This window comes from Cibotium barometz, chromosome 43 (genome assembly GCF_041138505.1).
Source record: "Cibotium barometz isolate CiBa-2024 chromosome 43, ASM4113850v1, whole genome shotgun sequence".
Lineage (NCBI taxonomy): Eukaryota > Viridiplantae > Streptophyta > Polypodiopsida > Cyatheales > Cibotiaceae > Cibotium > Cibotium barometz.
Window position 1 is genome coordinate 28,040,336 of NC_141088.1, and position 144,179 is coordinate 28,184,514.

Genomic DNA, 144,179 nt, shown 5'->3' on the forward strand with positions numbered 1-144,179 from the left:
GGGTGGGGTGCCGGGCCGGGGTGGGGTGGGGAGGAGAGGATGGGGAGGGAGGAGGAAAGAACCAAGAGGAAAATTATGGAAGTATGGGTATAAATAGAGACTGGTTTGTGAAGAAAAGCTTGCTCCAAGCTTGCTCAAAAGAGATCGGTCCAATCTCACACTCAAAGTAGCATTAGCTTTTACTTCATGTCAAATAGAGATCTCAAAAGAGATCGCTCCAATCTCACACTCAAAGTAGCATTAGCTTTTACTTCATGTCAAATAGAGAAAGGCTAAGGACTTAATGTACATACTTGCTTCAAAACAGTAATAGAGGCTTGACCATTTTTATGTTTAGTTAGCCTAATGTGAAAACTAGTCACCTGTACATAGTTGCTTAAGAACATTGATAGAGGCTTGACCGTTTTTATGTTTGGCTAGCATAATGTGACAACTAATCACTTGTGCATAAGTCAATTTTCTATAATAAGAAATACACAATTATTCCTTTGCGATACACAAGCACACCCACATCAAGAAGTCACAATTATGGCCCTAAGGAGGCAAGGACACATGCTTTGGCCAGGCTATGGTAAGCTCTTGACTTCTGAAAATATTTGGTGATGTCGCCCCGTCGATGGGACTAGCCTAGGACTTAGCTACATTCATCCATCCATTCTAAGCTATTGGGACCACCCAATATTGCCTAGTGGTGGTGATTAGGAGGTCACACTCCAAAAGACATACAATATTGGGACCACCCAAAATTGCTTAGTGGTGGTGATTAGGAGGTCACACTCCAAAAGACATACAATTTTGGCATCTTGGATGTGTTTTTTGCTTTTGATTTTGATTTGAAGTTTATTTGCATTATGGCATTCTATTTTCATATCTCGGAAGGGAATAACCTTGGTTTCTTGGTGATTTGCATGATTTTGACGCCCATGAGGCTTTGATCTTGTTGCGTTGATCCAAGGAATAACATAGTGATTGTGATTAGGAGTGGAATCCACTACAAATACATGAGCATCAAGCTCCATTAGGTTTGGATTAGAGTGGGATAGTTAATTGTGTTTATGCATTTCATGATTCTTTCATGCATTGTTTGAGTTGGTAGCTTAGAAGTATGCAAATCCAATAAAAGACACTTAATTCCTTGTATAACTACCATTAGCTATAGGATCACAAGTCTCCAGACCAAGACAAGGGCAATTGCAAGAAACATCCAAGCCACAATGTGTTGTCTTGGGAGATGTGGACCTCAATAGGCCACCCACCCCTTGCACCATCCAGGGCTTGCCACGATGTGTTGTCTTGGGAGACGTGAACCTCAATAGGCCACCCACCCCTCGCACCATCCGTAGTATAACCATTACCACAATAAATAATTCCCAATCCATGACCATTGGTTATTTTGAAGATGAATTTTATATCAGAACTAAGCCTAGGTTCCTTGGAAACACCACATATCCACTCCATTGGAACCCCATCCGGTATGTCGTGCCCTCCAAAAAGCTCTAGTCAACTCTATCATAAGCTTTCTCAAAGTCTAGGAGGAGCACAATGAGGTCCTGTGTCCCAGAAAGTGAAGATGTTGTCCAGAATGCTCCGACCCTGAACAAAACCTGTCTGAGTGTCATGGATTAAGTTAGAGAGGAAAGGCTGAAGTCTGATGGCCTTGGCCAAAATATTGTAGGCGATCCCAAGGAGGGTGATAGGTCTCCATTGTCGGATCTCCAATCTGTCACCACCCTCCTTAGGAATCAAGTGAAACAAACCCTTTGAAAGCCTCTCTAGCATGGCACCTTCTGTAGCCTCTTCTTCGATCCCACCACCCATTGATCCACACTACCTCTATCTCCAATGCTTGATAATGCCAAATCCCTCGAGCCACAAAGACAATGTGCACACAGCTGCATTGCAACTATGGGCAAAGTCCACTACCATGTCTCAAAGAGAGTCGAAGAAAGAAATGAGTTGGAGGAACCTTCAAATTGGAGGAGTACACACATAGGGAAACACCTTCTGCCTATTACCCATGCACGCCACTTGCACATTTTACCACGGACATCACATTTTTTTCGCATCTCGCATCGCATGACACACGTACACATGCATCTGTAACTAACCTCGTCAACACTAACCCTTCAGGTACACCTTTGGATGGGGGACAATGGTGGGCATGTAAGCCTAATGATATGACCATCGCCTGGAGAACCCTCGATCTTGCAAGTCTCTCTAAAGAGCTTTAATGCATGCAACGTCTACTTCGATTCCAATTCAGCATCAACACAATCTCGCCTTGGCCGACATATTCACCATGAAGAAGACTAATTTCTAAGCATCACGTTATGAGATTGAGGCATACTATCGTGTCGTGCCTAGAAGATTTGGACCGCCATCTATCCAATCATTCCATACTGATCCTGGCGTTCATTTACAGAGTACGGCTAGCTTCTATCAACTACCTAGTTTATAAGAGTCCCAACCATTTCCACAATAGAATAATGCCTCACATGAAGAACGTCTACATCGTCTATACCTTTTATACCACCTGTACAAGGCGCCTACTACCGCTAGGGCTACCCAAAGCTGCATCAAACTGTGGATCCATCCCGTACCATACCAATTTCCCTCGCACGGCCAACTTCATGCTATATCATGAACCATCCACACCTTTCCACCTTGGCAAGAACTTCACCACTGATTGGATTACATCCACTTGGGTGGCACGAGAACGCGGTCAGCATTAGGAAGGGGGGTATGTTGACCACTCCGTAGATCACTCGCCCGACCTAACATAAATCTTACCTGTCGAATGGCACTTATCTTTTGTAAGATGGTGCTGGAACATATAAAATGACCTTACCTGGTGCTTACCAAGGACTTCGTGTACATACTTGTTTAAGACTAGTAATAGAGGCCGAACCATTTTTAAGTTTGGGCGACCAAGTATGACTTGTGTACAAGTCACTTTTTACAAGAAGTAATAAACGATCGTTCCTTTGCAATAGAATACTTGTGAGCTCCCTTTCTTCTCTACTCTTGCTTGCTTGTGCTCTCTATTGAATCTTATATGCTTGATAAATGCTTGCTAGATAGGGTTGTTTATAGGTTTTCTATTTGCATTAGCTTCATCTTCCTCTCCCACATTTTGTGAGAGAACCATCGTGAAGGACCATCTCTACTTGTCTCCATCTAGGCGACCGGAGTTCTCCCTTCACCCTATCAACAAGGAGCATTCCGATGTGACAGTGGAGTGAGAATGTGACGAACGAGCTAGTGAAACCACATCGGGAAATTGTAATTATGGCTCTAAGGTAAGACCCAATGATACACGATTCAGTAAGACTAAGGTAAGCTCTTGACTTGAACAACCATCCGCTTCAACAATACTAATGTCACCACGGACCTACTAAATCTGCATAATGATCACACTAAGGACCATGGGGATCTTCGGGCATGAGAGGTATGAGCTCAGAATGTTGAATCTGGACCATATGATACAAAATGGGACCATCATCATTATACAACCTATGGAGCAAACCCCCTAGTAGGGCCATCAAGCATTATCAAGCATGGGGGTAGCCTATAAAAGGCTATGCAGATCCACTGGGCATGGGAAGGTGGCTCCGTGCCTCTCCAAGATCTCCTCAAGCTGGGCTGATATCTATGTTGCTCACGAGGTCTAGGGAGTCTGGGATGTCGAGTTCGCTATAGTGTTGTGGCCTGTTCGAGAGTCACACCAGAGTGGGGTCTCATGGGTAGTCAAGCACTCGAGAATGTGCAGCTTGATGAGACTCTAGGCGTGTCATCCATGGTTGGTGTTGCCCCTCATGGTCAGAAGAACTGAGTGATGGTCGCCTAGGGCCGGGCTGGGAGTCTCCCACGATGTCTCGACTCTCTAACCACTAAGTCTCTGTGGCGAGGAAGCTCTAGTGGGAAGAGCCCTAGGCACCCCTGATCTGGATAATCCACGCTCGTAGATGAGGGTCCAAACCCCTCTTTGAAGAGACAATGGACCCTCAGATCTCATAAAATATACGGTGCACTTGCATAGGAAGTGCTCCTCTCACTCAACCTCCCTCTGGCATATAGTGTCATACTGGAGAGGTGGTAGGCATCCTGAGCCCCTGCCTCGTGAACCAACTGCATACTCCGCTATACCATGACTCGTGCCCATCTGTTGCTAGGTGCAGGGAGGATTGTAGGGTGAGACTCGGGAGTCTCTAGGGGGCAGAAGTAGAGAAAGGCATTGCATGCATGGCAATGTAGAGAGGTCATCGATAGATGACACATACAGAAGTAGAGAAAGATATTGCATGCATAGCGAGAAAAACACAACATTGGAAAAAGATGGAAAAACCTCAATAGGCAGCAAGGGTTGATGTGGTCAGACAGGCACACGTGGTTAAAAACGCAAGAGATGTTTCTTTTCATATGTATAGATGACATCATGCAAGTCCTTTGACACGTTGTGTAGATGCTTTAGTCCTTCTCTGTAGATAGATATTACATTGCTGGTGGGCTCTTTGCCAAAGTGATTAACTTGTGACCCACCCTACACGGGTTCAATTTTTGGATTGTCAAAAATTGCAAGGTTTTGGATCATGCATTGACTCAAGTATCTATGCAATAATTATATTCATAAGCAATTTATAGGATATACTAGAAATCAATCTACACAGATGTGATCTGCATACTTTTGACATTCTACATATGATCATTACAATGAGGTATCTATTATGAAGATCATCACGTGTGAGTATATCCAATGGCAAATTTGTTAACATGTGGACGTGTAATATGGTAAGCCCATCTCTTCTAAAGGTATTCCATACTGAACCAACTTGGTTTTGAAAGCATTTGACAAATCTTTGTATGCCTGCAGAAAATTTCTTAAAGTCTCAGCTCCTTTCAGAAACACGATAGAAAACATGCCTAGCTTTCTTAAAATTTCTGCAGCTTGTTGAAAAGAGTATCATTTTGTCAAAATCAATTAGAAGAACAAACATGCCTTGCTTATCTTTCCAAGCTCATAGCGAAGCTGCTTGACTTCCTTGTTTTTGGAGTCTATGGTATAGTTAACATTGTCTTTAGCATGTTGAATCACATTTGGATCTCGATTGGCCATCACCGTTATCTCTCCAAGTTGAGCATCCTTGAAAGTATTGAAAGTACCATGACACTGTTAAAATCATTTCAAAAAGTTAAGGGTTGAACTGTTTTGTTTTTGGAGATTTACCTTCTTTTCCAGATTTTCTTCCAGTACTTGAACCTTTCTCTGAATGAGGAGATTTTTGAGGTTGCTTTTCTGTTGAATCTCAAACACTCCATTCTCAAACCGTTTATAAAGCTCATCTCTTTCACTTTTAACCTGTGTAAAACATACATGATTTTAGAAGCAGGCTTTATAAGATGTCAGTAATCAAAGACTACTCTAATTACACCATTTGAGGCTTTCTTTGGCACCTTCAGTAAGTCATCTCTTTGGCAATAATGTTGTTAATGTCCTCTAATTTGTCATTAGCTCTACAAGGACGGAATGCCTACTACGATATTTATGACGGCATGGTCCGAAAACAAGTCCCAATACTAAAACAGGAGGCTTTCTTTTCACTTAGAAGTTATGGGAATTTCCAAAAAGCTGCACTAAATCTCATCCCCGTGTGCGCTTAATTACCCCCAGGTTTATTCTACTCTTAAACAACCACAGTCAGCAATCTTCCACTGGTAAGATTTAAAAGACAAGCACAGAAAGGAACTCCAGAGATTTTGCAAACTCTAGTTTATATGGCCTCTTACTTGGAGGTTGCTCTAACTATCTCCACCGCCCTAGGTAGAGGCTGCAGCTTTAGGAGAGGGTTTCCTATCAAACTACACTTGGGACATGTCAATTCTCTTAGTTTTGGTTGGCTTTCCGATATTAATCATTTCGATTTAGGTTTTTGGAACATGGAGCCCATCACTTTTTATGGGAGATGCCTCCTACAGCTTGGCTCACACCGCAGCCTTAGCCTTTCTGTCTATAATGGGATGGCACGGTGGCCTGCATCAGCAGTTGATTATCTTATGGGATCGCCAAAAGAACTAGCCTCGCTCATATCTGACTTTACCATCCCACCATGCCCACTACCTCGCCTTCACCCTCGTCTGCACACCACCTACCCCACAACAGGCACTGCCCATCTCACACTACACCCAGATCCATTTCACCCATGATTGTGATCTTATCTATGCAGATCCCATCTGCACCCCTCACCACCCTCACCTCACAGCTCATGACAATCATCCACACACCCGCCGGTCCACTGCCAAAGCCCGCACATGTACCATGCCTCAGAATTGTTGGTATGATCATGAATGCCATATCACACATGCAAAGTCTTTTGCGTGAGTTAGCTACCGGCCAAATCCAGAAACATGAAGCTGAATGGAATAACGGGTACCTTACTACAAGAAACGAGCACATTGTCATAAACAGCACGAGGACTTGTACCAACTCTTCTTGAGCGGGAATTCTGACGAGGCTTGGCGTAGGATCTGGGAATGCCACTTAACCACTCCCATCACAGACCCACACATCTGGCACTCATATGCACAAGCATTATATCACATACCCCAACATCCCACATTCACCTCACGCAAATCCCACCACATCCACCTTCTTCATAGGAGACATGGCAGTTAAGGCTATACACAGGCTTCAGAACCATCATATCGGCCATATGTTGGCAAAGGATCACGAGGGGCTTATAGCTGAGCATCTCCCTTATGCACACGACACCTTGGCACCCCTCCTAGCCCATATGTTTAATGGGGCCCTCTCAAAGGGCTTTCCCCCCACTGGTCATCACACATTATTGTACCTATCCACAAGGCGGGAGACCCCATGGATCCTAATAATTACAGAACCATCATATCGGCCATATGTTGACAAAGCTCTATGGATCTATACTTGAGTCTGAGCTCAACACACTAGAAGAGAGAGGGATACCGGGCACCAGTTCAGGAGGACCTTCTCCACGCTGGATCACATGTTCACGCGTTGGGCTATCATCCAGCAAGCCAAGGCAGATGGCCGCTGACTATACTGCTGCTTTGTGGGCCCGTCTCCTAAAGTGCTTACAACATCTCGGGGTCCCGTCTGACAAGATCTGGGCTATTATTGCCTTATATGAGTCAATTATTGGCAGGGAGAGATGCCTGGGAGGACTATCTCAGGTCTCTAGCACCATCGGAGTGAAAAAAGGATGCTCACTATCTCTGACCCTCATTGGACATTACATAGATGAGATCTCAAACTTCATTGACACAACTGGAAGTGGAGGAGCTTTTCTAGGAGGTATTCTTGTTTCCATCCTTTTATATGTTGATGATATTGTGCTCATTGTAGATTTTGAGGGGCTACAAAAGCACATGGATACTTTACAGGATTTTTGCACACATAGGGGGCTCTCAATCAACCTTGCGAAAACCAAGGTTATGGTATTCCACACCTCCTACCTAGTTGCAAGTCATACAAAGATCCCTTACATGGGCAGCAGGGTTGAGGCGGTGCGCTCATGTCTTATCTCAAAGCTACCTTCAGACAGGCAACAAAGGATAGACTCACTAGAGGATACGCAACTCTAGCCTTATTCGAGAGGCAGTGTTCCAAGCGCATTTTCAGGAGCCGAGGATGAAGGGTTGGCTTTTTGACACCCTAGTCAACCCAGCACTTACGTATGCAGCTCCCTTCTAGGCACTAGATTTATCCCCGACAGATTGGTAGTGCATAGAGTGTCCTGAAATCATGATGCTATCACTGATGATATGCCACAAGCCATCTGTTCCCCACCAGATCATCCAAGTGGAGTTTGTTGCGGCTCCTATGTTGATGGAGGCTCTGTTCCATACAATCACTTATATACAGAGGGTGAGGGAGATGGATCGACTTCAACTCCCCTGACTTGCACTACAATCATCACAGTAGAGGAAAGCATTCATCTTGGTATGGCACAATACTCACCCGGTTTTAGGTACATGGATTACAGATGGACTGGCTCCCTCCATTTTAGTATGATCTAGATTCACCATACATTAGGCTTACACACGAGGACAGGAACCAGGTGATCCGATACGACCTACTCGGGCTCTGTGTGTTGATGGAGGCTCTGTTCCAGACAGTCACTTATATACAAAGGGCGAGGGAGATGGATTGACTTTGACTCCCCCAACTTGCACTACAGTCATCACAGTAGAGGAAAGCATTCATCTTGGTATGGCACAATACTCACCCAGTTTCAGGCACATGGATTACAGATGGACTGGCTCCCTCCATTTCAGTATGATCCACATTCACCATATATTAGGCTTACACACGAGGACAGGAACCAGGTGATCCGATACGATCTACTCAGGCTCTCTGTGTTGGCTAAGCTTCAGTAGGAAGAGTCCAAGGCACCTCTCATTTGGGTACTCCATGATCCAGGATAAGGGTCCAAAGCCCTATCTGAATAGACAGTGAAATCTCCCTCTGATCTCATAGTAGACTGGGCACTGGCAAACATCACTCCTTCGACTCAACCCCCGTCTGACAGAGTCTACATGTCCTGTCCTCTCTGGGTATCCACTTAGCTCCTGCCACTCTCTATCCTCAGTCTATGGGATGATACCCTAAGCTGGCCAATGGTTATCCTCATAGCATGGGACATGAATGCATCAAGATAACTTGGTCTCTCTGTGAAACCATCTGCTGTGAGTCTTAGGAAATGATCTTTGTAGTAGTGCATCTTGGTAGGCAATGGGCCTACCGGTGTGATCACCCCAACAGCCCTCCTCTATGAAACCATTTGCTATGAGTCTTAGGAAATGATCTCTGTAGTAGTGCATCTTGGTAGGCAATGGGCCTACCTGTGTGATCGCCACAACAAGCCTCCTCTCAACTTACCATCACCAGTTTTTTCTACCCCTGAGGGGTGGATAGGGAGGCACTAAAGACCACCACAGTGGATATGGGAGCCTATACCACCGTGCCCCCTCACCGCAGGCCCATGGGAGTCACATTAGATCGGGCACACACAGTCCATAGAGCTAGACGCCCTCGCCCGGTGGGCCGTCGGACCCCAACCACCCCTAGCTCATCAACCCCAGATTTAGGAGATCCTTGCCCGCCATCGAGTAACCTCATCCTCACATCAGACTATGGACATCTCTAGCCGTCTTGTATCATCCATGATGGACATTGTGGTGGGCCCTTGCCTGACATACACAGGGTTGATTGACTGTTTTTATTCAGCTCTCCCATATCCCATCACTCATTGAACCCTATACCTGGCATAGTTGGATCTAGATTTTTCATCTTGTATAATCTCAGAGTCTCAGATCTTAGCTTTCAGTTTGCAGTTTTAGTTTACTGTTTCTCTATCTTATTTCATCCATGACAAGATTTCATGGACACAATGTACACATCATTTTGGTCTCCTAGACCCTTTGGGTTATTTGCAGACCTTAATATAACTCTCTCTCCAAAGAGCCATGAAATGACCCTTTTAGTTTATTGTTTCTCTATCTTATTTCATCCATGACAAGATTTCATGCACACAATGTACACATCATTTTGGTCTCCTAGACCCTTTGGGTTATTTGCAGACCTTAATATAACTCTCTCTCCAAAGAGCCATGAAATGACCCTTTGGACTCATACCATAGGGAGAGGTGGGCAACAGCTCCAGCTCACTGATTTCTTCCAGAGATCTATCCCAGTGCCTATTCTGACACAAGAGGGGGTTACACTTCAGCGCGCTGCGGACCTCCGAGTCAGACGGAGACCGAGAGCACCAGGCTACCAGACTCCTAGACTACATCAGAGGGAGATCACAGAGATACGGGCTCAACATCAGCACCATATCCAGGAGCGGCTAGCTCACTTACACTCACACCCGGAGATCATGCTCCGAGGTATTTTTGCCTCGCCATTGCCTATGTATCACATATTACACCCCCATTATGGTACTGGTTGGAGCTAGACAGATCTACATTGCATTCTTGTATACCCTGCGCATATAGGTTGCATACTGAGCCTCTAGCAGTAGTGCTCCATCCATCACACCCCCCCGAGACAGAGGATCATTACATATGCCGATGCCCTATATACTATGAGATTCGGGGGAGGTTCCATTGCCTCTTTCGAGCTGGGTTCGGACCACTTTCTAGGATCATGGACTTCCCGGATCAGAGATGCCTGGGACTTTTTCTTCTAGAGCTCCATAGACACAAGAAGTCCTTAGTGAGATCCAGATCAGTTCTACTTGCTCGAGGACGAGCACAAAGAGCTCTCACGGACTTCTTCCATACCAACACTCCGAGGGCCGATCCACCCATCATACCCAGACCACAGGCTAGTGCAGGAGCTCGGTCGAGAGGTGTGACACTCGACAAAGCCACTGAGTTATGCAGAGCTCGACACCCCAGACTCCATGGCCCTCACCCACGGCCATGCCACCACAGGAGGATCCGAGCCATCATCTCCCATCATCGTAGGACCTTCTCGCGCCAGCTCAGTTTTACCACCTTGAGCACCATGTCACAACGGCCATGAGGGATGTATTAGGGTGATATGAGAGCTCTCTGCTCATGTACTTAGATCACATTTTATAGTTCTAGATTTATGTTATCTTTCTTTTTTCCTATTTTGTATCCAGGATGATGTACCTCATGGATATGATGTAACCTTTTGGTTTCATAGGTCATTTTGGCCTTTTGAAGACGTTAATACAACTTTCTTTTCTTTCTCTTAGGTCATGATGCTCTCCCGTATGATATGTAGCAAAACATCAGTCCCACATGATATTATCCTGGCAAAATTTGCTGCAGCACCCAAGGTAGTAGAGGCACTCTTCCAGATAGTCACATTCATAGGCTCAGTGCCATGCCCCCCTGGAGTCTCTTGAGGCTCGTCCTACAGTCCTCCCAGCACTGGCAGCAGATGGGCACGAGTCATGGTATAACCGAGTATGCAACTGGTTCATGAGGCAAGGACTCAGGATGGATCGCCTCCCCCAACTCCAATATGACCCGGATTTCCCATTCATCAGGCTCTCTCAGGATGACAGGAATAAGGTGTTCAAATATGATTTTTGGGACTATAGATACATGATACCTGGATCACAACACATGAGCCCATAGTCACAAGGGACGGGGGACGGTAACGGGGGACGGGATGGGGGATGGCCATAAGTAGGGAATGGGGACGGGGAAGGGAACAACACTCAAAAAATACTTTTTAAGAAAAAGTTTTTCTAGTCTACACTTATTCTACTTTGGAAGTACATCAAAATGAGCACAAATTTACACTAAAATGGTAAGCTTTTGAGTCGTATTAACAAAATACGCCGATCAAAGAGTGAAGGCATTGACGGTTGATTGTATTAATAATTAAGTAGATACAAAATGAGTCAGGACTAAGCCTTAAGGAGGCACAATACATGGAAGGACTCAGTGAGTCAATGACAAAAGTGCTAAAGCCTAGAGGCTAGAGCTAAGTAGTAAGGCCCATGAATCATGATCCATGAATGATCATCCACATGAAATGCTCGCCTCATGGTCATGGGTAGCTTGTGCCAAAGGAGCATCAAGCTCATCCTCACTGGCATGCTGCTGCTACATCTCATCCTCTTGTTGCTCTTCTTGTTGACTCATCTCCCACTCGGTGAAGGAATCTGCCTTCTTGGTCATGCTCTTGCAAAGCATTCGAAAGTTCGTGCTCACGAAGACAAGGTCATTGGCACGCTCTACCCCGAGTCGGTTCCTCTTCCTAGAGGCAATGTGGCTGTAGGTGCTCCAAAGTTGCTCCAAGCAAGAGGAGCTGATGGCCTGGCTAAGTATGCGGATGGCCAGCTGCTATAGCTCCGGTCTATCCGAACCAAAGTCCTCCCACCATAGAGTAGCACCAACTTTGGAGCGGTCGATCTATGCATCATGACAACCATAAGAGCCATGAAATGACCTGTACATGGAAAGTTGGTCCCTAATCTTGCGCCTAACCGATGCATCAAGCACGAAGATGGTCCAAGATGATCCTCCATCTAGCGCTCACCTCCCGGTCGCTCTCTTGCTTGTTGCCTTGGAATTCTGGGTCCACCACATAAGCTGCTGCATGAAATGGAGAGTAGTAGGAATTCCACCTTCCTAGACATAAGGCATGGATCTCCTCGTATTTGTCTTTGTCAGGCACGAAGTCTTTCAACTTCTCTACCATGCAATCCATGGCCTCATAGACCTTGCCTATGCATGGTTGCATAGCGTCTACAATCCTCAATAGGTGGACTATGGGCCTCACCATAGCATCCATGGTCTTCACACTCTCCCACCAAGAGGCGTCATCTGCCCGTAACCTGCACTCTTGGCCAGTGTTTGTACGGGATTCTTGCACGTCGACAAACTCGTCACTAAGAAAAAGTCCCCTCAAAGCACTGCTACAATCCTTCAACAGGCCCAACATGAGGAAGTTGTAGGCAAACTAGGTGTCAGAATATTTGAGGAGAGAGAGAGAGAGAGAGGACCTCTTGTTGAACTCATGCCGAAGTCTTTGGTGGTTGAGGACAAAGGAGACCATGGTATTGGCCTCCTCAATGAGCGGGATGATCCATGGCAATGCCTCTATGTCCTTGAGGAGGTTGTTTAGGCAATGAGCCACAAAGCCCACAACATGCTCGGGACCAATGATCTCCATCGTGGTAGCCCACTCCGCCGCAAGCACATCTGCGCTCTTCCTGGTACCGGATGCATCATGAGATGAGATGAAGTACATCTCTCCGTGGGAATATGCAACCACGCCATGAATACTCCTCTTGCGGATGTCGCTCCATCCATCCACAATGAGGGAGACTCTGTTCCTCTCAGGTTGAGCCATACTTCCCAATCTTCTTAACCATGACCTTGAAGTATTCCGACTTATTCAAGAAAGAAATTTACTAATGAGAAGGAGACTAGGATGATGAAAACATGAATGATAAATTGGCAATGATCGATTGCACTTACCTAGCCGCTTGAAAGGCAATGTGATCGTGGAAGAAGAAGCGGGCCACCGCCATATTCACCTCCTCCTTCAACTTGGAGTTCCAGTTCTCCCCAAGTGTAGATTGTCGCCGTGGGCCACACAAGGGTTGAGAGGCCGTGGAGATGGAGGGTGCCGGCATCATGGATGTGTAGGCCACTCTATGGGCTATCCATAGGTGTCACTCATTCCTTGGTATGTGCCTTGTAGGCCTAGATATTATCAGTTAGAACCTATGGTACAGTTAGTACTAGTTCCGATTGGGACACCTAGTACATGTATGACACCCAGTTAGGGGTTCATCATATTAGGTGTATCTTTTGTACTCTTTATCACTTGAGTAATACATCTACATCAGCTCTTGCTCCTGCCTCCATTGCTTCCGTTGTCCACTCCACCCAACAGTGGTATCAGAGCCAGCCTTACACTTGTGTTCTAGCTCTCCTTAGCCTCCCCCGAGTCCTCCATTGCTCATTGGGAGTCTGCTGCCCTGCTGGTCGTCACATTTTCAGCCTGTTCGAGGCTCTTCAGCTGCTGTCCAAGGCTTCCAGAGCCTTTTTGTCGCCATAACTTGCCTTATTGCTGCCTCCAGCGTTGAGGCGACTGCTTCTAGGCCTTGCTACAGCATTTTCGAGGTCTTCTACAGCACCCGTGGCTATCTGTACTGCAGATCCAGGCGTCCAGCTCCTACGACCTCAACCAGACACAGATCTAGGCGCCCAGCTCCCGTGACCTCTCTAGAGTCATCTGCAGGAGGCGTCCTGCTGTCGCGACCTGTCCAGAGACCTCCACAGGAAACACTTGCAGCCACACACTCATTTCGAGGTGCGTGGGGCTGTTCCAGCCGCCTTTTGCACTTCAACCTGATGCAGCAGCTCCATGGTCTGTCATATTCTACCTACAGAGGTCTTTTGGGTCTCAGCCTTAAGTTCAGGGGACCAAAAGCTGATATCCATCGACTCTTGAATCTTGTGCTTTCACCAACAGGGATTTGTCTTTTCATGTACATTCAAATACTGCTGGCAGATTTCAGTTGGTAATACAGTTGGTTTATGCCTGGAAAGCCTTGAGGCTTGCGGAGTCAGTAATTGGTATTTGCAGTTGAGAGCTTGAGGCTCCTAATCTTGCCTTTGTCACATTTGGATTTGTGCATTTGTCTGCATAATGGCCAGTGGCAAGGATGATCTTTTTGGGGCTTTTGGTGCTGAAGACAAGCTTGATGGGGTGAATTATCCTATGTGGTCATTTATGATGAAGCATGTCTTGGTAGCCAAGAATATGTGGAATATTGTGAATGGCAATGAGCCTAGGCCTGTCAGGCAAGCTACATCTTCCACTAGTGATGTCACATCCAGTGGTTCTTCCCGTGCTGCCTTTGTACCTCCTACTCAGGAGATGATTCAGTGGGATGGCCGTGATGCTAAGGCACAGGCATTGATTGCTCTTTCTGTTAAGAAGAGTATTGTACCTCATATCAGATCATGCGTTACTGCTAGGGAGTCTTGGGATAAGCTTGCCTCTTTGTATCAGGTACGCAACGAGGACCGTGTTGCCTATCTCCACAAGCAGTTAAAGGATCAACATATGAATGAGGGTGATAGCATGGATGCCTATTTGACAGCTATCAAAGATTTGAAAGAGCAATTGGCCAACATTGATGAGGATATTCCTGATTCTCAGCTTGTATCTGGCACATTGGATGGATTGCGTGACTCTTACCAAGGTTTTGCTACTACCTTGAGGTTGGTTGCCATGGGCAATGCCAACTACTATTCCTTTGATCAGTTGGTTGCACTTTTATTGCAGGAGGAGCAGAGTCGCTCTAACAGACATGCCAGTATGCGTTCTGATCAAGCATTTGCAGCCAATGATAGGAATAAGCAAAAATTTCAGAAATCTGCCCCTAAAAATACAGCAAATCAATCTTCTTCTTCATCATCCCAGGGTGATCAAAAGAAGAAGAAGAGGTGTAATTACTGCAGGGTTGCAGGCCATGATATAGCTGAATGCAGGAAAAGGATTGCTTCTAAGAAGAAGAAGAAAGAAAAGGGACTTGCGGTCTCCATTGCCTCTGGCAATGATGCCACTCCTAATGAGCATGCTCATTTTGCCACGGAACAGTCTTGGAGTTTCATAGTCCAATGCCATTATGATCCTTCTGTACATGATGCAGGTGATGCTTGCATGTCAGTTTCGGCTTCCACGTGGTTCTTTGATAGTGGTGCTTCTAAGCACATCACTTCCTGCAGGACATTGTTCACTTCCCTTGCTAATGCCCCAAAGGGGGGTTCTATGACGTGTGCCAACAATGCATCCTATATGGTTAAGGGTGTTGGGCAGGTTGCAGTCACTTCTGCAGGCAATGTTGTCACTCTAGAGAATGTTTTGTATGTGCCAGGCATACGCAAAAATCTTATTTCCATTTCAGCTTTTGCTACTTTTTTTTTCCCCGAGAAAAGATCCTTTCATTAGTTAAAAAAAACCGCCCACTGGGCTACAAAAAACCCTCTCTTGCTCATAAGAAGGCAGAGCAAAGATCCAATCAAGGCAGCTAGGGAGACTCTCCCTAGGTGCAAAAAGGGTACAAAGATCAGTACAAAAAACTGAGAGCTATATCATACAATAGGAGGGGGGAAAAGCCAGACAGGTGGCCTGTAATGCCAGCGGGGGACTCCCGCGTGTAGCGTATAGAAGGGGCCACTGCGCCAAGTGGTGTGGAAGGCCTGGCGCCACAAGATCGCCGCATCCGAGTCGCCCCGGATGCGGTCATACTGTCCGCGCAGGGTGTGGATCAGCTCCTGCCAAATCCCCTGAACAGTCTCTACTGGTGGCTCCAGTCTCCCCTCAAAGGCCCTGAAACACCGGGCTCTCCAGGTGAACCAGATGGTGAGGCTGCTGAGGAGCTCCCATCGTAGATTCCTCTCCTGTGTCCAAACGGCGGACGAGAAGTCCGGTGAAGGAACAAGGCGAGGCTGGCCCCTAATGAATCTGATAGCCTGGCTGTCCTGCTCCGTCTCGTATCCCAGAGCAGGCCCTGACGATGTCGACCAAGCAACGGCACCCCACGTATACAAGCCCTTTGGAGAGAGGGGGACCAGAATGCGCAGCATCCTCAGCCAAATCTGCTGCGCCTGTGGACAGTCCCATAGGCAGTGTCTCTGTGTCTCCAAAGGGTGGCCGCATCGGACACAGGCCGCCGGAAGACCACTGTAGACAAGCCAGGTGCAAACTGCAGAGCCCCTGTGGGTAACCAGCCACTGAAAAGTAGAGATCCTGCGTGCCTGTCGACTAGCCCAGAGCCTGGTCCAAAAATCCTCCACGAACTCCTATGAGAGTCCCTGCAGTCGCCAATGCTCCGCTGCGGCTGGAGAGACCATCCTCCTCGCAGTCAGGATATGCCTCCCCAACCGAACAGTGTACTAGAAAAAGGTAATCTCTGTGGCCCCGGGGGACGCATATGGATCATGCCGCTCGTACTCGCCAAGGTCCCACTGGAGCCGGGTCAAAGGGCACGCAGCATATGCCCAAATGCGCCAATCAGAGTCCACATCTGCAGGGTCTGAATCAATATGCCACTTCCGGGAAGCGGTGGCCACTACTCGTATCCTCTAAAAGATGCACTCTGCAACCAAAGGCGACTCCGCCTCCACTCTCTGAAGTCTACCCTCATCCTGGATCTCATAGTAGAGGCATCTACCATCCTCAGTGCAAGCTCTGACAGCAATCAGGATCTGCAACTGTGTAAAGGCTCCGGGCCGCTGGCTCGAAAGGCGTGAACCACTCCTCAGTGAGTGCCTCCTTAATGTCATCCCGCATAATCCGCCCCCCTCTGAAGTGACTCAGCATCTCCACCTGGACCTCCTCTGGGAGACTGCAAAAGGCCTGCCAGTCTCCAAAACTGCGTGCTGGGCCTGCCGCCAATGGTCCCCAGGCTAGACGAGGCCGAGAGCCCAGCATATGACCCTGCTCAATGCGTACCGCGGGGCTCCATATGAGCGGCTGTCTGGCCCGCTCCTCATCACAAGTAGGAGGTCTCTGAGAAAGCCCCAGTCTCAGCAGCTCCCAAGCTCGTAGGATGCTCAAGGCAAATCTATCCTCCCAGCCTCTACTGAGGCCTGTCCTCCTCATCTCTATGAAGATCCATCGTATCTCTGGTGCCCAAGTGCCCCCTGCTGGAGGAGCCCTAGCCTACAGTCGCTGAAAAAGCAGCTCCTTCCAAGGCTCAGCGCGTGGAAGCAGCCCCCGAACAATAAGCTTCCCCAATAAGGCTCTACTCTGATCAACTGGATCTATAATGCCCAAGCCTCCCTGGGCCAGTGGAAGAGTAATAACTGCCCAAGCAACCTTAGCCCGGGCTGGCTGACCGTCCCGCCCAGACCAAAGAAAGTTCCTGATCAGCCTCTGTACCTAGCTGATGCAAGAGCTCGAGAAGATCTAGCAAGACGTGATGTACCACATGGTTGCTAGAAGCACCTGATTTGTCACCACCACCCTCCCAGCCAAGGATAGCCGAGCTGTACTCCAATACAAAAGCTTCTTCCGAATACTTAGAAGAAGCGGAGCGATCTGCTGCTCAGGTGACAAATCAAGTCCAATCTGGCATCCCAAATACCGCATTGCTGTGCCAGGCGGAATCCATCTAAAACTCGGGTCTGGGCTCCATGCCAGAGTGGGAGCGCTACTAATCCAAAAGGCCAGTCTTGCGCCAATTGATCAATGCTCCCGAAGCTGTCCCAAAAACCTGTAGCGACTGCTCTGTCCTTTGAAGATTGGCCTCCTGGCCATGCAAAAATAACCCCGTGTCATCAGCAAACTCAAAATCAAGCAGGTCCTCTCCCCGGACTGGGAGCTGGAGTCCTCTCAAACCAACCTCCTCTGCTGTCCAGATACATACTCATGGCCTCAGCAAAGAAGAGAAAAAGAAATGGGGCGAGAGGGCATCCCTGACGGACTGATCTGGTCAACTCAAAACTCGGGCCCCGTCCTCCTGCCATCAGCACCTGGCTACGGACTGTGGAATATAGAGCCGCCACCCCTCGAATCTAGACTGGCTCAAAACCCAGGCGAAGCATAGTGCCCTCTAGGAAACCCCAATCGACTCTATCGTATGCCTTCTCAAAGTCGAGAAGCATAACGACCAGGTCCTCGCCGAGAAATCTAGCTCGGGTCGTCGCCTCCCAGAAGGTGAAAATGTTGTCAAGGATACTGCGCTCCTTGACGAATCCTGTCTGGGTAGCATGAATCAACTCCCCAAGAAAGGGCTGGATCCTCAAACTCAAGGCCTTGGCCAGGACCTTGTAGACAGTATTGAGGATCGTAATAGGTCTCCACTGCCGAATATCATCAGACACTCCCTCTCCCTTGGGGATAAGAAAGATCAAGCCCTCTGAAAAGCTCTGTGGCATCACCCCAGTGTCCAAAACATACTGAAAGCCCCTGCGGAGGCCTGGCCCCAAAATGTCCCAATAACGCATAAAAAAGGCTGGCGTCAAACCATCCTCCCCAGGGCAACTATGGCACGGAAGGACCCTCAAAGCCTCAACCACCTCATCCTCTGAAAGAGGCTCACCCAGAACTGTGCGCATACGATCTGTGACCCTCCTCTGTACATGGACCCACACACTCTGTCTGCAAGCATCACGTGCCTCCGTGGCTGGCTCCGCTGAGAGCAGGTCTCTATAGAACTCAGGGCAATGGCTCTAATCTCCCCGGGCTCAGTGGCTAACGAGCCGTCCTGTCTCCTGAGCTGGCGTACACCTGCTCGAGCATGGCGGGGTCCGGTAATCTCAAAGAACTCCCCAGTCACTCTATCACCAAGCTGCGTCCACTGTGAAGCCTGGCGATGATAGTAGAGCTCATGTCTCTGCTCCTCTGCCTCTCTAACCTCCTGGCGTGCCTCGCTCAGCTGGGACGCCACCCACTCACATGTAGGCTGCTGCTCGTGAAGGCGCTGGAGCAAAGCAAGGCTACGCCTCAAGCGACGCTCCCGCTCTCGTGTCTCCCCAGCCGTGTCAAGGCTACAGCGTGCAAAAAAGAGCTGAGCTCAATGAGTCCCTGGGCACACTGGCCTGCTGCATCCAGGTCAGATCGCTGGCTACCATGCCATATCCTCTCAGTGTCCTCAGAAAGACTGGAATTTGTGAGTATCCTCTCTGGGATCCTCAACTGCAAGTTGGTCTCCCTAGTCCCCTCCTCAAGTGTCAAAATAACTGGCGCATGGTCGGAAAAAGAAGTGCCAGCAAGAATGCCAACGGAGCCCCCACGCTCCACGAACCTGTCGCCCACATAGAAGCGATCAATCCGTGATAGATTAGTCCCTCCCTGCCGGTGATCCAACCTAGAAAAACTAAGACTGTCCTGAGAGCGAGAGAAAGCCTCATGCTGCCATGCATCAGTAATCCGCAGTGTCATGCAAAATCGCTCCCAAGCTGCAAGCTCCATGCCGTGCACGGTAACATGACTGCCTCCCACCCTATCTGCCGGGTCCTCAAGCATGTTGAAGTCTCCTCCGACACACCAATGTGCGGCCTCGGGCAATGCATCTGTAACAAGGGTCCAGAACTCTGCTCTGGCACTAGCATGGTTAGGCGCATAGACATTGAGCACGCCAAAGAACCCAATGATGCTAAGACTGTGACTGTTGCTGCATCGGCCTCTGGGCCTGCTGCTGTGGCTGTCTCCCTCTACGGCGCCCCCGTTCAAGCTGCCAATCTGAGGTCTCCGTGGGCTGAGCACGTGGCCCGGAGGCTGCCTGCCGAGCCGCATCTGTGGTGTGGGCGGGCCATCGCGGGCCTGCTGCTGTGGTGAAGGTCGGGGTCTCATGCAAGGGCAGGCCTTGGCCAGGTGACCGACTTGCCTGCATATAAAGCACTGGTTCGGGAGCCCCGAGAACTCCACTCTCTGATCAATCCATCCCCCCCCCTATCCTAGGTAGCTGAACGACCTTCGGAAGGGAGGAGATGTCAGGAACCAAAACCCTGACTGAAGGCAGGCCAATTGCTCTAGCCACCACTGAAGCTGCTGTGGGGCTAGTCTCAAGCACCGAGCCCACCAATGCCCCTATCCTAGAAAGGAGCGGAAGGTACTCGCGGCGGAGTCCAGGGAAGCAAACTCTGACATGAAAAAGGCGCTCTCCCTGCTCGGCCGCCGATGCTGGGTCGAAGCCATGCTGCCAAGGTCTGAAGAAGGCTCGAGCGCCCCTGATGTCCAAGGGACTCATGGCTAGGACCTGGGCCGCGCTCTGGGCTCTCTCGAACTCGATCTGGTAGTGTCCGCGGCCCATGTCTCGAACTCGATCTGGTAGTGTCCGCGGCCCAGGAGCTGAACGTCCAGGATCTTGCCCACATCTGCGAGAAGGTGGGCCTGGAGAAGATCCCGGATCTCCCCTCTGGTGGGGGCGAGTGCCGACTATACGGCAGATGGTGGAATGTGCCTAGAGGCGTTCCACCTCTGTGGCAAGGCTCGCTTCCTCTTCCGGCGAAAGAGAAAGCCTGATGGGGGTATCCTCAAGGGCGGGCGAGGGGGCTGCGGAAGAGTCCCTCTGAGGTGGAGCGGGAGGAGCCTCCATCAGTGTCTGAAGCTTTGTCGAAGGCGAAGCGTAAACGGAAAACCTTGCAAGAACCGAGCTGCACAAACGGCGGAGCGAGGAGCGACGGAGGAGGGGGAGAACAAAGGGGGGCAGAAAGAAAAAGAGGAAAGGGGATTACAAATACAGGCGGCAAGGGCAGGGGGGGGGGGGGGGGGGGGGGGGGGCGGAAGATAGACGGAGCAAAAAGGGGGGGGGGCTGGCGCGAATAAAGAGAGCAGTGGAGGGGGGGGCTGGCGCGAACGAGCAGACGCGGGGGGCGCGCGGGGGGGGGGGGGGGGGGGGGGGGGGGGCGCAATAGAGCAGAGGCGGGGGTGGGGGGGGCTGGCGCGAGTGAGCACAGGCGAGGGGGGGGGGGCGCGAAAGAACACAGGCGGGGGGGGGGGGGGGGGGTGCGCTGGCGCGAATGAGTACTGGCGGGGGGGGGCACAGGCGGCAGAGAGCAGATGCAGGGGGGCGCTAAAGAGCAGAGGCGGGGGAGAGGCGAGGGCAGATAGGAGGTGGGGAAGGGGTGAGCGTACAGGCTACAACGCGAGCAGGGGGGGAGGAGCGGAAGCTTCAGCGAGCGAATTAAAAGCTTCAAATGTTGCCCAAGCTACCGAGTTGGATACCCTCCGAGCATCTCTCCGTCTTCTCCAGTTCCTTCTCACTGGTCTTCCCACTTCTTCCTCGGCTGGTGCTAGCACTTCTTCTTTCAGCTTTTGCTACTTGTGGACATAAGATTGTTTTTGATGGGCATAGGTGTGCAGTCTATGACTTGAATCATGCCAATGCTATTGTTTTGACTGGTACTCTTCAGAGGGGCTTGTATAGCCTGGATGCATATGATAGATGCAGTGACAGTTCAGCCCATTATGCCCATGCCATGGATGCAGATGTACTCCCTGACACATATTTATGGCATGAGAGGTTTGGTCACCTCAATCTTAATGCCTTGGTACGGTTGCCACAAATGGTTGAAGATATGCCACATATGCGCATGCCTACTAAGAAACATATCTGTGAAGCTTGCCTACTTGGCAAGATGCACCGCTTTACTCTCCCCAAAGATGGCAGAGTTGGGGCATCTCGCAAGTTATTTCTTGTTCACAGTGATGTGTGTGGTCCCATGAAGACCGCATCTATTGGTGGCTTCTACTACTTTGTCACCTTCATTGATGACTTTACCAGGTACACTTGGATATTTGCATTGAAGTCCAAGTCGGAGGTGTTCACATGCTTCAAGCACTTCATTGCCTTGGCTGAAAATAATGCAAGCTTGAAGATTGCCAATATGAAATCTGATAGAGGGGGGGAATACATGTCTAAAGAATTCAATGATTACTTGGCAGCCCGTGGTATTCATCATGAGTGCACAGTGCCTTACACTCCTCAACTAAATGGAGTGGCTGAGCTGAAAAACAGGACCATTATGGAGATGGCTAGGTGTATGCTTAAGGGCAAGAATTTGCCTAATATGTTTTGGTTGGATGCAGTGATGTGTGGAAATTATGTCTTGAACAGATGCCCAACTAAAGCATTGAGAACAGTCACACCCTATGAGGCTTGGAAAGGTCACAAGCCATCCATTTCCCATATGCGTACTTTCGGGTGTTTGGCCTATGCACATGTGCCTTCACAGAGACGAACAAAGTTGGATGATAAGGCTATCAAATGCATATTTTTGGGATACAGTACAGAGAGCAGAGGTTATAGACTTTATGAGCCCTCATCACATAGGGTGGTTGTCAGTAGAGATGTTATCTTTGATGAGACATCCTCTATGCCTTTGCGGGATTGCAAAATGCAGTCCACACTTGGTGTCTCGGACATTTTTGACAGTTTTGTGCCATTGCTTGGTTCCAATGCCTCCGATGATGCACCACAGGGATACACTCCTCCACATACTGCTCATTTACAGCCTATCACGCAGTCCGGACAGCCACCTGTTGTGACACAGATGCCACATGCTCTTGAGGATGTTGTGGAAGAGGTAGTAGAGCACGAATTGGCTGACATAAGACAGCCTAAAAGAGCTCCTCGTTGGTTCTTTGAAACTTTGAAGGACAACAAGTTAGATGCTCCTTTGCCAGCCCGTACGAGAGCTGCAGCCAAAAGAGATTTGGCAAACTCAGTTGCTCATGCTTTGATTGCTACAGCATGTGATGAGGAGCCTGTTTGTCACAGAGATGCCTTTTCAAATAAGTTGTGGATGCAAGCCATGCAAGATGAATTGAACTCCATTCATGCCAATCAAACATGGGAGTTATGTGACTTGCCTGCAGGTAAACATGCCATGGGGACTAAGTGGGTTTACAAAGTGAAGAGGAAAGCTGATGGTTCAGTTGACAGGTACAAAGCCCATCTTGTGGCCAAAGGCTATGCTCAGAAAGAGGGCATTGATTATGAAGAGACCTTTGCTCCCACTTCACGTATCACCACCATTAGATGTGTTATTGCCGTGGCTGCCCACAATAATTGGGAAGTGCATCAGTTGGATATCAAGACAGCATTTCTCAATGGTCTATTGGCAGAGGAAGTCTATGTTGCACAACCTCCTGGCTTTGAGGTTGTAGGTTCTGAAAATAAGATATGCCGGCTTAAGAAAGCCTTGTATGGATTGAAGCAGGCACCTTGGGCTTGGTATGACAGGATTCACACTCATTTGCTCAGCCTTGGTTTTCAGAATAGTCCCACAGAGGTGACTTTATATATCCGCAAGAGGGGGGCAGATTTGCTGATTTTGATCCTCTATGTGGATGACATGATTCTCATTGGGCCGCCACATCCCAAGAAAATTGCAGATTTTAAAAGGGAATTACAGCAATCATTTGCTCTTACTGATCTTGGCCAGTTGCAGTACTATTTGGGCATACAATTTGCTCGGACTAAGGGGGGGGATTATTATGTCACAATCCAAGTACATTGGGCAGCTCTTACAAAGATTTCAATTTGAGGACTGCAAACCCGTCTCCACCCCATTAGAGACTGGTTTTTGTTTCTCTGCTGAAGATACTAGTGGACCTTGTGATGCTACCTCTTATCAGCAGAGGCAGTTGGTTGTTTACTTTACTTGTGTCATACTCGGCCGGACTTGCAGTACATGGTCTCCCAATTGAGCAGGTTTATGCACAGTCCCACTCATCACCATTGGCATGCAGTGAAACGTGTCTTCCAACCACATGGGCCGAGGTGATTAAGAAGACAGAAACAAGTGGAAGAAGCGGGCAGCCGGATTGAGGTTGCCAAGAAGCAACAGAACCCACCATCATCCCCAAACATCATCAATGACACACTCGAAGAGGAGAAAAGAAGAAAGATAAGGGCATTGAATGTGAGAGTGGTGGGATGGAAAGAAGGAGCCTCGCCGAAACAGGACACCATAGCACTATGCAGAAAGCTGGAAATCCCTGATACCCCCTTCGTCAAGGCATAGAGGGTGGGCAAAGACACCACCAAGGAACACGCACTCATCCTCAAGTTTGCGGTATTAGAGGCGAGGCAAGCATTCTTTACTAAAAGGCGGGCACTAAAACTAGAAAAGACTTACCTCGAAGACGATCTCACACTAGCATAGGCGGCACACAGGAGGGAGTGCATGCCACGCATCTTGGATGCACGGAAGGCAGGAAAATGGGCAGTGTACACAGATGGGAGGGTGATCATTACCGAGCAACGTGCCCAATGACGGTGCGAGACCTATGAGACCAAGCTAGAGATTGCGGTTTGGAACCGCAATGGCGCCTTGAGGATAGCTGCAGGTCTGTTCGAGAAGACATTTAGAGGGAGAGACTTGGTCTTATACACAGAGACACATCAGTGCCAGGGGAGTCGGCTTCCAAAGGTGAGAGGATATAGATGGGAGTCAGTTCACCGCCCACACTATCAAATCCCCATAGGATCTCCTCGTAGAACGCTCCTGGTACATGACTCAAAACATGCAAACAAACCAAACAAACGTGAAGGGGGTGCAGGCCTGACTCACCACGCAACCTTGACAGCTGGGCAAGCCCACAAGACTTGGCTGTCCCCATCGAGCCACGAGCTGAGCTAACTAGATGGACGTACCGACCAATCTCTACCTCGTGACGTCCCATACCGCCACGAAGCTTCCCTCGCAGGCCTCGAGACTGCTGCCGGTCTCGGCTGCATGAAGCAGGTGCGCGTTTGCACTAGATCCAGGCTCCTGACCATAGAGCTCTAAGACACGCGAGACTCTATATCACTAATGACTAACCTTGGCCACTCTTTTATAGGCTCTTGGCCGGTCTTTGAGCGTCCACACTTGGGTACCCGCCCGTTAGTCTATCCCTACTCACCTCGCCAATCAGCCTGCCTAGCTCCAAGCTTGCCCAAACCTCGAAGCTAGTCTTGTGTACGTGTAGCACACGGTAGATACACACTGTGCACATGACATACTCCCCTTCCTCTAAGAGCTCACTCCTGAGCTCAATAAAAGGCCAGGGTAATCTCTCTGGAGAGTAGTCAATGTCTCCCATGTAGCGTCCTCCTCAACACGATCCTTCCACTTGATCTTGTATTCCGTGATAAGCGTATTACGCAATCTTCTTTCACGAAATCCAAGAATCTTTTCAGGTTCGTGTGGAATAAATGTCATGTCCTCGACATCTATGATTTCTTGAGGAGTAACTAACTGGTCTGTTCCACCTAGTACTTCCTTAAGTCTACTGACATGAAATACAAGATGAACTTTCACATGAGAAGGCAAATCCAATTCATATGCAACTGAACCAATCCGTCGTGTAATACGAAATGGTCCACAGTATCTAGGGGATAAGTTCGGAGATCGACCTGTCCGTAAAGTCTCGGAATCTTTCGGAACTCGCAAATACACCATTGTTCCTTCAGAGAACTCTCTCGGTGAACGATGTCTATTAGAATAAAATCTATCTCGGTCTTGAGCACTTCTAATAGATTCCTTCGCAACTTGTAACATTTCTTGCATATCTTGCAAAAAATTACGTGCTGCATCAGGCCGAAGTCCTGAGAATCCCACTGCAAATTCTAACATAGAAAGATAATCCTCCCATGAACTCTGTCTTTTTTTTTTTTTTGGAAAAACGATCCTTCTATTAGTTAATGAGAAAGCGCCATAAGGCTACAAAGCTCACCTCACAAGGAGGGATAAAAACACACAGTGAACACCTGAGCTCCACCCCCGTGGCTGGCCGCTCTCTGGGGGGGGGCTACCTAGTAGTACATGTGGGAGGTGAGAAGAGCCAAACTGGAGGCCTATAGTGCCAAGTGACATCCTCGCCCCTCGCGATGAGGAAAGGGCCAGGCTGCCAAGTGCGGAGGAAAGCCTTGCCGCGACCTCTCATGCGATCCGAGTCGCCCTGAAGTTTCCCCCAGTGTCCTCTCAAGGTGTGAATGATGTCCACCCAGAGAGCCTGTATGACCTCCGTCGGTGGAGTCGCCTGGCGGTCAATGGCCTCCCTGCATCGGGCTCTCCATATGTGCCAAGCCGTCATGCTGCTGATCATCTCCCATCTATGCCCGTCCCCCTCCTGGGAGACTGCCGAAGAGAAGTCTGGCGTCGGAACCACCGCCATCGCCCTGTCAGAGACCTCGATGGTCGCACTGCCAGGGACGTCCTCATATCCAAGGGCCGGGCCGCTGTCCGTGGCCCAAGCCACCGCACCCCACGTCACCATCATCTCACCTGGCGAGCCTGCAAAAACCATCCTGAGAGCGCGCTGCCAGACCTGCTGTGCCTGTGGGCAATCCCATAAGCAATGCCGCTGCGACTCCTGTGCATGGCCGCACCGAGGGCAGGACGCTGGGTGTCTGCCAAAAGCTAGCCAGGCCCCCACAGCCAGTCCTCTATGCGCTGTAAGCCAGAGAAAAAGCGTCACCTTCCGGGGCCGGAAGCTGGCCCAAAGGCGCTGCCAGAAGTCCCTAAGAAAGGCAGGGAAGAGCCCCTGTCGCCGCCAATGCTCGGCCGCCCCGCCGGGGTGCCCGCTATCCTGTGCCTCTGAATCCGCCGCCCAAGCCTCGCTGTGTACTGAAAAAAGGGGATGCCTGGGCTGGTAGGGGCCGAGTAGGGATCTTGCCAAAACCACTCACCTGGATCCCACTGAAGGCGAATACGAGGCCTGCTGTCCCAAGCCCATAATCTCCAAGAACAGTCCTCCCCTATCGAGGCCGGTGCATGCCACTGTCTCTGATGAAAGCCGACCACCCGCACCCTCTGGAAAATACAACCCTGGAGCTCATCCAAATCTAGTCGTGTCCTCTGAAGCTGGCCACCCTCTCCCACTTCGAAAGTGAGTGGGGCGACTCTCTCTGCTGTGCCGCAGACCGCTAGAAGGATCTCATGCCGAGTAAAGACGCCCATCCACTGTGGAGGTGGAAGATCCTGTACTGGGGTCCGCCACTCCCGGGGGATGGCCGCCTCAATGTCCTGTCTCATCAACTCTCTGCCCCTCATCCCGCTGAGTCTCCTCTCCTGAGCCTCTAGAGGCAGCTGCTGAAAACATATCCAATCGTCTAGGGACTGGGCTGGGCCGGAGCTCAACGGGCCCCACGACACGTGAGACCGCGATCCAACCATATGACCACTGGGAAGTCGGATCAAGGGGTTCCAGATCAATGGCTGCCTCAGGCGCTCCTCATCGGTGCCCGGGGGAGTCTGGAAGAGTGACGGCCTCAGATGCGCCCAGGCCCTCAGAAGGCTAGCTGCAAAACGCTCCTCGAAGCCAAGGCCCACTCCTCTGGATCGCTGCTCTGAAAAGATCCACCTGATGCTGGGGTCCAGGGGCCGCTAAGATAAGGAGTGCGGCTGAGAATCCTGGAAACAAGAAACTCCTTCCACGACTCAGCGCCTGGTAGGAGGCCACGAACCACCAACTTGCCAAGCAAAGCTCGGCTTTGGCAAATAGGATCAACAATGCCCAGGCCGCCTCTCTCCCTCGGCTGAGTGATCACAGCCCATGCCACCTTGGCCCTGGCGGGCCGCCCGTCGCCACCGGACCAAAGAAAGTTCCTGATGAGCCTCTGCACCTGGCCAATGCATGCCCGAGAGAAGGCCCAGCAAGAAGTGATGTACCACATGGTAGCAAGCAGAACCTGGTTGGCCACAACCACTCGGCCAGCCAGAGATAAACGAGCGGTACTCCAATACAGAAGCTTCTTCCGAATGCTCAGAAGAAGGGGGGCTATCTGCTGCTCCGGAGATATGTCAATGCCCACATAGCATCCCAAATAGCGCACTGTAGTGCCAGGGGGCAGCCACTGAAAACCATCAACTGGCCTCCAAGTCGGGGGGGGGCATAGAACTGACCCACAACCCACACGACTTGTGCCAGTTGATCAAAGCGCCCGAAGCTCTGCAAAACCTGTCCATGGCTGAGGCGAAGCAGCGGAGGTTCTCCTCTCCTCCCTGAAGATAGACAGCAGTGTCATCCGCAAACTCCGAGTCTAGGAGCTCCTCCGAGGTGCGGATGGGGAGCTAGAGGCCCCGCAAACCTGTATCCTGTGCTGTCAAAAAAGTGCTCATGGCCTCCGCCACAAAAAGAAAAAGAAAGGGCGCCAAGGGGCACCCCTGCCGCACCGAGCGCGAGAGCTGGAACCTCTCTCCGCGCACGCCCTGTATCAGCACCTGGCTATGAGCCGATGTGTAGAGTGCAGAGACCCCACGGATCCACTGAGGGGGGAAGCCCATCCTCTCCATAGTGCCTTCCAAGAAGGCCCAGTCCACCCGATCATAAGTCTTCTCGAAATCGAGAAGGAGCACTGCCAGATCCTCCTGCCGAAATCTAGCCAGAGCCGTAGCCTCCCAGAAAGAGAAGATGTTATCCAGGATGCTCCTATCCTGGATGAAGCCTGTCTGCGTGGAGTGGATGATGTCCGGAAGGTGAGGCTGAAGCCGCCTGCTGATCGCCTTAGCTAGGACCTTGTAGGCCGTGCCTAGCAAGGTGATCGGTCTCCACTGTCTAATCTCCAGTCTGTCTCCTCCCTCTTTGGGGATCAAGTGAATCAACCCCTCTGCCATGCTGTCCGGCATGTCTCCCGACTCCATAATCTCCTGGAATGCCAATCTGAAACCCCTATGTAAGAGACCCCAGTACCTCTGGAAGGAAGCCACTGAGAGACCGTCCTCTCTTGGGCATTTGCCCCGAGGAAGTGCCTGAAGAGCCTCCTCCAGTTCCGTATCCGAGAAGGGGGAGAGAAGGGAGTGCTGCAACTGGGCCGACACAACTGGTCTCGTGAAGCTCCAGACTGCCTCCCGAGCCTCTCTCACCCTGTCATCTGCTGGCTCAGCAGAGAGCAGATCCCTGTAAAAATCTGTGGCTATCGCCCGAACCCTGGGGGGATCCACCACAACCTGGCCATCAGCCTGCCGAAGACGCCTGAGACCCTCTCGTCTGAAGCGGGGCCCTGTCACCTCAAAGAAATCTCGAGTCACTCTGTCTCCAGCCTGTGTCCAAAAAGAAGCCCGAGCATGGAATCGGAACTCCACCCTCCTCTCCTCGATGGATCTGATCTCTGTGCGAGCTGACTCCATCTGCTCTGAGATCCAAGGGCTCGTAGGATCCCTCTCCTGGAGTCTCTGAAGGGACGCTAGACTCCTCCGCAGGCTCCTCTCCTGCTCTCTGAAGGCCTCCAGACGGTCCAGGGCAGCCTGTCTGAGCATCCTACTGATCTCCTGCAAGCCCCTGGCAAGATCGCTGGCTGCCGATCCTCTCCTGAACTGCAGCTCCTGCCAGACCTGCTCAACTCTGGTCGCAATCTCGGGCTCCTCTGTGAGACAATCTGGAATCCGGACGCTCTGGCCTCGCTCTCCTCTCGTAGGGTCCTCGATCTGGAGAAGCACTGGAAAGTGGTCTGAAAACGAGGAGCCTGCAAGTATGCCCACCGTGCCACCTCTATCACAAGCCCACTCATCAATGTAAAACCTGTCAATGCGGGAAAGGTTAACTCCTGTGGCCCGTCTATCCGAGCGCGAGAAAGATAAACTCCCCTGCAACCTGCCAAACTCCGAGAGAGTCCACGGATCCTGGCCTCTCACCTGCAGCACTAGTTCCTCCCAGGCAGCGAGCTCCGGCCCATGAATGGTCTCCTGGCTGCCCCCCATCCTGTCCTCTGCATCCTCCAGCATGTTGCAATCCCCCCCTAGGCACCAATGGTCTGCCATGGGGAGGGACTGCCTAATGGTGCTCCAGAACTCGGCTCTCCCGGTCGCCCCATTAGGGGCGTAGAAGTTGAGGAAGCCAATGCGGTCTTCCCCAACCCGAAGGATGATCCACTACGCTCGACCCTGGACCAGAGTGCCAGAATCCACAACCTCGGATAGAAGCTGCTCTCGCTGACTGAGATGTATACTCCACCCTGGTTCCCCTGGGAGCCATATGCCGGTGACCAAAAAGTGTGACTCCTGCCTCGCAAGATCTTCCCGCAGGTGCGGGTACGCCCGGCAGAAAGGTGGTGTTCCTGGATGAAAAGGATATCTATGGGTCCTCCAACGAGAGCCCTCTGGATCTCCTGGCGAAGTCTGCCCCGACCAATGTAGCAGCGATGTCCACCGAGACCCTGGATGTTCCATGAGAGGATCCTCATGGATGAGCTATGGCAAGTGAAGCAACCGCCACTGGCTCACCCCTCTCAGCCGGCCCGGATGATCTGCCCTCCACTCTGTGAGTCTTGGGCGCCGGCTTGGAGGGAGAATAGTCACTGTCTGTCCGGGTGCGGAGTCTCTCCAAAGAAAGGGTGACCTGTCTCTGTGTCCAGCCCCACTCCGCCTTCGCCCTGTCCAGGGCATAGGCGTGAGACCAGTCCTCTGCATATATGTATCTAAAGGTAGGCTGCACCCTCGGGGCGGCATGGAGGAGAATCAGTAGCACCGCCTCAACTGAGGTGTGGACCGGATCCGCCCGCCAATCTCCTATGCCAAACAAGCTCATGCGGGCTGAGTGTAATCGGGTCTGCAATAGGTCCGTGAGCCCCAAGTCACTGAAGTGGTGAGAAAATTCCAGTATCTGATCACGCAAAACTTCCTCTACAGAGTTGCAATCCCATGCTGTGTCTGGGGCAACACTGAGAGGAAAGGAGAAGGCCACCATGCTGCTCACCACTGAAGGAGAACGAGAGGGATGGCACACCACGCAAACTCGCAAGGGCGCGACCAGTGTCTCGAACGGGCCAGCATCCACCTGAAAAAACCGTAATCCACTGGGAGCCCCATCACTCGCGGGGGCCTCCCAGGGGAGGCCGGAGAGAACTCTGTGGTGGCAGGCGAAGCTAGGATCGCCATCTCCACCAGCCTGGAGTGGCGGTGGAACAGCCGCTGGACTGAACTCTGGCCTACCCACCTGCGCTGCCCGGGGGCAGTGGGTGGTCTGGTGAAGTATCCTGGAGAGGCCGAGGGAGGGATGGGGGCTCGCGGAGAGGAGGGGGGAGAGTGAGGAGAGGATGGAGAGGCATCTGCCAGAGGATAGGTGTCAGGGGGGGCCGTCGAGGGAGGCGGGAGGGGGGGGGCTGGGGGGGGAGAGGGGAGGGTGGAAGGAGTGCTCTCCGGGTGAGGGGAAGAGGAGTCGGGGGTCGCAGAGTGCGGCCCGGGATCCTCAGGAATCTGTTCCATGGAGGGGGCGGGGCCCCCCGCGGGGGGAGGCGAGAGCGGGGTCTCCACGTGGGGGGCTCCACCGGCGGCCTCAACGGGCACTGAGTCTGAATCCTCGTCCATCGGGGTGGGACCTGCTGGCCGCCTATCCCTGACTGGAGCAGACGCCAGCCGGAGTCGCCTGTCCGCCAGCCTGTGCTGCCTGCTGGCGTCTGCAACGGTCCCTGCGGGCCGGGCGTTTCCGCCGGCGAACCTCCTGCCATCCGCCAGCCTCTTGGGTCTGCGCGGCCTCCTCCGCCGAGGCTTGCTCGTCAGATGATGGTGCCTGCTGAGACGAGCCAGGGATGTCCGGTCTCTGAGGTGGATGGCCACCCCTCGGGTCTCCTACTGGGGGTCCAGAGGCGGCAGAGCGTGAAGGATGAACCCCTTTGCGGGGACAGGCGCGTGCGAGATGGCCCATCTCCCGACAGGTGTAGCACTGGCCGGGGAGGCCCGAATACTCCACGCGCTGTATCAGATGTCCTCCAGAAAGACAAGGGAGGAGGATCGTCTTCGGGAGGGACTCCGGTGACGGAACCACAACACGAATGGCCGGGAGTCCTGCTGCCCGAGCTATCACTGAAGCCGCTGTGTCTGAGGCGTCTCCACCACCTGCCCGAACGCCTTGCCAATGGATGACAAGAGGGGCAAGTACTCCCTACGGAGTCCAGGAAAGCAGATAGTGATGGGAAAACCTATCGCGCCTGCTAGCGGGTCAGAAGCGGGGTCGAAACCGTGAGTCCATCGCGCCAGGAACGCCCGGGAAGAGCGGAGGGCAATGGGGCTCCGAGCCAGCACCATCTGAGCTGCCTGGGGGGACTCGAAATCCACCTGGTAGTAGCCACATCCCAAAAAATCGACGCTGACGATCTTGGCAGGCACGCCAACGAGGCTGCCTTGCAGAAGGTCGCGAAGCTCTCTCCGCATCGGACGGCTACCCACTATCTTGCAGACCAAGGAGGAGGCCTCAAGAGCGGATACTGTGGAAACAAACAGCTGATGATCTGCAACTGTGAACTCCAGACGGAGACCGGAATCGACAGGGGTAGTTGGAGCGGCTTCCATGGAGTCCTCCAGAGGGAAAAGGCCAGAAACCGGGGTGACACAGCCCTACGAGGAAACGGAGGGGCGGAAGGTTAGAGGATAGCGGGGGCGGGGCGGGGGGAGCTGAGGCGGGGAATAGCGGTGGGAGGAGAGGGGAGACGGAAGGGGAGGAGAGGGAGAAGGCGGGGGGGAAGAGCCGCGCAGCGCAGGAGAAGGCGGGGGGGGGGGGGGGGGAAGAGATGGCGGGGGAGAGAAGCGAGGCTGAGGAGAAGGCGTGGGGGGTAGAGAAGGCGAGGGAAGAGATGGCGGGGGGAGGAAGAGATGGCGGGGGAAGGAAGAGAAGGCGAGGGGGGAAGAGATGGCGGGGGAAGGAAGCGAGGAAGGAGGCGGGGGGGGAAGAAATGGCGGGGGAGGGAACGAGGAAGGAGGCGGAGGAGGAGAAGGCGGGGGGGGGGGGGGAGAGAAGGCGGGGGGGGGGAGAGAAGGCGGGGGAGGATGCGAGGAAGGAGGCGGGGGAAGATGCGAGGAAGAGGGCGGGTGAGCGATGGCGGGGGAGGATGCGAGGCAGAAGGCGGGGGAGAGAAGGCGAGGAAGGGTGCGAGGAAGGAGGCGGGGGAGAGGACGGAGGAGAAGGCGGGGGACAGGCGGTGGGGAGAGGGGGGCGCGATGGCGAGAAGCAGCGGGAGGGGGAGAGGCGGAGCTCGCAGGCGCAGTCTCTTCAGCGTTCTCTAGACATTAGCCTTTCTAAATTAATCCTCGGTATTCCCCATGAACTCTGTCTTTTGGATACATATGCTCGAAGCATATCCTCCAAATCTGATTCACTCTTTCAGTCTGGCCATCGGATTGAGGATGATCTAAGGAACTCAAATTCAAAGTTGTTTCCAACTTCTCAAAAACAAGTTTCCAAAAATCACTTGTAAACTTAGAGTCCCTATCACTGACTATGTCCTGCGGTAACCCATACAGTCTAAACAATTACTCGATAATTTGCCTTGCTAATTGCGTAGCTGTAATGGTCTTCCGGGTTAGTAAAAATCTAGCCATCTTTGTCAAACGATCTACCACAACCCAAATAGAATCGTGGCCTTGATGTGTTCTTGGCAATCCGGTAATAAAATCCATGGAAATACTTTCCCATTTATTACCTGGGATTTGGATGCAGCAACCCAACTTGTCTAAAGCGTTCAGCTTTATTTGCTTGACAAACTTGGCACTTAAGAACATAATCTTCTACATACCCTTTCATCCTTGGCCAATAAAAAGTGTGTTTCACTAACGATAATGTCCTGTGTACCCCAGGGTGTCCAGCAAAAGGGGCGTCGTGACACTCCTTAAGAATCTTGGACCTAATGTCCGGGATTTGTGGTACACAAATTGTGTCATTACGGAATAGTAAACCATTCCGAATGATCCACTGGCCTCCTGCAGCCTGAATGGTAGGCTGCTCAGTCATTGAGTCTTGGTCAATCAATCAGCTCCCGTCCTGGATCTTCTGACAAAATAAACCAAAATAACAATTAGTCCCGCAAAGCCCTCTCAATGACTGAAATAAGTCAGTAGAAATCTCGGTGAACGACAAAGTATTCACCTCTCTAATTCGACTAAGCGCATCTGCGACACTATTCATGGACTCTTTTCTATAACGAATCTCAAAATCAAAATCTTGCATTAATTCAGTCCATCGAGCTTTCCTTCCTCTCAAATCATCCGCATCACACACATACTTGATTGACTGACTGATGATCAGTCAATACCACAAACTTGGAGCCATATAAATAATGTCTCCAAACCTTGAAAGCGTGAATCACAGCATAAAGCTCCTTCTCAAGGGTTGGCCAACGAGATTGAGTGTCGTCTAGCTTTTTACTTTCAAAAGCAACAAGTCTACAATCTTGAAATAGAGCAGCCCCGATGGCATAGTCACTGGCATCGACTAGGATCGGGTAAAGCTAAAATAGGTGCTTCCTTGACTTTATCTTTCAAAAGACTGAAGGCCATATCCAGATCGTTATTCCAAGTGATAGGCTGATTTGACTTACGTCCACGACCTTTCAAGAAGTCGGTCATCGGTAGTGTGAGCTGAGAGTACTCCCGCACAAATTTCCGAAGAAAACAACAAAACCGAGAAAAGGACGAAGTTGTTTCACTGTTCGCGGTATAGGCCAGCAGGCCAGAACCTTCTGAACTCGGTCATAGTCAATGCTCAATCCATCTCTAGTGATCTTGTGTCCCAAGTAAATGATGTCTGTCGTCATGAAAAACTCACATTTACTTAATTTAGCATATAGTCGATTCTGTCTTAAAATAGTTAAGACAATCGTGAGATGTCTAACGTGATCCTCAAGAGTACGACTATATATCAAAATATCATCCAGAAATACAACCACAAATTTTTCCAAATGTTCACGAAAAAGATCGTTCATCATCGGCTGGAAAGTGGCTGGAGCATTGGTTAACCCAAAAGGTAATACGAGAAACTCGTAATGGCCACACCTAGTCCGAAAGGCGGTTCTTTCGACACGCCTTGCATGAATACGTGTCTGGTGATAGCCAGTACGTAAATCTATCTTCGTGAAATATTTCACTCCTGCTAACCGGTCAATCAGGTCATCTGATCTAGGGAGAGGATAATGGTTCTTAATTATCAGCTTGTTCAATCTCTTGTAATCTACACATTCTCTAGGTGTTGTCTTTCTTTCTCCTAAGCAACACAGGTGCACCCCAAGGTGATTTACTTGGATGGATCTGGCCCATCCTCAAATAATCTTCGAGTTGTTTGGCCAACTATAAGGTGGAATACTAACAGGCTGAGCACCAAGGATCAGGTCAATATGATGAACTACTACCCGTTCAGGTGGTAAGCCTGATGGCAGTTTCTTAGGAAATACATCTTGAAACGAATCAAGCATCTTCTGTAATTCTTTGCTTTCAAATACACTTAATTCATTGACATCCATAGAAGGTATGAGAAATGAAGAAAGTGGAATCAATACACAATGGAAAGAAGTATACAAAGAAAAATCCATTATATTACTAAAATCAATTGTATTTACAAGAGGTCCCTGAGAGGGATGTATACAATCACCTAAGATACTATACAGGGTGTTCTTATGTTCAAAAGAAAAAATATGACTAGAATAATCTATCTGGACTTGAAGAGTCTTAAACCACTCAATCCCTAATAACAAGTCTACATGTTCTAGGTGCATAATATAGCATTCCAGAGTATCTTTGTAGTCCTGAATCCGGATTGATAGCATCTCCACCTTTCGATCCCATACTTGCCGACCCGCAGGTAGACGTACCTCATAGGTATGATCGCTGGGCGTTGTGTCAAGACTCAATTTCTGCACAAGTTTGTAATTAGCAAAGTTGTGTGAGCTGCCAGGGTCTAGAAGAATGTGGATTCTATGGCCATTCACTTCTCCATAAACTCGGAGAAGATCATGCAAGCCAAAAACTTTAGAGTTGAATAGACAATCAGAACATGTACTAGGGCGAGAAAGTAGAGTAACTGACGTACCTGTCAAAGACAACTGGTTAGTTGCCTTTGGCTTAGATCCTGCGTTGGTCTTTGCATCCTTTTGCTTCGGACACTGGTTACACATATGTCCTTTTTCTTCGCAGATGAAGCAACGTCCCTCTTTCTTGAGCTTCAAAGCCTTAAGGAGACATTTTTTCTTCGTTGGTGTCGAAGTTGAATTCTTGGAAGGTTGGTCCGAAGACTTTCCTTTAGTCGTGCTAGCCATTGGTGCGGAGAACTTTCTTTTGTGCTTGTTTCCATGCTCGGTAACGGGTTTAGACTTGGAAGAGACCATTACATCATTATAGATACGAGCGGAATGAATGGCTTCGTCCAAAGTTTTGCATTTGTTGTTTTTAACCTGTAAACGGTATGAGTCAGGTAAACCGGCTACGAAGAAACCCAAAAGAGTTGTGGGATCCATCTTCGTAGCTTTCATCTGCAAGTCCCTAAATTTCTGGAGATAGACCTCATAAGTGAGGTTCTGCGAGGTCATGGTCAAAGTAGTAAACCGGGCAACAACATCATAGTCATCCTCTTTCTTGAGAAATTCTTTCTTGAGGAATTCTTTCAGGAAGACATCTTCGAACTGTGCCCAAGTCGTTGGTTTAGGGTTGAGTTCCTTCCACCAAAGCAAAGCTTTGCCTGAGAGGAAACCTGCTGCTAATTGGATCTTTTTCCCTTCATCATATGGATGAAACTGAAAATGGACTTTCCACTTATGTAGCCAAGTGTCCACTATCTCCTTGGTACGCTGCTTTTGCTCACCCCCAAACTGTTCCAGAGTAATATTGGAGCCTAAAGCAGATGCCAAGGTATCCATACCCGAAAGAGTAGATAGGATAGTGGTCAACAAAGAGATTGAGTTCTGTAAAGCCTGCATCTGCATGGCGATTTGTGCTTGACGTTCCGAGGAAGAAGCTTCGAGAACAACTTTAAACTCTTGGAAATCTGATTTTGAAACATAATCGTCGAAAAGATCGGCATCGGTGGCTTCTGTAGCCGGCAGGTCTTCACGTTCGATAAAGGGTTCCAACTCGGATTCTTGGGTCGACATCTTGAAGAGGGCAAGATGAGAGAAAAGCTTGGTTTCGAACAAGGAAGCGTGCTAGAGAGTACGAGGAGAAGTGTGGCAAGAAGCCCACTTGAGGCGTATTTTATAGGCCTTCCCAAAAAGCACGTGTTGATTTTATGCATTGCTTTTGTGTGTTTTTTTTTTTATACCATGCTTGAGGGCTTTTTTTTTTTTAAGAAAAAAAAACACCCATAAAGCTTAGTAAAAAAAACACACAAGCTTCACAAAACTAGTCGCATAGAAGCCTCTTTTTCTTTTAATAAAAATAAAAAAATTTACATGCTTTTTGTTCTTTTTAAAAAAACACGCTTTTGCTTTTATTATTTTTAAAACCCCTTTATAAAGTTTCTAAAGACAAAAACAATGCACGTTTTTTTTTTTTTTTTACAAAGGCTTATAACAACAAAAAGCGACTGTTCGCTGTGCGTTCCGCTTTTTTTCTCTGCAAAATTACGATCGCCGATTGGCAGCGAGGCTATTGACCTGCATGCCACCTACACGTCGACTGTTCCGTAAGGATACCCGGCTGCCATGATGCCTGGCGACTGCAGCAAACCCATCATCAACACCTACGAACAACAGGAACACCCCTATGGTTCGATGCGTCTGCACACGTGTTACCCGATGGGTTCCTGGCTAGCTGCTTGCTTCACACACACAGCCGACTAATTCAGATTTCTTCTCCATCTCTCTCTTTCTCTTGCTGTTCACACTGCCAACTGGTTCACACAGTCGACAGACTCGAGTTTTTCTCTTTCGCTTGCTGAAAAAAACAGCCCTTCTTCTTGCTTAACAAGACAACCCTTTCTATGACCACTACTATTAAGTCCTAACGATGGAAACACAACATGCTGAATTCTGAAAAACAGCAGTATGCATGAACAAACAGCAGTTTTCTCGAATTCATACCTTTTCTTCGACCTCATCTTCTCTACCTACCGACTTGCTCATTCACGAGGCTTGCTCTGATACCACTGTCAAATCCCCATAGGATCTCCTCGTAGAACGCTCCTTGTACATGACTCGAAACCTGCAAACAAACCAAACAAACGTGAAGGGGGTGCAGGCCTGACTCACCTCCCAACCTTGACAGCCGTGGGCAAGACCACCAGACTTGGCTGTCCCCACCAAGCCACGAGCTGAGCTAACTAGATGGATGCACCGACCAATCTCTACCTCGTGACATCCCATACCGCCACGAAGCTACCCTCACGGGCCTCGAGACTGCTACCAGCCTCGGCTGCATGAAGCAGGTGCACGTTTGTACTAGATCCAGGCTCCTGACCATAGAGCTCTCACAAAGACACGCGAGACTCTATATCACTAATGACTAACCTTGGCCACTCTTTTATAGGCTCTTGGCCGGTCATCGGGCGTCCACACTTGGGTGCCCGCCCATTAGTCTATCCCTAACTCAGCTCGCTTATCAGCCTGCCTGGCTCCAAGCTTCCCCAAACCTCGAAGCTGACACACACCCACGCACAGTAGGGGGTACCCGGGGGTCTGGAGGGGTGGCTTTACTATACAGGGAGGAGCTTCAACATGTGATATAGGTGGTCTGACGGGATGAGGCTGCACGGTTTTTGTGGGTGAGGATCCAAACAGAGAGGGCCTGAGACATCTACTATATGCACCCTCCACTTCTAAATATGCCACCTATGGGGAGTCCCTGTACCCGCCCCTTTATGATGATATTATGAAGTTTTCCAGTCTAGGGGACGTCCTCCTAGCTGGAGACTTCAATGCCCGCACCGCAGGTGCACAGGTACCCTTCTTTGAGATAGATGATCCCATCTACCATGAGATTGACACGGTGGGTACGGATCTGGAGTGGACATCACAAGATACAGCAGCCCCCACAGACTATGGAGAGTATCTCTTAGCCCTCAATGGGGCTCATAGGCTAGCCATTTATAATGGCCTGGCTAGATGGCCTAGATCCAACTCCTTCACCTCCTACCCCAATACAGTGGACTATCTAATGGGATCCCTCTCTCTCATCCCACTCATTCCGGGGTTTTACCATCTCGCCTCGACCCATCAGTGTTGCAGCCGACCATGCATACCTGGCCTTCTCCCTCACATGCCAATACACCACCCAGCTACATGGTTTGCCCCATCACCGTAAGAGATACCACTTCACCAGAGAGACCTCTTCCATCTATTCTGATCACGTCTACCGCATCCTTTCCGACCTCGACCCCAACATCCCACTTGATGAGCTTACTACACACCTCTCAGCCACCCTCCATACGTCTGCTACAGCCGCCTTCCCGCACTCCAGAGCCAACCCTACATCACCAGGAGGGACTGTCCCATAGAATAGCTGGTACGATGAGGAATGTCGTGATACCCAAGCTCGTCTACATCGGGAGATGGCACTAGGATCCACCACTCACCAACAAGCGCGAGTGATCTTTCAACGTCACACACAGAGAAAGAAGAGAGCCTACCTAGCCAGGCTTGAGCAAGAGCAGTACCAGCTATTTCCTGGAAGGGAATGTAAGGAGGCCTGGAGGATCTTCTAGGATCATCGCCTGCCGACTCCGATTACTTCACCCGGCACCTAGCACACCTATGCCACCTCTCTCTACCATGCCCCCGAGCAGCCACCTCTCCCCCATCCACCCGAACCTCGTCCCCCACACTCTTCCTTCTTTCACCTGAGCATGGTGAGAGATGCTATTGACAAAATGCAGACTGGGTGAGCACAGGATCATGATGGACTCCTCACCGGGCATTTCTCCGATGCTAGGGACACGCTAGCCCCTTTACTCGTTCACATGTTTAACAAGGCTTTATGTGAGGGCTTCCCCGCCAGTTGGTCATCGAATACTATTGTACCCCAACAACTACTGGACTACCATGATTGAAAGCAGGTGACCTCATGGACCCCAACAACTACAAGACTATCATGATTGGTCACACCTTGGCCAAGATTTATGGTTCGATTTTGGAGCATGAGCTTAGTAGATGGTCTGAGGAGCAGAGACTCGCAGCATCGGGGCAGACAGGCTTTAGGAGAGGGCACTCCACACTAGATCATATCTTTACACCACGGAGGATCATTGAGGAGGGCAGAGCTCACGGGCATCGGATATACTACTGCTTTGTGGATTTTCGCAAAGCTTTTGATACTGTTTCACAGGCCAGACTAATGAGGAGACTGCAGGATAGCAAAGATGCTTTGGGGGATCATTACACTCTATGAGTCAATCACAGGTAGAGTACGGGCTCCAGGAGGTGACTCAGAGATCATACACAGCACTATCAGGGTGAAGCAGGGCTGCCCCTTGTCTCCTACTCTATTTGTTCTATACATTGACGAGTTCTCGGATTACATAGACAGATAGGGAGGACCAGGAGCACATTTGGCAGGAGCCTTGATACTGATCCTCTTGTATGCAGATGCTATTGTCCTTATTTCTCATTCACCAGAGGGGCTGCAGAGGCATTTGGATGCATTACGGGCCTTTTGCGAGGACCGGGACCTCACTGTGAACCTTGGAAAGACCAAGGTCATGAATTTTAACACCTCCTCACAGTGGATAAGTAGATCTGCAGTACAGTTTACGTTCAGTGGAGAGCCTGTGGAGTGTGTTACCTCATATGTATACCTTGGGATCACCTTTGCTGGACCTCAGTTCTCGATGCAGAGGGTGGCCGAAGCTAGATTGATGAGGGGATATGCAACCCTTGGCTCGCTAGAGAGGCAATGCTCACAGATACAATTTTAGGAGCCCAGGACGAAGCTTTGGCTATTTGATACTCTAGCTATACCTACACTCCTGTATGGTGCCCCCATATGGGGTCCTAGCTTATACCATAGGAGGAGACAGATGAGAGAGCCGACCGAGAGAGATACAGAGAAGGTATATGATGAGTGGAAGCCGATGGAAAGGCCCCTAGTGGTGATGATCTCACGCATGATTAGGAGTAAGCCATCAGTGCCACATGAGATGGGGGCTGCACTGATAGAGTCAGAGGCTCTATTCCAGACAGTGACATATTGGCACAGGCTATGGGAGCTTCCACTTGATAGATACCCCCCGGCTAGCCCTGGAGTCCTCGAGACAGCTGACACTTGAGGGGATATAGAGTGCTAGTATGCACAGGTAGGCACTGGTTTGGCATGCACGGTATGCAGATGGAGGCACTCCCCCCATTCCAGTACAGCATAGAGGCCCTGTCATTTGCTCTCAGCCACACAGCGGAACAAGGTTATCAGGAAGGACATTGTCAGACTGGATACTCGAAGGACATGGAGTTCACCTAGTCGTTTATCGGGGACGAAGATGGCCTTCTACAGAGATCACCTCCTATGCCTGACAAAGGATGGTTCCATCATCTGCCCACGCTACATGGACACACACCTATCCTTTGGGGTGAGATGTGCGATCGGCCAAATCTACACCTCGTCCCACCAGCTGAGAGTGGAGACTACCAGATATGGGCCCAGGGCCGCCGCACCAGAGGATAGGATATGCCAGCTTTGTCACACAGAGCCCAAGACAGAGGATCATTACATATGCCGATGCCCTGTATACTATGAGATTTGGGGGAGGTTCCACTGCTTCTTCCGAGCTAGGTTCGGACCACTTTCCAAGATCATTGACTTTCCGGATTAGAGATGTCTGGGACTTTTTCTTCTAGAGCTCCGTAGACACAGGGAGTCCTTAGTGAGATCCAAATCAGTTGTACTTGCTCGAGGACCAGCACAGAGAGTTCTCACCGACTTCTTCCATATCAGCACTCCGAGGGTCAATCCACCCATCATACCCGGACCACAGGCTAGTGCAAGAGCTCGGCCAAGAGGTGTGCACTCGATACAACCACCGAGTTATGCAAAGCTCGACGCCCCAGACCCCATGGCCCTCGCCCACGGCCACGCCACCAGAGGAGGATCCAGGCCATCATCTCCCATCATCGCAGGACCTTCTCATGCCAGCTTAGTTTTACCACCTTGAGCACCATGTCACAACGGCCCATGAGGGATGTATTAGGGTGATATGAGAGCTCTCTGCTCATGTACCTAGACCAAATTTTATAGTTCTAGATTTTTGTCATCTTTCTTTATTACTATTTTGTACCTAGGATGATGTACCTCATGGATATGATGTAACTTTTTAATCTCATAGGTCATTTTGGCCTTTTGAAGACGTTAATACAACTTTTCTTCTTTCTTTCTTTCTCTCACGCTCCTGACATAGTGGCCGCCACCCACGCTCATGTCACCTCAAGAGGATCAGAGCCATCATTTACCACCACCGGAGGACTTTCACCGCCCTATCAGCCTCACTACATTGGGTACCATGTTGCAGCGCCCTATGTGAGATATTCTTGGTTGATGTGAGAGCTTGAGGCTCTTTGTATTTTTTTTTCCACGGATATTTTCTGTTAGTTTTACTTTCAGTAGCATGATGATGTATCCCATGGACATGATGTAACATTTTGGTCTCATAGGTCATTTTGACCTTTTGAAGACTGTGTGTCTCCTCTTAGTAGGCAGACGCCCACTCATAGCCTGAGATGCGTGGAAGCCCTCTCTCTGGGCTCTCGTGGGTCTCTGTGAAGAAGATAATGTCCCTCTCTATAAAAACTTCCCTAAATCCCCCAATGTCCGACCATAGTGTCCCATTGCAGTTTCCAAACTGCCAACTCCAGGTGTATGGTCCCACATACCCCGCGTCCCTATTTGGGACACCGCTCTATGATGATGACTCGTCCGTCTCTGTATACTGCCCACTTCCCCACCTTGCGGGTCTCGTGCACCTTGCGCATGTTCGCCTATCTGTGCTCTACCTGGGTTTGGGTGAGATCATCCCTAGGTATATCTTCTGCCCTCGGAGAGCTATCCATGTGTCCATGAAGGCGTCTCGGCTAGCAAGGTCTGAGAATTTCAAGATGAGAGGGCGCTCCCGTGAGGTGTCTCGTACCACACGCCATGTGTCCACATAAGGGGTCCCTTCCACTTTGAGTTTCTTGCATAGGGCTAAAGCGTCAGCCTTGGGAGATTCCCCCTCTTTTAGGCCTGTCACGGTGTCACCCTCACATCAAAAGCGTGGATCTTCCTCCTGGGCGTGGGTGTTTTTTCTCACCACTTCTGTCCATTCTTTCTCTACTTCTTGCTTAACCATTGCCGCCCACCCTTTGTCCATCTCCTTCTTTGTGGCTATTAAACCTTCCTGCAGTTTGTTTTTTAGGCTTTCAACTTCCGAGGCAAGGGAGGGATTAAATCCCCCTTCTTCTTTCATCTGTGCTTTGCATACATGTAGCTCCTCCTTGAGGTCCTCAGCCTGTGCTTTCCACTTTCCCACTTCGGTCGCATGGGCTTGGCTTCCTAGAGCTCTTTAAATTCCCTATCCTATGTATCTTCCTGGCATATCAGGATGTCCCTGATAACTTTAAGCCCATCTTTTGCCAATCCGCCTAGGGGGTGCTTCTCTGGCTTTTCCGAGATTGCGAGCACGTGTTTCTCCATCTTGTCAATGATTGCATTCAGCTCTAAATGTAGGGCCTCCCATTTCCGGGATCTCTTCATCTTGGTGCAAGCGAAAGTGAGAGAGAGAAGATTATGTTGCTGCTTCCTTGAGGGCCTGAGTGAGAGAGTAAATTATGTTCCTGCCTTGGGGGCCTGAGGAAGGGTGGGTGTGATAAGGGAGGCGGCAAGCGGGAGGGCCGGCAGCACCTGTGCGTAGGTGGGAGGCGGAGGGAGCCGGCAGCAAAGCGGGCAGCGCAACGCACAGGTGCCTGCCAGGCGAGCAAGTGAGGCAACGTGCGAGTAGGGGGGGCGGAGGGAGCAAGTGCCGCCGCCGGGGGGGGGGGGGGGGGGGGGGAGGCAGAGGGAGCGGGAAGCAAAACGAGCAACGCACCGTGCAAGTGCGTGCCAGGCCGGCAAGTGCGGCAACACGCGAGTAGGGAGCGGAGGGAGTAGGCAGAAAAGGAAAGAGGGGGGGGGGGGGGGGGGGGCAATGCTCAGGTGGGAGGCAGAGGGAGCCTGCAGCAAAGCGCGCAAGTGCGTGCCAGAAGGGCAAGCACAGCAACACGTGAGAAGGGGTGGGGTGCGCACAGGTTCACGCGAGGCGGAGGGAGCTAGGCAAGAAAGCGGGCAAGCAGCAGGGGGGGGGGGGGGGGGGGGGGGGGGGGGGGGGGCAACGCCAGTGCAAGGTGGGTACCAGGTAGGCAAGTGCGGCAACGCGCAGGCAACGAAGTGCAAACGGCATTGGCATAAGTGCGAGCGCTCGTAGAAAGAAAGAAAGAAAGAAAGTTATATTAACGTCTACGGAAGACCCCAAGGGCCTATGAGACTAAAAGTAATACATTGGTTCCATGGATATACTGAGCCATGGAAAACTAAAAGAAAAAGTAAAATGAAAACATCTAACAGTACATGAGAGAGAGAAAGAAAGAAAGATTTTATTAACGTCTGATAGTACATGAGAGAAAGAAAGAAAGAAAGAAAGATTTTATTAACGTCTTCTAAAGGGCAAAAAATGGCCTATGAGACAAAACATGTGTACATCATCATCATGTCTCAATGGACATCAAATGGATCCAAAAGAAAAAAAAGTTCCAAGTACTCTATAATGTGGAGATAAATCCCATACAGGGCTCTACTTAACTACTGTGGGGTGGGTGGGTGGAAGGGGGGGTAAATACATCCAATAAAGCATCTAGCTCCAATTGGTACCAATGATTGGGTGTAGGATGTCATACAACGGGTTAGGGGCAAGATATCTTCCAATATGGGGTATGTCCTCTCTGCTATGTCTCCTCAAGATCTCATCAATCTGTGTTTGGTGGAGACCTGGGGGCGAGGGCGAAGTGGGCGGGGGCATCTCCTGGATCGTAGCTCTCTTGCTCGGGCTGATGTCACTCCTCTGGTAGTAGATGTAGAGATAGTGTGTCTCCGAGTGACCTGGGTTTGGACCGAAGGAGCTGTGGAGGATGTCCCACCACAAAGTGGCTGGTAGAAGGTAGTGATCCGTGTCTAAGATGTAGTATCCCTCTGTTGTGGGAGCTGCTATAATAGCTGCTCTCTTTGACGTCGTAACTCCATCAAAAATCCCCCCAAGCATCTCCAATCATGAAACTGCATAACGCTGCTGAGTGGACCAAATCCCTCCCTGAAGAGACAGTGGTATCTCCCCCGAATCTCATAGTATACTGGGCAATGGCAAACATAATGCTCCTCTGCCTCCACCTCTATGTGGCACAATCTGCAGATACGTGTCTCCCTCGGGGCCCCTGTAGCTCTCCTTGCCTCTATCCCTAGAGTGTGTGAAGATACTCGAAGCTGCCCAATAGTAGTGCGCATGGCATGAGACATATATACATCCATGTAACCCGGTCTCTACACAAACCCATCCTTTGTGAGCTGTAAGAAATGAGCATGGTAGTGCTACCTCTTCACAGGAAGAGGCTGTGGAGGATCAATCAATGTATGACGTGTGTATAGCTGTATCAAATCCTAACGTATCAATCGGTTCCTCTCCACACGGGAGTCTCATGGTCGGATGGTCCTCATCATACTGAAACGGAGAGAGAGAGAGAGAGAGAGAGAGAGAGAGAGAGAAATGAAATGATATATTAACGTCTCTAAGAGGCCATAGTGGCCTATGAGACCAAAACTGAGAGTACATCTGAAGTTGGTGTCTCATCAAAGAGAACAACTAAATGAGACTAAAAAGTACAATAAACTGATTGTCCTACAGGTATAAGAACAGAACTGTAAGACTCCGAGATGATGGAAAATACTAAAAAATGTATATCAGGTAGATCCATGTATGCTGATCAGTTGAAGTGTTGCCCTCTCCTTAGATCAAGTATCTCAGCCATGGGGCTGTCTAGAATGGAGAGGTCGTAGAAGCGAGGTAGGCGCCTCCGATGCCGAGCAATAATGGCTCTGATCTGGCGATGGTGAGGATGCTGTGGTCGGGATCCTAGTGGGCATGGCCGACAAGCACGACATAAGATAACTGCTCTATCAGTGGTGACTCCCTGGGAGCGTGGTCGGTGCCCTGATGGCCCAATGAAAGAGGTATCAAGAGGTGTGTGGGCTGGGTTGCTGGTGCTGGTGCCGAAGAAATCTATCACGGTCCTCTGTCTAGGTACATCATGGCTCGGCCTCTTGTCTGCCAAGAGGGTCTCTCTGTGTCTCCTGAGCTCAAGTAGAAACAATCCCAGGCATCTCTGATCCTCAAACTCCATGACCCTGCATAACGGCCCAAAACCCTCTCGGAAGAGGCGGTGATATCTCCCTCGGATCTCATAATAGACTATACATCGGCAAATGTAGTGTTCCTCTGTCTCTACCTCCTGGTAGCATAGCTGACAAATGCGGTCATCCACGATCTGATGCACATATCGCCCTATCTCAATCCGCAGCTGGTGTGATGAGGTCCGGATCTGTCCAACGGCACAATGTATCCCATGTGATAGGTGTACATCCATGTACGTTGGGCGGGTGATAAAATCATCCGGTGAGACGTGTAGAAAATGGCTCTTGTAATGAGCCATTTTCGTGCCCAAGGGCTCAAGGGGGCTAGTCCATGTCCTCTCTGTGTCCACTCTGATGATATCCATCCTGATCACGCGATTTTGCTTTGAGCGGGTGAGATCGAAAAATGGACAATCCAGACTGTACTGTAAGGGTGGTAGTGCCTCTATCCGCAAACCATGTAGGTCAAACCATGATCTCATCTGAGCGTACCAACAATGAGTATCTCCATCCTGTGCCGAGAGAGAGAGAGAGAGAGAGAGAGAGAGAGAGAGAGAGAGAGAGAGAGAGAGAGAGAGAGAGAGAGAGATTAAGCGTCTACTAAAGACCCAATGAGCCTATGAGACCAAAGTGATACAAAAATGTCCATGGCATATCTCATCATGGAATGGAAAATAAAACAAAAAGAAAACATAAATATAACTATCTCACTGGGGTGATACAAAACTGTCCATGGAAACTCGTCATGGAATACTCAGAACATAAAAACATGGGATATTAAGTGTCTACTAAAGACCCAATGGGCCTATGAGACCAAAGTGATACAATAATGTCCATGGCAAGAGAGAAATGAAATGAAATGTTATATTAACGTCTTCAAAAGGCCAAAGTGACCTATGAGACCAAAGTTACAACCATGTGACATCTGATACACTGTCTGGAAAAGAAAAGAAAGAACTGAAGGTAAGTATCTAGCCCTACAATACATCAGTAGGGAGCATCCGAAAGCAGCAACTAGGGAGAGTGAAAAGCTAATGCTACTAGTCAAAATGGGATACATGAGTACATGGATACATGAATACATGAATATGGGGGAGTACAAAAGTGACAGTGAGTACAACAGTATATGGCTCGAGTGGTAATCATCCTAGGAGCTCTAGCATGGGTCTCTGCCGAATGTCTTGGATATCTGCCATAGTGAGATGCCTGGTCGGACGAGCCCAATGCCTCGCAATGATGCTCTGAATCCTCCGGTGTACGCACCGTCTCCGATGTGAGGATCCGCGAGCCCTCGGGCATCTAGATCTGCCCAACTGGATAGCTCTCTCAACTAGAGTCCCACCGGGTGCCCACTGCTGGGCTGTCAGCTGTGTGTCCTCCCGGGTAGTCCCTCTAAAGATAGAGAGAGAGAGAGAGAGAGAGAGAGAGAGAGACACACACACATAGATTCCTTTACATCTTGTGCAAAAAAATAACCCATGACCAAATTAAGAAAAACACTTTAAAAGAGCACAATAATAACTAGGACTAGCAAAGACGTCAAAGTCCAAAATACGACAACTTGTTACCTCATCGAATCTCTGTTGTAGAGCACCCTTTTCAAACTCCAAATTCTTTAGTTGCTTTGAATTCTCTAGAAGTGCAGCTCTTGATTGTTGCAAAGAGAGTTTATCCTTCACGAAACCAATGGCTTTGATAAATATACCAATATTTTCATGAGAATACATGCCATAGCATTATCTTTAAAAGCTACCTTCTCATAGTTTGTGAGTTGTTTTCTTAAGCTCTCAACCTCCTTGAGAGCCCTTGTTAGAGGTTCGGTCAATCTCTTGTTCTCTTGGGCAATGTCGTACATGAGTTTCTCATTAGCAGCTTCCTTCTTTTTCATGTCAGTAACATCTTCCTGTACGACTTAACGTAAGAAAATAACTTACAAAAAATCACTTGGTATCCCAATTTAAAAAAAAGTCTCCCTTTCTTTAGAAAAGCACCTTCAAGGTCTTGATAAGGTCCAGGTTATTTTGAGTGATGTCGTTGTAGTAACATTTTATCTCCGTAAAGGCTTTCTCATGCTTTTTCATGAGCTCATTTATATGAGTGTTCTTTCTTTCCTCCACCTCATGCACTTCTTGTTTGCGACGAAGCTCGCAATCATCTCTTATGGACTTGATCTGTCATAACAAAAAGTGATTTCAAGTAAACTTTTTTTTTTTCAGAAACAAACTTCTATTAAGTATGAGAAAAATATACAACAATCACACCTATAAGCGGGAAAAGAATAGAATCACCCCAGTATGTATGCTGATTTCAACCACTGAGGAGCATCATGATGCCATGTAAGACCTGTGGTACTAGAGAAAAAGAAGATGCCATGGCCCCACTCTCGCATAAATATTACGCGCTTCGCCTGCGCAGAACGAGAGGGCCCCTGAATGCGAGCCCAAGTAGCCAGAAGAGTATGGATTGTATCACCCCATATAGTACTAATGCACTGAGACCCAAAAATCTAGACACCCTCAATAGCCTCCGTGCATCTAGCTCTCCAGATCTACCATGCTGTAATACTGGCAACATCTCCCAACTGGTGTCAATCCTCTGTCTGGGGGGTGTATAATGTCACATGCACTCTGCACTCAGTGCATGGTGACAAACGGGCTCATCATCAGCAGTGCAACATTTGTACATTATTAGAACCCAGTAGGATGATATTTGTTGTACACCATGACCCCATTGTACATCCTCAGTCCAGGATAAGTCAGGCACGAGCTACGTAGGTCATTCCTCAGCCTTAGCGGGTCAGTCAGTCAGTCAGTCAGTCAAGTCCCTTAACCCACTTGGAGAGAATCATTCATGCATGTAGAGTCAGTAGAAGCCTTAGGGTTTGCATCAAAAAGCACTCTGCATCCTGCATAATATGCATTCATATGCCTGTGCATCATTTAGAACATCCCAGAAGCCTTAGGGAATTTACTAGGATTTATCTGGTATTTTTTCCATATTTTATGGTATTTATTTAGCATTTAATGTCATTTATAAACATAAAGTTTATTAAAGTTATGACCAGTCAACTTGACCAACCCCTAACTAGTATAAATAGGCTTGCTCGGTGCTTAGAAGGGCATTCAGCCCTCAGAATCCAGGCGCCTCATATCCTCAGCCCTAGGACCATCCCCGCCTGCAGCCATAGTCTCATTCAGCCCTTGGAGTACTTGCGTTTTGCTTCAGCCAACCCTAGTTCTCCAATGCAGCAGTTCAGCCGCTGTGCTCCAGCCGTGAGCTCTCCGCAGCAACTCACAAGGAAGGGCCCCCAGCCTCTACACGACGAACCTGCGCTGTCCAGCCCCCTACAGCCATCAGGTGCAGCCATTCAGTACTTCCACAGGCCCCAAATCAGCAAACACATCTGCGTTTTCTGCAAATAACATAGCCGGCCTGTGTACACTCCTACAGCAGTCCAGGTCTGCATTTTCAGTCCTACAGCAGTCTACATCCTTCTATGCATCATCCATACATGCAACAGTCATCTGGTGAAGGTAACACATCATTCATAAGCATTTTCAGCATAGTTACATAGCTTAGAACAGTCCGCCGCAGTCCTTTCTCAGCCTCAGGTGTGCAACCCTTCCTCATGCCCTTGGGAAGAGTGCATAGACTCGAGATCAGTTCATTGAGGTGTTTCTACAGCCGTGCACAGTTTAGCCAAGCTTCCGATCCTCCGAGATCTTGCATTTGGCTTATCTACAGTCCATGGACATTCTCTCTAAAGTAATAAAGCAAATACTATCTCGTTATCGGGATAGGGGACCCTTCAGTGGGTAATTTGGGACCCAATCTGGTGTACAGTTCTCATATCTCTTTAAAGTTTGAAGTATTAAAGTGGATTGCTATACTCACGAAACTCGGGATACAGAAGACGGTGTGAGCATTTGTGTGACAGGATCCTTCCAATACAAAGACTTCTGCATATCACATATAATCAGAGTGACGAACATCCTGCAATAAACCATGCTGGGCAATACCTCTATAGTTGTCAAGTACGAAAAGTTCGATTCCGTATGGTACGTTCAAATACGGTCTCGGAACGCACCGCTAAATTTTGAAAATAAAAATATGGTGGAGGTACGGTCCATTTAAAAAATACTTAAAAATAAAGTACGGTGGAGGAAGAGGGAGATGATTGAGAGAGTCTAGAGGGGAGAGAGACTTGAGATTTGAAGGAGAGCTCAAGGGAGAGGATAGACTTGAGCAATGAGCACTTGTGAGTGAAAAAAAGATCAAAAAAACAGCACCAAAAAATGGTCAGACAAAAGAAGGGCAAAAAAATCCTAGTCGACCGTACTGTACCGAACCGTACGTATCGACCGTACCGAACCGTACCTCCTGGGCGGTGCGCGAACCGGGTGCCACTATGAATACCTCTACGAATGAAAATAGTAGAATCTGTATCACTGCCCTCATAAAAAAGGTGCGGACCGGACTGGGAGAGCCAAGCAACTGCCCCCCAAGTCACATGCATGGTTCGGCCACTCAATTTGCTCATAAGTTGGGCTACAGAACCCCAAATTTGTTGTGCAGTGCTGCATCCCCATAAACAATGTTGTACAGTCTCAGAATCTGCCGCACACCTAGGACATGAAGGTGCTACATCGAAAACCAATCTCCACTAATTGGTGGGGAGACCACCATGTAAGAATAATCAAAAGAAATGAGAGATCTGGCTCCTTTAGTATGAGTGCTAAAGTCTATGCCATTATCTATGCTATATCACTGGAGAAATATCATAGCTCTCCTAATGAGGCCTGAGAGTAGGGATCCTATGCATCTGTCGAGTGAGGAGAAGCCTGGAATTCCGGACAGTGAAACTGAAAAAAGGAAGGCTTTTCAAAGGATCGAAGGCATCAATCCACTCCCACTCTCCTCGATCCCATTGAAGATATCTAATAGGACTGCCACCATATAACCACAAACACCAAGATCCATGAGTCACTATCTGAGAAGGGTCAATGAACCAATGCTTCCCCGAACGACCAACAATCCTCACTAGACTAAGCCTAGTATCTAGGATGATCTCCTCCATACATCATCTCCTCAATCTCCCTCCAGGCATGATAGAGTAAATGATGCAATCTGTAGCCTCCTGGCCCAAGAGAGCAATTACCTGCAAAGGTATGCCTATCCTCGAAAAAACTCCAAGCCAACTCGGATGATAGTCTCCATGAAAGGTCCCAGAAAGACACTCATGCAGAATAGTTGCATCAATTTGATCAATACGAATGTGAGGGCCCCTAAGATGCTGAATGGATGCAGCTCTTCGATCCTCCGGAGGACTCTTGAAGGTCTTCCAAGCAAGAACTGTCTGTGCACATCTCTCCCATCCTGACCACTGCATATAATGAGATGCACCAAGTGGCCGACCAGCCTCATCCCTAATGAGCTCGTTCCACATAATAAGTTGTCGGTCAGCCTCATCCAAAGACCTAGGAGGCCTTTGTCGCAAAAAAGATCTCATGCTTCTCCATGCTCTCACAATGGCTGTAATAAGAGGAGAAGATGGTGCCCTGAAATCAGCCTCTATGAACAAAAAACGTGTGCTGGGCATCCAGAAGGATGCCCCTATGGAAGCTAAAAGCTTCCAATAGGACCGAGGAAGAGCAGGGAACCGTAGTGAGACCGAGGTAAGGCGCTGATCCTCCACCACTGGATCAAAGCCCACCTGGTACTGAAAGAAGAAAATCTTCCTAGCACCAAGAGGGAAGGGGCTGCTAGCCAAAACTTGAGAAGTAGCTTCTGAAGAATGAAAGTCCACCTAGAAGAAGCCTCGACCAAGCAAATGAGTATCCTGGAAGTGCACAATCAGCTCCGAAGGAAGAGCTGCTAGAAACCATTCACGGGATTTGCGAACAAGAGGGGTGGGAACCATAAACTCTCGCAACAAGGGTGGTCTGCACCTCAAGGCCAATGTTGTGCTAAAGAGAGGTGAGCTCGTCTTGTGAAAAATTGATGATTCTCCCGGCCAGTGGGGGTGACAAAAGATTGGCTGCGGCAGAAGAAGCCATAAAGCCAATCAAAAAAATGGGCGGCCGACTTCAATCTAGATAAAATTGCTGCTGATAAAGAGGTGGGTGCAGAAGAGGGGGGCAAAGGCGGGAGCAGAAGGGCGGAAGCAACTGGGGTAGCAAAGGTAGTGGGGCAGGCGGGGGCAGGTGGGGCAGCAGAGGGGCAGGGGGGGCAGCAGATGGGGAGGCGGGGGCAGTAGAAGGGTTGGAGGGGGCTGAAGAAAGGAAGGCTAAGGCAGCAGAGGGGCAGGCGGGGGGGTGCAGAAGGGCTGGCGAGAGCAGTAGGAGGGCTGGCGGGGGCAGCAGATGGGCAGGTGAGGGCAGCAGAGGGGCAAGCGGAGGCAGTAGTGGGCAGGCAGGGGCAGCAGAGGGGCATGCGGGGGCAAGAAAATCAGCAGCGCAAGCTCACCCGTCACTTCAGTTCCCCTAAACCATCCAAGACCGAAGTAAACTTTTTTGAGAAGTTAATAAACTGGCATATCCACCATATCACATGACTGGCATCAATCCCCTGCATAACAGCCATGGACGCCAGTCCAATGTATCCACATAATGAGCAAGCAAGGGTGGACAATTTGGGTGGCCAAATGGTGACAGAGATATACCGGTACAGATAGATCTGTATGTCCTCTAGCTCTTCAAGCACGGTGAAGTCATGTTCAATTCTTGGAGACAGACCTTTGGGGCAGATCCTAGATGCCCGTGATGCTGCACATACTGCACAATGAGGTCCAGCATCACTTTAGCCATGCAGGCTCTGTTTTGGAGATGATTGTGGAGATTTGACCGGAAGAGAAAGCTCTCCATGTTCCTCTGGCTCTTCCACCACAGTGGATTCTTGGGCAACACTTGGAGATTGACCTTTGGAACAGATCTCAAATTCCCATGATGTTTCATACTTTGCCTTGGATATGGGGTTGCAAAGGGACCCAGAGGATTTGGCAAGGCATCCCATGTTGCATTGGCAGGATGAGGAGAGGGACTTTCTACATCACTTAGGGATTTGTGGCTTGGCTTATACAGTGCAGTTTTCAGGTTCTGTGCAAGGAAGCAGATTTGGATAGGGCCATTTTGATCTGCAGAGCTGCTCTCATCCTATCACCATAGATGCAGTACCGATATCTATGCATAAAGCTCATTTTCCTTTTGTAGACTCGGATTGGGAGAGCATGCCAGTCTTATTGGATGGTAGATGTGGAGATACAAATGCACATAGGCTGTAGATGGTCAGACTTATGTCTTTCAGTTACTTTTTGTAATCCAACAAGACGTGCAGTGAAAAATTCAACCACGTGTCCACCAGATAAAGATATAGAGAGAGAGAGAGGGAGAGAGAAGGAAAGATGAATCTTACATAGTACACCACGCTGAGCGGGTAACAAACCCCGCTCCCTTTCAGGAATTTATTCAAGAACAATCCACGCGCTTTTCCAAGCCAAGACCAATACAACCAATGGATACAATATCAAACAAATATGTCGATGTAGAAGTCTAGATCAAAGTCGGTGTCAAGACACAAGATCTCTGATTCTGAGCACACCACAAGGATGACCCACAAGAGTATCTCATTGGGCTAGGACTAAATCCAAGTACAGATCCAAGTACAGGTCCTAGATCCAAATCCAAACATCTCCAAGATCACACAGTGGATGTGTGCAATAAATGAAGTAATCGCTAGTGGCCGACACACGCATGCTAGCGGTGAAACTATCTGCAAGCAGTGATAGCCATTTTTTCGGCTATCCACATTACACCACTTGCTTTAGAAGGCCTACATTATGATGGTACATGAATATACCATCATCTAGGGGGAGGGCTAAATGATAGCCATTTTTTCGGCTATCCACATTGCCACAGGGAGCTACCTCGGCCAAGGAAAATCACATAAACTCTTTGTCATAAATACCTTTTCACTGTAAATAGGCGTGTGTGCGTTAGGGACTTTACCCATATCTTCTATATATTTTTTATATTATAAAAAAAAAAGTTTTTGCTAGCTACTCATCAAAAATAAATAAAATTATTACGGCCCATTTTGTGTAAATATTTCATTTCATATAAGGACCTAAATATGGGGGTCTCTATTTTCTCAAATATGTAAATACTTCATTAGGCGTGTGTATTACAAAACCTAAGTATATTTTATTTATTTATTTATTTATTTTTCTTCATAATACTTTTGGACCATCATTGTACACATGCTTTAACTTCACCATGCATAAGTAAATCCTATGCCCTCACATTTCTATCCACACCATGTAGAAAGCCTACTACCCAAATCACTTTTTCCCTTAGACTATTTCATCTTTTATTCTCTCATCTATCCTAAAATAAATAAGGATCTCCCTCCCTTTTGACTTCCATAGTATAGTAATTTTGTATATATTTTTTATTATTAAATATTTTATATATTTTTATTAAATACTTTTTCATATATCAATTATTTTAGTATATTTTATTTTAGTATTTTATTCACAATTAGATCTCTTTGTTTATTTTATTTTCCTATCATAATAACCATATTGTCATGATATGTTGACTAGTTAAATACTAGCTTGTTTTTTCTTATTATGTAAATCCTTTATAAAATGGAAAAAATCTCCTCCATGCAAGTGTCCACATACACTTGAGTCTCTAAGGTCAGGGTATGATGTATTGGGGGGCTCACTCTTGGAGCTATCAAGAAATTTCACCAATGGAGACCCACACAAAGATTTTAAAAATTGAAAAAATACATGATTCTGCTGAATTTTTTGCACCCGCCTCCACTCCAAATTTGGACTGGTGATATAAAGACAAAAGTTAGCTCGGGAGCTCAGGAATATGCTCAATTTTTTTGAGAATTTTTGGAGCTAATGGCGGTGAGATATGAATTTTTTATTGGACCCCAGTCTGCCTACTTTTTGACAAGGTACACCTAGTCTCTTCTCACCTCCCTTACACATTCATCACCTACACACTTACTCATTCCTTTCTCACTCCATCAAACCTGCAAACTTCATGTCCTCTCTCACCCTCTCCACCTTTGCCCTCTCCTTCCATCTCCATTTGCTCTCATATCTACTCTACACCCATACCTCATCTCCATTTCTTTCCCTACTACTCCCATATTACTAAATTATTTTTCCAATCTCAAAAAATATATAAAAATTCAGCATGAATGTATCATATTAACCTCTGCAAATATGGGGTTTCCAAATAAAAAATCCATAATCTATGATTTTTCATAATAAGATTGATTAGGCTTAATCCTAATTCGGGCTTCTCAAACCTATAAATAGAGCCCCCTCCATTCCTTGTAAAGGAGAGATTACACACATTGTACACCATTCCCAACTCTAGTGTGTAAGGAGATAGTGAACTTGTGAGCTCTCTCTATACATCAATACCTTTGATTGCATAGAGAAGCTTGAAGCTAGTTATGTCATTGTGAGGGGTTGAGTGATGCCTTACTCCCTATCATAATTGTATCTTACCTTTGTGCATAAATAAGATTAGTAGTTTGGGTGCAATTGTGTACAAAATCTTGGACTCCTACATCTCCAAAGTTGATTTAGTAAAGTGGTCCGATGTTTGATTTAAGGTAAATTCGATCCTTGTATTTTGTGGTGTGATTTTATGCTTGGCGGCTTGAGGACCTGTTTTTGATTTGTTGCCTTTCATTCCATGGTAAGAGGGTTGTATGGTGAGAGGGCTCCCATAACCTTAAGACCATGTATATACCGCGACAACAAAATCAAGCTTATATTGTCTCTCTAAGTTCTTCTCCAAGTTTGGTGTGCATCTATTTGTGTTATGCTAGTCTCCTCCATACACAATACCATATGCTATGAGTGTTTGTTGAGGGTGTGTGTGTCTTTTGATTGATGTATATGGTTAGCTTGTATTGATTAGCTACAAGGAAAGATCTTTGGTGTCCTAGTTCACACACATAACTAGGTGGTGCCCCTTTCTTGTTGAGTGTGTGGTTTTGGGGTTCTTATGTTTGTGTTGCGTTGTGCCCCAAGTCCATTGAGCAACACGGGAGCCTTGAGGAGTGCTTAGAGGCCGCTCTTCTTGTTGCCCGCCCCGGACTGCCTTAATTTTGGTGCCCTCACTGAGGAACGAGTAGTTTTTGAATGGGTATTTAAGGTACATCGATCTCTTTAACACATAAATTTCCTTGTGTGCTTGTTAGGTATCATATTTTAAGAAAGAAAGTTGGTACTTTTGTGTGATCTTTCATGAATAATCCACCTGCTCCTAATCCTCTTGGGATTCAATTCAACCAGTTTCATTGGGTGCACTCCATTAGAGTGAATGTTTGCATTGATAGAAAAATTTTCTACCAACAACGCATGGTTCTTCTTTTTGGTTGAGAAAGACTAAGAGAGGTTTTAGCATCACCTAATCCTGTCATACTTCCCATTGTAGATTATACCATTTCCTTTGATGTGCATATTTTCATCTTGTTTTAGCTTAGTTTTATGAATCAAGAAGACTTATACCGTAGGCTAATTTCTTATGCTAGGCAAGAAATACACATAGTTGTTGGTAGTAAGTACAAAAACCTCCATGTTCTTCACCTAAATCAACTTTTGTGGCGTCAAATGCAAGAAGGAGACCGACGGTTAACTTAAAGATCTACACATGGGAGAATCGAAGCTTCTTCGAGCTTTCAACCACACAAAGGATCTTTCCAAATCTTTACTCCTCTCACTCAACCTCTCAGCCCTTCTCATTCATTTTGTACATTGTATTACTAACCTTTTATAGAGTGATTACTAACTACTAACTACTAACATTTGTAAATAAGCACCCACTCTACTACTTTTGGAGTAGGCATTACTACGAGTTATTTGCTCAAACCTCTACATCACACTCTCCTCTCATCTTCAATAATTCTCTCACCTTGAGCCCACATCCATGTGACTCAAGGGATAAGAAGAGGGTCGTATGTTTGGACCTAGGCAAGTAGCAGCCATTAATGCCTCAGTTAATCCATTTATTTTGCCTTTGATTCGTTATGACATAAGCTTTGACGTCTATATTTTCATTCTACTTTGAAAAAGAAAAAAAAAAGTAAAGAAAAAAAAAAAGAAAAGAAAAAAAAGAAGAGTGAGAGAGAAAGAGAGTGAAGAAAGACCTTTGTGCAATCATATTTGTGCTTCTTCTTCTTAAGCATGGATACAACTAGGCAAATGAGTGGCTACCCCTTATTCTTTAGAGAGCCCGGTGAGGATGCCGACTTGTTCTTATCAAACTTTAGAATGGCACTCCACATAAAGAGAGTGGTAGGAGACCAAGAATGCTTAGACATGTTTGAGTTGGTCCTACGAAGAGGTGCTTCCACGTGGTTTCAATCTCTACCTGCACCCGCACGAGTAGATTACAAGGGGGTCATGCAACATTTTAGAGACAATTACTTCACTCCTTTGAACACACAAAAGCTATGGCAAGAAATAGTTGCTCATAAGCAAAAGGATCTAGAGGACTACTTGAGTTATAAGCAAGAATTCTTACGTCTTTGGACTCTTTGGTTGCGTAGTCTTCCTAGCCCTGGAGATGGTGCAGAATTCTTAAAGAAGGAGAGATTTATTGTAGGGATATACCCATCACTAAAATTGCAAGTAGAGTCAGGAGAGCCCACAACATTTGATGCTGCTGAGGCTAGGGCTACCAAGAAACTCCGAAAGATGAGGTGTATGCTTGGGGGGGGCTTTATCTTTGATGACTCAAAGCCTAGGAAAGAGGTACAGTCTTGCACTCGTAGAGAATTACCTGAGGTCACAGTCGAGGTGATAGAAAAGTTAAATGAGTCTTTAAATAACTTGTCTATCCACTTTGCACAAGCTGTGGAACAGAAGGGCCAAGCTAAAAGGATTGAAGAACGAGAGCAACGACCTAAGCGACTCTTGCAATGTTGGAATTGCGGAGAGTCAGGGCATGGGATGTATAATTGTCCTTGGCCTCGTGGGGAGCCGGGGAAGCCTAACATGAATTATCCAATGATGAATGCAGGTGAAGGCACTAGTCAACAACAACCGATGATTTTGCAGAGGCCCAATGCAAACAAGACCACCTCCACGAGGAGTGGAAGGAATGCCGCCCTTGCCGGACCCAAATGTACATGTGGTAGAGGTAACAAAGGCCAAGGAGGTAGACATTGAAGCAAATGGTATCAAACGAAGGCGTGGAAAAGAGAAGGAAAAGGAGGGTGTGGCATCACAAAGTGACCATGGACGAGGAAAGAAAGTGAAGGAAAACAAGGAAGTCAAGAGGAGACGACGTCGTATAAACCTCCAAGATTTCCCCTTGGGACATGGTATGGCTCCATACAACCTTTTGGAAGACATGAGAGGTAAGGGTCCTGATATCTCGTAGCCTAAATTTCTAGCCTTATGTCCACAAGTTAGGAGAGAATTAACAAAGTCCGTGAGCACTAGGAGAAAAACAAAAGAGAATGTGCCTGTTGTAAAAATTTCACAAGCCGAGATGGATGAGGACATTACACCTATATTAGATTGCTACATCAAGGGAAGGCTAGTTAAGAAGGGTCTAGTAGATGGGGATGCACAAATTTGCATCATGATAGAGGACCTTATGCAAAGACTAGGCATGCATATTCATGAAACACCTGAAATTAAGGTGAAAATGGCAACAAACAATAGCAAAGCAAAGTGTCTTGGGATTTGTAAGAATGTTTCTGTGGAAGTTTTTGGCATTAAGAAGGTTGTTGATTTTTATGTTATGTCTACCAAGGAAAGTGGTTATCCATTTATCCTAGGTAGACCATGGCTAATGAGAATGCGAGCTTTGCAGGATTGGGAAAATGGAAAGTTAATTTGCAGGAATGAAAATCATAAGAAGATTATCTTTGACATGAAGGAGCAACGACGAGAGGAGATAAATGAAGAATCTACTCAAGGTGAAACAGAGGAGGATTGGACCGATGACACCTCAGAGGAAGAAAGCAACAGTAGCACTATGGAAGAGGAGTCTTCCATTAAAGTCATGGGGGTAAGATTCAGAGCAAAAGACAAAGAGACACCCTGTCAAGGTTTGGAGGAGGTAGGCTCTCAAGAAGACCAAATTGTGCATGATGAAGAAATGTTTGATGCTATGCTCTCAAAAACGCTTACATCGGAGGAAGGAGAGGAGTTTAAATGTGTACTAAGGAAATTTCCTAGGTTTTTTGCTAAAGATTACACAGATGTGCGTGGCGTAGAGGCCATTCAACACAAGATCGAGCTAAAGCCAGAAGCCAAACCTAAGGCACAAAAGCTACGAAGACTAGGAGTCATCAAGGAGCAAGCACTACTCAAAGAGGTGAGGAAGCTTCTAGCAGCGGGATTCATATATCCTGTAGAAAATTCAGAGTGGGTCTCTCCCATCGTGGTCACTCCCAAGAAGAACGGCAAATGGAGGATGTGTGTGGACTATCGTCCACTCAACGAGGCGACAAAAAGGGACCACTTTCCTCTCCCATTTCAAGATGAGATCCTAAATGAGGTAGCAGGTCATGAGAAGTATACGATATGTGATGGCTACTCGGGTTACTTTCAAATTGGGATTGCATTGGAGGATCAATTGAAAACAACCTTCATCACTCCTTGGGGTTATTATGCTTTCAGAGTCATTCCATTTGGTTTGACCAATGCTCCAGCGACATTTCAACGTTTCATAAACATGGTGTTTCAAGCATTCTTTGGAAAATCCATTAGAGTGTTCATAGATGATTTTTGCATCTATAGCTCTAAGTCATTGCATGTGCAGAGGGTGGAAGAAGGCTTGAAGAAACTCTACGACATGGGGGGCCAACTCAATCCCGACAAATGTCATATTGGTAAGGATGAAGTAATCTTGCTTGGTCATAAGGTTTCTTCCAAAGGCATTGAGGTGGATCCTACAAAGGCAAAGGCTCTTATCGACCTACCATCTCCAAAGAGTCTCAAGGAGGCCATCTCATTCATTCAAAAGGTGAAGTACATGTCACGCTTCATTCACTTAGCCTCAGAGTTACTTCACCCCTTGCAAAAATTGACTCAACAAGTAGAGTTTGCATGGTCTAATGAGCTTGAGGAGTACTTTTGTAACATTAAAGTCATTTTGTCAGAGCTACCAACACTCATGCCTCCTTGTTGGGAGTACACTTTCTTTGTTAGCTCTAGTGTTGGAAAGGAAACAGTGGGTGCAGTTTTGTTACAGCAAGATCCCCATGACGCTTGCTCTCATCTTTGCGGTGAGAAAATTTAGATCCTACTTGTTACCAAAACCTTTTGTAATTCTCACTGCAGAAAATTTGTTTCCTTGGGTGTCTTCTCAAATGACTATCAGTGCTAGAATCACAAAGTGGGTTATGGAATTACGAGAATTCCAATACTCTTTCATGGTAAAAGATAGTGTGCGTGCACAATTGGCAGGGATTCTCACTTATAGAGTGCATGAAAAGGAGATTAAGGTGCCTGAAGTAAAGACCCTACCATTGCCACCACCCAAAACTATACCTAATGCATTCACCTTGTTCTTTGATGGAGCTTTTAGAAAAGCCACAGGTAAAGCAGGGGGAGGGCTGGTGCTGCTCAACCCAAGTGGAGAGGTGGTTATGAAGGAGAAGGTCAACTTGCCAAGTTCTACTAGCAACAATGAAGCAGAGTACGACATACTACTTCATGGCTTAAAGGTGTGCATCAATCAAGGGATACAACGTCTCCTGGTAAAAGGGGATGCACTTCTTATTGTAAGGCAAATTTTAGGCATTTGGGCATGCAAGAATGAAAGATTAAGGCAAAAGGTTCATGCTATCCGTAGGTTGTTTAATCAATTTGAGGAGGTACAATTGTATCATATTCCTAGGAAACAAAATGAGGATGCTGATCTACTTGCACAACAAGCTGTTGCATGTGTTAAGAAGAAAATGCAAGTAGTCTTGGCTGCAGCGGCTATTAAGCAACCACGGTACCAAGGAATGGAGACACTGGCTCCCATAGTGAGCTACATCTTGGAAGGTTCTCAACTCTAGCTATTATCAACTCATGGATTTGGATGGCAAAGAACATTCTAAGAAGGTTAATGGCTACAGACTCAAGCCATACTTGAGTCGCATTCTACCGACAGACTTACAAAAGCAACCACAAAAAGGAGATAAAAGGGCATGTAAGTTCTGTGGTTTGAGTGATAGATGTGGTGCAAAACACAAGGAACAGAAGAAAGATGGACAAGAGAACCACATTACACCACTTGCTTTAGAAGGCCTACATTATGATGGTACATGAATATACCATCATCTAGGGGGAGGGCTAAATGATAGCCATTTTTTCGGCTATCCACATTGCCACAGGGAGCTACCTCGGCCAAGGAAAATCACATAAACTCTTTGTCATAAATACCTTTTCACTGTAAATAGGCGTATGTGCGTTAGGGACTTTACCCATATCTTCTATATATTTTTTATATTATTTAAAAAAAAAGTTTTTGCTAGCTACTCATCAAAAATAAATAAAATTATTACGGCCCATTTTGTGTAAATATTTCATTTCATTTAAGGGCCTAAATATGGGAGTCTCTATTTTCTCAAATATGTAAATACTTCATTAGGCGTGTGTATTACAAAACCTAAGTATATTTTATTTATTTATTATTTTATTTTTTTTTCTTCATAATACTTTTGGACCATCATTGTACATATGCTTCAACTTCACCATGCATAAGTAAATCCTATGCCCGCACATTTCTATCCACACCATGTAGAAAGCCTACTATCCAAATCACTTTTTCCCTTAGACTATTTCATCTTTTATTCTCTCATCTACCCTAAAATAAATGAGAGTCTCCCTCCCTTTTGACTTCCATAGTTTAGTATTTTTGTATATATTTCTTACTATTAAATATTTTATATATTTTTATTAAATACTTTTTCATATATCAATTATTTTTATATATTTTATTTTAGTATTTTATTCACAATTAGATCTCTTTGTTTATTTTATTTTCCTATCATAATAACCATATTGTCATGATATGTTGACTAGTTAAATACTAGCTTGTTAAAAACAAGCTAGTTAAATACTAGCTTGTTTTTTCTTATTATGTAAATCCTTTATAAAATGGAAAAAATCTCCTCCATGCAAGTGTCCACATACACTTGAGTCTCTAAGGTCAGGGTATGATGTATTGGGGGGCTCACTCTTGGAGCTATCAAGAAATTCCACCAATGGGGACCCACACAAAGATTTTAAAAATTCAGAAAATACATGATTCTGCTGAATTTTTTGCGCCTGCCTCCACTCCGAATTTGGACTGGTCATCAAAAGACAAAAGTTAGCTCGGAAGCTCAGGAATATGCTTAATTTTTTTGAGAATATTTGGAGCTAATCGCGGTGAGATATGAATTTTTTATTGGACCCCAGTCTGCCCACTTTTTGGCAAGGTACACCTAGTCTCTTCTCACCTCCCTTACACATTCATCACCTACACACTTACTCATTCCTTTCTCACTCCATCAAACCTGCAAACTTCATGTCCTCTCTCACCCTCTCCAACATACCCATGTCACCTCATGTTTTATAAAGGTGATAAGACCCCTCCTCTAGCCTTTAGGAAAACTAATATTGGAAAGGCATAAGCACTTGGTCACTTCGCCCTTTCTTATACAACAAGTAACTAATGGAGCAAGGCTTGTAGATTGGAAATGAAGTAACTTGGAGGACAAGTAAGTTGAAGGAGAAGTCACCGCCTTACTTTTTTGTATAAATATGCGCCCTCACAAGGAGAACAACACACAGTAGTATGCTTTCTTTAGTTTGTAAGCCTTCCTTAGCCATTATCCCTCTTCACTCTCTTGTATCATAAGTAGCAAGTTTTTTCACTCTTAGTCTAAGATTTTTCATGCCCTTCATAATATATGATTATTTAAATCATTATGTTTATAACTCTCATCAATCCCTTAACTACCTTTTCTTTTCATGACTCTGTTAATACTACTGTTAAGGTTAGCGCTTTGTATAACTTGGAGCTTGACTAGTTAAGAGAATGATGAGAGATATGAGCACAATGATTTCAATAATAATATATTATGAAGAGAAGAACTAAGGGTAAAAACCCTGCGACTGAAGATACAAGAGAGTAAAGAGATATAATGACTAAGGAAAGCTCACAAACTAGAGAATGCACAATAAGGTGTATTGTTTTCCTTGTGAGGACACATGTTTATACAAAAAGTAAAGCGGTGACTTCTTCTTCAAGTTACTTGTCCTCCAAAGTACTTCATCCCCAAGCTACACGTCTTGCTGCTCAAGTTCCAAATAACGACGAAGTCACCAAGTGCTTATTCCTTTCTAATATTTTTTTCCTAAAGACGAAGTCCACATGAGGTGACATGGATTATATTACATTAATTTTGGATGTACAGTGCTACATGGGTTATGTACCCGATTCACATGGATTCTGTTACATTAAGTTTAGCACAATGTGCATACAATGATTCCACTAACTCTTCTCGTGTTCACATGTCGGCCATAGAATTACTTCTGCCTTTGAAATGTTCACATTTGAACTTCTAGCAAGTAAACCATCCTACCCAACGAAGAAGTCGACTGTTGTCAATCTTGTACACATTTCCCGAAGACGGAAAGTCCATGAAATTATTGAGGTTCATCTTTAGGGTGAATTCCATCGAAAGAACAAACAACAAAAAATTTCAAAATTTTTGGCGGACAGAATTTCTCTATGGATAGAGAGGTAGTTTAATTTTGTGCCATCAAATCTTCATACAATATATCCGCAAATTCTCTCCTTTCTATTCTTTGTTTCTGTGAAAATGTCCCTCCAATATTTGTCAAAGGCATCTGAATAGATAGATAGTAAGATGTCTATTTGTGGAAGACACATTTTCGGAAGAGATATTTTTTTTTTATTTTCTTGATTGCTTCTGTTTGTTTACTGGTCCATTCGGATTTGCCAGTTAAGAACTTCTAAAGAAGTTGCCGATCTTGGAGAGGTTAAGAAAATAGATCCAAGAAACATAGAGAACCGCTCATTGCCTCCACCACAGAGAGGAAAAGAAAGGGAAAATGGGGACATCCCAAGCATACTAAATGAGCCCTAACTATGAAAGGCCGTGTAGAGGGTGGAGACATGTTGGATCCAAGTGGTGGGGAAGCCCACCCCTTGTTAGAAAATATGTAATCTAGCATCCATTCTTAGTGTGATTTCCTTAGTGATACCTTAGATTGTCTTGTTCTAAGGTTAGATGGCTCATTTTCTAGAGTAATTGAGTGTAGGTCTAGCAGATACTTTCCTGTGATTGAGGCATTACCTTTTATCTGTGGTGAGAAAGATTCATGGGCGGTGGAAAGATTCATGGGCGCCCCCTTCTCCTAAGCCTATATAAACAGGGTCTACTACTCACACTATGAGCTAACTAAGTGGAGAGTGTAATACCCATGCTTTGTGTACGTGCTTAGTGATCAATATACTAAGTAGTCCTTGTGGAAATACTCTCCTCTTCGCATTTTCCATTGGCATGTGTTTATGTGACGCTTTGTAGTGACCTTGAGTACTCTCTATTGCTCATTGTTTACATCTCATTATTATCTAAGTGGTGGCATGTGTTGCTCTAGTGGTTTGAGTTTGTCTATGTGATGATCATTTCCATTTCTAGATTCATTCATTCATTAAGCTCACACCATGTCTTTTAACATGGTATCAGAGCTCCTTTCCATGGGAGTGTAATCATTCATGTGTTGGTAGGATACATCTTTGTTATTGTGGGTGTATGTGTGATTCTCATTGAGTTGATAGGTACATTCTCTATTCTCATTGAGTAGTATCCTTTGAGAGAAACTTATTATTGCATTTGTTGCATTTGGAGGCTGATTCTTGCTTCTTAGAGTGGCAATTTGAAGCATCAAGAAGACCAACAACCTTAACATCTTAGTGAGCATTGTTGTGTGACATGCATATCCCTTTATGCTTATGTAAGTGGCATACATAGGAGTGAGGGAGGGAAAGCGTTATGATTCACTAGCCTCTCTTAGTAAGTGGCACATTAGTGAGATTAGAGAGGGGATTTAATGCTTAGGGCCACACCATTGAGGGTGTGAAGAATACTCTTGGTGAGAAGGTTCTTTGTGAAGAGAGGGAAAAGTTCAAGAATTTGAAGACAAGCTTGTGGAGGATTCTTTCAAGCATTGAAGCAAGAGAGAAGACCAACTTGAAGGCTTCTTAGGCATCATCAAAGCCACCAATGTGAAGCAACAAGGAAGCATCAACATTAAGCTTCAAAATCAAAGGTTAGAAGCTCTCTGTTTTCTGTGTAAAACAGAGTAAAAGGAAGCACCATTTGGAAGCTTCAATAACACTTGTGGAAGTGGTCATTGCACCCATTGTGTTAGGGCTTTAACATCCCACCTCAGGGCGTCACGATCTGAGTCTTGACTCTTGGGCCTGCAGAAATTGTGTACAAACAGTCGCCTACAGGCAATTTCATAAGCGGGGGTCACAAAGCTTCTGTGGACTGAGAACCACAGTTGGTTGGAGGCCTTCATTCACCTGTTTGAACCAAGCCTTAGAAGCAGCATCGTAGAGCTTTTGTAGCCCTTCTCAAGGAGGTGAAGCCTAGCCTAAGATCTCTCTCAAAGCTGCAGTAAACCGCGCGCACAGCAGAAAATTAAGAGACAAGGATGAGCAACAGAAGATAGTAGTTAATTAGCACATTAATTACAGTATCATTGGGTGTTAATCACTCCAATTGAGAAGCCAGTCGGGTGGCGCAGCAGAAGCTTCAATCCAAGCACAATTTGGGGCAGAATCCAGGGAGAAATCGATCCTCCACCACCAGCTTCTTTTCATCCTTCATTATAGGAGGGAAAGTTTTTTTCTTTCTTTCTTTCTTTGTGATTTTTTTGAAAAGGATCTAAGGTTTCAAAGTCCCTCATCTTTATCTTGTGATCAAGGGGGATTATCACACTCTTGGTATTGTTTTCATCTTTGTGGGAGAGTAGCATTACATATGCATCCTTTGTGAACAACATAATGTATATGCTCTAGCACTATAAAGAGCACCTCTCATCTTGCATTTCTTAGTGAAAGGGTTAAAGGGTGTGGTGTGTTAGCCAAATGTCAAGGTATTTACACACTAAAACTAAAGCTCAAATTGCGTTAACCAAATATTCCAAGACCAGTTTCAAGATCAAGGCAAAGTCACATTATCTAGAGTGGTTAAAATTCATTATGTACACATCTTCACTTATTTGGTGAAGGGATACTTGAGTAGAGCATTTTTGAGTGAAAGACAAGCTCCATTGTAAAGTCCTCGAGCTATAAAGGACTTCCCTATTTGTGTAACACTGTGTGTGTGTGTGTGTGTGTGGTATAGTGTGTGATAGTGTGTGTGTGTGTGTGGTGGACGCTCTGCAGAGCTTGTTCTAGGGTTCACAACCTGGTGTATAGCTCGCCTTTCTCCTTTGTGCGCTCGTGTGTGTGTGTGTGTGTGCGCATGCGCGCGCGTGGGTGTGTGTATACTGTGAGAGAGAGACCCTGCGTGGTCCATCAGCCTCGACTCGACTCCATCGTTTGCTGCTCCCGTGAGCACCTGGTTCCCTCACAGCTTCAATTCGTCGCCGAAATTGCTCAGCAGACTGCCTCGCCATTATCCCAATCGCCCAGTTCTGCATTTTGGTCGCCGGATTCTGCTTCTGGAGTGCCCGTCCCTGCTCGTGGGTCCACTGCGACTGTTCGCTGGTGCCTCTGCAGCGCCCTCGATTCTCTTCCAGCTGTCCTGATATCGCCTTTTTGCATCGACTTTACCTAGTGCCTATCATCTCATCATGGCTTCTCCTACAAAATATTATGCTCACAAAAAACAAAAGCAGTCAGGATGACCCTGTGCATGAAACGCCCGAGGCTGGGCTGATCTATGAGGTAATGCATGAAGGATTTCAGGATACACGCAAGAATTGGAAAGATCCTGTTCCTATGGTGGGACTTGCAGTGGATGTGGATGAAATCATAGATCCCATTCGAGAATATGCAAAGCATGCTGTGATTATTTTTTTTCCAGGCAGGATGCATGTTGCTGCTGATGTCGGGGATTGGTTGACACGGACATTGGGTGGTTGTTTTGTTCACAAAGTCCACTATGTGGCAAGAGGTTTCTTTGAGGTCATTATGGTGGATGAGCACCATAAGCAAACGCTTTTAGAGCACTCCCCTCTCTTCTATGGACAACAGATGGTTCATGTATTGCCATGGTCCCCCACCAGAGACTATCAGGCTTTGATTAAGCATCGCTGTCCTGTTTGGGTAGAAGTGGTGGACTTCCCCCAATGATTGGCCTCCTTGTTACCTAAAATTGCAGCATCTCTAGGAAAGGTTGTATGCCCTCCTAGACCAAATGGCAACTCAAATCGATTCTGTATTTTATGGGACACGGATCAGCCCACTCCGGAATCTTATGCTGTTACCATAAATAACGTTTCCACGGGGAGTGCTTTTTTCAGACTCAAATGGGGTCTTTTTGCAGGCGCATGCTTTAAGTGCAAAAAGTTTGGACATATGGCATCTCAATGTCCTCTGGTCCTCCATAAGATGCCGCCTGATGCCTTGCCCATCCCAATGCAAAATAAGGACACTCCTGGTCCTTCAGGGGTTAAAAACAAAAGTCTAAAGACTCCTGTTATGCCTCAAGAAAAAGGCAAAATGCCAGTTTTTTCTAATATGAATGTAGCTATGGCTAATCCCTCTACTTCTTCACCAAAAGGAAAAGAAAAGACACTTCAAGAAACATCTCAGCCACCGCGCACGACAATTATCCCCAGGCGTCCTTTGCCTTCTAGAACTTGGAATGGAGCCTCCTCTAGTGGGCATACCCCAGAAGAAAATTCTGGAATTGACATCACCTGGGCTACTGTAACTGCAGGTCGTACTCTGTTTCCCGAAGAAGAGGCTGCTAGCTTGCTAGCCACCCGTCTCATAGATATTTCTCCTCCTGATCGGGGTGCAGACCCTGTGGAGGAAATGCAAGCTTGAGCTACTTTTTTGTTCATACTGTACATACACTATAAATATGATGTCATATATCACAGTTTTGACTCTCAATGTTCAGGGTTTGTGTGACCCTAAAAAGTGGAAGATGGTTTGGGAATATTTGAAGCGTATGCAGCCAGATATCGTTGCTCTTCAGGAACACAATCAACATCACTACGCTGGACAGCAAGGCCATTATGCTGGTTATGATATTTTTTATGCAGGCCACCATGCCTTTTCGGGTGTACTTTTTCTTGTGAAACATCATTTACAGCCAGTCATGGCATTTAATGACCTCCAAGGCAGATGGATGGTTATGCAGTGCTTTATTCAAGGTGAAATCTTTGAATTTGCATCAATATATGCACCTCAATCCTCTCAGGCTAGAGGACAGATATGGCAACAAATGAAATTGTACCCTTGGAGACAGAAAGCATTCATATGTGGAGATTTCAATAATGCCCCTCAACCTGGTGATAATACATCCGGTCGTACACATATGCTTGCTACTGAGACGTCTTCGTGGGCAGATTTTGTAGCAACGCTTAATCTGATTGATCTTTGGAAAGAATCTCAGCCCTTGATGCCTGGGTATACCTTCCAACATAATGCACAATCCACTTACAAAGCTCGCTTGGATCGATGGTATCAGCTTGATCCGTTTCATTATGATACTCTCACGACCAAATTGTGGGTGGATTATACATTTACATATTCAGATCATGTACCCTTATGGCTCAGAGTTCATCTGCACGACATGCCTGATGACAGATTGCCACTTCGAAGGTTGCTTATCATCAATAATAGTTACTTGGAGCATGATGCATTCAAAGCACTGATACTTGAGGCCTGTCAGCCACTCTTTCCTCAATCTTTCATTGACTTGGATTATGCATGGACAGCTTTTATTGCTCGCATGCAATCAGTCATTCGTGATTATGGTAAACAGTATCTGGAAGGTTGGAGACAGACTGTTGCTTATGCTAAGCAAACATGCCAATCGTTAATCGAGCTTAGTCATCTTCGCTCCCTAACTTTGGCTGAAGCCACTTCTTTATGTCAAGCTCGTCACTGTATTCAGGTAAATGATCACCGAAAGCTTGTCAAATGGGAGATACGGGCACGACAACAGGCGCTTTTGGACAAAGGCTGCTCTTCCAAAAAAAATTTCAAGAGTTTACATTCCAGGAAACAAGCTGCATCTATATGTCGTACTTTAATTTCAGATGACACGTGGACCTCCACCCGAGCACAATTGGCTACGACTTGTGTTACCCATTTCTCCTCTCAATTTGGTGAAGACGATTCTCACGCCATGGAAGTGTGTGATGCACATCATCGGTTATTACAGCATGTATCCCCCATCCTTTCTGCTACTCAGGCGCAACAACTAGAAACAAAATTCTCTTAACAAGAACTGTCTGATGCAATCAGGTCTTGTGGCCGATGGAAAGCTCCAGGATGGGATGGCCTTACAGTTGAATTTTTTCTTGCATATTGGGACACCCTCAAATTACCTTTGCTGCGTATGGTAAACATTGCCTGGGAGACAAGGCAAATGCCAGCTTCCTGGAAAAAAGGATTAGTGAAACTGTTGCCTAAAAAACACTTATGTCAGTCTTTGGCAGCTTAGAGACCAATTACCCTTATGCCGGTGATATACAAGATTATCAGTAAAATGGTTGTCAATCGCATTAAGGGTTGCTTGAATGATGGACTCCATTCTGCACAGTATGGATTTATTCCTCGCAGGCACATTACAGATAACATTGCAAATGCTTATATTGGCATTGAATATGCCAAATACACCCAGCAGGATGTCTTATTATTGCAAGTGGATATTGCTAAGGCTTTTGATACTATTAAATGGGGTTTCATTCAAGAAACCATGCGTGCTCTGGGATTTGGAGAAAAAATGCAGAATATCATTTACTGGCTTTATGCTGATAGCCAGGCGGCTTGTATATTGTCAGGAGATCTCTCAGAATCATGGACTTTGCATCGTTCAGTTAGGCAGGGATGCCCTTTAAGTGCTCTTTTGTATGCTATAGCGACGCATCCCATGCTCCTTTATATAGATCATTTGGTTGATATTGACAGTCTTCATGGACTGGAGATTCAGAATAGACGTCAGTTGGTTGCTCAGGCATATGCTGACGATTCTTTTTTTCTTCCTCGCAACACACATCAGGATCTCTCTACTTTGATGCAGGCTCTTTCTTTGTTTGCCCTTGCGGCTGGCCTAGAAATCAATTTTCAGAAATCTAAATTGTTGCCTCTGCATTCAAAACAGTGGCATAATTTGCTATGGCCAGGAGAAATAGTTCACTCCACTCATTTGATTCGGCATTTGGGATATCCTTTGGGATGGTCAGTCACCCGCCGTCAACAAACAAATTGGGTCTTAGCAAAGCTCAAGAAAAAGTTGGAATACTGGAAACTTGCAACATGGCCATTGCATGTTCGTTTACGGATTCTCCAATCCATCTTGGTTGCCTATATTCAGTTCTACCTTCCTCTCATCAGGTTTTCTAAGGGGGAGCTGAAATTATTTATGTCCACCATCTTTGAGATATTCTGGAGGTCGAAGCAGGGGAAAAAGAGTGTACATTTGCTTTCGGCAAATCGTTTGTGCACCCCTAAAATGCATGGAGGCTTAAATATCCTTAATTTACAGGTGCATATTCTTGCCCACAGAGGTAAACTGATGCTTCAATTTCTGGAAGGCACTCAGCCTTGGACAGCGATGATCCGTCATTTGTTACTTCATCTGACGACTTCGGCTTTTGGCCATTAGCAACCTACTCATTGGGATTTTATTCTTGGTTACATTACTGGCAAAATTAAGGGCTGTCCTCTCATTTCTGGCTTACTTGCTGATTGGAAGCTTGTCCTTTCAAATTTAAAATGGAATGGTCGCGGCTCCTTACAAGGCAACTCTCTCCGCGCTGAGAGCATCCACTGGTCCAAATCATTTTCAGTTCCCCTGGCGGTGCAAGAACCCCGGCGTTCATATTTTCTCCACTCAAAGGGTGTTACCTCTGTGGGAGATGTCATCCATCCTTATGGCTCCCCTCTTTCTTTTCCACAGGCTGCTGCACATTATGGCTTGGGACCTCATTATTGTCGTCTTTGGCGTGATATAATTCAGATGCTTTAGCCTTTTTTGCCGATTCCACTGTTGGAAATTCAAGATCGCCTGCAGGATTGGACTATCTCCTCTTTTGATTCTTCATGCCATCCCTTGAGGCTATCTGATATTACAGTTGCTGGTCTGTATAAAAATTTGTTGCCATTGCCTTGGGTTTCTGAACGGGCAAATCTCTTCTGGCATATGCATCGGTCATCTTGGTGGTGGAAAAGACGATTGCGATCTCTTTGGCAGTCGAAGCTTCCTCTTCGACAACAGCTCTTTTTATGGCGCGTTCTTTTGGCTGTTATTCCCTCAGGACAGTTTCTGGCACGCAGACATATATCCTCATCCACTTGCCATAGATGCTCTGCTTCCAGGGAGACAGTCATTCATATTTTTTGGAGCTGTCCTTCTTCTCGTCAGTTTTTTCTTCCTCTCATCCAGCTTCTGCGGGCTAGATTTCCAAATATGATATTTGGAAAGTTTTTCTGGCTATTTGGTCTTCATTTGCCCAGACCAGAGTTCTCTCTTTTCTTCTCATGGGTGCGCTACTGGGCTTTATGGACACTATGGAAAGTTCGCAACCATGCAGTTTTCGGTGATGCGGTTTTTTCTGCTTTTTCTTTTTTTCGGTATTCCCTGCAACAATCTTTCTTCGATTGCATGCAGGTTGACCAAATAGATCATGATGTATATATGTCTTATATTGACATCTTCAGTTGATGTACTTTGGGACTATCTACTTTGGATAGTCATCTTGTAAATCTAATATACTTATGATTCCACTAAAAAAAAAAGTGTGTGTCAAGTTGAGTACCATGGCAACTATGGTGGGAAAGATGTTTGATAAAACAAATAAATTTGATGGCTCCAAGTAGCATACTTGGTGCATCAAAATGCAAATGTATCTCATAGAAAAAGACATGTGGGGAGTGGTTAATGGGACTAAGAAGAGGCCAAATAGAGATCCAGATCTTGTCACTAAGTGGACCAATTTAGACTCCAAAGTATTATCTCTCATCATTTGTGGGCTAGGTGATAGCCAAATCCATCAAGTGAGCTTAGCAAAGACTTCGAATGAAGCATGGCTTAGGCTCAAGTCCACCTTTGGACAAACCAATGCAGATGCTAGATTCTTCTTAAGGAAGAAACTTTACAGGATGGAAAAAGGTGACAAAGCCAGTATTGCTTCTCATGTCAATGACATTCATTGTACGATTGATCAACTCAGTAGTACATGTGTTACCATTGATGAAGAGGAGGCCATCTATGTGTTGCTCTCCAACATACCTCCTTGTTATGAACAGTGTCTCAGTGGTAGCCAATCAAACCAATCATACTCTAACCTCAGTGACTTCTGCTCTCATTCTGGAGACGAAACGCATGGAGGGTTCCAAAGCCTCAACTTCTTCAACACCAGTTCTAGTGGAGCATGCATATTTCGCTACGGTCAAGGACAAGAAGACCAAGGCTCCTAGGACTTGCTACTATTGCAGAAAGAAGGGACACATCATCAAAGATTGCTTCAAAAGGAAGAAGGATGAAGAGGAGAAAGAGAAGGGTAAGGCAAAGCAACTAGAGAAGGAGGTGGCAAACTTCTCTAACTCATTATTCTAGCAGTTGCTATGTATGACATTTTATAGCCTGTGGGGCATTTTTTACCTTAGTGATTTTTATCTTAGTGGTAAATATGATCCAAGCACACCCTGCGTGGTATGGATGCTTGATCAAGAAAGGGTGTTAGAAAATATGTGATCTAGCATCCATTCTTAGTGTGATTTCCTTAGTGATACCTTAGAGTGTCTTGTTCTAAGATTAGCAAGCTCATTTAATAGAGTAACTGAGTGTACGTCTAGTAGATACTTTCCTAGTAGGTCTAGCATCACCTTTTAGGTGAGTCTAGTGAGAAATCTAAGGGAGGTGGAGAGATTCATGGGCCCTAGGCGCCGCCTCCTCCTCAACCTATATAAAAAGGGTCTACTACTCACACTATGAGCTAACTGGAGAGTGTAATACCCATGCTTTGTGTACTTGCTTAGTGATCAATATACTAAGTGGTCCTTTGTGGAAATACTCTCCTCTTTACATTTTCCATTACCATGTGTTTATGTAATGCTTTGTGGTGACCTTGTGTACACTCTATTCCTCATTGGTTACATCTCATTATTATCTAAGTGGTGGCATGTGTTGCTCTAGTAGTGTGAGTTTGTCTATGTGATGATCATTTCCATTGCTTGATTCATTCATTCATTGAGCTCACACCATGTCTTTTAACACACACACCCCCACCCCCCCCCCCCCCGGGGCGGCGACTGAAGAGAGAGAATGTCGATAGAGCCTCCCACTAAGGTTCTCTACAAATCCTCACGAGGACTCCCCACCGAGAGCGGCACTGCAAGCCGCCCAATTGAATGTTTCAAGAGACCATCCGCATCAAAGGGTATGGTGGAGTGAGATCTGTCTCAGCTTTCCTCCAACCTCTGAGACTTGTGTGAGGGTTTGGATGGCATGTAGTCACAGTCTGTCCTGGTCCACAGACGTCCAAGATGTTCCCCGATCCTATGCTCCATGTGGGCCCACTCCGCTCTGGCTCGGCTATATGCATAAACTAGACTCTAGATGTCATAATAGAGGTGTCTGTAGGAGGGAGGAAGGGGAACAGCCAACAATACATGAAGGCAGACGAAGAGGTTCACCTCCAAACTCGAGCTCTCGAGCTTGCCATCTTGGTTTTCGTGGCCTGATCCTCCAACCTCCATGCGGGCCAAGGGCCAAAAGTGAGACAATGTCTATAGGGGTAGGTCCCCCAAGTGGTGAGAGAGCTATTTCACATGTCCATGAATCGTGTAGGAGACCAACTCCAGACTTCACTCACACTCTACTGCTACACTGAGGAAGGAAAAGATCATTGCTCTGCTCTCTAGAGTGGCCGGTCTAGATTGGTGAAAGATGACACAGACTCTTTCTTGGAGAGGGGCTGAAGTCTCTCAAAAGCACCAGCATCCACTGGTAGACATAAGTTGCAGATCTTTTACTGTGGAATGAATATTTACAAAAGAATGTCTGTGCAACTAATCTAAAGTTAATCCCAAAAACTTCTTTGAGATAGCTGGCCCACACAAGAGGAGAGAGTATTCACAGGCTGCGTGACTAGGATGGAGCTATTGTTTCTAATCCCCTGCAGGTGAGAGCCATCGCCACATATTTCTTCCGATCTCTTCTCACTGGTGCCCCATTATCCCCCTAGGTGATGGATGCGCATGAGAGAGTTTGGAGGCACACGAGAGAGGTGGTTTCCCCCTCCCTTCAACCTTTCTTATTGACCCCTTTCACTGGAAAGGAGCCAGATAAGGCGGTGAAGGCATTACCCGAGAGAAAATGCCCAGGGGCAGATGGGCTTCCTGTTTCCTTCTTTCTTCGCCATTGGGACCTCATGGAAGGTGGCCTTCGCGCTGCCTGCAATGAGATTATGCTCACAAGTGCCATGCCAGAGAGGCTCACAGAGGACTTGATCCATTTGATTCCCAAGGAGGGTGGTGATAGATTGGAGATCCGATAGTGGAGACCCATCACCCTTCTACAGACAGCCTACAAGATTTTGGCCAAGGCCAGCCTTCCCTCCCAAACTTGATCCATGACACTCAATCGGAGTATTCTAGACAACATCTTTACCTTTTGGGAGGCGACAGCTTCGGCTAGGATGCAACAGCAGGACCTCATTGTGCTACTCCTAGACTTTGAGAAAGCTTATGACAGGGTGGATTGGAGCTTTCTAGAGGGCACTATAAGCTGGATGGGATTCCCCATGGAGTGGATTCATGGAGTCTCACGACTTTATTCAGCATCTCATAGCCAGGTTCTCAGTCAGGGAGCCCGAGGCGACAGATTCCCCTTTTCCCGCTCAGTTCAACAAGGCTGTCCTTTGGCACCGTACCTCTTTCTATTTGTCGTCGAGGCCATGGGTAGTTTTCTCTCCGCCCTGGAGACCGGACTTCAAGGATTGCGCCTTCCCCTCCGCACGTAGAAGGAGCTGCTGAACTCAGAGTTTGCAGACGACAGAACAGCCTACCTTGCTGGAGATGTTGGGAATCTCTAGAGATTCGCGGAGGCGATAGAGATTTTCTGTCGTGCATCAGGAGCATAGATGAACTGGCACAATTCATGTGGTTTTTGGGTAGGCTCAGCACCCACCCCGACTTAGCGACCAGTTGAGGCTTTCCAGTAGATCCTAAGGGGCACTCCAGTCCAATACCTCGGTTGCCAAGTTGGCATTGATATCTCTCCCGAGCAACAGCTCGCTCTGCTTCTTCTAAGTATTCGGAAGAAGCTTCTATACTGGAGCTCGGCGAGGCTATCCCTAGTAGGCAAAGTGGTGGTGGCGAACCAGGTACTGCTTGCCACCATGTGGTACATCACCTTGTGCTAGGCCTTTTCTCGGGCTTGTATTGGCCAAGTACAGCGTTTGATCCGAAACTTCTTGTGGGCCGGAAGTGACGGGAGGCTAGCCAAGGCCAAGGTGGCATGGAGGATCATCATTCACCAACGTAGCAGAGGGGGGCTCGGCCTCATTGATCTAGCTATACAGAGCCGTGCATTACTGGGCAAGTTGATTGTTAGAGGACTCCTACCCGGTGGTGAGCCTTGGAAGGATTTCCTTTTGGCCTAGATTTCAGCCCGCACTCCGAGCCTTGGAGGCCCGTGGCCGCAAAGTACTAGATGGATATTCACAGAGATGCGAGCCCATGGTTTTAGTCCTGCCTTTGAGGACAGATTCGCAGCCAGTATACTTCGTGCTTAGGAGCATCTCAGGCCAGCCCTCAGGTGGATTGTTCCAGTGGCCTTAGAGGAGCAGCTTCAACAGCCTTTGATCTGGAACCCCCTGATCCGTTTACCCAGTGGCCAGATGCTAGGGGCCCAACCGTACATATCCTAGGGCACCTTGAGCATGGGACCAGCCAGGTCTCTTGGAGATTGAATTGCACATAGGTAGTTACCTCAGGAGGAGTAGGAGAGAGGCCTAACAAGGATCCGGGATAGAGACAGGCTCAATGTCGACATTGACTTGGCTATTCCTTTGGAGTGGCTCACTCCTACTCCAGACCCGACCCCCCCAGTATGGCTAGGCGTGTTCACCAGACACGATATCCTCGCGACGGTCCATGGAGTAGATGAGGACAGTGGTCTACTCACTTTTTCTATTGGATTACATGGCAGATTAGAGAGATCAGAGCACCCCTTGGAGGATCTCAAAGGCTGCACCTTGTAGAGGGTGAGGGTGATTGGTTTTCGGGCACGGGCATGGCACATAGATCCATCACCGGCCAAGGTGGCCAAGGAGAGATTTTGGTGGTTATGGATTTGGGAGTGCCGACATCTCACGCGGTTGCAATGGGACCCTAGAGAGTAGACTTGGCATGATCCCACAGATCGGGTGGAGACTCTGGATGCCCCTTTCTTTGCATATACAGCACGGCTCGGCCGCAGGATCCAGATGCCGGAGATAGATGGCACACCCGCAGCAATAGCACACTGGCAGTCTCAGGGCCTATCATAGCACTTCCTTTCAGATTTCTGGAAGAGGCTTTGGGACAGCTTTCAGCCGAGGAAGATCACTCTCTTCCTTTGGCTGACTGCACACAAGAGTCTGGCGGTTGGTACTTGGCTGGGAGTCGGAGTTCCGTCAGCAGCTTGTCTGAGGTGCGGCCACCCCTAGCAGTCTCAACAACATTGCCTTTAGGATTGCCCAAAGGTTCAGCAAATTTGGCAGTGGATTCTCCACATCTTTGCTATGGACAGGGCATCGACCCGGATCATCGCTTGGGGTACTGTCACTTGGGCCACCGAGGCTAGAGTGGTCAAGACTTACGAGGAGGATGGGGGAGGCCTTGCCCTTCAGGTCTCCCACCATCATATTGGAATAGTACCAGTCACAACCCCACCTGCAAGTGTCTGGCGACCAAGCTCCTGCCAGAGATGGGAGATTTGCAGTAGCATAGCGGCCTGGCACATCTAGCGTGCTAGATGTAGCGAGACCATCCAGAGCATATGGCTCGACATCATTCACACCCTCTGTGGATGGTCAGTGATGGAAGCTGCAGGGAGCTTTTGACCACATGCAGAAGCAGCAAGAAGTCTTCTTGAGACTTTGGAGGCCTAGCCCTTTCCTCACAGATAGGGGCGGTGACCCCATTTGGCATTACAGACCACCGGTGTGGTTGTCCCCCTTCCCCCCCCTGTATCAGATGGCCTTCTCCACATAGAGCGGCCAGCTAGAGGAGAAGCAGTTCTTCCCCTTATGATCACTTGTTTCCTCCCTTATATGAGGCAAGTTTTATTTAGCCCTTTGTGGTTGTACTCAACCCTTCGTGGCTGTTTTTTTCTTTAACTAATTGAAGGATCTCTTTCCCGAAAAAAAAAGTTAATCCCAAAACTGATCAATTGCAAAGGTAACCCAACTTGATGGAAAAGCCCTACTTTCACTAATTTCTATGCAATCCTGCCTTCAACGCATGCATAGGCCCTCTCTAGCTGCCTGACTAGAGTAGGAGGCTTGATGATTGATTAATTGATTCTCAAAACTGCGGAACTGAAAGGCTGTGACACACCTACGCGTCTTGCGGGCACACAACCAAAGCAACCAGCAGGAAGGCTGCAGGTAGAAGCAGCTGGGCAGCAAGGTGCAGCCATCTCGGACAGCAGAGTGCCATGTGGCACTACCACGTGGTAGTCAGCCAGCAGAGGAGCAAATCAGCCAGAAAAATCTCAGTCGTGGGCTTGTCCTCAGTAGGGCAAACCTACACACAGACGCGCACTTGGGGATGGTATAGAAGCATGCACATGTTTCCATCATTTCCCATTTGCAGTTTCTCAAGCGTTGAAGCCGACAGAGCGTCTTCTCTAGAGCAAGGGCTGGCCAAGGAGAATCTACCGTAAGAGTATTGAGCTGAGTATTGTGGTCAACATTTTCAGTCACATTCTGTGCTTCAGAATTCAGTTGTAAACAGTTTTTTGGCCTTAATAACAATACAATAAAAACCCTACCAAATAGGCACAAGAGTTCTACAATTGGTGTCATAGGCTAGAGAACCTGGAAATTCTTCCTTTTCAAGCACCCATGTGCGTTGATTGCTTGGATAGGGTAAAGCCCTAGATTGCAGGAGAGCGCAAGGGCGGGTTTGGAGAACCCAAACATCTATTTGGTTCCCTTTCTGAGCACTAGTTCTAGCAACTTATTATAGATGAAGACACTCATGGAAGCATTTTCCCACCTGGAGGAGCAGCTAGCTAACCATATGGGTGAGCGACTCGCAGCCTTGACTACCAGTCTGGGCAAGATGGCTAAGGCACCCCAAGCATTTGCCTGGTGTCTACCCATGATTGTGCTTCTCAACAAGGGCAAGGATGAAGTGGAGCAACCTCCCGAGGTAGAGTTTTTGACTCCCTTGGAGGTAGGTATGGATGAACCAGACAAGCTTCCGGTCATTCTGAGCTTGCAATTGGAAGGCAGGAGAGATGCCATTCGTATCGCCAATGGTCTCCTTCCCGGAGTCCCTCTTCACTGGATTCCCCAGGTAGTTCCCATTTGCCTTCACCGGCTCAACATCTAAGCACTACCGGTTTGCCAACTTCTACCTCAATGCCTCAAGAGGAACAAAATCAATTGCCTAAGCTTCTGAAGCCTCCCAAGTTCAACGACAAGATGGACGGAGAAGTTGTCACCAACTGGACCCATGAGATGGCTGCCATAGTGGTCGCAGCAGTAAGTGGTTCCAATGTATTGCAGCTCTGTTTGGTGCACACGGCGTTGAGAGGTGCCATCGTCTTGTGAACAACCACCTTAGGCATCACTCGCTCAATTGTTCGGATGATTGCCGCAAGGCAATCTTGAAGGAGTTTGTTCTGATTTGAAGCAACAATGTAAGTATATATCTCAAATTCATAACTGACTATCGAGCCCTATTTCAGAAGCTTCTGCTCATGCTCTTCAAGACCTTCCGGCGGTCTGAGCTAGTTGAGTGCTTTGTGGATGTTTGAACTATCCTTGCACATAGATGTTCATGCACATCGGCCTTTGGGCGCAATTCATCTTGCTACAACATTTGAGACAAGAGAGAGTTCCATTTCTGGGACTGAACAACAGGGGCAACAAAAAAGCGAAGGCAAGGATGGCTAGTCCAAGGCCAAAGATGATAAGAACAAGGCAAGAGTAGGAGCCTCGGTGTCTTGCCTCACCCTTAAAGAGCATCATGCCAAGATGGCTGCCAGGAAGTGCTCTCCACCGAGCATATTGGAAGGGCTGTCCTCCAAAGACCACAAAGAACCAAAATGAAAAGAACAAGGAGAAGGCCAATTCATTCTACCACAGCAATAACGACAACACTAGAAACATCTACACACCCCCCCCCCTCGCTCCCACTAGTACCACAACTGCTCTTCACTAGACCCGCCGGTCTAGCAAAATCTCAATAGCCCTGGGCCGGCATGATACAGTGATGTGCCGAGGGACAATTCATGGACATCCAATGTCCATACTCTTTGATGGAGGAGCCTCAAAGGACATCTCTCCACGACACTGTGGTTGAGCGGTTGAAGTTGCCTATGACCATAGTTGTCAGGTACGAAAAGTTCGATTCAGTACGGTACGTTCAAATACGGTCTCGGAACGCACCGCTACATTTTGAAAATAAAAATACGATGGAGGTACGGTCCATTTAAAAATTACTTTAAAATATAAATAATAAATATATTTTGTTATACACATACACAGATGCAAAACTTAGAGAAGTTACGACTTACCCAAAACATAGAAATTTAGGAAGAGGGAGAGAGGGAGAGGCTTGAGAAAGAGGGAGAGAAAGAAAGAAAGAAAGAAAGACATATTAAGCGTCTACTAAAGACCCAATGGGCCTATGAGACCAAAGTGATACAATAATGTCCATGGCATATCTCATCATGGAATGGAAAATAAAACAGAAAGAAAACATGAGAGGGAGGGGGAGGCTTGAGGAGGAGGGAGATGCTTGAGAGAGCCTAGAGGGGAGAGATGCTTGAGAGAGCCTAGAGGGGAGAGAGGCTTCAGCCTTGAAGGAAAGCTCGAGGGAGAGGATTGATCTTGAGCAATGAGCATTTGTGAGGAGAGGGTTGAGCAATGAGCACTTGTGGGGAGGGGCTATTATATAGGATGCATGACGCATCCTACACATTGCAAGCAAAGGGCCAAAGACTTGAGCCTCAAACAATGCCCAAAATGCGCAAGAAACGGCGAGAAAAATGGTCAAAAAACAGGAAAAAAACGGTCAAAAAACGGCCAAAAAACGATTAAAAAAAACAGCCGCCTGGATTCGACCGAACCGGAACCGAACCGCCTAAATCAAACGGAATTGTTCCTATCGAACTGGACCGCCTGGGCGGTGCGCGAACCGGGTGCCACTGTGCCTATGACGGTGGACACTAGTGGCATAGTCTTAGCCACCACAAGCGGAAGAAGTCAAACCAGTTTTGAGTTGCTTAAACATTGGAGGACACTCCCTTGGCTTTTAGGGTTTTTGTTGAACATCGTTTGTTCAAAGTGGCGCCTTTCTAGGCCACCAACAGTTGTATGATCATGTGGATCTGGTCTACCAGCATAAGCTAACATTCCAAGACAGTTATGGCCGACACTTGGAGGTTGTTGGGGGACAACTCCTTGTCTCATTCTGGACATGCTGCAGTGGTATCCACCCTTCGGAGGAAACCCGGCAATACACAAGGGTGGTCATGCATGTATGTTGTATGTCCAAGCTGTGAAGCCAGACGATTTGGAGGGTTTGGTGGCAAACAAGCAACGCATTCCAGACAAGCATGGACATCTCTTCAATTCACATCTGCCCAACAGTTAACCATGTCTTGACCCAAGAACCACCGTATTGATCTCGTTCGGCCTGCTGCCTTCACTGCTCTGAAGTGAGCATCTTGCAAGTACGTCACAGCAGCACACATACGGAACACAGCCAGGGAGCAAAACTACTTGGCATCGTTTGCTAAGCTGAATGTCTTCATACTGTTGTGGGTGTCACAACATCTGTCAATCATTGCCTTGCTTAGCTCAAACCTCATGAACACCTGGAAATATTTTATGCATCACACACGGAGACTCAGAACTAGCAAAGGAATGTAGGGCTCATTTCCTACCCATGATTTTACCTTTCCTCATTTTCCATCATGGCATTAAACAGTTTTATGCATCATGCCGATCAGTGAATGGACATCTGAGATGTTACACCTACATATGAGCATATGTTATTCATTCATTCCTGATCCACTTTTACTCTTCATACATGCAGCATACTAATTTGCAAAGAGGTTGTTTATTCGATCCTTTCAGAGGAATCAAAACATCATAGGAACTTCCTAATTATGAAGTGATGCATCTGTTTTTTTAAGGATTAGATAGCACGAATTTATCTTAAGTTACTCGATGTGTTACATGAACAAACCTTCTTCTCAGTTTTAACCTGCAACTCTTTTGCGCTCACATCATACTCTTGTTTCATTTTGGTTAGCTCTTTTCCATGGTCCTAGTAGCATAAATCATAAGTTCTTTTAGCATAAAACATTTTTTTTCAAAAGCTTTTAATGTGGTGATGCACTATGGCTGAATACCAGTTTCACTTGCTTTATAGTGTCTTCATAAGCAAGCTCTAATTCCCTAATTTTCTCTTTTAAACCAAGTTGCTCATTCCTGTAGTCCACAACAACACCACAGAGGTGAAATGATGTTCACTTGACCTTTACTACTGCACAAAACAGTATTTTTTTTATGAAAAGGACTTTTATGAGATATGATATTAAAAATACAAGAGCAAGGGCTCAAGAAATCAACGCACCATGCACAGCATGAATAAACTTCATACATGGTTGGAAACACCAAGATAAACCAGAGGAAGACTCAGAAAAGAATGGACAGCCTTCCATTCAAGGAAGCTCTTCCTGAATGGCAGATCTGGGGGAGCCCTGTAGCCTCGTTATTCTACTCCATATTCCAATCTTTTAACAATCTATGAGGAGGCTTTTCGACTGTCGTAAATTGACTAGAAGCAAGGAAGTGTCACCAGGCAAATGACATTGTCACATGCATCCATCTGGGGGAGCCCTGTAGCCTCATTATTCTACTCCATATTCCAATCTTTTCAATCTGGGGGAGCCCTGTAGCCTCATTATTATACTCCATATTCCGATCTTTTAATAATCTATGAGGAGGCTTTTCGACTGTGGTCAATTGATTAGAAGCAAGGAAGTGTCACCAGGCAAATGACACTGTCACATGCATCCATCCTGGGGTACCTGCCATGTCAGCTGAGGACACTTGTATAGGGTAATTAGAGTTAAAGTTAGGGTGGAATCAGTAGCAAATCAGCAAAGTGTAGAAATGTGCAGGTTTGGCGCAGTTTTGGACCAATTTTGGGCAGCCTAAAAATGTGTATACCAGCCTAGCCAAGGGGCCAAGGATTGGGCACCTTTTTAGCCTTGTAATGAACGTGTTTGACTAGCTTTCATGACACTATTTTTGGGTTTGCAATAGGCAGGCCGAGTAGGTTTATTTGGACAAGAATTCTGCCTATAAAAAGGACTCCTCATTTCTCGTTCTAACCATCTTCTACAAGACTTTCTCCAACATCCAATCGACACACATCATTCAAGAGCCCAGATCTAGCAAGTATCATTGTAAATATTTCAAGCCAATGAGGTGATAGCTCAAGTGGTAGAGATGTTTGTCTAGGACCAAGAGGTCCAAGGTTCAAAACCCCACATGGTGCTTCCCCAGCGGCATCACCTACGCGCATACATACATACATACATACATACATACATACATACATATATATATATATATATATATATATATATATATATATATATATATATATAGACACACACACACACTTTTTTTTGGTAAATCCATGAACAGTATATTATCAATGAAATTTACATGAGAGTCTCCAAAATGGAGAGCCTCAACGGGAAATCAGAAGCAAAGAGAAACTATTTCCAGGCATGACTGATGAAGATCTCCTTGGTGGCAAGCATCATAAACAGATTGCCGTAAGGAGCTTCTAAAATACTGATAAGATTGCAAAAACGGTTTCCCAAAATATCTCATGTTGTGATCCTGCCATATGGTCCAGAAAGCCCAATATCTGACCCAGTACAAAAGTAAAGAGTAATGGACCGTGGTTGTAGGGAGTCTGCCAAAAAGCCAAAAGTGTTTCCCAAAAAAAGAGTTAGAGAAATGAAGGCGAAGTAACATGGAAATTTTGCGGATGAAGGCCTTAGTGCTGGAGCACGTCCAAAACAAATGAGGCACCGTTTCAGAAGGGGCCATGCATCGAAGACAAGAAGCAGATGCAATCCTTCGTTTAGCAAGAGTGACCCCCACAGATAAGGAACCTGTAAGACAACGCCATAGGAAAAGCTTTTGCTTGAGAGGCAATTTACTCCTCCATAAATTGCGAAGATTCTTTCGCCACCAAGCAAGTGATTTTGTCATATGCCAAAGAGAATTAGCATGTGAATGAATCCATGGTGATGGCTGGAGGAAAGAGTATGTCGTCCTAACCGTTAGGTCAGAAAGAATAACAGGACGAGAATTTGAGCCCACCGGGTGTAACTGCCAATCCTGTAATCTGTCCCTGTTAGATAAAGGAGGGATGGGAAGAAAAGGCTGCAGCAAGTCAGCAATTTTCCCCCAAATGAACCTGTGATGCATGGCTCCACTACTGGAAGCTCTCCACCGGGCCACTCCATGTTAGGCTCCGGATTGTCCAGTCGATTATCATGGCCTATGTTCAGTACTATTTGCCTTTGATACATTGGACCTCTCAGGACACTTCTGCTTTCATGTCTCAGGCTATGGAGCTGTTATGGAAAACAAAGTCTTCTGCTAAAGCTTTAAGACTTATGCGGATGGCAAAAGTTTGTTCCCCGAGGATGCATGGCGGATTGAATGTGTTGAATATTGCGCATCATGTCTTGGCAAGGAAAATTCCTCTCCTACTCACCTTTTTTCGTCAGACGCAGCCATGGACTCATATGCTTGCAACCATGTGTACGGCCTTACGCACTTCTGCACATGGTGCATGGATCACTGATCACTGGGAGGTCATTTTGGGCAGATTTGTAGGTTCTATCCCGGGCTGTCCTTTTGCCACTTCACTTATTTGCGATTGGAAACATGTCCTTTCGCATGCTCATTGGGCACCCTTCCTTTTGTCTCATGCCAATTCCCTTCGGCAAGAAAGCATTTACTGGAGTGCTGTTTTTTATTCTCCATTGGCCCTGCAAGAGCCAATTCAGGCATACAATCTCAGCAAATTGGGGATTAGGTGCATAAATGATGTTGTTGATGCTACTGGTCAAATGCTTTCCTTCCCTTAGACACACACACACACACACACACATATATATATATATGCAGATGTATTCCGTTTTCAGTCAATCAATTAATATATGCAGTGGTTTGGGTTGACAAAGCAAGTCTTCCCCTATGATCTTTCTTCCTACTCTCTGTGTATACACATATGTTTAGCCTACAATAGCATGCTCCCGTTAGCATTCGTGTTGTACATAGGGATGTGAAGTGTTGTACATAAGATATGAAGTGTCGCCTTGACCAAGGAGTTCATGTAAACAAGCGTGTAGATGTCAGCAAGGTTTTGATACAACTGAATACCATTTTTCCAGTGTTGGACATAGTTCCACATCCATTGCTGCTGATTTGACAAACCTCAAACGGCTTGCAAATCTTGAATGTACACATGTCCAAAATAGAATGCTGACCAATTTCTATAACCTTCTCAACACATTTGATCTGTATTAGGATGATGATGGCTAGTATGGGCATTAACCTATGTGCTAATGACAATTGTAGCTGCCATCGAAATTGAAGCCCTTCAAAAATGTTATCGTGTGTTGCTTTTCTTGTGATGTATTCAAAGATGGGGATGACTTTGGTAAAGCCTAAGAGCTCACGTAGAAAAGTGAATTTTGAGAGGAAAGCCAGACTCCTCTCCCACATGCAAATAGCCTACAAAACTCAGCTTGTTTGTATTATTCCACTAGTTCAAAAGGCTTTGATTCTATTATTGAAATTATGTATTTTCAACCTTTCATAAAGTTTTTTCATAGCCAAAGCCTTTTAAAGCTTTTTCTCTCTCTAACCTAATAAGCATTCAAAGCTTTCAAATTCCATTTTTTTAGAACATCCTCACACTCACATCTTATGCGTGAAATTGGTGTTTCCGCTTACACAAACCTTAATTTTCTGGCCCTTGTTACCTAAATTTGTGGATTGTTGGTCCAAGAGCAGTCCAAGGATGATGACAGTCGAAAAGTCGCTCTGCCATTTTGGGAGCTGAACTGAGTGCTTGCGCTGCTGCCGTCTTCTGCTGAACTCGCCACCTGCTCTGTCTTCACTGCCCCTTGTTGTCCTGCCTCTGCCCATTGTGATTCCGCTGCCCCACGTCTGCTTCTCCCCTTGCCTCTGCTTCCACCCCTGCTTCTGCTCCCGCTGCCCACCCTTCTTCTCCCGCCTCTACCGCTTCTGCTCCCGCTGCCCCCCATTCTTCTCCCGTTTTTTACTTTGCCGTCTCTGTCCCTCCTGCCCCCGCTGCCCCCCTTCTGCTCCCGCCCTTGCTGACCCCTGCCTGCATTCGCCCTGTCGCTCCCACCTGCTTCCACCCCCGCCGCGTCCCCTTCCTTGCCCTCAGCCGCCTCTTCCTTGCCCTCAGCCGCCTCTCTCCCCCCCCCCTCCCCGCCCGCCACCTCTTTCATTCAGCAGCAATCTTTTATTTGGATTCAAGTCGGCCGCACACTGTCAATTGGCTCTATGGCTTCTGCCACAGCCCATCTTTTGTCCACCCCACTGACTGGGAGAATCATTAATTTTTGAGCTCGCCTCTCTTCAGCACGATATTGACATTAAGGTTCCCACCCCTCTCGTTCCAAGCTCTTCCTTCAGAGCTGATTGTGCACTTCCAGGATACTCGTTTTCTTGGTCGAGGTTTCTTCCAAGTGGACTTTCATTCTCCAAAAGCTACTTCTCAGGTTTTGGCCAGCAGCCCCTTCCCTCCTGGCCCCAAGAAGATTTTCTTTTTCAGTACACGGTGGGCTTTGATCCAGTGGCGGAGGATCAGCACCTTACCCCGGTCTCACTACGGTGCCCTGCTCTCCCTCGGTCTTATTGGAAGCTTTTAGATTCCATAGAGACATCCTTTGGCCAGGTTCTAGAGGTACCGGCCCTTCTAGGCGCTCCCACCTCAGCATCCGCTGTTGTTACCGCCACTTTTGATGGGGTACCCCGGGTCCTCGTGCTTGTTCCTGATCCACGGATTCGGACGACCATATTATGCTTCAGAGACCTAACGGCTCTCATTTCCGCCAGAGGATGGAGATTGCAAGCGGACCTGACCAGTGTCGGATTTGTCGTCAACAAAGCCACATTGCTAGAGATTGTCCTAAATCGAGGGGCCATGCTAGGAGGCAGTGTGGTCCCACCCATCAAATGCCTTCTACAGTTGCCCAAACTCCAATTGATCCTATGCCACAACAGACCACACAGTGTTGGGTTGTGTTCAGGGATGGCAGGCACCCTCGGACCCCCGTACCTGCCCCTTCACCTACACCCCTAGTGGAGCACCCCAACCCTTATGCAACTCTTGCCTCACACAATGTTGATCCTTGTTTGGAGAATGAGGCCCTACAGGCACAGGATATGGATCCCTCATAGGAGGATGCTACATTACAGTTATAGGATGATTGTACCCTTGAGGATGATGTTGTGCAGTTGCATTGTCATGGTACCTCTCCAATTTTGAGGACCACCAGCCCTAGCTTTTCCCCGGAGTGGGAACGAGAGGTACGGTTTACATCGTCAGATTTTCCCTCCCTTACCTATGCGAGACATACTTCATCTCTAAAGGGGGTCCTTCGTTGACCACGAGATCTGGTCGTTCCTACTCTGAGTCCTTATGAGGATTCTCTTGGAACATTCAAGGTCTTGGGGCTTTTTTCCATGTTAGTGGAAACAAATTGTCAAAACTCAGCTTCACTGTGCAGTTACAGGTGGACCTATGGATGTATTGCTCTTGCAAGAGCATAAACTGGATGCTAGCCAGCGTGGGAGATCAGGCAAGCTTCTCTCAGGACACACCTTTTGGTGACCAACTATCTATATGCCTTGCATCATTGGACATGGTATCATTTTGCCTGCAAGAGCGCAGTGGATGCTCCTCATGCAAGGTATTACACACATTGGTATTCTCAACCTCAATGCTCCTAACCATAGAGGTGAGAGGATTGTCTTTTGGAAATCTCTCACTACGCTGATGGCTCTTGCAGACCATTGGATTCTTGGTGGGGATTTTAACATCATTGAGATGCCAATGGATAAAAGAGGTGGACATGAGGGCTTGGTGCAACCTCTTGAAAGAGCATCTTGGGAGAGGTTTATACTCTCCATTCATGGCAGAGATTGTTGGCATGAGGATGACATTTCGAGGAGACCATCTGTAGGATGTACTTATGCATGGTTAGACAGATTTTATGTGGATTATTGGGTGCTCGACAGAGGGGGGCATACTTTTATTGCTATAGGCACCTCGAAATCGGATCACTACCCAGTGGTTTTATGCATTAGAGATTCGAGTCGCCAGGGATCAGCACCCCATGTACGCATCCCTAATCATTTGTTCTCAAATGCAGAGCTATCACATCGTATGCTTGGTATTTGGAGATCTCATGATTTCTCGCATGCCTCGCAAGTTTGGCCTCTGCTCTTTGTGATATTAGTGACTTTTATCACACATGTGCCTTGTCTAAGAGGCAAGAGACCTTGGATTTAGAAAGGGCTATTAGACGTAGACTAGCTGTTTAACAGAAAGAGCATGAGAAACATCCTCATACTCAATGGGTTGCAGATTCTTTATGTACTGTTAGAGCAGAACTTCATCACTCTCTTAAGCAGCGTGCGGAGTACCGTTACCATGCCCAGGAATCCTTTTGGACCCAGATGGGTAGCAGATGCAACAAACATTTCTTTGCTACTCATGGCCCATCTCATGCCAGAGATAGTGTCAGGCAGTTGCGGGATTCACATGGCACTCTTCACTCAGATCCTCTTATGGTTAGAGAAATTGCCACTGATTTCTATCGCCAGCTTCTTAGTGTTGAGCCGCATTCTAATTTGAGACACAAGGCACAAAGGAACGTTTGGAATGCACTGCCACATTTGATCACTGAGGAGATGCGTGCCGTTCCGGATGCCCCTTTTTCTCTGCAGGAATTCTATCATGCTCTTCATGCCTTACCTCACGGTAAGAGTCCAGGGGAGGATGGCCTCTCCCCTGTTTTTTTTTCATTACTTTTTGGGATGAGATTGGGGTTGAGATCACATCGGCTCTCCAGGAGATGTGGGACGCATGTTCTATGCCTTCTTGTCTCACTGAGGGGCTTATCTATCATATCCCTAAGAGTGGGGATAAGACATTGATTGGCCAGTGGAGACCTATCACCTTACTTATAAGATTCTTGCTAAAGCTGTGAGCATCAAATCGCAGCCAATTTTGCAAGATGTCATTCATGATACTCAGAATGGATTCTTACACGGACGGAGCATCTTTGATAAGATTTTCTCGTTTTGGGAGGCCGTGGAATGGGCCAAAGCAAGCAATCAAGCTTTAGCCATTTTTCTCTTGGATTTTGAGAAGGCCTATGATAGAGTGGATTGAGATTTCCTTAAGGGTACTATTAGCCATATGGGTTTCTCTCAAAGATGGATGAAGGGAGTTTCATGGATGTATCGTGATGCCCACAGAGGAGAGCGGTTTCAAATTTCTTGCTCAGTACGACAGGGTTGCCCTTTAGCCCCATTATCACAGTTGCAGAGACCATGAGCATCTTCCTCCGCTCCACTACTGGAGCCTGGTATTTTTGGATTAAAGTTGCCTCTTCATAGTCAAGAGGAGCTGGTTGACTCTGAGTTAGCTGATGACACAGCCATGTCCTTGGAGGCCTCACACATATAATTATGTTCCTTCCGGGTAGCACTAGAAGAGTTTTGTTTGGCAACAGGGGCACTCATTAATTGGCACAAATCTGTTGGTTTTTGGATTAGTGACTCACCGAGAGTTGTTTGGGGTACAGAGCTTGGTTTCACTTCGATCAGTACCGGATGCACTACTAATATTTGGGATGCCAGGTTGGGATTGATATTACTCCTGTAGAGCAGTTTGCTCCGGTACTTATGAGCATCTGGAAGAAGCTTCTTCATTGGAGCTCCAAGAGATTAGATTTAGCCTCTAGAGCTTTGGTGGCTAATCAGGTATTGCTTGCCTCAACTTGGTTTACTGATTCTTGCTGGTGCTTCTCTCGTGCGTGCATTGGTCAGTTGCGGAGATTGATCCGCAATTTTCTTTTGTCGGGTTTGGATGGCACCACAAACACTCGTGCCGGGGTAGCTTGGCTCAAAATTATTCAACCCAGACGAGAGGGGGGACTGAATATATATTGATCCAGATGTTCAGTGTAGGGCGTTGCTCTGCAAACTTGTGATCAAAGGTTTCCTACCAAGCACTGAACCTTGGAACGATTTTTTCTTGTCTCAGATTTCCGGATCTACACCCCATGTTGGGAGAGACTGGCTACCTAGAACACGGTTTTTGTTCACAGAGGCTAATATTAGGGCACCATCTTTCCCTCTTATTGCAGCCATTGTCAGAGCATGGAGAAGCATGTGACCATTTTTGCGACAAAGGCTTCCTAGGTCTTTGGATGAGGTTGACCGACAACCTATTATGTGGAATGAGTTCATCAGGGATGAGGCCGGTCGGCCACTTGGTGCATCTCGTTACATGTAGTAGTCAGCATGGGAGAGAGGTGCATACAAAGTTCTTGCTTGGAAGACCTGTAAGAGTCTTCCGGAGGATCAGAGAGCTGCATCCATTCAACATCTTAGGGGCTCTCGCATACGTATTGATTAGATTGATGCAGCTATTCCACATGAGTGGTTCTTTGAGACCTTTCATGCAAACTATCATCCGAGTGGGGTGGGAGTCTTTTCGAGGATAGGGATACCTCTGCATATCATTGCTCTCCCAAGCCAGGAGGATTCAGATTACATCATCTACTCTATCATGCCTGGAGGGAGATTGAGGAGATGTAGCATGGAGGGGATCATCCTAGATACTAGGCTTAGTCCAGTGAGGATTTTTGGTCATTCGGGGAAGCATTGGTTCATTGACTCTTCTCCTCAGATAGTGACTCATGGCTCTTGGTGTTTGTGGCTATATGGTGGTAGTCCTATCAGATATCTTCAGTGGGATCCAGGAGAGCGGGAGTGGATTGATGCTTTCGATCCATTAAAAAGCCTTCCCTTTCTCAATTTCAGAGTCCGGAATGCCAAGCTTCTCCTCACTCGACAAATGCATAGGATCCCTACTCTCAGGCCTCATTGGGAGAGTTATGATATCTCTCTAGTGATACAACGCAAATATTGGCATAGGCTTTGGCATTCATACAAGAGGAGCCAAATCTCTCATTTCTTTTCGTTATTTTTACATGGTGATCTCCCCACCAATCAATGGAGATCGGTGTAGCACCTACCTGCCCTAGATGTGCGGCAAATTCTGAGACTATACAGCATTGTTTATGTGGATGCAGCATTGCACAGCAGTTTTGGGTTTCTATAGCCCAACTTATGGGCAAATTGAATGGCCGCGCCATTGACTTGAGGGGTAGTTACTTGGCTCTCCCAGTCTGGTCTGCAGCTTTTTTACGAGGCAGTGGTACAGACTCTCCTATTTTCATTCGTAAAGGTATTGCCCAAGCATGGCACATCTGAATGTCCCTCACTCTGATTATACACCCTTCAGACAGAGGATTGACACCAATTCGGAGATTGTTGCCAGTTTTACAAGATGGCACATCTAGAGAGCTAGATGCACGAAGGCTATTGAGGGTGTCTAGATTTTTGGGTCTCAGTGCATTAGTACTATATGGAGTCACATCATCCATACTCTCATGGCTACTTGGGCTCATATTCAAGGGTCCTCTCATTCTACGCAATCAAAGCGCATTATATTTATAAGGGAGTGGAACCATGGCATTTTCTTTTCCTCTAGTCCCACAAGTCTCTCATGGCATCATGATGCTCCTCAGTGATTCAAATCACCTTACATTTTGGAGTGATTCTATTCTTTTCTGGCTTACAGCCTTGATTTTTGCATGTCTTTTTCACACTTGATAGAATTCTGTTTCTTGAAAAAAAAAAAAAACCTTAATTTTCTCTTTAAACTAAAAGGCTACTTTCCAAAATCCATGTAACCCATTTAAACTTTTGTTCTCAAAAATTTAGTCATTTAATTCATTTGGAAATATAATGAGTCGTTTAATAATGCAATAAATATACTTCTTGCTCTCTTGGAGAGAGGAGAAAAATATATTTGCTTGCATCACGAGTTTGGCAATGAGGGTAATATGAGCATTAGTGATTAATGCATGGGCGAGTGCACTTTTATAACCATGGCAAACTGTGTTGGATTTGCACAATTATTCAAATGAATTTTACAAAATAAATTTAACATACTGAGTTGAGGATCTTATTGGTTGAATTCCCTTGGATCCATGTATTTGTGATTTTAACATGCATTTGTGAGAGCAAGTGATGCCTAGACTGGTCTTTCTGAACTGAAATTGCATGGAAACTATTTTGGAACCAATACTAGAACAAATTTGTTTTAAATCTGTTATACATGAAGGCTTCTACCCCTAGTTTTGGTGACCTAGTTTGTCGTAGAGTCCAAACTCCAGCCTCACGGTATTCCTTTCCCGCAGCCTCTCAAGCTCCAATGGTTGCAAAAGGAATTCCTCCTCGACAACCATAGATGGTCCAACAAAGTCAAAAGCTATGTGCAAGTTCTCCAAGCAAGGGTTTCCCTTAGTGAATAAGGGAGGACTGCTCCACAAGTAGCATTATCTATCTTGTTGGCCACTTATCCTCTGTTCACTTTGCAGTTGTATTCTAGGGAGAAGAATAAAGGCAACCAAAGTATTTGAGAGCTTGGTTGAGCATGTAGAAATCTCACTTTGCTATTGCAGTATCCAAAGAATACCGAACAATAGTAGTTTAAATGTTTCTTAGGGATCGTACCTTTGCTTGGTGCCAAGACTATAGCAAAGTCCCATGCTCCAAGAACCTAAGCAACCTTCAATTATTTCCTCATGGAGACTTTTGTGAGGGAAACTAGCGCAACTATAGACTTCTATCATTTATAGACTATCCAGTTGGCGAACGCGAGAATGAACCTCTCATGAAATTCTCAAACCTTCCAAATTGTTTTGTTTGCCACCTTTACAAGCAATTCCTCAAGATTATGAGGCAAAATACAAGTAGAACTTATGAGGACGCAATCCACTTTGCTAGAATATATGATAATATTGTAGCGGTTGCTCGGAAGGATGCTCTTGGTTCTTCTAGACAACAAAGATGCAAATAGAAAAGAGAGAATAAAAAGAACCACCGGTCAACACCTACCTAGAGACCTAGTGGGTAGGGTCTTACATTTTGAGAAACTAAAGAAGAGGTCTCTTGCTAAAATACCTTGATTTGATTCTCCACCAGTCCTTGAGGCCCATGTTAAAAAGGCATGCCATAAATTTCATAAACCACGCCATTATGCACTTTCTTGTCCTTTGAACAAGAAACCTGGTGGTGGTAAAAGTGATGGCAAGCCTACTAAGATACACTTCATTCGGTCCGGATATGCTCCAAGTAATCCCTTTACTACCGGTAGTGGTGTCCATCTTTGCATTTCAAATTGATTATTTGGTCATTGTGACTTAATCTGAGTATTGAAATTTGAGTGAAGTTATGGGAATCTCTATGCATGTTTTATATGATAATAGGAGTAATAACAATTTTACTAACAAAGGAAGGTTCATCGTCTCTCTCTCAAAACTCAAGTTTATGAGGAGGTGCCATTTTTTCTTATTTTACGCCTTGATAGCACACATAACTTGTTGTGCAAAGAGTGGTTTTTCTATCTAAGCAAGTATTGACTATTTACATCATGTAATTCTTTTTGAGCCCAAAGAGATGTATTTTACCTTGTATGGAAATCTTTGTGGTTCAATGAATGAACTGTCTTCATTTGTCAATCGTCCAATTATAATGTGTGATGGTATTCATATGAGCTCACCTTTGGAAACTATTGATACACTTTGTAAAGAAGAATTTGATGTTCTTTGGTGTGTTCTTAAACATGATGTTCGATTTAATGATGAGATTAGTTTATATTCGAGTAGGGACACATAAACACTGCTTGATGAGAGTGATTCGTTCTTGACTAGTTCTTCTTCACAACAAGTAGCATAAACCCTGAGGATATCGGCAATTAGAGTTGTGAAATGAACTTTGGATGGGGAAGAAACCGTTTGGAGAGCCGTTTGTTGGGCATTTTTTGGGACTGTTCATTGCTTAGCTTTTGCTTGCTTGCCTTGGAAGTTGGAGGCTTGGCCATTTGGTTGCCAACTTGCCTTTGCTTGAGCCTTGAGCCTCTTTCTATTATCTATATAATAGGCCCTCCCCCAACCCCATCCTCATTGCTCAACCCTCCCCTCACAAGTGATCATTGCTCAAGTCTATCCTCTCCCTTGAGTCCCCTCTAGGCTCTCTCTCCCTCTTCCTCAAGGTTCAAGCCCCCCCCTCAAGGCTCAAGCCTCTCCCTCTTGAGTCTTCCTCAAGCCTCCCCCTCTTCCTCAAGCCTCTCCCCTCCCTCTCCCTTTCCTTCTCCCGGGACCCTTCTCTCTTTCACCATGAGAGAAAAGCATGAAGCCTTTACTTTGCATGCCATTACCCATGAGAAGAACGAGGGGAAGTCGGGGGCATGGAAGTGGACTTGCAAGTATTGTGGCAAGGCCTACACTAGTAGTGCCACTAGGCTTCTTGCACATCTCTCCAAGATGGGCTGGCAAATTGCACCTTGCAAGATGATCCCTCAAGACATTTCCGATGGCATTGTGAAGAAGTACTCCTTGCTTGGCAAAGCAAGTGATAGTGGAAGAGCCCCCCCCTGCCGTTGCCGCCGCTCAAGACAAAGTCATCCCACTAGCAAGGAATACATCCTCCTCATCCTTCTCCCCCTTCACCAACTCCAACCCCTCATCAAAGAGACCAAGTGAATTTGAGATTCCACACAAGAGGCAAGCCACTCTTGGAGGCTCCATCGGAGAAAATGTGGCCTCTCTCTCTTGGGTCTGAGCAAAGCAACAAGGCCCAAATGTGGAGATTGTACACACAGTCATTTAGGGCAATCTCGCATTTCGTGTCCTTAAAACTCCTCAATGGCAAAGGATGGTGAGGACCATTGCTGAAGTAGAACCATGCCATGGCCCTTGGCATGGTATCACGTACAACGACATGCGCATGAAGGTACTTGATGAAGAAAACCTCGGGCCATTTCATCTATCTCAACATTTGAAAAGCCATAATCGATGTGAGATACAATTTTAATTTTTGAGTTTGAAGCTTGAAAGTTTAACCTTTGCCTTTTACTTAACTTTCAAGTCTTATTTATTTTCCTTTTTCACGCATCCATCATCCTTGTAGGTTAGCCCGAAAATGTGGTTCAAGTGGTTACAGACAATGCGTCCAATTGCGGCAAGATGGGCCGCTTGCTTGAGAAGAAGTTTAAGTCCATAGTATGGACTCCTTGTGCCTCTCACTGCCTTGACTTGCTTATGGAGAACATAGGCAAGTGGGTGAAGACTGTGGTGACACAAGCAACTTGAATTGTCACCTTTTTTAGCCAAAAAGTCAAGGCCCTTGCTATCTTCTGCCATCACAGCAACTAGGATATGAAGAAGCCATCCTCGACGCACTTTGCCTACATGTGGCTTCTTCTAGAGCGCTTTTATGATATCATGCCTAAGCTCCAAGTAACAGTGGTTTCACCGGAGTGGCAAGAATGGATACAAGGTGAGATACCTTCGCGTGTCGATGAGGCAAGAGCCATTCAACGGCTATGCTTGAGAGAGGAGTTCTAGCGCCAGGTCCGCACCCTAGTCATTGCGGTTACTCCCTTGTATAGGGTTTTACACATGACAAACATGGAGGGGACTACTATAGGGCTCCTCATTCACTTTATGAGAGAGGCCATTGTCGAGATTACCCACGCCACAATCCTCGATGAGCTTGATCCAAAGTATATGCTAACAAGGTAAATAAGATTCGAGAATAAGTGATAAACTAAAATAGAAAGTTGAATCAAGTTGAATCTAAATACTTGTTCTTTCATTTTTCTCATATAAGATATTCTTTCTTTATTTTAAAATTCACAGTGATCCCCTTGAGGCTACTCCTCAACGCGATACTATCTTGGTACTCGTGGAGAAGAGATGGAACTGGATGAAAAGGCCTATCCATGGCCTTGCTGCTTTGTTGCATCCTGCCTACAAAGCACTCTCACTTTTCACTAATCAAGAGTTGCTTTCAGCTAGGAATGCTTTCTTACCGAAAGCATTACCCGATGATGAGAATAGACAATTTCAATTCTTACAGGAGCTCATCAACTATAATGATCAGAGGGGCCCCGCATTCGCCAATGCAGTATGTTGGAGGAGGGATTCCATGGTGAAGCCTCTCTTTTGGTGGGAGTCATTTCCTTACCAACAACCTCACCTACAAAGAGTGGCATTAAGGATTCTAGCGCAGGTAACCACTAACCACTTGGCACCAAGTTACTAAATTATGTATAGATACTAGAATCCTGAACATCCTTTATTTTTATTGTGGATTAGGATTGCTCTTCGGGTGCATGTGAGAGGAACTGGAGTTCCTACTCACTTATACACACGAAGTTACGCAATCGATTGAGCACGAGACAATTAGAGCGGCTAGTCTATTGCCGCAATAACTTGCGCATGGTGCGTGCAATGCACGATATGAGTCAAGCTAGATAGGTATATTGTTATGCAACATGTTAGACTTACATAACTTGCAATGTTTAATTATTTAGCCCCTAATCAATTATAAAACTTGTAGATCAACGTCGACGAATTCAAGTTGATGGTGGACACTCTTAAAAGTGTCCACAAGGAGCATAATGCAGAGGAGGCCATATATGCAGAGCTCTACAAAGAGCTAGAGGAGATTGATAGACGAGTCTCTCGCACTCGTCGTGGCCGCCGAGCTAGAGGTGAAGTACAAGTTCGGCCTATTCTTACTTTTGGCTCTCGTAGCTCTAGTCGCCCAGTTGCTACCTATGTCAGACGTGGCTCCACGAGTCGGAGCTCTACCCTCGCAACGGTTAGAGTTGAGGATGCTTCCATTGCGGAGTCTTCTTCGGCAATTCATGGTGATATAAGGAAGCCCGAATATGATAATGAGGGCAACGTTCTTAGCAATGGGGATTTGGGTGGGAGCTCTGAGGTGTCCTCTTCTAGTGAGGATATTGAAGAGCCTAGCGATAGCTCTGAGTCTTGACTCTTGACATAGATGGTGACATAGACTTTTAGCCTCTATAGTCCTCTATGGGCTTTTTGCATTTTTGTACACACATTTTTGTACTTGCCCATGCGGCATGCCGATTTTTGCGGCTTTATATATTCATGACTCTTTGACATGTCACATGCACATTTGTCTACTTTCATTTTCTATGCAACTTGCAAGTTGCAACATTCTAAATTTTTATGTTTTGGGTAAGTTGTAAGTTGTAACTTCTATAAGTTTTACATCTATATTTATATTTTTAAGTATTTTTTAATGGACCGCACCCTCCACCGTATTTTTATTTTTAAAATTTAGCAGTGCATTTCAAGACCATATTTGAACGTACCATACCGAATCGAACTTTTCGTACCACACAACTATGACATGAAGTACGAAGTTTTCTTGGCTTATGCTCATATTACATGAGATTCATAAAGCATTTTTCTCATAGGGCATCATCCTTGCATGCTTTAACTAAAAAGAAGGCTACATTCATTTGGGAAGAAGCAGAGTCCAATGCTTTTATAGCACTCAAGAATGCCATTGCAACAGGACCCGTGCTTTTTGTGTCTAATCTACATATGCCTTTCTCACTTACATGTGATGCATCGGGAGAATGTATTGGAGCTGTCCTCAATCAAGAGGGACATGCAGTAGCCTATGAGAGCAGATGTTTGCAAGGTGTCGAAAGCATATGGGTGTCTATGAAAAGGAACTCATGGCTGTAATTCATGCTCTAAAGATGTGGAAACACTACCTTTTAGGAGCTGAATTTACAATAAAGACAAATCAAAGTTTGATTCTTTCTTACTCAAACAAAGCTTTCTAAGAAGCATATGCGGATGGCCAACTTTCTTTCCATGTTTCATTTCCAGATCATTCATACCCCTGGAAAGAAGAATGTAGTTGCCGACGCACTCTCACGGAAGCCATATGTAGCTGCTATTTCAGTCGCATCACATGAGGATTTGACTATGATGCATAATGCTTATGCTACAGATGCTGATTTTTCATCTTTATGGGCTGATTTGCAGTCCGGGACAGCACATATGCCAGATGTATGTAAATATGGATATCTCATGAATTCTACCAGATTATGTGTCACCAAAGTGTTCAAGCAAAAAGTTTCGCATGAGTCTCATACACCGCCTTATGCAAGGCATAGAGGAATTTTGCCAACACTCGGTTTATCGAGAGGTATTTCTTTTGCCCTACTATGCGCAAGGATATTGAGGCATATGTATGTCAATGTATTACGTAAAATTCAGCAGGTAAAAGACTTCAGAGTTACTTCAGCCCTTACCCGTGCCAAATGAACCTTGGGAAAGCATAGCCATGGATTTCATCATGGATTTGCCTCGTACACAATATGGCAATGATGCCATATCGACTATTATGGACAGATTCAGCAAACAAGCTCACTTCATACCAATGAAGAAGACCATTCAACCAGACCACATGGTTAAACTTTTTCTCTCACACATCTTTAAGCATCATGGAATGCCTAAGTCCATTGTGGGTGACAGAGATCCCAGGACTACTAGCCTATTTTGGAGAGCTCTTTTCGCCAATATGGGCACAAAACTTAACTTCTCGTCAACTTTTCACCCCGAGACGGATGGACAGAGTGGAGCTACAAATTCAGCCATACTTGATTTGCTTAAATGCTATGTTGCCGAGCAAAAGAGTGTGTGGGAGAAGTTTTTACCATTGGTAGAATTTGCCTGCAACAATACCGTACACTCCTCTCCAGGTAAAGCACCATTTGAGGCTATGTATGGCAGAGTAGCCTTGCCTCCCATTTTGCATACAAAAGAAGGAATCTTTGTAGGATGGCAAAGTAGTCTTGCCTCCCATTTTGCGTACAAAAGAAGAAATATGTACATGATTTGCAGGATGCTTTTGAAAAAGTACGGACAGCCATTCAAAAGTCCCAAGAAAAGCATAAAAAACCTGCTGATAAGCATAGACTACACATGGATCTCAAAGAAGGAGATTGGGTAATGCTGAAATTTAATAAGGCCAGACTTCGTAAAAGACCTGGCAAGGAGGGTGCTACTCCTAAGCTTGCCAACAGGTATTATAGCACTTTCAAAATTACCCAAAAGATTAATGAAGTTGCATTCAGATTGGCTCTCCCAAATCATTGGAAGATTCATAATGCTTTTCATATGAGCCTACTTCGAAAGTATATGGGACCAGAGCCTAGTGAACCTATGAAAAAGGAACCTCCTAAAGTTGAGAAAATGGAAGAGATTCTCCAACCTAAGCAAATTCTTTTTCATAAAGAAAAGAGGCTCCCTGGAGGCCGTTTACCGCAGCACTATCTAGTCAAGTTTTGCAACTATCCTGCTATGGATGCGAAATGGTTTGATGAACAAACATTGAAAGTTTATCCTCAACTTTTGGATGCCTACTAGGAAGCTTTTCAATTGCGGTCAACTGTTTAGAAGAGGGGGGAGATGTCACCATTTGGCTCCCTGGACAACAAGGTATCTTCAAATAAATGCAAAGATAGGTTCTCATCGGATCTTTCTATGCATTGGGACACCAGTTTGACTGGTGAATCACCCTCGGGATGTCCAGTATTTGGGCTTTGCTGATATGATCAATAGTCCTATGACATGGACTGATATTTCCAGAGGGATGAGCGCTTTGCTGATATGATCAGTAGCACGTCAGGCAGTGCTAGTGTGACTAGTAGGCCTGGAGGTGTGACCAGTATGACTAGGAACACTAGATCTGGTTCATCTAGTATAACTTGACCCCTAAGTGAGATACATGGCTTGAGAACCGGGGATTTCCAATGTATATTTGCATATGCACTTCATTTTATGTACGTTCAAAGATAAAAGATTTACTAGATGCATGACTTGTTTTCGTGCCCTGCATGCTTGCCTATGTTCGGTCTCGTACCCCAGAACTATTGGCTACGAGACTGTGTGGATGCCTTGGCTTGTTAATTTGCGATTGGCTTTTTGCAAGCACCAAAACTAGCCATCGAAAGGCTCAAAAATCATGATTAAGGCTTAGTTATATTTTTATAAGGTAGAGTGTTCACACCCACATTAAAATGGGTGTGAACACCCCAATGCGCACCCCAACTTTTTAGTCATTTATATAGAAAGATTTGTGCCCTTTTACGAAGGCTTGTGATATTTTAAAAATAAAATAATAGTAAAGCATCAACGGCCACATGGGTAGCTTGTAGAGCCCTCACACATTTATGGCATGGTGGTCGACATGGGGGGGAAAGAGGATGGCTGGCCAACGATTGAATCGTTCTCTCACCGACAGGCTGAAGGATGCGGGCTGTTTTTCTCTTCTCTGACCGGCTGGACTGAACCGACGGCGCCCAAACGTTTGCCTCTGGATTTTTCTCTGATCCAGTAGGCGAAGCGAAGAAGAATCGCTCTCTCTCACACAGGCAGCCAGAAGCCTTCGATAGTTTCTCTCTCTTCTTTATCCATGATAGCTGACTGAAGTATTCAAAGTTCTCTTTTTCTCTCTCACTCAGGCTGGACTGAATCGCAAGCATCATGACTGAAAACAGAATTTTCTCTCTCTCATGGGATTCACAAAGATCTTCGTTTCTCTTCCTGGCATGCGGGATTGATGAAGAGTTTCGTCTCTCTCTCTCTCTCTCTCTCTCTCTCTCTCTCTCTCTCTCTCTCTCTCTCTGCCTTCCAGAACTGTGCACATAGAGAAAGAAGGGGGGGGGGGGACAGCTTGTCAAAATCTTCTTTTTTTCCCATTGGGCAGTTTACAGCATACAGGGCTGCATTCTGAGTGCTTCTATCCCTCAGCACATGGCTGCATACATTCTGGGAAGGGCGGCCAATTGTCAATAACATCTTCTCACACACAAGTGGTTGGTGAACTCCTCTATGACAAAGGTGTGGGACCTGCTGAATCTCTTCCTCCGGTTCTTTTCTTAATACGAGAACCTTGAAGAAGGTATGTGCACTGAAATTGATGTTGCAACAAATGATTCTATTTGAGATTGAAGACCAAGTGACCAAGACTCTGTAGGAGCATCTAGTTTAGTGTGAGACTGGGAGTGCTTGTGAGATCCACATAGTAGACTATGTGAGACTAGGCTTCTCCTGTGAGATCCACACTAGGCTGGTGTGAAGTTGGAAACACCCCTTGCCTTGGAATTGGGCAGAGGAACTTGTTTTATATTGTTTTCATCTTTGATACTTGGAAATCCGGTGCAAGAGCACCCTCTACATGTCTCTGTAAATACTCCCTGTAATAAAGTTTTATTTATGGGGGGGGGAAGGGGGGGTGGGGGAGAGCAGCCTGTTCTGGACCCATTGTGTTGTCAACTTCTCCAAATCTTTTATACTCATTAAGTGAGTGTGGGTGAGTGTGGTTGTAACTGGTGAAGCTATCTGTACTTAGTGTCTTTAATGTGAAGTTTAATATTCTTAGAAATTTGGATCATACTATCCACCTCGGTTTCATCATGCCGATGAAGACAACACTTGGAAGGCTGTTGCTTCACTCCGAAGCTAGTTTTCAAATTGTCTCCCAATCTTCCTCTTGTTAAGAGTGGGAGAATTTTGTCCTATTGTTTGGACATAATGAGGCTAGCATAAGACCAAACAGATGTTCTTAGTGTGAACTCGATTATTGAGTTATATAGTTGGATTGTGACTCATTTATAGAGTGAGTTCTTCTCTGGAACTCGGATTGTACACCCTAACCAATCTAAATGCTAGATCTCCTCAATTGTGACCTTATTGGATGCACAATTGTTGAAGTACAATGAGAAGTGAGAAACAGGACTCAATTAGACACATGATAGAAGAGGTAATGAGTAGACAATAAGAGAGAACATTAACACAAGCATGAGTCACATCATATATCTAGACAAGCTCACTAAGTTAGAACATCACCATCAAGACCCATGAGAACTGGAATTCCATTACTAATAATCAAATCACACATCAAGTACGAAAGCAATAAGCTACAAGAGTGAAGGTAGCTCTATCATCTAAGGAAACTCTATGGCTCAATATGCTGATATGCTAATATATGCCTTACAAGTGAGCAAGAGGGCTCCTTATATAGAAGATTTCTCACCCTCTTCTCAAAAATTACATTAAGAGATACAAGAAGCATTCAACTTTATCCTTCTTCGCTAGTTTTGACATGTGTTTTCTTGATTTCTTAATTCAAAGATTTGTTCACTTAAAGATAGGCTCAAGTCAACTTCTATGTGCAATGCTTTGCTTCTTCTTCTTATCTACATTAGTAGGAAATTTGCCCTTTGTAAGATAATCCCAAACCCTCTGGAACAACATCTATAGCCATAAGATTAGCATCAAGAAAATAATCATCCTTTGATTTATCCCCTACATCATCATATGCTAAGCCCTTGCCGGCATAATGACCCCCACATAATCCTTCATGAAACTCAAGAAGCTTTTTCCCATCTGCACGAGAAACCACCTTGGAAATAAAGATTATTTTCAATTTCAAAGGTCAGGTTCTATGTGCAATGCTTTGCTTCTTCTTATCTACGGAAATTTTCCCTTTGTAAGATAGTCCCAAATTTCCTAAAAACCCTCTGGAACAATATCTATAGCCATAAGATTAGCATCAAGAAAATAATCATTCTTTTATTTATCCCCTACATCATCATACGCTGGAGATAAAGCATTTCCATTGACATGCTAAGACCCTGGCCTATCCAAAACCTCAAACTCATATTCTTACAAAAGAATAACCCACCTTGCTATGCAACCAACTAGATTAGGCTTATTAAAAATAAACCTTAAAGCTCCATGGTCAGCGATAACAATGAATTTGTTTCCCAAAAGGTAATGGCAAAACTTCCTCATAGCAAAGATAATAGCAAGAGCTTCTTCTCTTTCACTGACAGAGTAGTTTCTTTCTCTTGGTAGCTGCCGACTTGCAAAATGAATAGGATGGCCATGCCCTTGTTCATCCTTTTTGCTCAAGGTACTCCCAACATATTGTAAAGAAGCATCTGTGTACACCAAAAACTCTCTCCCAGTCAGGCGAACTCAAAACAGGTGCACTGGTGGTGAGTGCCACCTTCAGCTTCTCAAATGCATCATCATGAAGATCAAAAGGTGAATCCTTCTTCATCAAGAACTTCCTCAAGTGCTGAGACATGTGAGCAAACACTTGAATAAACCTTCAAAAATGCCCCACATGTCCAATAAAAGACCTTAACTTTGTCTTTGTGGTAGGAAAAGGCAAGTCCAAGACCTTGGAAACTTTATCTAGATCCATAGCAATCCCTTCATTTGAGACAATATGACCAAGAAAGACACCTTGAATGCATCCAAAACTACATTTTACTGGACTCAAAGAAGCATGTGCTAAATCAAGCCTTTCAAACACTTTTGAACTTGTGGAAAGTGATGGATCCTTTTCCCACACACACAAAATCATGAAGGAATACCCTCACAAAGTCACCAATAAAAAGGCTCAAAAGCCCTATTCATGAACCTTTGAAATGTAGCAGGAGCATTACATAAACCAAAAGACATCACACGATAGACAAATGTATCCCATGGTGTAGTGAAGGTTGCCTTTACCTAATCCTGCTTTGCAACGTGTATTTGATTATACCGACTATACCCATTTCCAAAACTCTACCACTCATTGCCAGCCACTTTATCAAGGATTTGATCACTAAAAGGAATAGGATAATGATCCTTCGTAGTCACACCATTCTACTTTTTGAAGTCCACAAGATAATCATGATGGCTCAAGAGTATAGGACACTCATGCAAACCTCCAAAAGTATAATGATCCTTCGTAGTCACACCATTCTACTTTTTGAAGTCCACAAGATAATCATGATGGCTCAAGAGTATAGGACAACCATGATGGCTCAAGAGTATAGGACACTCATGCAAACCTCCAAAAGAAGAATCATCCCATGTGAACAATGCCGAACCATCCATGTCGAGGTAGCCAAGCAATGAATCAACAAAGTTTTCGTAACAGACTATCTAGCACATATATCTCTCTCATCAAATAAGTACCTCAAATGGCTAGGTATCAAACCCTCAAGCTTGAACATCCAATCATGGCACGAGTATGCCACCTTGTCATAGCATGAGGTTGGCGAATGAGGATCTAAAGATCTAAGCCTCGAAGTGCCAAAGGAGAAGGAGCTTTATGCTGTGATTCATGCTCTCAAGGTTTGGAGACATTATTTATATGGCTCCAAGTTTGTGGTATTGACTGATCATTAATCAATCAAGTATGTGTGTGATGCGGATGATTTGAGAGGCAGCAAAGCTCGTTGGGCAGAGTTAATGCAAGATTTTGATTTTGAGATCCGTTATCGGAAAGGGTCCATGAATAGTATTGCAGATGCGCTTAGTCGAATTAGAGAGGTGAATACTTTGTCGTTCACCGAGATTTCTACCGACTTATTTCAGTCATTGAGAGGACTTTGCAGGACTGATAGTTATTTTGGTCCATTTTGGCAGAAGATCCAGGACGGGAGCTCATTGATTGACCAAGACTCGATGACTGAGCAGTCTACTATTCAGGCTACAGGAGGCCAGTGGATGATTCGGAATGGTTTACTATTCCGTAATGACAAAATTTGTGTACCACAGATCCCGGACATTCGGTCCAAGATTCTTAAGGAGTGTCACGACGCCCCTTCTGCTGGACACCCTGGGGTACACAGGACACTATCATTAGTGAAACACACTTTTTATTGGCCAAAGATGAAAGGGTATGTAGAAGATTATGTTCTCAAGTGTCAAATTTGTCAAGCAAATAAAGCCGAACGCTTTAGACAGGCTGGGTTGTTGCATTCTTTGCAAATCCCAGGTAATAAATGGAAAAGTATTTCCATGGATTTTATTACCGGATTGCCAAGAACACATCAAGGCCACTATTCTATTTGGGTTGTGGTAGATCGCTTGACAAAAATGGCTAGATTTTTACCGACCCGAAAGACTATTACAGCTACGCAATTAGCACGGCAGTTTATCGAGCAATTGTTTAGACTGTACGGGTTACCGCAAGACATAGTCAGTGATAGGGACTCTAAGTTTACGAGTGATTTTTGGAAACTTGTTTTTGAGAAGTTGGAAACAACTTTGAATTTGAGTTCCTCAGATCATCCTCAATCTGATGGGCCAGACTGAAAGAGTGAATCAGATTTTGGAGGATATGCTTCGAGCATATGTATCCAAAAGACAGAGTTCATGGGAGGATTATCTTCCTATGTTAGAATTTGCATATAACAGTACTAAGCATACGAGTACAGGTTTTAGTCCTTTCATACTTATGTATGGTTTTCAACCTAGATCACCTGTTACAGTAGGATTCTCAGGACTTCAGCATGATGCAGCACGTAATTTTTTGCAAGATATGCAGGAAATGTTACAAGTTGCAAAGGAATCTATTAGAAGTGCTCAAGACCGAGACAGGTTTTATTCTAATAGACATCGTTCACCTAGAGAGTTCTCTGAAGGAACGATGGTGTATTTGCGAGTTCCGAAAGATTCCGAGACTTTACGGACAGATAGATCTCCGAAATTATCCCCTAGATATTGTGGACCATTTCGTGTTACACGACGGACTGGTTCAGTTGCATATGAATTGGATTTGCCTTCTCATGTGAAAGTTCATCCTGTATTTCATGTCAGTAGACTTAAGGAAGTACTGGGTGGAGCAGATCAGTTAGTTACTCCTCAAGAAATTATAGATGTCGAGGACATGACATTTGTTCCACGCGAACCTCAAAAGATTCTTGGATTTCGTGAAAGAAGAGTGCACAGTGTGTATCTACCGTGTGCTACACGCACGCAAGACTAGTTTCGAGGCTTGGGCAAGCTTGGAACTAGGCAGGTTGATTGACGAGCTGAGTTAGGGAAATACTAACGGACGGGCACCCAAGTATGGACGGGCGGGCGCCCAAGTGTGGACGCCCGATGACCGGCCAAGAGCCTATAAAAGGGTGGCCAAGGTTAGTTATTGATATAGAGAGTCTCGCGAGTTTGTGAGAGCTCTATGGTCTTGGAGCCTCGATCTAGTGCAGACGTGCACCTGCTTTACGCAGCCGAGGCCGACAGCAGTCTCGAGGCCCGCGAGGGCAGCTTCGTGGCGGTATGGGGGACGTCGCGAGGAGGAGATTCGTTGGTACGTCATCCTAGTTAGCTCAGCTCGTGGCTCGATGGGGACAGCCAAGACTGTGGGCTTGCCCACGGCTGTCATGGTTGGGAGGTGAGTCAGGCCTGCACCCCCTTGTTGTTTGTTTGTTCGTTTGTTTGCAGGATTCGAGTCTCGAACCAAGAGCGATCACGAGGGGATTCGTGGGGATTAAACAGATTGGTCGGTACGTCATCCTAGTTAGCTCAGCTCGTGGCTCGGTGGGGACAGCCAAGACTGTGGGCTTGCCCACGGCTGTCATGGTTGGGAGGTGAGTCAGGCCTTCACCCCCTTGTTGTTTGTTTGTTTGTTGTTTGCAGGATTTGAGTCTCGAACCGAGATCGATCACGAGGAGATCCGAGGGGATTTGACACAGCCTCAGCCTCTGTTGCCCAAGCGGCAGTGCCCCATGTAATGATACAAGTCGAGGTCCTGTCCATCATCAAGATGCGGAGAATCCACTACCAAACTTGGTGAGCCTTCGGGCAATTCCAAAGACAATGTCGCTAAGACTCTGAGGGTGACCGCACCTCGGACAAGCAGCTGATCGACCACCAATGGCCAACCACGTGCCAACCGCCAAGCTCCTGTGTGCTATCAGCCAAAGAAAGAGGATAATCTTTCGAGGCCCAAAACTGTCTCAAAGCCTCTTCCAAAAATCTAAGAGAAAACACTGTGAGAGGCCCTGTGATTGCCAAAGTACTGCTGCTACCAGGGTGCCATCAACCTTCAACAGGATGACAACGCCAAGTCCACTCTCCCGGATCCCACTAGAGGCGCGTGAGGGGCCGGCTCTTCCAAATCGATAACCGCTAGTCTCTCTCCCTAGCCACCTTGGCTGGTGGGGGGTCTATGTGCCACTCATGTGCATGAAATCCCATCACCCTCACCCTCTGTAAGATGCATCTGATCTCTCTAATCTACCATGGGGACCAATAGAAAAAGTAAGCAAACCACAGCCCTCATCCGCGCCATGAACTACTAAGAGAATATCATGCCTAGTAAACACGCCTAGCCACTATGGGGGGGGTCAGGTCTGGGATGGGTGTCAACCACTCTTGGGAAATGGAAGAGTCAATGTCGAGGCTGAGTTTGTCTCTACCCTTGATCCCTGCCAGGCCTCTCTCTTGAGCCTCCAGGGACAGCTGCCTGTGTGCAAGCCAATCTCCAAGGGACCTAGCGGGTCCTATGCTCAAAGCTCCCCATGATACATGAGGTCTGGCCCCCAACATATGGCCATCGGGTAAACGGATCAAGAGGGTTCGAGATCAAGAGCTGCTGAATATGCATCTCTGAGGCTACCAGAGCTAACTGCCTAAGGGCCGGCCTAACTACATCATCCGACGTCTTGATGTTATGAGTTTCGTATGGTTATTTGTATTTTTAATCAATTAATTTATTAATTGATTGGCGTAGTTGATGTAAGTGCAGATCCTTGGGTTGGATAATGAAGGCGAGCTAATGGTGATCAAGAAGATTTTGAGACACTTGATTTTAGGTGTCGGTAGATCGTATAATACTATTTGATTTTGCGACAACGCATGCCATTATTCCATTTTGAGTGGTGTCCATATTTATTATCTATATATATATTTATTGGGACGTGTGAAAGCTCCCTTGTGCATATTTGATTTTTCAAGAGATGTACATATTTATAGGGTTTAAAGTTTACACCTATTTTTTAGTAGATTAGCTTGTATGTCCAATAAAGCAAGCTATTTTTGTAGAAGTCGACATATTTATAAAAGTGGACACTGTTTTGAGCGGCGAGCCCCACAAGTTATTTCAAGCAATATGATTTAAATACACCAAGAGAAAGTTTGGGCTCACTCTTGTGTGGGACCAAATTGGATCCAATCTTGTGTTATATGCATTTTTATTCTATGCTTGTGACTATTACTTTGCAATTATTTCATCGGGTCGTTTTCCTCCAACAATGGCAGTGCAAACAGGGTGAAAGCAAGCACAAATAGGAAGACGAGTACCACACAGAAGAACTCTTGGTGGCACATGTGAGAGCAACAACCTACAGGCTCTGATACCAATTATTAACTTCAGAGATTGGATCATGGCGAGAGAAGACAAAAAACCAAGAAAGCATGAAAAGCTTTAACAATGATTAAACCTCAACTAATATAGCCAGATACATGAGAGACTACATCTTTGTAAGCACATTCTTTTTCATTATAGTAATGGCCCTTTTATACAAGATCACCCTTTACAAAGTGTGGCCATAGGGTGCCACCACATATGCAACATGTCAAGATGAGATGCCAAGTATCCACTGAGGTGTCACCTTTACGCATCATTGCTTACAAAAGTCCGTAAGGGATTGTTCCCACGTACAAAGAACCCATGCATATTAGCAATTGTTCACATACAAGAACCACTTTATTTAAGGCCTAGTTCACCCACTTATTCAAAACTCCTTTTACATTGAATTTTCCCAATAAACCCTTCACAGAATCAATGCTTTGAGAAAGATGTAAGAGCTCAATTAGCAATTGAGCATACTTCTCCTTGGGTAAAAATTCATCCAATAAGGCTACACTTAGCTTATTGCAATCACTCAACACTTCGTGCTCTTGCTCTTCTACCCACTTAAGAGCCCTTCCCTCTAAGAACGAAGGTAATAATAATGCCCATTCTATAGACTTACCTAGATGAATCCAAGAACATGCCCAAACTCACCTTATAAGAAATTGCAATTATAACCTCATGGTAGTCATCCACAAGACAATAAATCATAAACTCCATTATGCATAGTATGGACTAGATACCACAACATCCCCACTACCGTCATCAATGCCCAATAGTAAGTGTAGAACTTGATATCAATATATGCTCCCACACACACACACACACATAAGAGCATACATTCATACAAAGGTCTATGTACTAAGTTTCTGTCAGAGCTCCGGAGATACGGGAAGACTTAGACATAATGAAGCCTAGCACTAAGGACCATGACAAATAGAAAGAATTATTACAGCAAAAAGGTAGTTGATAGGACATATGCACTACTAAAGATAGAAAGAATTAACACAATATCAACTAGCTGCAACTTGGATGAAAATTTCACGATGTGAAATTTGCATGTCCGCTAATACAGCATAAAGATATACCTAGACGAATCTAAGAACATGCCCAAATTCACCTTATAAAAAAGTGCAATTTATAACCTCATGGTAGTCATCCACAAGACAATAAACCATCAACTCCATCATGCATAGCATGGAATCAATGCCCAATAGTGGATATAGAACTTGGTATCAATATATGCTCCCACACACACACACACACACACACATAAGAAAATACATTCATACAAAGGTCTATGTACTCAGTGTCTGTCTGAGCACCGGAGTTACAAGACAGACTTAGCCAATGAAGCCCAGCACTAAGGATCATAAGAAATAGAAAGAATTTCTATATCTATTACCAATGCAAGCCCTTTAAAACTCACAAAGGTAAGCCTCTGGATCCTCCCCATGACTTCCATGAAAGATGTATCTTCCCCATTATGACTTAGATAATATAGCAACAAGATCTCTAATTTTGAAATCGGTTATCTCCTCCTACATATATGACAAGGACATAACACACCCCTCACTTGCAAATCTATGTGGCATACCAGGCATACAATATATTGTATCCATGAGTCACACCCACAAAAAAGAATCCTCACTCCTCTCAAGCAAAGGATTGCCATGCATATTGCACATAAGAGATAATTGATGCATAGAGGACAACATCACGTATCTTCCTCTCTTCTTGATTAAGACTTACAACCTTAAAACGAGATCAATACGTACACATCCATGTTATTTCATATTCAAGTATGGAAAAAATAAGATGCTGAGGTGATTGCAAGATTTTCTTTAATCTCTCAGCATTGAAAAGAAAACAATGCGTCGTTGATGAAAAATCTTTCCACTCACCAAAAGATTCACGAACAAGGTAGGGAAGAATTAGAAGGGTTAATTGTATTGAATGTGAAGATTTGGATGAAACATTGACACATGAATGGGTTTTTTTTTACTCCCTTCAAATAAGATCGATCTCTTTCAATCACCCGGTGAGCATTATTGGCATTCTAAATGTCAGGTCCCACATGGATAATCATCACACATACATTATACATTGCAATAAAGAAGCCTTAATAAAAAGAAAGTTTTGGTATTACACAACCTTGGGAGAGACTCTTCCAAGGGCCTAGCTACTGGTTAGCCCTCTGGCTAGTCGTTTCAGTGATGGTTGTGAGGATTAGGAATGCATGGTATGAAACATACATGCTTTAAGGATGTGCACTAGGCCATCGTTGTGTGGTCTCCAGCTCCAGAGTGACTTCCTATCGTATTAGGCTTGGAGCCTATGGTTGGGTGGCAAGTGCTAGCCAAACCCACCTATGCCCTCATGATGATTGTTGATGCGTTTGGTGACCATGGAAAACATGTACTCAGATTGCTTATATGATTGCAAAACTTGGGCGGACACTTGGGTAAGCATGATTCTTGTTTTGGGGTGTTTTGAGATCCATGTGATCCTCCTCTTGCAAACCATACACATGAAACCTATTACACATCGTTCAATTGGGTGGTAGCTCTCAGAAGTGCCTGAATGACAATTCAGGCACTTCTTCGCAACCTATTTCAACCTTTGCTTTGCAATTTGCATATAAACCCAGATCCACCTGACATTTGTAACTATCTTGGGCATCACTCATTTTTCTTAACCAACTCCAATGTCTCCGCATAACTTTCTGTCGTTCCATTGGCAGCATCCACGCCATCCAAAGTACAGGTAGCCGAAGAAAGAGATTGTCACCTAAAATATACAACCCATAGTCATTAAGTGTGGCCTGTACCAACAGAAGATACTCCTTGCATTGGGCTTGTTGGTTGGATACCAAATTTAAATACATCAAAAGCCAACTAGCTGTATATCTCTGTCTGTCCATCTAACTCTGGATAAAAAGCACCAGAAAATTTCAATTTTGTGCCAAAAATCTCAAGAAGAGCTCACATACGGCTAGGTTTCCACTGTAGCTTCATGTTTCACTAGGAACCCGATGTGTGCGGTAGTGGTCAGCACAGGCTACAAAGGGAGGGGAAGACTTTGCGGGGAGGGGGGGGGGAGCTTGGTATGTCAGCACATGGGCAGTGAGGAGCTCCAGCCATTGGTCCTACATGAGTAAGAGAAGAAGCCCACAATTTAATACAGGATCAGTACCCCTCAAACTTCACTCGAGCCTCTCCTTCTCGTGCCTTGCAAGTTGCAACAGCAGTGAAACCTATATGTGAAGAAGTAAGATTCACTTGAAATCCACTTCTCTCTCACAGTGCACCATTGCCCTAGATGCAAAATAGAAAATCTAAAGATTTTCTCTGAATCTCCAACAGTTTAAGTGTACACTCCCACGTGGTGAGCACCCTAAGTTATAATCAAAGAAGGGCTCATGACTTCTACAGATATGAAAAGAGGGCTAATGGGCAATCCCTATCTGGACGTTTGCATTTAGCATAGTTAATTGGGGTTTTACAACACATCATCACAAACAGATTTAAATATTGAAAAATTCATGAGAGCTCCCAAAAACTTATATCACTGACTTCTTATCTAAACTTTGTGAAAGAAAAATGGGCACCTACAAAAGCTCTATCTCACGCTTGGCCGCTTTTTCACGCTGTAGCTTCAAAGCTAGTTCATGTTCAGCTTTAACAGTTGCTATATTGTTATGTTGTTCATACAGAAGATGTTTCATCTTCTGATTATACACCTGCATTCCAAAGACAAAACCCGCATATAAATCTTTAGAGTGTTTCCAAATCCCTGGTAACATTCATTGAGTTCATCCAAAGAAGAACTGCATGTATTCAAAAGACTCATAGAAACCTTGATTTCATCTTGATGCCTTTCTTCCATTTCTTCAAGATTCCTGTCTTTGACCCGCAGTTCCACTCTGGCCTGCTCTAGTTCCTTTCTCTTGATCTCCAAAAAAGTGGCAATCTTGTCCTGCAACGTGGTTCGTACAGCCAAACTATCATCTTGCAAAAATACATGTAAAATTTGAAAAATCAAAAAACTAATGTACATAATATTGATTGCCTGTCTGCATGGGTGCGCATGACAGCATGCGTGCGTGCATGTCTGCCTGTGCGCATGAAAGCGTGCGTGCGTGCATGCGTGCCTGTATGTGTGTGTGTTACTGAGTTGTTTGATGACCACTAAATGTGCATACTCGTTCCAACTGCATATAGTTCCTTTCTTGCTCTTCTTTGATTTTTTCTGCTTGTAGAGCCGCCATCTGGCCCTGCATCTCTTTTGGTGAGGGTTGATCCAACTTCTCGCCGTTTCCAACTGCGGCATCACCTTTGCCTTTCTTTTTTCTGGAGCCTGCAGCTTTATCTTTGCCAGCCGAAGGCTTTTTCTCTTTGCCAGGGTCCTTCTTAGGTGCCATGAGGAGAAAAGTAGACGACACCAAAAACTTCAGTGTTACCTAAAAGCAGTCAACGGACACATCTGTATGTGGCATTACCTGCTAACAAACAACAAATCCCACAAATTTGAATAAGAATAATTTTAGCAATCATTGTAATTTTAAATGGATTTGTAAGTCCTATAAGACCTCAATTTGAAATCAACATGCACATAGCCCAATGGTGTGGGTTCGTAACTTGAAGTGGGGATGTCCAGAGTTCAAATCCCTGCAGGCCGGAATTGTGGCTGCAAAGTTGTATCGCCTTCAGGTGGAAAGACAAATCCGCCTTTGGGCAGGTACCAAATTGCAACTACAGAAGTATCTACTCACAGAAAAAAAAAGACCTCAATTTGAGATAATAAAGCAAGACGGATATGAAGATGATGGATGCACAGCTACCAAATGGAGACAGTATCGCCCATCCAAGCTCAAGAACTCCCTACCCATCTACGTATAGCTGACAAGCTTTGAGCAGGTGAGTATATCCATAGCCACCCTAAGTTAGACCCAATTTTCAGAAGAAAAACAACAAAATAATATTGTGCAAGGATTTACTTGACAAATTTGCAAATGCAAAAGTTAGGAGACTTTTTTTGCAACATGCAAGATATTGGTGCGGATTGGAACGTGGGCGGGTGGAGATATAAAAGATGATCATTCATGGGTGGAAGGTCTACATACCACTGCTTGCTTTGTTGTTTTACCACTTCAATAGGAAAAAAATTTGTTGGTGGCTGCTCTATGAGGTTTACAGGGGTGATTCCAATCTCTACTGTCAGGAAGCATGTTGATCTCCTTCGCCGGTAGCTTCAACATTATTTGAGTACCCAACATGTTCCAAAGTTCTTAGTCCCATGACTGCATGGAGACAGCAGACTAGTCCTTTCTCCAGTAAAGCAGAAGACCTCTAGACCCAGTACTCTGCCTCTCACTAGAAGTTACCGACACTTCTGTGAATCCATGAGCCTGGGGCATATTGTCGCATCTTCATGTGCATGCAAAGTGCCTACATCAGAAAGACCCATCCAAACCTTTTGGCAAAGGTTCCTCATGCTAAGAGTCACCCCAGCAGACCAAAAACCTGTTCTCCTGACTATGGGGCAGCAGAGTAACAAAGCCTTTGGGGTGTCAGGTGCAAGATCAACTTCCTGATGATACAAGAGCATCACCTCACATCTCACCATACTATGAGATGCGAAAAGATTTCATCGTTGCCATGTTTCTGGCCTCCAGACGTAGGGCCCCTAGGTAATCAAGGAAGGGTCTGCACTGCAATGGGTATCCACTTGCTTCCCCACATATTCAGTGCTGCTGCTTTCAGGTAGGGTGCAAGGGATTATTATACAAGTTTGTATGCTAACTAGCAGTTTTCTTGACCTCTACTCCGTAACATGATCATAATTTAAGGAAAAAGCTGCCTTTCATGTAAATTGGGACATTCTCCCAGCAATTGTAAGAGGGGGCTTCAATATGATTGAGTTGCCTGAAGGCATTAGAAGCTAGAGTGATAGCCTTACAGGAGCAGGAGCCCAACCTCATGGGTAAGATCTTAAATTTAAGCCACCCACGCCACTCTGTAGGCCAGTGAAACCTTAAAGACGGAGGCCTCAGTCAGCACCCAGGCAGGAGATCAAATCATTTGAGACTTCTTAGCTTCGGTTGGACGCATGATGGCATCCACCATCTAGGTGGGCTTGTTTTTAAAGAAATTGCATGGATGGAAGAATTTTCTAGTACTACCATTGGGGGAGTTAGAGGTGCTTGAAGTGAAGACTAGCTCGCTACGAGCAATTGCCTGATGAGCAAGCCACCCATGCAGCCTATTTCGACGCAGGGATCTGGACAGACCTCTGAAAGGGTAAATGTCCTGCAGTTTTGGCATAAAAGATGACATGAAACATTTCTGCAAAATAGGCCACGGGCTTTAGGACTATTGAGACAAAAAGGCATAAAGACATGCTATTCTGCCTGTGACAATGCTCAAAGGCTGCCCAGGACACCCTACCTTTCCTTATGGTAGATGCATCCACACACACACACACACACACACACACACACACACACAGAGAAGAACTGTAGCGACCAGCATTCCTTTAGAAACATTGAGGCGATTGCTCTGACGACAAACTCCAAGATTCCGCCGATGATGGAGCCAACTTAGGCGGTCTCAAATTCTCCTGCAGCATGCCCACATGAAGGAACCCGCTGTCATCAATTGAGGACAGCAGCTTGAACGGATGTGAGCGCGCGCTCTCTCTCTTTCTCTCGCGTAACCAGGAGTCTTCGTAGTACGTACTTTTAATACTTTGAAACGCGAGAGAGCGGTTGGAGCGATTAACATTAATTTATCTAATATATACTCAACAAAGGTTTACATTATCTAAGTGTGAGAGCAATTGGTGAAGCGTGTGTGTGTTTCGGGTAAGGTCTAGTGATCAAGTCATACTTCCAACTCTCATCCGTAAGGACACTTCTTGGTACAAATAAAACCCTCGCATTACAAAAAAGTCTGAGGTCCCTCAAGCCTCACCTCTGGTTTTGAGGCCTGCAAAAATATTCTCAAGGGACTAGAACCAACATACTTCATGACAGTAGTGGCTCGTGCTCTGCACATCTTTAACTTCCAAATTCAAGGGACTAGAACCAATATTCTCAAGGGACTAGAACCAACATACTTCATGACAGTAGTGGCCCGTGCTCTGCACATCTTTAACTTCCAAATTCAAATTTTATCCCAACCTCCTCGAACCTTCTCTTCCTCCTCCTCTTCTTGAACCTCCAAATTCGTGTCACGTGGCAGCTTTGTGAAACTCTTCCTTAAGATAATATAGAGAAGTGGCAGCTAAAACCTGGACATGTTTATGCCAACCTAGTTGATGATGAAATGAACGTTGCGTTAATTACACGACGCTAACAATTTATCATCCATGTGTATGGCATCTAGACTCCATCCAACTACACCTTTCCATCATAAGCTATAGTAGCCATTGCAAGCGCCACCTCACGCATCCAATAAACATTCTATTTTTTGGCTTCATGTGCACAAACACTGAAAGCTAGTGAATGCTTTTTTTTCATGCACAACATGGCGCGGCCAAATCATCCCTTCGATATGCGCCTCATAAGAAACTCTCGCACTTTGAATTAATTAAAAATATGCTTGTTAGTCTGCCTTATGCAGCACATTGTGAAGAACACATCATGAAGAATGGGAGAAAATATTTAGTCGAAGGTCTTCTAGTCAATCATTAAGCTATTTGATGATGGAGTTTCATTTTGGTTTACAAGACTAAGTACATATCTAATTATGTATAAGGCTTAGTTATGGTGAAGGATTTGCACACGTCAAATTTCCTTTTAGGAGACATTTGCTCCCATAGCAAGACCACAATTCTCACAATACTAACTTGTTTAAGAAAAGTGGCTAATGATGTAGATAGATACAAACATCTCAAGGAGGAGGTGTACATGGGGCAACTTCTAGGTTTTTTGATGTGTTAGAAGGCAAAGTTGTAGACTTTAAAAGGCAATGTATACAAATTGAAGCAAGCCCCTTAAGCTTGGTACCAGAGGATTGACAATTATTTTATGAGTATTTATCTCTCAAAAAGCTCATAAGATACAAAATTATATATTTCTTTCAGGCATGGTAGGTACATAATCATAGTTCTATATATAGACTATCTCATTTTAATGGGGAGCCATGAAGAGAAGATCTTGTATGATAAAAGAGTTGCCAAGTTTAGAGTTTAAAATGACAGACCTTGTGTTGTGCACTGAAACAAATTGAAGTCGAAATTATCAAATTTTCACTTCAAATAATAATTTGCAAGAAAATAAAGCATTAAGACCGGTCTCACGCATGAGTATTTCAATGATTTATTAAGGTATGAAGTAGTTTGGTACAATCAATCTCTTTGATAGAGAGGAGACATCATCCCATCAGAGAAGAAAAGAGAGTGTAGAAAGAAAGAAGTACTTCATACCTGCAATTCTTATGTATCATGTTTAATAGAGTTCTCTCTCTCTCCCTCTCACTCATGAAATAATTAAACCATACAAGAACGGCGGTAAAAGAATCTGATACTCTTTGTAGACGTTTGTCCATCTTAACCTGTCCTTGCTCTTGTGTACACGTACAGGCTTGCAACTCGTATGGGTTGTAACTCTCTAGTCTTTCGCCAGAATATAGTCAAAATCATACTTAAAATTATGGGAATAGTGTAGATCTACAAAGCATCGCGGGCCGTTTTGCTAAATTCGCTCATATGTAAAATTAGATTACTTTGGAGAGGTCTATTCTAAGAAAAGTTTGCTTTTTATCTTAAGAATAGGAAAATTGAATGCTTCATACATGCATTCAATTATTGACCTCGTATTTCACTAGGGTAAAGCATTACAATGAATCAAATAAATTGACTACTCTAAAATAGTCCAATTGAATTAAACTAAAGAGGTAGTCTAAGCAAATAGTCCAAATAATTGATGGCCACCCGCACTATTGAAATGGGTACAGCCATTATGTGAAAATTGGAGGAGACATCGACGCTAGTCCTGCCCACTGATCTGCTTATCAAAAACCATCACACGAATTATATGAGCATTCACCATTCAAATAATCATTTAAATAATATTCTAATAACACATTGGGCGTATGCATTTAAGATTGAGGTGTGGCATAATATAGATTGTATCTTCATTTCTCAATAAAAGTATGCTAGATAAATAAAGGTATAAGAGGCTTATGGGACATTTAATTATCTTATGTAATACTCGGTTGGACATTACCTTATAGTTGTGTATTGAGAAGGTTCTTGAATCAATCCCAAGCGAACCATTGGGAGGTAAGGATATAAGTGTTAAAATATATTCGAGAATACGTTGGGATTCATAGTCTCACGTGTGTGTCCCCTCGTGTGTGACCCTCTTTGTGTGTGTGTATCTGTGAATAAACCCTAAAAGGGTTATTATTCTAGTAGTGTGTGTGAATAGCCCCTAAAAGGGTCATTGTTCTAGTAGTGTGTGAACACACTCTTATAAGTGGATAAGATAAGTGTGCCATGTGGCATCCACTTATTAGAGTGTGAACACACTCTTATATAAGTGGATATTAAGATAAGCGTAAACACACTCTTATATAAGTGGATATTAAGATAAGCGTAAACACACTCTTATATGAGTGGATATTAAGATAAGCGTAAACACACTCTTATATGAGTGTGAGCACACTCTTATAAGTGGATAAGACAAGTGGCATCATCCATTAGAGTGTGATATTTGTATAGGTCAAAAGATAAGGCTGTAAGCCTATTTACTTGGTGAATATCATCACATCTATCTATCAATCAATCTAATCAAGATTGAGTCGTGCAATACTTTCTCTCTTTGAACTCTCTCTCTCTCTCTCTCTCTCTCTCTCTCTCTCTCTCTCTCTCTCTCTCTCTCTCTCTCTCTCTCTCTCTCTCTCTCTCTCTCTCTCTCTCTCTCTCTCGGGACACAGGTAGGACTAGCGGGAGTTAGGCGGTTCAGGGGAGTTCGGACATGTGCGGACAGCCAAGGCTATTTTAGCTGGCACGGGTTTCTATATCCGGTGGTTAGTTGGAGAGTTGCCCTATTCTCTTCTAGAAGGTTTCATGGAGGCCTATGTTAGTGCTATGCATAATAATGAACAAACTAAAATTTTTCCTAAGCTCACTCAACACGTTTCTAATTCTTTGCAAAGTCTTTTGCTTGAATTTCATGATGTGTTTCCAAGCGACTTGCCATCTGGTTTGCCCCCCAAGTGCAATTTCTAGCATGTCATTGAAGTGATCAAGGATGCTAAACCAGTCTACAAGCCTCTATATAGGCGTAGCGCTAGTGAAGCCAATGAGGTAGAGTGTCAGCTTGCTGAATACCTCACCAGGGGCTTCATTAGGCTTAGCAATTTGCCATGGGCATCACCAATTTTATTGGTGAAGAAAAAAGATGGGTCTATGCATTTATGTGTGGACTATCATGGTTTGAATGAAACAACAATAAAGAATAAGTATCCATTACCATTAGTTGATGAGTCTTGATCAACTGGAAGGTGCGCGATGCTTAGCAAGATTGACTTAAGATCATGCTATCATCAAGTCCACATCCACATGGAGGATGTGCCTAAGATAGCTTTTTGTACAAGATTTGGTCATTATGAGTTTTTAGTTATGCCATTTGGTCTCGTCACAGAATTAGACAACAGTGTCTAGTTAAGTGGAAGGATAAATCGGAAGAAGATTCAACTTGGGAGGACGTTAGTACTCTCAAGACCCGACATCCTATCTTTGTTTTTTAGGACAAAAAACTCTTCTAAAAGGGGGGAGTAATGTCAGGACACAGGTAGGACTAGGGGAGTCGGGCAATTCAAGGGAGTCTGGACATGTTTGGACAGCTAAGGCTATTTTAGTTTGCTAGGGTTCCTATATCTAACGGTTGGGTGGAGAGTTTCCCTATTCTCTTCTAGTAGGTTTCATGAAGGTCTACGGTTGATCTCACTCACTCTCTCTCTCTCTCTCTCTCTCTCTCTCACACACACACACACACCATGGATATCTTCCATCCACCTTAGCTTAGGTTCTATGTACACACACCATGTAATTTAGCATGGTATTAGAATTTTTAAGTATTTTTTTCTGTTTCTAGGTATACCTTGTAAGGTGTCCTACATTGCTCTCTGCAATAGCCATCTATGCACTTTGTTCATGCCTAGTGCCATTCGTGTAGCTCCACCTGCTTCTACTCCTATGACATCTATAAAGCACCTGTGTCTACCCCTGTGACATCTGCAACCATCACCCATGCATTGCTACTTGTTGATGCACATTGCTACACACTGTTGTAGCCGTCTACTCTAGCAACCATTGTCAACACCACATCGAGCACCGACCTGAGCTATCTCCTATGCAGCAGCAGCAGCCACTACCTCAAATGTTGCTATGACACTAGCCTGCACATTTCCAGTTGCCGCCCAAGTTGCCTACTCTACATTCAGCCCTTAATTCAGAATCATTAGCCCATCAAGTGTACTTACTACAAGGTGCCACATCATCAAAAAATTAGGGGTTTTAACAAATAAGGTGAAAATCATCTAACTAATGCTATTACAACTACAGTATTTTGGGGATTTTTAAAATTTGAGGCAAGATTGGAAAATTTAAAGTTTCTTCAGTTTTTAAAATTTGAGGCTTTTGCAAAAATAAAGTCCTTTGCATCAAATTAAGGCTTCACGAATATCCAAAATTTGGGGCTTTTCAAAATAAAAGCCTCTTACATCGAATTACAGCTCCTACAGTGCTATGTAAGGAGCAATGCCATGGAAGCATCGTCGCAGATAGTTCATCAACATACACCCGAGAAGTTATTAAAATTCTAAAATTAGTCTTTATTTTCTTTTTATGTGTAAAGGTTCTCTGCCCATGAAGTCTCCCAATAATTAAATTAAATACTTGGAGCCAGTCAGATTGCCTAGTCCCAGTTAACAAGTGTGAGCAGCCATCTAGTTTTCAAGCTAGCTGTCCAATTAAAAAATGCCAAACAACCATCCAACACTACTGCAGCTCAGCCATCTAGGTGCTATAACAAGTGGCACTCCATAATTCATCGATGAAAGTACCCACCCAACTTAGGCAGGGGAGTTTCCATCACTCTCCCTCCCCAGGTCTCCAAGCTTAGGGTTCAGTTATCGACTATTATGTAGCTCTATGATTAGGGTTAGGTTATCCACTGTTGTGCAGCTCTATGATTAGGGTTTTGTTCTTCTAACTTGTTTTTTCTAGGTTAGGGCATCTATTTAGCATTTCACTAACTGCTCAAAGTTTTATAATTTTATAAACGTTTTTAATGTTGCCTCTTCATTGGCTTCTTCTAGAGGTGTGATGTTGTCCTCGTGCATGGAAATGTTAGCGTTCCATGTGCAAGGTTTAGCTACTCCCAGCCTAAACCTTTCCCCTCCTTTGACTTGTCTTCTTTCCTCCCCTATGCTTATCATTCCTTGTCGTTCCACTTGCCACCTTCACATTTGCTGCCCTTCAACAACTTGATTATAATGGTCAATGGTTGTCTTTCCCTCTCAGTAGGTCTAGTACCTTCCAACTGTAATGATGTGGGAGCACGGACATATGTATATATAATAATCATAGGCTATGGGCCAAATAAAGAGGACAAGACCATGGGTAATGGGCTTGTTGGGCCAGGGCCAAAGGGCCAGGGCCAACAAGGCCAAGTGTGGGGGGGACTTAAGCCTTAAGTAAGTATAAATAGGGGGCTTGGTATACATGATAATTTTGTAAGTTTACTAATCATCATTAATCACTACTAATCATAATTATAACTTTTCAAGCTTCCATGGCTTTCTAGGATGGTGACCTACACCCATGCCTACTCCATGCTTTGAGTAGCCCCTCTCTTGTAGTGGTATCCTAGCTTGCTCTTGATCCATTTTTCCCCAAATTTTACCCAAAATGTTTGCACATTTTCATGGAATTTTCAGCGCTCCTTTTGTGCTTGGAAACCCTAGGAATCCATCACCTTATGCCTCCATATTCACACATATGCTAATTAGGGCAACCAATGCTTGATCAAGCGGATGATTAGCAACATAAACACTTCATAAAATCCTAAAAAAATGGACAATGAAAATGCAAGCTCACTTCACATTTTCAAAGCAAATCCATCCATAACTACTCTAAGCAAGCTTACAATGACTTCTCTCAAGTGCTTGGAGGTTTTTCTAAAATTTCTTAGTGGTTTACCTTGCATTTTGGTGGTAAATGGAGGGTTACAAAGCTGCAAATGAGGCATCATGTTTTTCATCCATGAGAAGCTTAAATCTTCACCTCCTTCAAGCATTGGGGGTTTCCAAGTACCATTGGTGAGTTTCTCTTCCTCAGTGGGGCATTACTGAATAATTTCTTGCAAGTTCTCATGAAGATTTAAGGTTTGACTCTTAAACCCTAATTTCTTACCATTGGGAGGTTGACATGAACCCAAATTAGTGATTGTGATACTATAAAAATATTGAAAACAAATAGAACATGTTTAGGCTAGACCTTAGGAGGAATTACTTTTATCATATGTATGGTCTTTAGTCTATTTTTGACGTTTGTCTATTTTGATGACTTTTGGGATCTTGGAAGTTAGAAGTCATGGGAGTCTTTATGTATGGGGTAGTTCTTGGCAGTTAGACACGAAGATGGTTCTTGGCAAAATTTCTATGTAGCTATGGGCGGATTCCGGAATATCAGATGCAGTTTTGTCAATTTGTTTGTCTTATTCTGTGTTTCAGATCTTCTGTGTAATTCATACTTGAGTGCAGTAGATATGCAGTGATGTAGACAGATAAATGTCTATGATGTGTGAATGAAGTTCTATGTAAATTTGGATTATCTCAATTGTCAGATAGAGTGTCATTTGAAATGTCAAACTGTGTAACTGCTGCTTGGTTGTGTAACAATAAACACTGGCGATCACAGTGATTGTGGCAAGTCATCATGGTCGAATTCATTTTCTTCTTTTAATGGTGAGTGCTAAAAACATTCTGATTTGAAGGCAGATTTTGATTTGAAGATGGATTCTAATTTGTCAATGCAAATCTCAGCAGCAGTCAAATTTGTGAGCGTTCACGGTGTTGTGATGCAATGTCAAGGTCGAGTTTGCTTTCTTCTGTAAGGGGGATGACTGCCGAGCAGTTACGATGGCAGTTATGATTTCTTGGAAGTCAGATGCTGAATGGTAATACATTCTGGAGAATTCACAATAGCCTTCATATTCTTATTTTGTAAGATCAGTAGTAAGGCGGCAAGGTTCATAGCAAGGAGGATCATGGTGGATTTTGGCAGTATGGCAGATTTTGACAGTGCAGTTTGACAACGCAGTTGACAGTTTTTCTGAATCTAAGTTATAGACGGAATCTGAGTTGCAGACAAAATTTGATTTACAGACAGTCTGATTTGTGGAGAAATTGATTGGCAAATAGCAGCAGAGAAATTGTCAGCAACAACCTGATTTGGAGAAATTGACAGGGCATAAGTCACCATAGCAACAACAAGAAGTCCAGATTATGACTATTATTCAACATGCACAAAGTTGAAGGGGGTAACTTTTTATGGCAAATCTTTCAAGAATGATTAAAGTATCATCAACTTAAAATATTTCAATCAGTTTAAGCACCCAATTGAATGAACTTTGCGGATCTTGGTATAGCATCTGTGGCTCTCCATTTAGCAAATTTAATGGGTCTCGGATTGGTGTGATGCATCTTTCTTGAGGGCTGAATATGATTGTTGTATTTTAATTATGTGAGTGTGTCATGGGGGGTAAGAAGAAGAAGAAAAAATGTGAGGTTTGCATGAGTCGGAAGCATGAGGTAGAGGATTGTCCGTGTGCAATTGATGAGTGCTCAAATAAAGATGCATGTAGGAAATGGTGTATGGTTGACCTATGCACAAAGTTTCATAAAATCATCCATAAAGTGCATAAAGTATCATCTTGGGAGGAAATGGAGACTGCATTTGAAAGGTTGGCAGATTTTGAGGATGACTTAGAGAATGCATATGAATGGTTAGCTGATCACAAAGGAGATAGGCGAAGGTCATGTTCAAGTAGGAAAAGCATTGGGAAGTTACAAAGAGCATGTGAGAAGTTGAGGGATGCACATGAGGATGAGTTCAATGGGGAATCGAGTGATGATGATGACAGATGGGTTGGCATGGAGATTGAAATCCATCAAGTGGGGATACCAAAGATGGAGGAGAAGGAGGTGCAAAAGGAGGTTGGCCAAGAGAGCCTAGAAGAGCCCCTAGATACCCGTAATCTACCACTAGAGTATGCTCATGCAGTGACTGTGGAATTTCTATCAAACATATCTACACAAGAGAATTTGCAGTTGGAAGATGTTGCAAGATCGATACATGAATCCCATAAACAGATTTTGAACTTAGAAACCCAATGTGCTGAATAAACCTTACAGGAGTTTACACATGCTGATTGTGATGGTTTGCGAATTCAAGCAAAAAGTTAGACCATTGTGTCTGATGTTGCCGATGATCACGGAAATCAGATTTTTGATTTTGAATGTTTTGAAGGACATATTTTGATGTCACAGGTTGATATTCAACAAGGAGATGTTTCAATTGTAGAGAATTTGAATAAGCGGATTGCTTTTTCTTTTGGATTGAATTGGGCTGAATTAGATAAAGGTCTTATTGATCAGATTGAGCAGGGGGGATTGTCAAGAGCAAGTCATTAAAGAGTATAAAGCAGGTTTGACAAGTTTGGAGGATCAGCATATGATGTTTGACATGTAGGATGATGCAATTTCAAGCTTTAGCTCGATGGATGTGCATTCTGAACGAGATGTGGGATAGGTTGTTGTCAACCCAAACATACTTTTGTCAGAGGATGTGTGTTTTAAAGCTGATGAGCCAATAGAAGTGGATTCTTACAGAATGGGTTGTCAGATGTGGATGACGGGTTGTCAGAATTCAGATTTTCATATGTTTCCAATTTTGTGGACCCACGCACACATAAAGTAAGCTACGGATACCCAAATTTAGAAAGGCATCCCAATCTAAATCCGTTTAGGAGAATTCATAAAAGTGGGAATATATATTCCATGGATTAACTCTTATCCATAAATAATAGAAAATATGAGAATATATATACCATGAATTTACTCCTCATAATAGTTATTTTTGATGTGTTGGTGTTAGCCTATTATTTTATTTCGCCATATTTATTTGGATGCACCTTTTATTTATATCATTTAGTGGAATTAATGTGTTTAATCATCTCAAGCCAAGGGAAATAACTCTTCTAATTCTAGCTTTGGAGCTCGAAGAGGGTATGGTACATATGGCTGCTTCGTGGGAGTAACATCAGAATAGGCCTCTGGCAAGATCCACCGGGTAGGTTCAAAAGGTGTTATTTGCATTAACACTTTGAACATTACCTTTGGCTCGAGTAGAGGATTCACTGCTATGATTAAACCCTTGTATTCTGCAGTAGACAAAGACTCAAGAATAGTATTATCAGTATCTTCTAACCTCTTGAGTTGGTTGTTGTGGAGACAGGTCGGCGGGTGCTAGCAACTCGGCCTGAGATTTGTCAAACTAGGAGGAGCACTTGGGTATGGATTAAGTACTTTACTTGTGACATTTGAAAATACAGGGTAAGTTGGATTAGGTGATGAACTTGATGCTCTCGCTTAAGCCTCTCCAAAACTATGGGGTGGGTGGGTGGGTTTGTTGAGCTTCATAAATTCTTGTTGCTCAATGATATCCTTCAAAGATATGTTAGGATATTCAATTTGTATTTTATCAAAATTATAAAGTACGGTAGTCAGCATGGCTTCTAGATATTTGTGGATATTCTGATATAGTTTAAGAATTCCAAAAGGATGATATCGTGGAGACTCACAGATATTTAAATGTTGGTGAGTATTATATACTTCTAACCACTTATGATCCACTGGTAATTGCAAGCTACAACCTCGTAATTGGCCGGTGTATCAGGAATATCATGTGGAACAAACAAGTCTAATTTGTCGACACTATTGTCCAGGATGTCTGAGTTTTGTAACACCCAACACCAACTACGAAGGTTGAGCACAATGGGGTGTAATGGATAGAAGTAAAGTGGCTTCTTCTTGTCTTTGGTACTCTTCTTTTGTAATTTTTTTTGGCGGAAGTAGGTGTATCTGACATGGTTGAATTCCGAAGAGGGGAAAGGTTTTTGAAAATCAATTATGCTGGACTTAGAGGTGGGGTTTGTTGATGTGTCTCTACTGTCGTCCCCTCTGGAGGTGCTAATAAGCTGAAATTTGTTGCTTCCCGCTGCCCCAGTACTTCCTGGTAAGATGCTATCTCCTGGGATAGCTTGGCCTCTATTCTTTGTGTTTCCTCTACAACATCAGGCATTATTTTCCTCATCTTCCTTTCAGTTTTCTTCTTTATGCCTTTCTTGAGCTCCTTCATGATTTCCTTTGTGTCCATCAATAAGGCTTGTCCTTCTTGTTGCTCTTCAGAGGTAAGTTCAGAGGTAAGTGGTGGTGGTATTATTTGTATTGCCAACTGCATCTCTTCTTCTTGTGCTGGATCTGGAAGAGTCCACTGTGCTATATGATTCAGTACCTTTATCATCAAGAATGGATTGCATACCTTTGACTGGTGTGCCTTCAGATAATTCTCCATTTATATATGGATATACCACGCCCAATCATCCTCTTTTCCCTCATGTATTTTGGTTATTCTTTTAAGGGGAACCATGTTGTACCTGTCCATTGGCTTCACTTGCATTATGAGGGACATAGCTCTATAGGCTTTTTCTGTCACCTCATCTCTGATGTTGTCATACTCAGCCCCATTGGAGTTGTAAGAACTTTTCTTCAGCATGGCGTCTAGGGGCATCTTCTCGTAATTGTGAGAATGTATTTTAAGAGGTGGTGGTAACTTGAGAGCCTCCCGTATCAAATCTTCTGACGGTAATACCTATTATGTGGTTCCATCTAGTCACCTTTCACCTCTTAGTGGCCTTGTCATAGGACTTGATGTACTCCGCACACAATTTTGTATCGATGATTTAGGGGAGACATTCAGCCATTCGCCCTAGGCCAACTTTCTCTAGTTTGTCTTTGACCTCTGCATCCTCCAAGATCTGCAAGTACTCTGGGCTATGGTAATGCAGAGCTATCTTTGCATAAGTAGTCTCGACTTCCTTACTTATGATGGAGCCATGGAACGCCTGTGCATACTGACCCAAATAGCTTAATTTTGGGCCTCTTGTAGGTCTTTTCTTTCTCCTAACTGGTGATCCAGTTGCACTGGCTTGTGTTACCACCGGAGTTCCCTCGACTTCTGGGTCAGAGGTAGCTGAGGTCGACATCTGTAAGAATGAGAAGAAGGTCAGTCTGATGACTAGTGAGAGCATGTGACGCTTCATTGTTTTCTCTTCTTCTTCTTCTCTTTTTTTTTGGTTTGGAAGTGTGCGTAAGGTTATATTTAATGAGAAGTGTGTTAGTGGGTGGTGTGAGCAATTAAGGAGGTATGAATTTATAGGCGAGAAAGTGCACATCGTGAGAGTGCAGGTTTATGTACTGTGAGATGATAGGGAACGAAACCCATGAGCCTGTTTTCCGCCGTGAAATAGGTCAAAGCTATGAAACAATCTTTCCGTGAGACGAGCTAAAACCGTGAGATGGTTTAACCCATGAATTAGTTTTTCCGGGAGATAGGTCAAAGCCGTGAGATGGGCTAAAACCATGAAAGTGGAGGGTGTGAAACTTGTGAGACTATTTTTCGTGAAATAGTCTAAAATCGTGAAGCTGTTTTTCGTGAAATTGCAGGGTGTAATCTCGTGAAACTGTTTTCCGTGAAATTGCAGGGTGTAATCCTATGAAACTGTTTTCCGTGAAATTGCAAAATGTGATTTCATAAAACTATTTTCTATGAAATTACAGGGTGTAATCCTATGAAACTGTTTTCCATGAAATTGCAGGGTGTAATCTCATGAAATTGTTTATGCATATATCCTGTTTGAGAGTTAATTGGTGAGTGTAGTTTTATGTTGTGTTTAGGTCAAAGGAACAAAACACTCGTATGCAGCATCAGATTTTGTGAAAATGTAGTACCGTGAGAGTGCAAGGTGTGAGTTACAAACGTGATTGCATGGTTTTGTGAAACGATAAGAATGTAGGTTTATGCTGACAAAAGGAAAGCAATCAAACACACTTATGGAATTAAATAAACTCCTGTACTTGTATGAATTTCCTATCATGCAATTTCGATTATGTTCAAGAAGAAAAGAACCAAAAAAATGGAAAGAAAACGCGAAGGTAAGGCACAAGCTCCCACCTTAGCTCGGATATGTCAATTGCGCAGGCAGATGATCATTCAGAAATCGAAGGCGTGGAGATGCAAGCTCGGGGGTCGCACACGATGCAGAATGATGAACGCAAAAATGCACGAAAAGGGAAAGAAATTTGATTTTATTGTGCAGCCGTCGGATTGGGCAACTACCTTAATGAAGTATGCCACATCACCTCCCATGATTGGTCGAAGAAAAAGTGATCGTTTCACAGTGTGAACCATTGAGAACCGGTTCATGGCGTGAACTGTTTGGACTATTTCACGACATGAACTATTCGGAACCAGTTCACGACGTGAACTATTCAGAACCAATTCACGACGTGAACTATTTTGAACCAATTCACGATGTGAACTATTTTGTATAGAGTGTGTGCAAGGTTGATACCCTACATTCCTTTCATGCTCAAACACTCAATTATGCAATCAAAAGTTGTTTGAATGAAGTGAATGATCATTTTTTTATTTTAACCTGTTTTTACCTTGTATCCACTTTTGAGTAATAGATACCTTGGTACTTCTTTTTGTTTATTGCTATGGGAACCAAGGTGGTACTTTGGCACTTCTGGGCATTTGTTGTTGGCAATCGTTTTAACTCCATGTGAGAGTGTGAGATCTTTCCCTCCATCCAATTGAAGAGTGCCTCTACTGAATCTTGACATTGCACCTTTTCTTTTTTCTTCTCCATAACATTACCCAGCTCCTTTATTGTGGTGTGTACAAGTGGCGGGTTTGCTATCTTTAGTTCATCCTGTTAAATTGGCTTCTTTCTCCAGATCAATGTTTGTGCATTCCTATCATTTGTTTTAGTCGGGATTTGGCTTTGGTTGCTCTTACTGTCCCTTTCTTTGTTTCTGAAGGTATTTTCAATGATGGGCTTTGGGTGGGATTTTGGCACCCATATTGTTGTATTTCCCTGGTAATAGCCTTGTGACACTAGCAATTCTTGTCGAATACATTGCTTACAGCCTTGTGGAGTGCGGCTTCATTTGGAATACTGTGGGGCTAACATTTGAAGGCCATCTCTGTCCCTTGTCAGTAATTTGAACTTTTTTCCCTGATTCCTTAATCACTCCCTTTGCATCATTGTATAGCTAGTTCTCGAGTTGATTCTAGGCACCCACTGCTGAGTACATGGTGACTTTGGTTGTTTTTGGCATACGGATTGTGGGGTTGATGTCTTCTCAAGTACGTGAGCTGTTGTTACCGTGCTTGGTGTTTCCATGCCATCAATCATAGCTTGCTTCCCTTTATTTATTAGGCTCCATAAGGGCACAAAAATGACAGTGTTGCCCTTGTTTCAGTTGTGTATAGCTTGCTTCCCTTTATTTATTGGGCTCCATAAGGGAACGAAAATACAATTATTGGCACAAATCCAAGATTGACACAGGATCATTTATTTCTCCATAGATCGTGCAGGCATAACAAACACCTTTCCAACTAAGGGATTATTTCTGATGGAAACATTAACACTTAGAAATCCCGTAGCTTAACAAACACCTTTCCAACCAAGGGATTATTTCTGATGGAAACATTAACACTTAGAAATCCCGTAGCTTTCATAGTTGACAACTGCACACTTCGTACTTGTGCATTCGTGGCCTGAAGGTGTAGAGCTACCCATGTCTCATATGAGATCAGATTATGACGATCCCGTATCTATTAATGCAATGCTCTTCGTATAAATTTTAGTTGTAGAGACTTTCACCCTGAGCCGTGCGGGCTCAATGTCCAGTTCATCCTCATCAAGGAGGGTTAGTGAAGCCATGTTCACATGCAATACCCTCTTCTGAAGTATCTATTTGGCCTTGGTCTCTCTTACTTTAGCTTCTTCTTGAGCTTGCTTAATTTTTTCTTTTGCGAGCTCCTTCCATTGTTTTAAAAGATACTCTTGCATGAGCATCTCTTGGGTCAGTGGTCCAAAATATTTTTTAAGCTTGCTTCCATTAACGTAACCCTCCATTTGTATGCTCTCAATTGTTTTAATTCTAACCGACCCTTGAGGTGTGATTTTAGACACTCAGAAAGGTCCTAATCCTCTGTACTTGAGTTTGTTTTTTCTAGTGCTTCCTACACCATACATGAGAACAAGGTCCCCCATTTCTAGTTCCTTTTGTTTCAAGTTATTGTCAAACCAACGTTTTCTTCGTAATTTTTCGACCATAAGACCATGTGATGCAATTAGTCGGGTTTCATCAAGTTTCTCTAAGTCAATTAGCCTTTCGGCTAATGGATTCTCAATCAATCGTTCTTGCACCACAATTATTAGGCTTAGAACTAGGTACTCCATAGGCATTACCGCTTCAACACCATAAGCTAGATGGAAGGGAGTATATCTCGTCGCTACCTTATACGATGTTTGATATTCCCATAACACTGTCGTTAGCTTATGTTCCCAATCCGTTCGACTTGCTTCTAATGTTTTTGTCAAGATAGTATACAAAATCTTGTTTGTACTCTCCACTTGACCATTAGCCTGTGGATAATAAGGGGATGACTTCCGGTGGACTACAAGGAATCCAGCAAGTAAGTGATCAATCACCTCATTAATAAAGTGTGAACCGCGATCACTGAATAATTCTAATAAGCAGCCAAATCTCGAAATGATTTGTTCATATAAGAATTTAGCTGTTGTTCTTACACGAGCTTGCTTAGCGGCTCTGGCCTTTGTCCATTTCATGAAATAGTCTGTGGCCACCACGATCACATATCGGGCTTGTGATGAGCAGCTAGACTAATAGGTCCAATAAAATCAATTTCCCATTTCTCAAAAGGTTGTCGCACAATAATAGGGGTAAGTGGCATCATGTCCCTTTGTTGCAGAATAGCAAATCGTCGCTGACACTCTTTGCACCTTTTAACAAACTCCATGGTGTCCCCAAATAACGTAGGCCACCATAATCCTGCTTCAAGTACCTTGCAAGGTGTAATTTCCCCAACGAAATGTCCTCCAGTTATCCCTGAGTGTGCTTCATCTAATATTGTGACAAATTTGTCTTCCCACACACATCTCCTTAAGACATTGTCCTTACCTAGCTTGTATAGTTCTCCAGCAATTAGTTTGATAAGGTGCAGCTAGCTTTACAAGCCGATACATTTTTTTTGTTCAAGGGTCATTCTTGTGAAAAACCATAAGCTAGATAATCTGATATTTCTTCACTTCATTCAGGCACTTTGTCTAGTTTGAACAAACAAGCATCAGGAAGGTCATCAACAACACCAATTTTCGGTTCCCCATTTGGAATTCTCGACATATGATCAACATGCTGTGTTCCCTTTCTTACCCGTGACCGTGAAGTCAAATTCCAATAGTAATAACAAGCAGTCCTGTGGTGCAAGGCTTGTTCACCAAGTATAATAAAGCCTGATGGTCCACAAAGAATACAAATTTGTTGGCCAATAGGTAATGTCGATACTTCTTGACAGCATAAACCATGGCCAACCCTTCTCGTTTTGTGGTGGTATAATTCACCTCTGCATCATTCAATTGGCGACTAGCAAAGTAGACTGGGTAGTTCAGCTTGAACTCACCACAGGATGTTCCAATACACATCTAATAGCAAAGTTCGAAGCATCGATGTACACATGAAATATAAGGTCCCAGTTAGGTGGTCTCAGAATTCGCGCACTGGTCTGCTTCAATCTATCATATGATTCCTAGTATTATTTAGTCCATTCAAAGACAATGAGTAGTTTATATAATGGTCTGGCAATTTTAGCATAAAATATTATGAAGCGGCGATAATGCCCAACATGGCCCATAAATCTCTGCACACCTTTGTAATTAGTGGGTGGGGGCAATTCCAAGATCACCTAGCTTTGCTTTCATCAGTGGATATATCGTTCTTTGAGACAATGTGTCCCAATATCAGACCATTGACGCAGAATTGGCACTTTAAAGGGTTTAAGGATATACGATACAATCGACATTGCTCAAACACTTTTCTCAAGCAGGCCAAATGGTGTGTCCCATTGAGAGTGCACACAGATCATCAATGAATACCTCCAACCACTTTTGCAAGTAGTCTTTGACGGTTGTGCACATTAATCATTGGAATGTTGTTGGGGCATTGGTGAGACTGAAAGGCATGACTTTGTAAGCAAATGTCCCCCACGTTGTATTGAAAGTTGTCTTATGGTGGTCTTCGGGTGCTATAGAAACCTTATTGTAACCTTAAAATCTTTCTAAGAAGCTGTAAGCTTCTTCACCATCTACTTTCTCCGAAACATGTTTCGTATAAGGCAATGGATAATGGTCCTTCCTAGTTGTTGCATTGACCTTTTTGAGATCGACACAGACCCTAAGGTTCCCATTCTTTGGCACTATTATGACCCTGCCATTGTCGCCAGTGTCCAATTTCTGAAATTGATCGTGGTCCTCATAGATCAACCTAAAGAAAGATATGATGGATATGATGCTGATCAGCTATAATTTGACATGAATCAAGGCCCTAGTGATAGAGGCATGATGTTATATTATCATCGCCTAAGGTGTCTACCCGTATACATACATGTAACATTCGAAGATATGGTTGACACCGGGTTCTGGAGATCACACTCTACATTCAAAAGAACTCTAAAAAAGCTTCAATCACACAAGAACTTCTATCGTCACGAGTTCGGCGACTAGGTCTTTAGACCTCAGTGATAGGTTGTGAGGAAAGAACCTACATCAAGTAGGGGGGGATGTTAATCCCATTTTGGATTAACAAATATGCTCCTCCATTTGAGGACATTAATAAGTGTCATGCAAAGGCACTATAAAAGTCGTACATTATGAGATATTAGCCACCCAAGGCCTTAGTTAGCAAGTTTTGGGCACCCAAGTGTGAATAAGGGCCAATTGTATATAAGGCATTTTCTCATAATTAACACCACCCCCCTTTGTGCTATGAGAGTTCTTGCTTTTGTCTTGAGAGACAGAGTGAGAGAGAGTACTCTAGCACATGTGCCTCTCTATACTTGTATGCTTGTGTGGAGAAGTGAGAGAGAGTGATTGCCTTGTGTGGTGGTGTGAGCAACTCCATGGTGACAACGTGGAGGTGAAGCTTGGAGCTTCTCAAGTGAGATTTTAGACCTCAAGGGACACGAGCTCGAACCATTGGTAAGTGGCCTACAACAGTTGTGTTCTATTGCTTCTTCCAAAGGTGAATCCATAGAGTTCCTTCTTGGAGGTATGGTAGCTCATAACAATGTTATAACTCTACCACTCACATGAGATGTGAGTAAGCAGAGATGTCTTTGATGAGATAAGTAGCTTGTAACACTAGTGAAGATAATAGAAGATGCAAATATAAGAAGTAATGATGCAACCCCACATGTAGGACGAAGAGAGTCCTTTAGCAGTGGATCCAATGTGAGGACAGATGTAGGTATGCATGTATCACGTATGACTGTTTTAAGACTATTTTGAGGACACCTAGTTGTAATCTAGGTGTACACATGTCTATGAGACTTAGATACGCTATTGATAGGTTGAGAAATGATGGATATACATACCACCATTATGCTTACATGGTTAAGTAATACAAGAGTTGGAGCTCACTTGTTTTGAGCGGCCACTTGGAAATAAAAATTAGAAATGTAAGTGAATGTATAATGTCAAGCATAACTTAGATAGATCAGTGTAAGTATAAGGTCAAGCATAACTCAGATGGATTAGTATAGGTATAAGGTCAAGCATAACTTAGATAGATTAGTGTAGGTATAAGGCAAGATTGGTTTGCCAATGGCTATACACAAACCTATGACATTGATTATGAGGAGACATTTAACATGGTTGCAACAATGGCAACCGTGAGAGCTATCCTTGCTATGGCTACACCAAAGGGTTTATCTTTACATCAGATGGATATAAAGAATACCTTGCATGGTGATTTACAAGAAGAAGTATACGTGATGTAGCCACCGGGTTATGAGAGTGATGCACACCCATATTTTGTGTGCAGGTTATGCAAAGCCTTATATGGCTTGAAGCAAGCACCTAGAGCATGGTCAAACAAGATCAAGGAGTATCTTGTTACCATTGGATTTCAAATATCCAATATAGGTGAGAGCTATCCTTGCTATGGCTACACCAAAGGGTTATCCTTACATCAAATGGATATAAAGAATACCTTGCATGGTGATTTATAAGAAGAAGTATACTTGATGCAGCCACCAGGTTATGAGATTGATGCACACCCATATTTTGTGTGTAGGTTATGCAAAGCCTTATATGGCTTGAAGCAAGCACCTAGAGCATGGTCAAACAAGATCGGGGGTATCTTGTTACCATTGGATTTCAAATATCCAATGTAGATTTTTCACTTCATGTAAAAAAGACAGATAAAGGGATCATGATGTTAGTTATTTATGTGGATGACTTGATTATCACTGGTGGTGATAGTGATGCTGACATACATGATGTTAGGATGCTTTTGAAGCAAAAGTTTGAGATAAAGAATTTGGGTAAGCTACGATATTTCATGGGCATAGAGGTGGTGAGATCACCTCTATGGCATTTTGCTGTTATAGAGGTAGAATGCCTTAGACATGTTGTCCAAGTATGATAGGTGAGTGCTATTAGAGCAGAACACAAAGCTTTCCATAGATAGAAGTAAGCTTTTGGAGAACCCCACTATGTATAGGTGGGTAGCTTGTAAAGTGGATTTGGTAACTTCTTGATAACTTTAGAAGAAGCCTTATGACTTACCATGGATCATTTTAATCCTAGATTACAAATAGAATAACATAGGGGGATTAAGATTTAGAAGGTTATGTCGAGGTTAGCTTATTTGATTAATCGTGTACCCTAAATATGCACATAAATGTAGTCTTTGTTCTTTTTCTCATATATAGAACTTTGGCCTTTTCCTAGATTGGGATGTATAAATTTTAGGATAAAGGAGTCATAAAACTAGCCTAAAATCTGGTAAGAGTTGGTGAGACAAAGAAGTTAAGTTAAGCCTAAAAGTAGGTTTTTATGTGCTTAAATTGTATATAAGAGTTGGTGAGAGAAAGAAGTTAAGTTAAGCCTAAAAGTAGGTTTTTATGTGCTTAAATTGTATAAGAGTTGGTGAGAGAAAGAAGTTAAGTTAAGCCTGAAAGTAGGTTTATATGTGCTTAAATTGTATAAACCCTTATGCATGGGAATCTCACACATTTTATACCCATAGGAAACCCTTAAATTTTTAGGAGAAATGATGATTAAATTATCGAATTTTATGATGTTTCACCTAAGGTATGCACAAATAACCTTGATGAAAGAAGCGTAGTAATATGAGAGTAAGACCCCCTTTTTTCGCATAGGAATAGGTAGAAGTGTGACATGAAATAATTGTTTAAGCCCTTGATCCTAAGTGACTTTATGTGAGTCAAGAGAGAGGGAAAGTCTATCCTTGATAGATGAATAAATAATTATATATAAATATAAAGTTTACCTTTAGAAATAGGGAAGACCTTAGAGAGAGAGAACCCTTAGGAAAAAGGGAATGGTTCACTAGGAATTAACCCTTAAAAATAAAAAAAATAAATTGTAATATTTTAAAATACTCATTTAAATCGTAACACAAAAGGAAATAACGAGTCAAATTATCCCAAATTGAGAAATTCATTGTCCTGACCTGGATTTTAAACAAGGACCTTAGGATAAAAGTCAAGAATTACGACCCTTCTAATTGAACATAGGGCTCAATCCTAGTGTGACGTGAAAAATTGATATCTTTCATTGTCAATTTTGTGCATATTTTGATGGTTTCTCAATGGTAATAAGGTGGAAGCTTGTCCAAGAAGATTGCGGCGCCCACAATGGAATAACGGCGTGGTGATGCGGCGGCTTGGCGGCTACCCCGATAACAGCATTCTATCTCCAAATATAATGGTTTTACTTTATTTAGGGTGCACACATTATAAATGCCACAAGTATGCTTGATAAATACTTTGGTATGGTAGATGGGCTAGTGATGTGGAAAATAAAAGTGGGCCTTTATGCTCACATGGATTTTTATTGTATTATTAATATGGTATTCACCATAAGGCTACAAGTTGGGGAGTGTGGAAGGCATGTGGAGGAGTGTGTGTAGGTGCATAATTGGGAAAGATTCTTCTAGAATGCCTACATGGAAGAGGAGAATTCCGCCATGTGTAAATGGGATCTCCACCTACATGCCACTTAGGCTTGGCTATTATCTCATCACACTCTCAAAGTCAAAAAGTCTTCAATTTAATAATCAATAGAAGATTAGCCTAAGAGGACAATTGATGGTGACATCTACTCTTATGTCACTGAAGGATTGAAGTTTTTTATGTTGTAATTTGTAACAATGGAAGAGAGGGTGATTCTCCACCTATAAAAGGAGCCCTCCTCTCCCTTTCAAATCAAGGAATGAGCCTCCTCAATTGAGCATTTTGTGTCATTGCCATTCTCTTATCTTTCAAACCCCTATTCAAACACTCTCTTTACATGTGAATGTCTCATTTAGCATTAGCTCCTTATGCTTAACCCAATTTTGGACCTCTTTGATGATTCATGATAAGTGGGATAAGGAGTTATTATCTTGGCGGGCCTGTGACTTCTCAAGGTAGCCCTTGCCTTATTGCCGCCCTCCTTTGGAGGTACCAATGGTTTTAGCGGTTATGAGCATGTGGAAAGACTTTGGAGACCATAGGTAAATCTTTACGATTGTCCGCTGAGCAATGTTAACCCTTACCCTCTAGCTTGAATCATGAAGGAGATGAAAGGCAAGAGGCTATGTGAAAATTGAGGTTTCATGCAAAGAGAGAGAAGTGCAGTTTTTGTGGTCCAATACCCAAATTTCAACCGGTAATTACTCATCACTCAGGTGTTGGTTTCTTAAATTGATCATATGGGTAGGAAGCTCTTTCTATGCTCTTTCCATTCATGTAACTAATTTCTTGATCCCTTACTTCATTGATGATTAGAGTTTCTCCCAAAGTTGCTAATTTTTAGGCGAATTTTGGCAGTTTTATAGTCTTGTAGTAAAATGCTCATAACTTTTCGCTCGGTTGTCCGTTTTTGAAAGTTTTTATATGGGCGCGAAGCTCTCTTCAAGCTCTACACACCTATCTAATCCTTTTTTGCACAGCCTATATGGATTTAAAACTGCAATTCTCTGTGTATCTCTGTTTTTATAGAATTTTGGCAGTTTTATAGTCTTGCAGTAAAATGCTCACAACTTTTCGCTCGGTTGTCCGTTTTTGAAAGTTTTTATATGGACGCGAAGCTCTCTTCAAGCTCTACGCACCTATGTAATCCTTTTTTGCACAACCTATATGGATTTAAAACTGCAATTCTCTGTGTTTCTCTGTTTTTTTAAACTTTTGGTCATTCTTTCTTCTTAATAATGATTAATTCCTCTTAATCTCTTATCAAATGCCAATCCCATGTGTCTTATCCTCTTGTATGCTATATTCATTTGCTTTAATATGTTCCGACCAAATCATCCAATTCGAACGGATGAACCTTACCAATATTCTCCATATATTTCCGTTCACATAATCCTGAGTCGGAAGATTTTCTTCCAACAAAGAATCGCCCTCTTGTTTGGAGCTGCAAGATTGGCTGAAATTCTTGCTTCTCCGGAGCCTTTCATCTTTCCTTCCATGAATTATGATCTCACCTTTGATGTGTATATCTTTATCTTAATCTAGGGAGAGAAAGGGAGGTGAGGAGGCTGTGAGGTTTCATACAAGTGTGTTTTGATTCTGAGAAGTGACCGAAGTCCAAACCACCCCAACTTCGTGTCACATCTTTTGGTGGAGACGGCGGGCAGATTTTACTTAGAATTATTCTATTTTAACCTCAAGGTCCCGCATGATTAAAGGAAAGCTATTTGGAAACAAGTAAATTTTCCTTGTTGCTACTCATCTTTTGGTGCAAGATGTTCAACATTCCGGTGTAGATCGGAAGGAGAAGACCGGGGAGTTATCTCCGAGAGTTTAACCGAGCATGCCGCTTGACGGGTTGGTCTATGAAGGAGAGGGTAGAAATACTTCCAGATTTCTTGGAGGGCGTGGCCTTAACTTGGCATGAGGCTTTGCCAGAGGAGTCCAAGAATGATTGGGAAAGGTTGACCAAAGCAATGAAGGAAAGATTTGGGACAATGGAGTCGCCAAAGGCTTTACTATTGCAATTGGATCAAATTTTCCAAAAGGAAGGAGAGTCAGTTTCTGCCTTTTCAGTGAGGTATGAAGCCTTATTCATCAAATATCAACAAGCTGCTTTACATGTTGTTGCTTCTTCTTCTTCACCTTCTATGGAAGATTCAAAGAGTTCTTTAGCAATGGAGCACCTTAAGATGAGCAAGTTTATCAGGGCTTTGGATCCCCGCTTGCATGGAAAAGTTCTTAGCAAAGATCCCACTAGTTTTAAAGAGGCCCTTCGTATTGCTTTGAAGAAGGAGGCCACTCTTCATATTGAGTCCACATTCCAATCTTCTCCAAGTGTGCCAACCCCACCACGAGTAGAGATAGCCTCAACATCTCAGGTGCAAGCTCCATCGTTGGATCATAACATTGCACAACTTATGGCAGAATTTGCTGATTTGAAGTTACACTTAGTCAATGCAAGGCCACCTAGGGTTCCACGAGCTGAGGATAAACCTAGGGATAGAAGTAGTGTCACATGCTATGAATGTCAAGAGAAGGGGCACTATCGTACTGAGTGTCCAAAGTTGAGGAAAAGTGAGGATAAAAGTTTAGCACTTTTAGAGGAAACATGCTCAGAAGAAGAAGAGGAAACATTGATGCCATTAATGGCAAAAAGAGGTCGTAAAACTAGGAGTCAAGAAGAAGAAGAAGAAGATAAATCTGAAGAAGAGAAGAAAAATAATAAGAAGAAGAAGTCATCTAGGAGAAAAATTGGACAATTTGACTTTCCTCTTGGACAAGGATCTCTTAGTTATGACCTCTTAACGGATCTTAGGGAGAAAACAGCACAAATCACATTTGGGCAACTTTTGGACTCTCTCCAAAGCTTAAAAAAGAATGGGGTAAGCTGGCTAGCACAAGGGAATCTAAGAAAAAGAAGAAGAGGGATAATGGGACTCCTATGGTTCAAAAGGTGGATATTGATGTAGGAGATGACGTGCCTGTGAGTGATTGATGTCATCATTGAGGGGCAGACAATTTCTAATGCATACATTGATGGAGGTGCATCAATCAATGTCATGAGTGAAAAAACAATGAAAGATGCTGATTTAAAGTTGTCTTCTACCAACTCTCCCTATCGCATCAAACTTGCTGATAATACTAGGGTGAAAACCTTAGGAATTGTCAGGAATTTGGGAGTGGATGTATGTGGTATTTCTGTGCCTACAACTTTTCAGGTCATTCCTACAAAGCCTGATGCTAGGGCTTACCCATTGATATTGGGTAGGCCATGGCTTCGCCAAGTAAAGGCAATTCAAAAGTGGGAGACAGGTGATCTTATTCTACAAGGTGAGAATAAGAAGGTCCAATACAACATCAAGAGTCGTCGCAAGAAGGTGGTAAGAGGTGAACCTTCAACTTCCGAAAGTTCAGAGTCAGAGTCATCCGATGAAGAAGAGACAAGTGGTAGCTCCGAGGATTCCATCTCAGAAGGAGAGGTGGAGGGAGTTGCATTTGGTCTTTCCCTAGGAAGGGATCGAGGGGATGCTGAAGACAATGGAGCCTTGGAAGGGGAAGCTTCTTTAACCATGTGCAAAAAAGGAGATGTGGACCTCACTAGTCTTCACCAACAGAATGAACTTCTTCTTGATGAGTCCATAGCAGGTACTGAAAGGGAGGATTACTTAAAAATGTTGGATGGATTTTCTAACCTTTTTGCAAACAGCTACTCACAAGTACGCCAAGTTACCCTAGTAGAGCACAAGATTGATCTCAAGCCCCAAAGTAAGCCAGTGGTGCAGCAGCTAAGGCATTTGGGAGTAGTGCAAGCAGAGGTGCTTAAGAAGGAGGTAACTAATTTACTGGAAGCTGGATTTATTTTTCCGGTAGAGAATTCAGAGTGGATTTCCCCAATTGTAGTCACTCCCAAAAAGGGTGGAAAATGGCATGTGTGTGTGGACTTTCGCCCTTTGAATGCATGCACAAAGAGGGATTATTATCCTCTACCCTTTCAGGATGAGATTTTGGATCAAGTTGCAGGTCATGAGTTGTATTCAGTGTGTGATGGATACTCTGGATACTTTCAAATCCGGATTTGTGAAGAAGATCAAAGGAAAACCTCATTTATCACCCCTTGGGGAGTGTATGCCTATAGGGTGATGCCATTTGGCTTGACCAATGTACCAGCAACTTTTCAACGCTTCATGAGTCAGGTATTTGCACCTTGGGGAAGTTTATAAGGGTCTTTCTGGATGATTTTTGCATTTATTCAAGCCGCATGGATCACTTGGAAAAGTTGAGGTTGGCCTTGCAAAGTATTGATGATGCAAAAGGGTGTCTTAATCCTGGAAAATGCCGCTTGGCACGAAGGAAGGTGGTTCTCTTGGGACATGTTATCTCAGAAGAAGGCATAGAGATGGATCCTGAGAAGGTGCAGGCAATTGTGGCCCTCCCACAACCTACCAATGTAAGGGAGGTAAGGAGGATTTTGTGTAAAACAAAGTATTACCAACGCTTTGTTGACATGTTCTCTGAAAAGATGTATCCTATAAATCTGTTAACAAAGAAGAATGTTTCTTTCCAATGGGGGCCCGATCAAATTCAATCTTTTTGTTTGCTCAAGGAATGCATGAGTCAAAGTCCAATTGTTCAGCCTCCTAAGTGGGGGGAGGACTTTTATGTGAACCCAAGTGTCTCATCACATTCAGTGGGTGCTAGCCGACAACTCACTGATGCCGAGGAGAGGTATGGTGAAATGGAGAAAGGTGGTTTGTCTCTTGTTTTTGCAGTAAAGAAGTTCAGGCATATTTGCGAGCTTCAAGAATTCTCTTTCACTTTTATTACAGAAAACACCACTAGGGCCTCTCTTGCAGATTTGCTTACCATGAAGGAAGAGGAAGAAGAAACAAGAGCAAAGGAAGAGGTATATGAAGATTTGGAAATGCCACCAACTGCTTTCACTATGCATTTTGATGGAGCCTTTAGCTGCAACCGGAATCTTATTCTAGGAATTGATTGTGGAAAAGTAGAGAATTAATTCAATCATAAAAACCATTGCTTGTAAGCTTCAACTAAATCAAATCAATTGGAATTTAAACACTTAAACAAAATTAAAAATACTTAGCTCATAGACCATATTGGGTGCAATCTTCCCCCCTCTTGTGCCTGGCCTCTCCCCACACAAGAGTATTTCTTTATTAGCTTTCTTTTTCACCAAAATTAGGCCATAGCCCCCAAAATATACAAGATGTGCTTTTTAGAGAGCACGGCACTCTTCTTTAACAAAAATAGAGTGTCAAATTGGGACTAGGGTAAAGCCATAGGCTTTAATAAATTCCACATAAATAAATGTATCTTTCCTAAAGTTCAAAATGGAAAAATCATTTGATAAGGTTACAAGCTACTATGCTTGCCAAAAATGAAATGTGATGAACCAAGACATTTCTTCCAAAGTAAACTCTTCAATTCCCATAGTCTTCATCACCTGAAAATATAAGCCCAATTAATTATTAAATTAATCCCACAAATATTAAACAGGCACAAATCATCACCAACTCATGACTACCAGGCGTCAGTACCCCAGGAATCACCCTGCCATACAAACCTAACTGAAATAATCATAGGTGGCCTCAAACATACATCATATACCGCACGTATTAATATTTATAGTGGTGTCACCCACGATATTAACCTAGCCGGCATGACGCAAGAGTAATCTAAGTGTCCCCAAATTACTCAAGAGGGGATAAATAATATTTTTCTAGAGGACTTAAAATATATTCTCATGACATCCCTCTTGCTTGAGTTTGCAATTGTCCTCAATTGCGGATTTGCTGGGTTTGAAAAGAATGAAGAATTTCAGGGTAAACTCGAAAAAATTTCTCAGGCATCCATTTAGCATCTTCTTGTGGATGATTCTTGAAAGTCAAAAGATACTTGAAGTATTGATTACCTGTACTTGTTGTTGTTATCTCTTGGTCAATGATAGCATCAGGAACTAGTACTTCTTCCTCTCCTTCAATAAGAGGTGGTTCCTGATATGTTGGGTGAGTAGGAAGTGTTCCTCGAAAAGGTTTCAAGAGATGGATATGAAAAGAATTATGGATATTCCAATTAGATGGAAGCTCTAGTCTATAGGCCACATCATTAATCTTTTGAAGGAGTTTAAATGGCCCATAATATCTAGGCGCTAGCTTCACTGCAGGGAATTTGTCCACACTCTTTAATTGACGTTTTTCAATTCTCAAAAGTATATAATCACCTTCTTGAAATGAAAAATCTTTGCGCTTCCTATTTGCTTGAGATGTATACTTCTCTTGAGCTCTTGCAATACAATCACGCACTTCAGATAGAATGCGATCAAAGTCTCTAACATATTGGTCGGCGGCTTCAATTTTATGAGAGAGTCTAGTAGCCGGAATAGGCAATGATCTTCCATAGATAATCTCAAATGGTGCTCGACCAGTAGCAGTATGAGGAGTATTATTATAAGCAAATTGGAGTAGGTGTATGTACTTATCCCATGCACTAGGTTGCTGGGAAACATAGGCTCTAAGCATATCTAAGATAGTGCTATTTGTGACTTCGGTTTGTCCATTCGATTCCGGATGGAAAGTCGTGGAAAAATCTAACTTAGTGCCTAAGTTTGAGAAAAGAGCAACCCAAAAGTGACTACAAAATTTAGAATCTCTATCAGAAACTATCACTTTGGGTAGACCATGATGAACAAAAATTTGCTTAACAAATATGTTCACGGCTTGCTGAGAAGTTAGTGTCTTTTTACATGGAATGAAATAGGCTTGCTTACTAAATCTGTCCACTATTGTCCAAATCATGTCATGGTGACTGGAAGTAGTAGGGAAGCCAGTAATGAAGTCCATAGACACTTGTTCCCATGGTCTATCAGGAATAGATAGAGGCATAAGCAATCCTAAAGCTTTGTCTTTGTAGCTTTTAATTGTTTGACAAATGTTACATTCAGCTACAAATTTAGCTACATCATTCTTCAAATGAGGCCAATAGAATTCTCGAGAAACTACTTGAAGTGTTGCGGAAACTCCTCTATGTCCCACAAATGGTGGTTGGTGCATCTCTTCCAAGACAAGTTGTCTATAAGGTTGAGTAACACACAATCTTTTCTCAAAGAAAAGATAGCCATCATTATGAGAATAACTTCCTTGAGGTGTCCAATTGTTTTCACGCAATTTGATCCATATTTGAGAAAAATCTGGATCAACTTCGTAAGTTTCTTTCATAAGTACAAATGGTTCACTTTCAGTTATGGAAATGTTGTTGATATTTGGTCTTCGACTCAAAGCATCGGCAACAACATTTTCTTTCCCAGGTTGATATTGAATCATAGGTTGGAAACTTTGAATGAAAGCTGCCCATTTGATATGCCTATCTGAAATAAGAGGTTGCGTAAGCAAATGCCTAATGCTTTGTTGGTCTGTCTTGATAAGAAATTCAGAGCCCATTAGGTAATGCTTCCAGATTTTCAAAGCATGGACTACTACTGCTAATTCCTTGTCATAAGTGCTATAATTTTGCTCTGCAGGCTTAAGCTTTCTACTTTGATAAGTAATAGGATGGTTGTCTTGCATAAGAACAGCTCCAAATCCTTTGCCACTAGCATCAGTCACTACTATAAAGAATGGTCTTTGAAAATCAGGTAGTGTTAGAACCGGTGCTTGTGTTAAAGCATTCTTGAGTGTTGCAAAAGATTTATCTTGCTTTTCAGTCCAATTGAAATTTGTAGCTTTCTTAAGGAGTTCAGTCAAAGGATGGGCAATACAAGCAAAATTCTAACTTCCTATAATAACTACATAAGCCAAGAAAAGATCTAAGATCATGTATGTTTTTAGGCGTAGGCCAAGAAGCAATACACTCAATTTTCTTAGGATCTACATGAATCCCTTCAGCCGACACTATATGACCTAAGTATTCAATCTCTTCTTGAAAGAAAGAACTCTTTTCAGGATTGACATACAATTCATTTTCTCTCAAAAGATTGAACACTTGTTCCAAGTGTTGTTCATGCTCTTGTCGATCCTTGCTGAAAACAAGAATGTCATCAAAGAACACTATAACAAAACTTTGAAAACAAGAATGTCATCAAAGAACACTATAACAAAACTTTGAAACTTAAGGAATATGCGATTCATCATACAGCTGAAAGTAGCTGGAGCATTGGTCAAACCAAATGGCATAACCAAAAACTCATAATGACCAGTTTGGGTTCTAAAAGCTGTCTTGAAAATGTCAGATTGAGTCATACGAACTTGATGATACCCAGACTTTAGGTCAATCTGCTAAAGACCTTTGATCCTCTAAGCTTATCAAGAAGATCATCTACCCTAGGAATAGGATATCTGTTCTTGACAGTAATCTTATTCAATGCACGATAGTCTACACACATTCGGTAAGTTCCGTTCTTCTTCTTAACAAGAAGTACTGGAGCTCCAAAAGGTGAACTACTAGGTCGAATAAGGCCTCTCTCTAGCAAGTCTTCTATTTGGCTTTGGATTTCTTTTTGCTCTAAATTGTTGACTCTATAGGGAGCTTTACAAGGCGGGGAATTTCCAGGCAATAAGTCAATACTATGATCCTCAAGCCTAGACTTAGGTAATCCTGGAGGCAGATCTACCATGAAACAGTCACTAAATTTGGAGATAAAAAGATCAAACTTTGGTCTTTTGGATGTGTCCAACTCAGCATCAAGCTGGTTAACCCATACCATATAAGTCTTGTCTCTTTTCCTTAGAGCTCTCTTTGCTTGAGTGTGACTCAA

At 44.7% G+C, this 144,179-nt stretch overlaps 1 protein-coding gene and 1 pseudogene across 7 annotated transcripts; one reads left to right on the forward strand and one right to left on the reverse strand.

Moving 5' to 3' along the window:
- Nucleotides 1–4,462: 4,462 nt before the first annotated feature.
- Nucleotides 4,463–114,730, reverse strand: LOC147613755 (dynein regulatory complex subunit 4-like). Of its 7 annotated transcripts, none has more exons than XM_086781728.1 (14): nucleotides 114,427–114,730; nucleotides 114,162–114,288; nucleotides 112,618–112,743; nucleotides 112,182–112,478; nucleotides 111,836–111,955; nucleotides 111,592–111,719; nucleotides 81,901–81,979; nucleotides 81,735–81,815; nucleotides 48,057–48,236; nucleotides 47,819–47,968; nucleotides 47,634–47,738; nucleotides 5,225–5,356; nucleotides 4,997–5,140; nucleotides 4,463–4,864 (listed from the first exon to the last, which is right to left on the reverse strand). In XM_086781728.1, exons 4-14 carry the CDS (start codon nucleotides 112,398–112,400, stop codon nucleotides 4,766–4,768), a joined length of 1,437 nt encoding a protein of 478 aa, XP_086637854.1. In that variant the 5' UTR covers nucleotides 112,401–112,478; nucleotides 112,618–112,743; nucleotides 114,162–114,288; nucleotides 114,427–114,730; the 3' UTR covers nucleotides 4,463–4,765. The 7 variants fall into 7 exon arrangements, with proteins under 7 accessions (XP_086637854.1, XP_086637853.1, XP_086637857.1 ...); XM_086781727.1 differs by having other exon boundaries at nucleotides 113,103–114,288; XM_086781731.1 differs by lacking the exon at nucleotides 112,618–112,743.
- On the forward strand, nucleotides 94,954–96,772 carry LOC147613756 (uncharacterized; annotated as a pseudogene).
- Nucleotides 114,731–144,179: the final 29,449 nt, after the last annotated feature.

Bases quoted from the DNA above. Each gene is read 5' to 3' on its own strand.
- LOC147613755 (XM_086781725.1), bottom strand. From the start codon at position 112,309: ATGCCGCAGTTGGAAACGGCGAGAAGTTGGATCAACCCTCACCAAAAG. The intron at 47,969-48,056 runs GTGCTTTTCTAA...TAAGTCGTACAG, and splicing joins ACCTTATCAAGACCTTGAAG to GAAGATGTTACTGACATGAA. The intron at 5,357-47,633 runs GTAACAAGTTGT...TGTTTTACACAG, and splicing joins TACAACAGAGATTCGATGAG to GTTAAAAGTGAAAGAGATGA.